The 115180-nt window shown below is 38.3% G+C and overlaps 2 protein-coding genes across 10 annotated transcripts; both read right to left on the reverse strand.

The window, feature by feature from the left end:
• Positions 1-1573: 1573 nt before the first annotated feature.
• Positions 1574-24497, reverse strand: GTF2H2 (general transcription factor IIH subunit 2). 5 transcript variants are annotated; one of them, XM_036764436.1, is made up of 18 exons: positions 24397-24497; positions 23652-23707; positions 22011-22107; positions 21732-21809; positions 20425-20461; positions 20117-20203; positions 18060-18110; positions 17595-17649; positions 15325-15430; positions 13796-13886; positions 13564-13651; positions 12925-13032; positions 8365-8428; positions 7453-7556; positions 6557-6597; positions 4358-4397; positions 2263-2381; positions 1786-1877 (listed from the first exon to the last, which is right to left on the reverse strand). In XM_036764436.1, exons 3-15 carry the CDS (start codon positions 22064-22066, stop codon positions 6566-6568), a joined length of 957 nt encoding a protein of 318 aa, XP_036620331.1. In that variant the 5' UTR covers positions 22067-22107; positions 23652-23707; positions 24397-24497; the 3' UTR covers positions 1786-1877; positions 2263-2381; positions 4358-4397; positions 6557-6565. The 5 variants fall into 5 exon arrangements, with proteins under 5 accessions (XP_036620301.1, XP_036620307.1, XP_036620331.1 ...); XM_036764420.1 differs by having other exon boundaries at positions 6557-6659; positions 24397-24496; XM_036764406.1 differs by lacking the exon at positions 2263-2381 and having other exon boundaries at positions 1574-1877; positions 6557-6659; positions 24397-24496.
• A 14070-nt stretch (positions 24498-38567) lies between these two features.
• Positions 38568-94423, reverse strand: OCLN (occludin). 5 transcript variants are annotated; one of them, XM_036736908.1, is made up of 9 exons: positions 94042-94423; positions 84915-85038; positions 82536-83187; positions 80516-80677; positions 56899-57044; positions 48058-48267; positions 44011-44182; positions 43413-43454; positions 38568-39845 (listed from the first exon to the last, which is right to left on the reverse strand). In XM_036736908.1, exons 2-9 carry the CDS (start codon positions 84962-84964, stop codon positions 39744-39746), a joined length of 1536 nt encoding a protein of 511 aa, XP_036592803.1. In that variant the 5' UTR covers positions 84965-85038; positions 94042-94423; the 3' UTR covers positions 38568-39743. The 5 variants fall into 5 exon arrangements, with proteins under 5 accessions (XP_036592803.1, XP_036592811.1, XP_036592834.1 ...); XM_036736916.1 differs by having other exon boundaries at positions 39690-39845; positions 94105-94423; XM_036736939.1 differs by lacking the exon at positions 94042-94423 and adding an exon at positions 93467-93485 and having other exon boundaries at positions 39690-39845.
• Positions 94424-115180: the final 20757 nt, after the last annotated feature.

The following is a 115180-nucleotide window of genomic DNA, read 5'->3' on the forward strand; positions in this document are numbered from 1 at the left end:
AACTTCATGTTTGTGAAATTGTAATTAATTAAAAAATGATGGCAATCTTTGTAAGAGTCACAGCTGAAAACACCGAAGTCAGACTGAAATGGAAACATGAGGAAACTACCCATGTGCAATTTCATGGGGTGTTTTTGCAGCTTTTGCCCCTCAGGTTTTACTTGTAGACAGACTGGCTGCCAGCTGCCCTGCTCTCATCATCACCAGAAGTCCAGATTTCACTGGGATACTTGTTCTTATGACCCAGACCAGATAGGGAAAGCTATCAAAAGTGAGTGATCTATGAGACTCGGAAAACTAAAATGTGATGAGTTCGGGATTTTTTGGGAATCTTTCTCAGTTTGTTTTAGTCATTCACAAAGATGAAGTGCTGAGAAATTAATGTTTCTATGCATATATACAGTTTTGCCATAGCTTACAGCTTTTGTTTGTAACTCCAGCTCTACAACTTTGCTATGGGGCCATAATTAATAGCCTTCACCTTCTCAACTGCAGCACAGTTGAGGAAAAGGGGCTGCTTCTCTTTGAAACTGTTGCCCTTAGCCAGAAGGAAGTTTTGAGGACCACTGAATAATCTGTTGTACTTCATGGCACACTCCGCTGTTTAAGGTAGGGCGAGTTCCTCTAGATTGTTTCAAAAAACTAAAGTTTGTGCTTAAAAAAAGGAAAATAGTAACTGTTCTTAGTGTGCTTCCTCTCTCCTCTGCCTAGAAAATAATATATGCCTCCCTTCTCCCCCCACCAAAACACTCTGAACTTGGAAGCATGAGAATGTTGTGAGGTAAGTTCAGTAGGGCTCATGGTCATGGCATGAATGGTGGCAGCGTCAACAATGGAGGCCAATAGGAAATGGTATTAAATGGGACACCATCAGCCGTTTGTAGAGATAGCCCACCTTTAATGGCTTTCTGAGACTTTGGTTCCCCTAGATGTCAGTGAGCTAAGAGAAATGTATCTCAGTATAATTTCATCCATGTTGTTTCCATCACCACTGTGGTTTTAACCCCTCAGTAACTTAACAAGTGGTCTTCAAAAGTTGCTGTGGCCAGAAAAATCATGCTATGGTAAATTAGGCCTTTCTGAACTGGTTTAGACTAGTCCTTGGGCAGCAAACAGAGTGACTGGACGTGAGAGACGTGAGAAATGCAAGAGTCACAGAATCACGATACCAGGAAGGACCTAAGCAGCCAACTAGTCTGACCCATATCCGTAAAAGAATTCCCATGACAGCTTCCCTGACAAGTGGTTATCCAGCCTTTGCTGGAGGCCTCTCAGCAATGGAAAACTAATTTACTCCCAAGGTGACCCATTCCACCTAGAGGTAGTTACCTTTAGCAATCTTTTCCTTACAACAAAGCCTAAATTTAACCTCCTTGAAGCTTCTACCCTTAGACTGAGGTTAATGGAGCACCAGTCTCATACAGGCTAGTTAGCAGCACAGCTACATTTGAACACAGGTCCTTTGATGGCAAATCTAATGTTTCCCCCACTTACACCAAGGTCTTCTATGTAACTCAAAAGAAAGCAAATGAAATTAATTTAAATGGAGCAAAGATGAGACAGAGACATCATATACAAGTAAAAGTTTATTAAAATATTAATTTCTGAACACAAAATACTTAAAAAAACATCCTGTGTTTTCAAATTGTTCTTCACATTTTACTACAATCCATCTCCAAGCCATTTCTCAAGTCTCCCTAGAATAGGCTGTAGTTTTTTTTTTATGTAGAAATAAGAGTATGGAGGAAAGGACGATGTCACACACCCGAAGGAGCTGGATTCTTATGAATACACGCAGGGCAGCAATGCAGAGAGTCGTGAATAAACAAGTCACAGTCTACACAGAATGCATTCTGGCACACAGTACAAATATAAACCTGCAATAAAGAGTGGAAGGAGGGGCAGAGAGAAACAAAGTTCAGATTAATTGTCAAATGTTAAGTCTAACACAAGAATTTAAGAGATACATTATGAAAAGCTAGCTAGCAGTTCCTCTCTCCAGAAGGGCATTACTTATTTCACTCTTTATTTTTTAATTCTCCCTCTGTTTAACTCATTCATTTTATGACAGCGATAGTTAAATTTTTGCAATGATGAAACTATAAACAAAGCTAACAAAACTCTTGCTGTAAAGTATTTTAAATGATTTTTAAAAAAATGTTCCTAAAATGATAACAAATAAAATAAGGCTGATTTTAAAACATTAAAACCCTTATACTTTAAAGGCAATTTTATTTCAAAACTAACATTACAAAAACTTACTTAGTGATGAGGTCTGTTATGAGTAAGTGTTTTATAACTGGGACCAATACTGAATGCAATAGCCCATCATTTTCATTTCCTCTTTACTTGAAGCCAGTATTTTGCAGCTGGGGTGCTAGCTATGAATTCAAGAGAGAAATGTTTCAGCTGATCACACTTTCATTTTAAAAACGAGCATCCTGTCTCTCCCTTGCTCCTTTGTAGAGGTGGGGGATACAGGACACTGGATAGAATGTCAGCCTCTTGAATAGGTGTTGGTTTTGATAAACTTTCTTTAGCTCTTTTTTATTCATAATTATAAGGGATGGCTCTCTGGGAGGGGGATACAGTGGGAATTTATGTGATATAAAAAAAGATGGCAACAAAAATTATTTTTAAAAAGTGTCTTTTTCCAAATTCAGTGTTTATTTTATCTTCTTCCCCTTCCTTGGCAGAAAGGCAGGGGACCACAGGGGCAGAACATTACATACAATGTCAGACTAAATTACTGTATCAACTGTTTTGCTTAAATGTTTTTCTGTTACAAGGGAAGGATAAGAATGTCCAAAAATGAGTGATATACAAATAAGAATAACACACAATAAAGCTTACAAAAATACAGTGGGTTTTTTCTGTAGTTATGTGTTTTATAAACTGGCTTTGAAATTTTGTCAGAACCACGAAACCAATTTTCAAAATTTGGTAACAGTATACAAACTAAAATTCAAGACCACTAATGTGAACATAAATTAGTGATCATTGCTGTCTAGTTAGTTTCTTAAACATTCAAATTATATTCATATATGCTTGTTTAAATACCAGTTTTAACTGTGAAAACATTTTTCTATTCTCCTCAAACTGAATATACATTTTATTTATATATGTGTGTGTATGCCCCCTCCACCTTTGCCCAATTATCCAAAATGAAAATCAGTACAAAAAATTTTACAGCAAAAAAAAAATCTAAGAATACAAATACATTTATTACTTCACAAGGTCAATTATTACTTCACAAAGACTTTGCCAAGACAGACAAACTATGATGCTTTCTGCATTAATAGGTGTATATATTCAGTGAATTAATCTGTAACACAAAGAAACCAACTCTGTAGTCGTGTGATTGATTTTTGCCAAGCTGTGATGGCAACCCATATCAGATAACCTCATCCATATTTGGCTGACACAGAACAAAAAGGATGGTTAGGTTAGACATTCTTATCTGGTACTAGAATTTTTTTCCTCTGGAGGCCCCTTTAGATTACTTCACAGAACCTCAGGATTTAAAAGCACATAATCCGAATAACACTGAGGAATACTATTAATTAAACTCCTCTATTTACAACTTTAAATAATTTCATAAACGGGGCAGCTAGGTGGTGCAGTGAATAGAGCACCGGCCCTGGAGTCAGGAAGACCTGAGTTCAAATCCGGCCTCAGACGATTGACACTTACTAGCTGTGTGACCTTGGGCAAGTCACTTAAACCCAATTGCCCTTCCCCCCTCCAAAAGAAAAAATTAGAGCCATAAAAAAAAATATTTAAAAAAAAATAATTTCATAATGGAGTCCTAGTATGTAATGTGGAGTACAGACTTAAACCTTACAAATTTAATGCAAAGGAAGCTTATTATACAAATTATATAACAGTGTAATTAGAGAATGTTGGCAATGTAAACTCAAAACAATTAAACATTTCGGGAAATTTTAGTCCCACCTTTAAAAAATAATTATAGAATTCTACCATAGTAAGTAGCCAAATGCCACGAACTCATGAGCTCATCAAACTTTCAAAAATAACAAACTATTTCTTATCTTCAACCTCTTACTAGTGCCACTTCAAACTGACATAAGAAACAGAAATCCCAGATGTGAGCCTTCTCTTATAAAAATGATCAGGCATCGCTTCAGGAGAAACAGCTAGAGAGCCTTCAGTGAGAGTTTAACCTCTGAACTCTCCATCTTAATTACAACCTGACATCTTTTGAGGAATGAATTGTTAGCTCTGGGAGCTAGCTGGATAGAAATCTGGCCCTTAAGAACTTCTTTATCCTTTAAAAGTTTTCCTAGTAAGAGAAACATTAAAGACTTCTTGGTAATTAGAAACCAAGTGAACTTACATGTTGATCTTTTAATTCCCCTAGGCATCCCTGACAAAATCTGGGGAAAAAAAAAATCTTAATTACTTTTTACTTATTTACTTAATATTACTTTACACTTAATTACTTTTTAAAAATATGATTACCTCTAAAGAAACAATTTCTACAAAGTTCTATTATGGTGAAATTCTAAGCATTAGAAATAGTGCCAGAAAAATACAATGAATTATAATAAATTGAGATCCTCAATTAACCAGATTTTGTTGCACTTAGCTTTCAGAACAAACACATGACTGACATCATTAGTGTCGGTGAATAAATAAAAATAAAGGCATTTATACAGTTTTTTAAGGTTTGCAAAATGCTTCACAAATATATTACTTTACCCTCACAGCTGCGTGCTACTATTGTCCCCATTTTCCTGATGAGGAAACTTAGATAAAAGGTGAGTGATTCGCCCAGGGTCATCCAGCTACTAAATGTCCGTAGTGAGATCTGAACCCCCATCTTTGACAAGAGGTTCAACACTATCCACTGAAATACCTACGGTCACTATAATCAATTCACCCAGTAAATCAAGCCCTAAGAACTATTTAGTATCTATCTATACTATATGCCAGGCACTGTGCCAGGCTCTAGGGGTACGGAAACAAAAGAGAAAGTTTCTGCCCTTGAGAAGCTCACATTCTAACAGGTGAATCAATATGAACATATATATAAAAGACACACAAAAGAGAAGGGAGTTGTCTAGGAAAAAGAACTAGCAAATGGGGGAGGGCATGCACACATAAAGGAGGTAGGCCTTGAAGGAGGGCAGGGATTCTAAGAGACAAAGTGACGTATGTGACAGCCAGTACAAAGATACAGAAAAGAGAGATGGAGCAGGAGGGAACAGAGAAAAGGCCAATTTGGCTGAGCCGTGGAGGGCACTTAACATGATTAAGGCTAAAAAGGTACAGTGGAGTTGAGTTGTAAAGGAAAAGTCTTAAATACCAAGCTGCAGGGGGTGGAGGCTGGGGGTGTTTGATTCTAGAGGTAAGAACGTGTGACTGAAATTTATTGATTCGTCATCATCAAAAAACAACCTCCAGGATTACCAGTGTTATCACAAGTAGAGAAGAACAGCAGTAGCTTTGTAGGGGCAGGAAGAAGGGCATGTGATGCTGAAAATCACCTAAGAAAGGCACCAGGGTGGGCAGGGAGGAGGAGAGAGAATGTGGAACTCAAAGTTTTAAAAATGGATGTTAAAAATCATTTTCACATGTTAAGTGGGGAAAAATAAAATACTAAATAAAAAGGATAAAAGACACCAGTTCTTTTTTGACAATGGCCTATGGGCAGTACATAAAAAGTAGGGATAGCCACCATGTCTGGGCCTGGATTTGGAAGGATTTAGAACAACTTGACTCTTATTAGACTAAGACTTTCCTATACTAGCTACAAATCATTCTTATCTAAACTTTGTATTTTCCCAGAACCTAGCATACTACTCTGTACACAGTGGGTGTGTAACAAATATTTAATTATTTGACTGAAATCTTACCTATTTTTAAAAGCAGTACTACCTCTACTAACCAGGACTTGGGTACTTTATGTTCCATCTATAAACATTTCTGAGAATAATAAAGCTATGTTTCTTTTAAAATATTCTAAAACAAAATTCCCCCAAATTAGTCAAAATTATTGAGTATTTAACCACAAAAATTACGAAATGTAGTGTGGAAATACCTAATCTTCTTTCTCTCTCTCTCTCTCTCTCTCTCTCTCTCTCACACACACACACACACACACACACACACACACACACACACACACACACACAGCAGTGACAGGTTTCCTGACTCCAAGAAAAGTCCTCATTTCCTCACACTTCTGGGGTCACCAGATCAGAATTGGGACATGGAAAGACTCCTAAGAACATATGGTCCAACCCTCTCTTTTTACAGATGAGGAAAATGAAACCCAAAGAGGTTAAATAATATGCCCAATGACCACCAGGACTTGAATTCATATTCTTTTGATTCAAATCCAGCATCCTCTCCACCAGACTGCACTCCGTTCCCATGAAGCATTTTATTTTCCTTTCACAGTAATTTAGACAAAGTTCACATTCAGTAAACCAAAACAAGGGGTGCTTCCAAGGCTAACCTGCATTAACAACCTATCCAAACGTTTCCATATTAGAACTTACAATATATTATAGCTATAAATCAACTTTACCTCTCCCCATTATATTCTTCCAAAGAAACTTCTTGAAAAGCCTCCAAAGGAAACAAATGATGATAAGACCGTGCCAGATGGGGAGCAGATACCAATGTTAAACCTAACATTTAAAACAACAAATTTAATTGCTGAAAATAAAGGACAATGACCAAAACCCAAATTGATAAAATTCAACTGAGATCCTGCATCATTGTTTAAATTTATGGGCACATATCATAAGGCTTAAACAAAATCATTCAATTTACACAATGAATACATTTTCAATAGCCAAAAACTCACCATTCTTTACAGTAAGTTTCCTTTTGTGAATGAAAAAACTGAAGATTTTTTTTTTAAAGTTAAGGACTCTAACTTTGACCATCTTCCAGGGCTGTCAGTTCCTTAGGTAGAGAAGAAAGAACTCTCATTTCGAAACCTAACTTACACTTGAGCTTCAGGGGAGTTCCTCTTATGTCTGGTAGCCTTACTTTGCATATTTTTCTCTCACTCCCTAATCAATGCAGAAAAACATTACTGGAGCAAATCTTTAGGCAATAGTGGTTCTTCCCTGAGATAATCCACAGGGAAATGCTTGACTCCACATATAACAGCAGATGTCAGGAGCCAAGTGATTATTATACAAGCAGGGTAGAGAAGAATCCTTTCTACTGGGTAAGAGTAAACTCAAGAGATACAGGAAAGATTGAACTTTTAGATTTACTTAAACCAAAATCACAAGCCTTATAGCTTATTTAGTCCAGTTTCTTCATTTTATGTATAAGGGAAGCATGGTACACAAAGATTACTTTGCTTATCCAAGGTCATCCAAGTGGTAAACAGCAGACCTAGGATTAGAGGCGATCATTCAGATCATCAAAGTAAATAAAGTGAAATTATGAGTAACGGTGACTTACCACAGATTTTACATTCAACGGGAAGTTCAGAGTACTTTGCCCGACACTGTGGACAGAAATACCCTCCCAAAGTAAGGCCTGGCTCAGTACTGCTATCCAAATGCCTTTAGGGAAAAAAGTTTAAATGATCACTTTTTTGAGTAACAAAAGAAATTTTTGAATAAATAAATGGATGTGAATGTGTATCTGAATGACTTACTGTTTTTTTTAAATAAAATTTTATTGACAGCTTGTTTTTGTATCACCTACATTTCCCAATGTATCTTTCCCCTTATCTCTCCCAAAGAACTATCCTGAATAATAAAGAATAAAAAAGGGGGGGGGGAAAGTTCAGCCAAACTAATCAACATATCAAAAAAACTCTGACATTGTGTGCGTGTGTGTATGTATATGTATACAGTATTCCACACCCACAGTCCCCTACCTCTGCAACAAACTTGGCCACCATTGATTTCACTGAATTCAGTTTTGATTGTTTCTTGTTATTGTCACTCTTTCCAGTTACATTTTAGTCATGTTGCATCTTTTTTTCCTGGCTCTGCTTGCTTCACTTTGTATCAATTCATAGGACTTCCCAAGCTCCTCTGTAGTCTCCATGTTTTATAGCACTATAACACCCCATTATATCGATGTATTATAATTTCTTTGGCCATTGCCCAGTAGATGATGCCATTTATTTTGATATAAGACATTTAAAAATGATGACATCCTTAATGTTCAACTACTCTGGGATTTATCCACATCAATCCCAATAGCAGCCAAGTATTTAATAACAAAATTAACAATTTGGCCAAGAAACTATTTTAAATTAATCATTTCACTAACTTTCATTGTCTTTTGTTTGTAATAAATTATAGAGGATTAAATAACGTGCAATTCTGTCAATGATAAAATTGTTAAATCTTTACTTACGCCATGCTGAAAGAAGGTTTAGCATCCTGATCGGACAAAGAGGCAATGGTGTGCTGAGGAAAACCTTCAAAAAAGAAAATGTATTAATTTATTTCTCTCAATCAAGCAACAATTATATGATTTAGTTTCTGAATTTTTTCTTACAGCAGTACTAAGACAATTTTACAGCAAACTTCATTTCTCTACCTCTAAGATGCCTCCTAGAGATCACCTTCTAGTTAACTAGGTCTACAATTCCAAATCCAAAAAAAAATTGCAAATAAAAATTTAAGGCAAAAGAAATAGGGTGATAGGTGTAATTCTGCACACAAAGAGGGGAATCCTAACTCCCAGGATTCCATGGTGGGGTAACAAAGGAATTGGGCAAATAGTTGTCCAATAACGAAAATGAATGGAATGGAGAGGTATTTATCAAGCACTTACCATGTGTCAAGCACTACGCTAAGTTCTGAGAATAGAAATAGAGTAAAGCAAAATGAGACAATCCCTCCAAATGAGAGAAACAACACATAAAGGAGGGTTCATTTCAGGCAGATAAAAAAGCCAAGGGTATTAGGTTCTGACCTAAGGAGCAAGAAAAATGGAAAGACTCGAAGGACTTTAAGAAGCAAAGGCCCACATCTCTAAAATATACAGGGAACTGAGCCAAATTTATAGGAATACAAGTCATTCCCCAATTGAGAAATGATCAAAAAACATGAACAGGCAGTTTTCAGAGGAAGAAATTAAAGGTATCTATAGGCAAATGAAAAAATGCTCGAAATCACTACTGATTAGAGAAATGCAAATCAAAACAACTCTTAGGGACCACATCTCTCCTGTCAGATTGGCTAAAATGACAAAACAGGAAAATGATAAATGCTGGAGAGGACAGGGGAAAACTGGAACACTGTTACATTGCTGGTGGAGTTGTGAACTGATCCAGCATTCTGGAGAGCAATTTGGAACTATGCCTAAAGGGCTATAAAAATGTTCATACCCTTTGACTCAGCAACACCACTTTTAGGGTTGTATCCCAAAGAGATCACACAAGTGGGAAAAGGACCCATATATACAAAAATATTTATAGCAGCTCTTTTTGTAGTAGGAAAGAATTGGAAATCAAGGGGATGCCCATCAATTGGGGAATGGCTGAACAAGTTGTGGTATATGAAGGTAATGGAATACTATTGTGCTATAAGAAATGGGGATGATATGGACTTCATAACAACCTGGAAAAACCTACACAATATAATGCTGAGAGAGTGGAGCAGAGCCAGGAGAACATTATACACAACCACAGATATATGGATTCTGTGATGACTAACCCTGATAGACTTTGCTCTTCTCAGCAACACAAGGTGCAAAGACAACTCCAAAGGACTCACGATGGAGAATGCTATCTACATCCAGAGAAAGAACTATGGAGTCTGAATGCAGATTGAGGCACACTACATGCTCGCCTTTTTTTTTCTCTTTTGTTTTTGGAATTTTTTTTGGTTCTGTTTCCTCTTTCTCATGATTCATTCTATTGGTCATAATTCTTCTTCACATCTTGACTAGTGTGTTATACATAGAAGATATATCGGATTCCATGCCATCTTGGGGAGGGAGGTGCAGAGAGGGGGAAGAAAACCTGGAACTCAAAATTATGTAGAAGCAAGTGTTGTAAACTCAAAATAAAAACTCTCAAAAAAAAAAAAAGAAGCAAAGGCCCACAAGATAGTCCCCTGACCAAGAGGATAGTGAGTCCAAGGGTCAAAATTGAGATGGGCTCTGGGATAACTCTGGAAGATATGAAGATAGAAGTGGGTGGTGTATATGTGCCACCATCTAGCTGGAAGTACACAACTAGCTCTTAGTAGAAAGCAGAATATGAATTCTGTGATATGTATTCACCAAGGATACAGGGGATTTGATCCACATGTCCAAAGACAATCAGTGAATCATACAATTATTAGATGACTGATATTGATAATTAAAATAATTTAAACAAAAAAAATTTGCCTTTCTTTGAATTATCTGGTTTGTGGCACACTAATGCAACATTGGTGATCCAACCATTCTGGAGAGCAATTTGGAACTATGCCCCAAGAGGTATAAAACTGTGCATACCCTCTGATCCAGCAATCCCACTGCTAGGTCTATATCACAAAGACATCCAAAAAAAGGGAAAAGGACCTATTTATGCAAATATATTTACAGCAGCTCTTTTTGTGGTGGCTAAGAACTGGAAATCGAAAGGATGCCGATCAATTGCGGAATGGCTAAGCAAGTTATGATATATGATCATAATGGAATATTACTGTGCTGTAAGAAATAACAAGCAAGATGATTTCAAAGAACCTGGACTTACATAACTGATGCATAGGGAACTAAGGAAAGCAAAGTAACAGCAATATTGTAAGATGAACAACTATGAATGACTTAGCTACTTTCAGTGATACAATGATCCAAGATAATCACAAAGGACTAATGATGAAGCTTACTATCTGCCTCCAGAGAAGGAACTGATACTGTTTCAATACAGATTGAAGAATGCTACTTTTCACTTTTTTTCATTTTTTTTCTTTTACACAAGTCTTCTTGTACAAAATGAATAATATAAAAATGTTTTATATAACTGCACATGTATAAACTATATCTGAATGCTTACCATCTCAGGTAAGAGGAGGGGAAGGAGAAAGATAATTTGAATCTCAGAACTTCAAATAAAAATGTTAACACAAAAAAAAAAAAGAATTACCTAATTTGGCTAAGATAATCAGGAATTCACAGAATAAATGTACAAGTTCACTTCATTTTAGCTGACTGAATATAAGTGGTGATGAATCAAAATAGTTATTACTTATTTTCTCAGAAGTTAGAAAATTCTCTCAAAATTCCTTCATTATATTTCACTATCTTCATTTGAAGGCACACTTCTATAAGGTAAATTTTAAACCTCATGTATAGTACAACAAATTAAGATTTTAGTTGTAATTTGTACTTAAAAATCAATATACTATGCTCATGCTTAACATTATTTGAATAAAGGAAACCAAAAATACTAAACCTGTCAATGAAATATGTTAGCAAATAAGACTGAAAATTAGGAAATCTAAATTTAAGAATTACTTAAGAGAGATAATATCACTTTGTGCAAGTAAAAAACTAAATGGCTAATTTGGCCAGGAATACATTGGGAAAGGCCATGTCACAATTGAATAGTCTATGAATGTGTTCCCTTTACATTATAAATCTATTTCATCAATGTAATACTATATTACTGTGCTGTCAGAAATAATAAAGATGAAGAATTCAGAAAAATAAGAAAACCTGTAACTCATACAGAGTGAAGCAATCAAAATCAGGAAAATATACACCACTATTTAAATGGAAAGAACAAATACATGACACTGAACATTATATATATAATGACAAAACTTGGTCCTTGCATTGAAAGGAACTTGCTTCCTTTCCATGCAATTCTGAATGGGAGATACTGCAAATCCTGTCAGACTTCACTGATATTTTCCTTAGCTTTGCTGAACTTGTAATTCTTTTTTTGGGGGGGCAGAGGAAGGCATTTTATTATGCTCCTAAAGAGAGCGGGCGTAGTGCTTACGGAAACACTCACACCTGTAATTCTTTTTTAATCTATTACAGGGATGGCTTGCTGGGTAGGGGAGGACACAAATCTGGAAATGAAAGTGATGTAAAAACAAAATAAATCAAAAGGAAGAAAATTTTTTGAAGTTAAAACTAATTCTTCTGTTAAAACAAAAACAATAACCGATAGTTTAAAAATTACTCATTTTGAATAGTCAGTATTAGAGGGATTGTGGGAAAGTAGGCACACTAATACATTGTTGGTAGAGTTGGGAACCAGTATTACCATTTTGGAAAGAAATTTGGAATTATGCAAATAAATGGATAAAATAGTTATAAGTCTTTGCTCTAGAGACTCTACTGTAAGGATTTGATCTATTAATTCCACTAATAGGGAAATATCCCAAGGAAGTATAAAATCCTGATACACATCAAAATATTTATAGCAACACTTTTTATAGTAGCAAAGAAGTGGAAACAAAGTAGACATCCGTTCACTGGGGAATGGCTAAACAGACTGTGGTAAACTGATGTGATGGAATTTTTATTGTGCTATAAAAGATCATAAATACAGTGAACACAGAAGCATGTAGAGACTTACATGAACTAACAGAGAATGAAAGAGGTAGTCAAGAGAACAATATGCACAATAATTACAACAATGTAAATGAAGAGTAATCACCATAAAACAATCTAAAATGAATGTTGCAAAATTACAAAGAAAAAGCATGGCCACAAAGAAAGGATGAGAAGACATCTGTACTCCACTCCTTTACTGGTTTAGAACATTGAACATATTTTCAGACTTTTCTCATGTATTTATTTGTTTTGATTTTTTCCCTCTTCTACCTTTTTTTTTCTCTAAAACATATTTGTTATATGGGATAGCTCTGTGAAAAATGGTAGGGATACTGAGAAATTTTGGCAATGTAAAAACAAAAGATCAAAATTTATTTTCAAAAATAAAAATAAACTGAGAATAAAACTCACCCATACGAATAAGAGAGCATTCAGAACTTGAACTAGCAGGTGGAGGACTAACATGATGTGTTAGGAGTTCTTTATAATGACTTTCATCTAAAATAACATGGTATGTTCCTAAAAATTTGGAGGAAATATAAAAATTTTAGCTTTTAACTATACAATCAAAGCATCATTTCTATGACATTTCTTTAGTCATTTTGGCCATAAAAATATAAAATACAAAATTTGAAATTAAAAAGCTTTAAGGTAAATTATCATTAAAAAGGCTTTATTTGGTTAACTTTCCCAGCTAGATATCAGCTTTCTAAAATACAGCTATAATTATAATTTAGAAAGATTAAAATTATAAAGTTATAAAGAATCTTTTTCAAGGACTTAGCATGGAAAATTTTCCTTTTAATCTATATATTTCAGTCTCTCTGAAAAACGCTAATTAATTATAAAAGTTCTTCCGTTTTGCAAATGGATGACACCTCCATATATAAACAATGGTAAAAATAAGATGGCTGCCAGTATTGCTGGCTCTAAGATATACAGTGCTATCTTAAGTTGAGTAGCCATAAAATACTGAATGACTTAAATAATGTAATTCAAGAAGTTACACTTCTTAAATGGGAGGATATGGTGAGTATTCTATAGACTTACCACCAGTTTCACGGGCAAGAACAGTGCAAACTCGAACTTCTGCAGACAGGCCGATAACAGACACTCTAATTTTAGCTGCCTTTAAACTCTTCATGAGAAACAAGAAAGAAGAAGTGGTAGAGACATTCGATGATCACTTAACAGGTATGTTAAATATGCAGAGTACATAAAGACACTAAAGTTTATCTTCAAAGTTGTAATTTTGTTCTACTTTTAAACAAATGAGCATCACCTTGATTAGATCATAGATGTTAGAGGGATCACAGGTAGTGAGACTGCTAAAGATGATCAGGACTTCTCTACTTGTGTGCCCTGGCATATGTCTAAAGATAAGACAAAATACACTATGATTAGGAATAGGAAATTATATTTACATAATCTACATCCAGCTAAAAGAGTAGAGAGTTTAAAATTACAGGAACAATAAGGAATAAGGCATTCACTATGTGGTGATATCTTAGGGAAACTCTGAGGTGGTTTCAGTTGTTTTACTCCAGCACCAAATGGCTCCAAATTAATGTTAGTTTCTTAGAGGTTTTCTTCCTAATACTTTGAGTTCAGCTGTCATTTTATATGGTCAATGGGCCTACATATCTATGAGATTATTCAAATATGCCATTTCTAATTTGCTATACAATGAGAAATCAAATATCCACACTTGTTAGAAATGTTTGTAAAATGAGAAGAATGTTCCAAGCAATATGTAATAACATTTATAAGAAATTTTCTTTACAAAGCAATTTCCTCACAGCAACCCGCTGAAGCAGTACGGTGTTACTATTTTCATTTTGCAGATGAGAAAAAGGAGGATCTGAATGGTCACACAGCTAGTGAAGTAAGAGCTAGAAGCTAGAAGATTAAATCCAAGTCTTTCTAACTCAATCCAGTACTCTATATGCTATACTGTGATGCCTATATAGTGAGGAAAGATGATTCACATGAGTAACTCCAACTCAATTAATTGAGTAACAATGATAATAAATGATATTTCTAGAACCCTTTAAGATTTAGAAAGTGATTTGCAGAAATTATGTGATAGTTACAACCACCTGGCACAGTATGTATTTTAGGTATTATCATCCCCAACTTATGAATAAGAAAACTCAGGCCCAGAGAATTTAAGTGACCTGACAATGGCCACATAGCTAGTGGTGGTGACCAAATCCTGAATCCAGGTTCTGTTCTTCCAGTATCACCAAAGCCTTAACAAACCCTTCTCACTCACCTGCTGTCTGCAGGGCACAATGACCCAGGAATTAGCTTTAGGAGATGGGTTTTTGTGAAGTCGATTTTGGCCATTCAGGGATATTTCTTACTTCCTGATAAATGGAAGATTGGACTGTGACGTTGCCAGATAAGTATGAGTTCTAGGCAAGGACACTAGGGGAAAAGTCCTGTCCTATATTCAATGAAAGTGAAATCAAATCACCAATTCTTACACTGTATTTCTTACACCAATTATTTTTAAATATTCATTACACTAAACACATTTACTTTGAAATACAGTTAATAATTATCCATACATCTCTAAAATTTTTAGTGAACAAGGTACTTGCCTCCTGAAACCTCAAATGAGGGAAGTAGAAATATTTTCTAATATCACCCCCACATAGTACTACATAACACAAATACCCTTATGTTCCCCTAGCAATTAACAATATTGTTACAACTATGATTTTACAGACCCAGTCTAGCACTTTAACCCCTTTAATAACCTGCCGAACAATTTAAATTAAATAATAAAACATGTAAAACACTGACTTTAGTGTCTGCATGGCCAGGTTTATGGAATTGTAGAGAGATGGCTCTCCATGGCAAGTCATATCTACCGCTTTCTTGAGAGAGGCTATATGCTTCCTTGGATTTCCTAAAATGCAAATGAAATTTTACTCATTTTATACACACACATTCATGTTTATTAGTTACACATGAAATCCTAATAAGATTTCCCCCCAAATATCGGTGTTGGTACATATATTGCTAACATGGTAAAGTCTTACAATTAACACTTTTCTCAGAAATGACCAACAAAATCCCATTTTTCTTTTACTCTGAAACTAGTTCAGGACAGAGATTCTATCTATGCAAGGTCTTAACAAATATTCAACACTTTGATGTTGTTTAGCTGATACCTAAATTGATGCTGAGGAGTTGTAATAAATGGTTCCTTGGGAAGGTACTAAGGATGCTTAGGATGAAGGTAGTCTCATTTGGCCAGGTTAATTCAGTGTGAGCTACGGTTCTCTGGCATTCAAGTATTACCAAAAAAAAAAAAACAAAAAACCAACCTAACTGATTCATTAATGATTTCTCTCTCTCCCACAGCACCTAGAATAGTACTTTGTATTAAAGATTTAAATATTTTTGTATCAATTAATTTGTCACTTTATCATTTCTAGCTTTTGCAACACTTCACCCCTCAGAAAAATGTAAATGAAAGGTGCTAACCCAGAATCACACCAGAAGAAAATATAGAAATCATCTAACCAAGGAGTTCTTAACCTTTTTTGTGTCATGGACCTTTTCCGCGGTCTGGGTGAAGCCTATGGACATCGCAGAATGCATTAAACAAAATATATACAATTACAAATGAAGTCAATTATATTGAAACATAGTTACCAAAATACTTTAAAAAAAATTAATAGGGGCAGCTAGGTGGTGCAGTTGATAACAGCACCAGCCCTAGAACAAGGAGGACCTGACTTCAAATCCAGCCTCAGATACTTGACACTTACTAACTGTGTGATCCTGGGCAAGTCATTTAACCTCAATGGCCTTGCAAAAAACAAACGAAAAATTAATGGATGCCAGTCTTATGCACTTGTTTTATAGATTAAAAAATAAATACAGAAGAGTTAAGTGAAGGGGCCAGAGATGGGTCTAGAACTTAAGTCTCCTCAATCACAAACCAGTGTACAACACTAAAGTTACTATCCCAAACTGGTCCTACAGAAGCTCTACCAGGAAATATACAACAGCTATGTCAGAGAAATTTAATATTTAAGGGGAAGGCATTCAATCCAAATAATGTAGCTAGTTACTGATAAATGCTGGTAATTGCAATGAAAGGACTCTGTATAGGATGCATATTTCATCTGCTCAAACATTCACAGTACCCAGGGTTCAACAGCAGGCAATCTGGTTTTAAGTAACCTGTGTACTGCATAAATATTCAATTCAGAGTCAATGCTATGATTCAGAAGTTTGGTTGCCAATTTTCTGAAGCTATCACTATTCTTTTCTCCTTTTTACCAAGGAAAGAGAAGAATTAATAGAGCATTTGCCAGTTTAAGTGTAATTTAATGTAAAGAAAAATATTTTTAAAATAACAACTAAATGTGTTGCTTGTGGTTTTTCCTGTGCTCTTTAACTTGGAAGGTACATTATTTAACATTTAATTGATTTTTGAGCAGTTCTGATGAATTTCTTTGCCTTTACTTAAAAAAAATTCTTCGTTATACAGGTGAGAATGTATGCAAGGAGAAATGAAGGTAACGTAAACACAAAAGATGCTGATACAAAATCATAAAAAGGAACAAAACAAATCTGACCAATTTTAAAGTTAATTGGGAACTCAAAAGTTCTTTCATATATACAAGGTTTTAAAGGGCTTGAAAAAATGCAGTGAAGTCACTACACTATATCACAGTGACCAATGAGCAAAATTCTGTCTAAGAGAGGTTCACTTAAGTATTTTGCCATAAAGTCCCTTCAGAAGGTGCACTAAGGGCACACACCCAAAGAGCTTGGAGGCTGGAAGGAATCCAACAAGTCCCATAGTCTAATCTCCTCATTTTCCAGATGAGCAGAGTGAAGCCTAGGGAAATGGTGTTCCTGTCTCTGGAAATACAACCAGCACCAAGCAGAGCTACTGTCTGAATCCCAACCTCCTGCCTCTTAGACCAATGGTCTTTCTCCAGTATCTGTGCAAGAGAATGGTATTTAATGGGTATGGTTCCTGATGTTTCAAAGCCCACAAATCTAATCAAAACAGCAGTGATTAACACACATGTGTAACAAGCAGGACATACCTGAGAGTTCTGTCAGCTTTTCAGCTCTCTTACTCTTAGTTACGATTATCCCAATCTCAAAAATAAATCAAAACCTTCTATTATTCTTACATATTAAAATTTTCATAAGAACTCAAATAAAACAAGCAATTAATAATCAAGAGATCATGATTCATAGTGGGCATTTGCTTACAATACTTTAAAAAATTTCTGTCAAAATTCAGTTTTAAGATTCCACTCTATTTACTGCTTAGTTCCTAATATGCATTTTTTTTCTTGAATTGTTTGTCTTAGGGCAAACACTTGGGACATTTATTAATTCAGGAAAATACCACTTGATTCATAATTGATTTTTTAACCCTATCAGATTCTTTTAAAAAAGACACTAAAAACAAGTGATAAATGCGGAACTGATTTCATTTCATCAATTACATTTGGCTACATTAATAGCAATCTAGTTTTACTTTCTATCACAGAGGTACATACCTGACTAATAGGATTCTGATCAAAATACTCCTCTACAAAATATTCTAATAACTGTAAAAATGAAAAATTACATATTAAATAAACAATACAAATATTTCCCATCAAAAGACCTTATACAGAACTTGATAAATGCTTATACTTTCTCTTCTAGTGTTCTGAATTACATACCACTACATGTCCTTCAGAATTCTCCAATTTTTATTTCATTTACTACCATATAATTACATACATTAATGTCTAATATGTCTAGTAGATTTGAAATACTGAAATATTCAGAATACAAAAAAAACCCCTAATTACTAGCTACACTGTAAATTCTTTCTTTGACCCTTAATTTTTTTTTAATCAAAACTAAATGCTACAAAAATATAATAAAGAAGCCTGGGCCAAAGGAGACAAGAAAAACATTTCCCTGAGTTTCTTTGCAGTGACTGGGTACCAAAGATACGGAAAACTGAAGTCAGACTCACTTGATAAATTCAGTTAGTTTTGTAGAACTTTTCCCCCCTTTCTTCTTTTAAAATTCTTTATTATATAGGAAGGCTCTCTAGAAGGGGTGAGGAGAGCAATACATTAGAAAATGCTGGTGATATATAAACAAAAGATATCAATAAAACCTTATTAATGGGCCCTTCCTTAAAGAGTTGCCCTCTGAAACAAAGAATGAGAGAGAAAAAGAAAAAAACTAACCAACACATCAATTGAGTCTGACAACATTTATGTAATGTTCCACACCCGGAGTTCTCCACCTCTGTACTCTGCATTATAAATTCAGAGCAGCATCTAAATCAAAATAACTCATCTTCTAATGTATGGATAGGAATTGATTTTATTGGAGGAAGAGAACCCAACTACTCAAAACACAAAACTAGCTAAAATAAAACAAATTTGCAAGCAAGGTATTTCTTAATTGCTGGAAATATTTGACTCATTTGTCATTGGTTTTCAGAAAGTAATTTATCATTCAACCTCATGAAAATGAAAGATTCTAACATCTGTGATTCTATGTGGTCTACTGTTAATTGCTAATGCTTAAATTATATGGATCCTAACTTTCAAAGAAAATTAGATTATGTACTTAATGGCAAAGTTTGAAGCAAAACATGCTTCTATTTGAATTAGAAATGCATTATATTTTACTCATGAACTTTTTAAAAAGTAGGATACGTAATAATATTATTTGTTGGGAGGCAGTGTGGTAATGAAAAGAACTCTAGTTACCTCACCGCTTCAGGCTTCAGTGTCCTCATCTGTAAAATGGTAGTGATGATGTTTACACTACTTGACTCCCTGGATTATTTTGAGGAAAGCATTTTGTAAACTCGATAAAGCACATGTGTTTTATCATTATTAGCACCTGCAAATGAACTCAGAGTTTTTAATGTTTTGTACTGTCAGGACACCACACCAAGACACTCAATAAAATTATTTACTTGAGAGCTAGTAACATCAACTTTTCTTGAGTTATAATTATGAGTTTAAATCAAAACTGAGAATCTAAAAACTGGTAAGCTTCCTCTGATTTCTCTCTCAGCACACAATACAGTCCTCCAGTGTTTTAATTTCTTCAAAGATTATTTCCTTAGATGAATAAAGTCTTATTAATTGAGGCTCTACTAAACTGGGATTCTGGATAAATTACATAAGGGTCCTGTCTAACTTTACCTTTAGATTACCAAATATTTACAATTTGTTACCAAACTATTACAATATTTACTGACCAAACAATTAAACGGTAATTCCAGGAAAAAGCTTAGCCTCCCTAAGATAATAAACTACTTTCAATCAGGTTGAGAACACACATTTCTTGGGGGGCAGAGCCAAGATGGCTGCTTAAAAACAAGAATACACATTTCTATACTAATATTGAATGTTCTAATTAAAAGTAACTTCACCTTTTGATTAAAAGAATCAAGGCAACCTTTACTTAACAACACTGCAAACCATAAATTCAGTTACTGTATATAAATAAAACAACAAAATTATATTAAAAAGAGAGAGCAATTAAAACTGTGTCTAAACTGTCTTTTGATCAGTTTAAATTAGAGATGTTTTACCTTTAAAGTGCATGTCAGTCTATTAGGCTTTAAGTCTTGGTCTTCCATAGTTCTTGATCCATCTACAACTACATAAAGGTGTCTCATCTGCAAAAATAAATAATGGATAATTTTTAAGGATAAATTTTTAGCTTCAAAAAAGTCAGTATTTGATATCCACACTAATTCACATACAGACAATATGAGAACTGTTTAAAAAAAAAAACTGAACTTGAAAAGTTTGTGGCCATGTTACTCATTCTACAGGACCATCTGTATATTACAGGGAAAATACCTACAACAGTGGGGAAAAAAAAATAAAAACATACCATTCCAAGTCGAACTTGTCCATGGTGTTCAAATACTCTGTTAAAACAGGTATTTCAGTACAACACAATTCATTACCATAATATTAATATTGTAATCCTATGAAATCACAATATGCCACATTTTAAAGATGAAATAATGTAAAGTTAACATTTTTATGACCTCTCATGCTAAAAGAAGACAGAATATATCAGGAAGAAATAACATATTTGGTGTCAGAAGAAAAGCTATGTAATCTTAGGCAAGACACTGAGGCACAGACTCTTTGGGCTTCACTTATCTGTGAAACAGGGATAATATTGTACAATTAACCTAGCTACCTATCTACTATTGTACTACCTAAAGTTCTCATGAGAATCAAAAGAAATAATGTACATAAAGTTCTTTTATTATCAAAAATATTATTTAACGTGAGCTAGCATTCCTAGTATGTCCTTGTCATGTTGGGACCACATCCCCATTCTAGCCTTAAAGGTTCGCTATGTCTTCCCCCTTGTTCAATAGGCCCTGGGGTGGCTTCTCTGAAACATAACAGAGGTTAAAAAAAAAAAAAGTTAGAGGAAAGAATAGGAACTTACTTTAGCACATTCCCTTCAACTCGAAAAAAATAAAGAGCAAGTAATTCTGAGTTAAATGAATTTTATTCTCTAGATGGTCTAATTTATATGTTTTTAAGTTAATGAACCAGAATAGTTCTGTTGTGGCTTTAAAAGAATTGAATAAAAAAGAAAACATTAAGAACAATTTGCTAATATCCTCTGAAAAAAAATTTACCAAATGGAGCATAATGCAAAGGTAATACCCCTTTGGTAACCTTACATTTATTTCAGCACTATATTTAACAGCTGAAGTGTCAACTTTAGTAAAGCACAGGAACAAATTAGACTTAGCTCATCTAGGGACCTCTTTAGAGACTGTTTCTCTAGATTTTAAGAGTTACAGCAAAAGGCTGAAAATAATGGAAAAAAGTTCTGGGGGGAAAGAAAAAGCACAAATGTAGGGACAAAGGTTTTATGAGGATAATCTGAGAGCCCAGAGAAAAGCCTTCCATAGTACTGTACATCCCTTTATCTCCTCACAGAAAGGGACTTTGAAATTCACCCCTGTACAAAAATAAATCTAAGTCCATAGCAAACTTCATTACAGATATATCATGCACTTTTATTTTATGCAAGGTCACTTTTAAAGGAAAAATACAGACTCCAAAGTCTGGTAAGGGAATAAGAATCTTGTTTTCTTAGCTATCAATAAAAGGATGATCTAGTAACTAGATTCTAGTCGAAAATCTTTAAGTGAACTCTTGGCTTACCTTTTTCTCTTGGCCTTGAAAAGAATGTCTTCTATCGTAGCTTTAAGTGATCCAGACTCATCTTCTTTAAGAATTTCCCTAAAAGCAATAATTATTTGGGTTATTTGGGGGTAAAAAAGAAAGAAGGAAGAAAGAAAGAAAAAAGTTGAAAGGGACAATGAAAAATAGAATAAGAACGCTTGGGGTGGTGGGATGGGAGGGAGAAAAAATTTGCAATTGGAAAAAACAAAATACTACTTATTTTTTAAAGAGCAGAACAAAACTAGATATTATATTTACCATGTTCTTTCATAGCCTCCTTCCCAGCGTTTTGTTTTTTCAGGTTCTTCATCCATTTTTCCTTTTGCGGAGTTCCAATTATCAAAAAGTAAATACCCTGTAAGACAAAAGCATTCAATTTTTATTAGTACATTTTGGATGTACTAATTCTTTTACAACTCAAAAGCTCATTCTCTTCTCATTCTGCCTGTTTTCCAAAGGGGCCCTTCTCTTGGGTACTTGATCCCATCTCGGTTGAGATGCTGCTATATCAATCATCAACTTTCTCTCAAGAATATTTCCTTCTTTCTCTAGGCTTCTTCCCTTCTAGTTGCAAATCTGTTCGGGTCTCCTGCTGGAAACAACAACAAAAACCTGCTCTTCACTCTTCCACTTCTCCTTCAAGCCAAACAGTTGTGATCTGCACCATAGAAGCTTTGTAATGAGAATGGAAGCAGCTAGGTGGCACACTGAATAGAGTACCAAGGCCTGGAGTCAAGAAGACTCATCTTCCTGAGGTCAAATCTGCACTCAGAAACTTACTCAGACCCTGGGCAAGTCACTTAACTCTGTCTACCTTAATTTTGTCATCTGTGAAAATGAGCTGGAGAAGTAAATGGCAAACCACTCCAGTATCTTTGCCAATGGGGGTCATGAAGAGTGAAAAATGACTGAACAACGAGAACAGTTTGATCCTCCTAAATACGATATGTTAAGAAGTTCTTCCAGGAGAACATTACACACAGTAACAGCCACATTGCTCAAGGACTAACTTTGATGGAATTATCTATCTCTTCTTAGCCATGCAAAGATCCAAGATAGCTCTAAAACCCTCATGATGCAAAATTCAGTCCACATCCAGAAAAAGAACTATGGAGTCTGAATGCAGATCAAAGCATATTCTTTGCGCTCAATCTCGCTCTCTCTCTCTTTTTGTTTCTTCTTTCTCATGGTTTCTCCCATTAGTTCTAATTCTTCTTTACAATATGACTAATGTAAAAAGATGTTTCATATGGATGTTTATATAGAGCCTATATCAAATTACAATATGTCTTGGGTGAGAGGAGGGGAGAGGAGAAAATTTGGAACTCAAAATCTTATGGAAGTGAATGTTGAAAAGTAAAAATAAATTTATTTAAAAGTAACACTTTACATGATATTTTTATCAATATCCATAATTTTGAATTCTCCAGGAAGCTGCTAATATCAAATCAATGCCTAGGTTAGTTTTCCTTTAACAAACAACTACTGGGGATTTTCCAAGAATCATAAGCTTTTGGGCCACAAGACAGCATAGCTCATAGTTTTAAAATAAGAAGGGACCTCAGCTGAAATTAATTCAACCCCCTTATTTTACAGATTAGGAAATCATGACTAAGAAAGGTTAAGTGACTTGTTCTCGATCAAACAGTGAATGGCACAATCTGAATCAAATCATTCCAACTCCAACACCAGTCTCACTACCTCAAGTTGATATTAGGGATTATCTTCCAAAACCCCTCATTTTGCAAGATGAGTAAGTGGAGGCCCAAGGAGGCTAAATGATCTGCCTAAACACACAAGTTTAAGAGGCTAGAACTGAAACCTTCTTATATCAATCATGGCCCTTCCCGATACATTACTCCAGGAAAATTCTTATCCATTAAATTATCAAAGATTTACCTTTTTGGGGTCCCAATACAGGGGCAACACCCTTATCCAGGGGTTTTCAGCAACAGCTGGTTGACACAAGAATAAAAGGAAACACTAAGTCAGTTTACAATAATAATACCAATCGGCATTTATATAACGCTTTAACATTCGCAAAGCGCTGCACACACACTAGTTCATTTGATGCTCACAACAACCCTGTGAAGGGGAGTGTGCGCCCGGGCTGCAGATGAGAAAACTGAGATTGAGGGTTAAGCAACTAGTCTAGGGTTAACAATGCTAGCAGACGTCTGACGCGGGATGCGCAGATTCCCAAGTCCGTTCATTCGTTGCCACAGTAAACGCCTATTAAGAGCCCCAGGGGCAGGCACCCAGCTGAGCCCCGGAGTCCAGCACTCTTCACCGCCCTTATTTGGGGATTCTACCCCGATCTACTCCTCCCCTCTCCAGGAAGGTGCTTCCCTTCCCACCCCCAATCCCTCACAAAGCCCATATTTAAATAGTCCCGGTCCCTTCCTCTCTTCCCCCCAAATCCTTCAGACATACCCTTTCCGGTTGCGGTGGCAGCGCCGCCCCTCCTCCGCCTCCCCCAAATTCCAACAGTCCTCCCCACCCCCACCTCAGGTGAGGCTCCTCCCCTCTCCAGGAGCCAGGGGCAGCTTCTTCCCAGACCACCTGCCCGCCTCCCTCCTCCTCTTCCTTGTGCTCCTGCTCCCCTCCTACGACGAGCTCCCCAGGCCCCGGCCAGAATACTCACTGCGGCACCCGGGAAGGCGGCGGGATCCAGAACTGCACGGACAGCTGCAGGTACCGCGTCCAACTCGGAGCGCGCCGAGTGCGCATGGCGCACGGTGCTCAGCTCAAAACCTTCCCCGCCACGCCAGGCACGCCGCTCCAGCGAACAAACGTTCCGGGGGCACGGAGAGGTTCCGGAAAGCGAAGTCTCTGCTCCCCGCCAGGGGGCGCTGGATGCTGAGCGGGGCTGGGCACGTGGAGGTGGCTGAGCCGGAGAGGATGCGCCTGTGCACCTCGGGAACCTCGATTTCAGAAAGAGCAAAGGGTTAGCCCAGGGAGCGCTTGCGAATGCTAGTCAATAACCAGGTCTAGCATTCATAGAGCGCGCTAAGGTTTACAAGGCGCTTTACAGCTTTTCTTTCATATTTCATCCTATCATAGTTCATTATTAAGTTGTGTCTGACTCTTCATGACCCTTTTGGGGTTTTCTTGACAAAGGCACTAGAGTGGTTTGCTGTTTCCTTCTCCAGTTCATTTGACAGATGAGGAAACTGAGGCAAACAGGGCTAAATGATTTGCCTGGGTTCCCACACCTAGAAAGTGCCCATACTGCCTTGCTATCCCCACTTTACTGATAAGGAAACTGAGGTAGCTGGTAAGTGTCTGAGGCTGTATTTGAACTGAAGGCTTCTGAACTCTAAGCCCAGTGCAGTGCGGTCTGTCTGCCAAGATCAAGAAAACTAGGGTTTTCCAGTGTGGCAGGCCTGGACCTTAGAACTGTTTTTATTTTCTTTTAAATTACTGATTGTTTCAGGAGGGGTGCAAGGGTGCGAAGAGCAGAGCTCACCCACCCCCTACCTCCAAGGAAAAAAAATTAAGCGCACAGGAGGTGCGGCTGTTTTGCCGCAGACTTTGCCCCAGCCTCGTCCTGGACTCACGGCTGCAGCTGGGGAGAAAAGGAGCTAGTCTAGGAGGCGGCCAACAGACAACTGAAGGGTGGACGTGATTGACATAATGCAGGTTTGAGCCCCACTGGGAAAAGCGTGAGGGACAATGGACAGCTGGAATACTGGAAACCTAGCTCTGCTACTGTGTGACATAGACAAGCCACTTGACCCATTCTAGTCCTGGGTTTATATTCAAAAGGGGATCATTACACTACCAAGTGACTCAAGACTTAGATCTCAAAAGCAGCCTCTATCCCTTGACAAGTCACTTAGCTCATGTCTGCCTCAATTTCCACAACCATAAAATGGGTATCATTATAGCACCTACATTCCAGGGTTGTTGTGAAAACTGAGATAATAATTGAAACTTAGCACAGTGCCATGTACCTACTAGGAGCTGTATAAATGCTTATTCTCTTCTCCTCCTCTACCTGTCTCCCAGGGTTGTTGTGAACATTAAAGAGGCTGATCCATAGGAGTTATCAGTCTTTCTCCACCCTCACCCCGCGCCCCCCCCCCCACCAAGATAGCCATAAATGTGGCAGAGGAGGGTTGGGACCTGCCTGGATGCTACTGGAGGTAGACAGAAATAAGGAATACTAAACCAGCCTGAGGCATGTCCGGACTTGGAGTAGGTTTGGGGAGAGGAGGGAGGAGTGGGAACATAGAGCAGAAAAGGAGATAGATACCTGAAGGCACTGAGACTTGAGGATCTTGGGCATCTTTGCAAGGGGTACTGCTCTGTCCACCTCATCTCTTTTCCTCTGTTCTCCCTCTAATGAATTCTCTTCTTGCGTTTAACTTCTTTTTCTTTTCCAGATCCCTTCCTGCGGAGGCCTAAATCAGTTTCATGGATGTAGCCTTAAGTGTGTCAATTCTGTCTCATATAAGTTGCTATTTTTACATAACATGACCCTGTGCATTTATTGTTCTCTCATTTGTGAACACTCATAGTCTCCCATAACCTCTTTCAAGTGAAGCCTTCTACCAGCTTGGAAGATATTGAGGGAATGCTCTTCCCCCAGAGGCCCCTGGCTCCTGCCGCCAGGATTAGGATAAATATGTTCCTGAGATCTTTTCCCACAAAAGCAGTATTATAAATAATAGTATCTAGCTAGTACCTTCGATACTAGTGAATCAAGAAGCATCAAGAGTCAGGAAATGTCTACTATGGGTCAGGCACCTTGCTTTGTGATGGGGAATCAAATACAAAATTGAGATAATATGATACTAGGGAGCTAGGTGGTGCAGTGGATAGTTTGCCAGGCCTGGAGTCAGGAAGAACTGAGTTTAAATCCAGTCTCACTTACTATCTTTATAAGCCGGAGCAAGTCACTTAACCTTGTAAGTGACTTGCCCAGGGTCATACAGCTAATAAGTATCAGAGGTCAAATCTGAACTCAGATCCTTCTAACTCCAGGGCCAGTGTTTTGTCCACTGAGCCACCTAGTTGGCCCCAGAGCTAGTAGTTTTGAGAGACCATTGTGAGGAGGAAGAGCCTTCTGGACTTGTGCAGCCTGTGCAAAGGCAAAGGAGCGATCACTTAACCCCGGTTTCTTCATCTGTAAAATGAGCTGGAGAAGGAAATGGCAAACCAGTCCAGTATCTTTGCCAAGAAAACCCCAAATAGGGTCACGGAAAGTGGACACAACTGAACAACAACAGGGAGTTACATGCTCAGTTAAGTAAATATAAGATACTATATTTAAGTAAGCATAAGATACTGTATATATAAACTAAACATGAAGTGATGGGAGTTAGGGTGGGATACAACTGAGAGATTAAGGAAATGCCTCTGAAAGGCAGTGAAGCTTTAACTGAACCTTGAAGAGAGCAAGTAGGTTTTGTTGGGTTGTTTGGTTTGGTTTTTTTTTTTTTTTAAGGCAATCAGGGTTAAGTGACTTGCCCAGGGTCACACAGCTAATAAGTATCTGAGGTCAAATCTGAACTAAGATCCTCCTAACTCCAGGGCCAGTGCTTACTCCACTGAGCCACCTAGCTGCCCCCAGTGCTAGCAGTTTTGAGAGACCCATGTTAGGAGGGAGAGCCTTCTGGACCCATATAGCCTGTGCAAAGGCAAAGGAGCAATCACTAAACATTTATTGTGGTTTCTACAGATATTTGTGAGCTCATGTAGGAACCTAATCCTATGGAAAACATTCTTTCAAAGGAAAGAATGTCTTTTTGAAAATGTCGAACAATGCCTTCTCCAGTTGGGCTTGATCTTGGTGCTTTACCTCTGAGATTCCAATTTATCTCGTCTGTATCTTGTTTGTACCTAGTTGTTTACATGTGTCTCCCCCATCAGACATCTTGAGAGCAGTGACTGGGTTTTGTTTAGTTTTCTGCCTTTCTGTTGCCAGTGCTTAGCATAGTGCCTGGCACATTTTATTGTTGTTGAGTCGCTTCAGCCATTGGCCCACTCTCTGTGATGCCATTTGGGGTTTTCTCGGCTTGGCACATAGTAGGCATTTAAAAAATGCTTGTTGACTGACTATCCAAACAAACTAATTTATAAATGAGCTTGATAAGTTAGAGACTAGCTGTATGCCAAAATTTACCTCACTTGTAATGCCAGATGCTTCTCCACACCCCTTCCCTCTCAGCACCAGATCCAATGCAAGTCCCACCTAGGAGGAAGTCTTTCCTGACTAACATTGTCTAACACCTGTCACTCCTAACTAATTGTGCTTAAAATGGGCAGGATCAGGTAATGAAAAATATGATTCAGTCAAAAGGACTTTCAGCTTGTGAAATGATTCAAACAAAGTTTTGAAAAAAAATATGAGTACTTTGTCCAAGAGACCCAGCCCATGAAGTTGAGAAACTTCAGGTACCAATGTCACACAGCCACCACCCAAGTTCAGTCCTTCATGACAACTGGGCAGTTTGCAATAGCCTCCTATATGGTTGCCCTGCCTCGAGCCTCTCCCAACTCCAATCTATCATACAGCCACCAAAGAACTTTTCCTAAAATGCAGATCTAACCACATCATTTACTATTCAAGATATTCCAGTGATTCCCTATTTTTCTCCAGGAACAAAGATAAAGCCATCTGTTTGGCTTTTAAAGTCCTTAATGACCTTGCCCCTTGTGTTGTTGTTCAGTCATTTCAGTTGTGTCCAACCCTTTGTGACCCTGTTGGGGGTTTTCTTGGCAAAGATACTGGAGTGGTTTGCCATTTCCTTCTCCAGCTCATTTTACAGATGAGGAAACTGAGGCAAACAGGGTTAAGTGACTTGCCCAAGGTCACATTGCTACTAAGTGTCTGAAGCCAGATTTGAACTCAGGTCTTCCTGACTCCAGGCCTTGCATTCTCCACTGTACCACCTTGCCCCTTCCTACCTCTTTGTTCTTGTTAGATATTAGTGCCTTCCACAAACCTGCCCTCTGCTCTATCGTCCTGCCATATTGGCCTACTTGCTGATTCTCTCAAATGACATCATCTCTTCCCTCTATGCCTTTTCACTGGCTATCCACCTTCCGAGCACCACCCCTTGGAATCCCTAGTCTCCCCAACAGCTAGTGCCTTCCTATCCAAGGTTACCATTGTCCCCTTTGTACTTACGCTGCATATTACATACCTAGACATGTCTCTTTGTTGTGATGCAATCTCCTTGAGGGCAAGGACTGTTTTTGTGTTTTCTTTGTAGGATCAGCACTTGGTACTGGGCCTGCTACATTGTAAATTCTTAATGAAGGTTTGTCAACTGATTTATGGCTTCACATCTTCCCAGTCATAGGGCTTGACCACTCAGTCACCTTTGACTTTTACTTCTTCCTCATTCCCTACATCCAGTCACTCTCAGAGTAATCTTTCTAATGCACAGGTCTCTCCATGTCATTCCAAAACCTTCATTGGTTCACTCCCTATCACCTATAACACGAAACAGGAACTCTGTGATCTGCCATTGGAAGGCTCTTTACAATCAGACACCAACCAAATCACCCCAGTCACCAGCTCTGTGCACAGGCAGGTTTATTTGCTCACCACCCCCAATACCCAGAAAAAATTCTCCATCATCTCTGCCTATTCAACAATTGAATTCAATACATATTTATGAAGCTCTCATCATATATAAGGCATCTTACCTCGGGCTGAGGATATGAAGAAAAAAAAATCACAGAATCATAGAATTTGAGTTAGAAGGGACCCTTGATGGCCCAATAGTCCAACACATACTCAAAAGGAAACCTTACTATAGCATGGGAATGACATGGTCCAATCTGTGATTATTTTGATAAGACAGATCTAAGAGCGGAGATATTGGGAGGATGCCAATTGGATCAGTTAAAATCTCTCTTCCTTTATGACACAGATTAGATACCACTTCCTCCACGAAGCCTTCCATGAAGGGCCCAGCTGAAAGTGGTCTTTTCTACCTCTGCTACTACTTTTTTAAAAATTATTTTGTTTTCAACATTCACTTTTATAAGCTTTTGAGTTCTAAATTTTCCCCCTTTCCTCCCCTCCCCCATCCCCAAGACAGCCTGCAATCTGATATAGGCTACATATGTACAATCATATTACACACATTTCCATGTTAGTCATGTTGTGAAAGAAGAATCAGAACAAAAGGGAAAACCATGTCCTACCTCTACTTCTTCTTAAGACTATCTAGACCAGGGGTTCTTAACTTGGGGTGTATAATCTTGGTTTTTTTAAGTTTGATATCTGTATTTCAACATGACTGTTTTTCTGTGTAATCCTATGTATTTTATACATTTAAAAACACTATTCTGATAAGAATTTGGCATTCACCACTGGAACTTTTTGGTGTCATGGACCCTTTTGGAATACTGGTGAAAAGTTCCAATCCCAGGACTTTGCCCTCAGCAAAGTACATGCACCATACATCGGTGCATGTCTCATATCCCCTCTATTACAGTGTTTCTTGAAGTAGGGAAGTACTGTTCCCCAAAACCCTGCAGCACATAACCAGTGCTTACTAAAAATCTGTTGAAATTATCAAGTGCAAAATATTGTATACACAACTAAATTAACAAAAATAACTTAAGTAATCATGCCATGTTGATAGGTTTTGGGGAAGCTAGCTGGAAAAGAGCACTCATGATGGTATATAAAGATTTCTTCTTGGAGATCAGTTGAATTAGACAGCCTCTGAGGTTAGGGGATTTCAGAGTAAGAACTAATCTCGAATACCATCTAGTCCAACCTGTACCTGATGAAAGAACACTTCTACAATACGTTCAACAAGTGAGAGTCACCCAGCCTCTGCCTGAAGACTTCCAATGAAGAGGAATTTTATCTTTGTGCATTCCATGCTTCTAAGGATGGAGCAATTAAAAAAAATACTGCATTTTAAGTAAAAAGATCTAGGTTAGAATTCTGTCTCTTCCCCTTGGTACTTACATGACCTTTGAAGAGAGATTTAACTTTTCTGGGATTTTATTTCATTTGTAAAATGCAAGGCATTTGCTAGATGACCTCTGATGGAGATTTCTTTCCTCCCAATCCTGAACTCCCTCCATCAAACCTAAACCTTCCTTTCTGAAACTTCCACCTACTATTCTTTGTTCTGCCTCTCAAGCCCAAAAAGAACAAGTAGAATTCATCTTTCTACAGACAGCCCTTCACATATGAAGACATTTACTAGATCCTTACTATATTTTCTCTTTTTCATCCTTACTTCTTCAACTAGTTGTGATGTTTAAAAAGGCTTGAGACAAATTTCTGGGTTACTTTAATAATTTTGTTAGTAAGGCCAGCAGATTACTAATAAAAGGATGGTCATTTGGTCTCTCAGACCAAAGACCACTAATGGTCGTGGGGTCGCAGTTTATATGTATCCCTTCGAGGAGGAAGTGTTCCCAAGGAGTGCCTACTCAACTCTGATTGGTTAATCAAATGAGAGGTGGGCTATTTTAGGGTGCATGACTTGAGTCACTCACGTAGAAGTCAAAGAGACATCAATTCCCTTATCACCCATCTTTATAATAGGGAGAATCAACATTTCCCCAGGACCTGTCTGAGCAGACACAATGAGCAGGAATACACCCATTAGTCCAAACTTAGAATTTCTTTTACTCTCTTGTTTAGATCTTGGCCTGGGTAAATTTCCCCATGCTGTTTGATTTCTGGATGAGGAAGTAGAAAAGGGGAAAAACCTTGGTCCCAATACAATAATTAGTTATTAAATATGAGATAAATATTTATTTCTCACACAGTTCTCATAAGATGTGGTCTCTGGTACCCTCACCATTGTAACTGCTCTCTTGGGACAGAAATTCATTCCATGTCCCTCCCGAAATGAGGTGCTTATAATTGTACTCCAGATGTAATCTACAGGGCATTCCTAAAGTCTGGACACATAGGAAATGTGGAGTTGCTGCATCAAGTTCACATGAATCTTGCAAAGTGCATCAACCTTTGCACCACAAATGATGGAAATCATATTGAGGATGTTATTTGTTATTATTCCAATTAAATAAAATGTTGTTGAAAATTTCATTCATTTCATTTCTTGAAAATATGCATTTTTGCCTATGTATCCAGACTTTAGGAACACCTTGTATATGGAAGAGTACTATAACCAAAGATGCTCTCAGCTGGTTTCCTCATCTGTAAAACTGAGGCAGTTCTACATGGCTACTGTGAGGAAGAAAGGAAACATTATAGTGCTTACTATGTGTTAAGCACAGTGCTAAGGGCTGAGAATACAAATTCAAGCAAAAAAGACAGTCCTTGCCCTCAAGGAGCTTGTAGTCTAACAGAAAAAGACAACATACAAAAGGGAGCAGAAATGAGATGAGGAACAGAGCTGGGAGGTAAAAGGTCAGCTGGCCTGAGTCCCTTCACAAGCTACAGGAGGAACTCACACATGGTAGAAGGGGGTGGGCTTTGCAAAGGGATATTCCCAGGTAAACACTCTGTAAAAGTGGTTGGATGTGTGTGGGCCAGGAGGCCCGAGGTGCTGAGGGAAGTTTAAGATAAGACAACAATAGAGGTTTGGTTTTGAAACCCAAAGTTAGAGCCAGAGCCAGGAGGGGGGAATGAGGAAATCTGGTCTGAGTCTCTTCACAAAATGGAGCTCTAAGGAACTCACTACTGGGAGAAGGTAGTCGGATTGAAGAGGGACCTTCCAGGATGAGCAGACCCCAGGGATGGTAGGATGTTTCAGGGTAAGGAGGCCCCAGGTGGTGACAGAATGAATTTCCAGGATGAGACAGCAGTAGATGCATGGTTTTGAAGTCCAGAAAGTCAAGAACAAGGCCAGGCTGGGTATGAAGGCTCATTTGAGATTAAAATGTGCCACTTTCAGTGGCAGTACCAGGCAGGACTACCAAGATTAGTCTTATGACTCCCAGGTAAGAAATGAACATTGTCCATATCAGGGGCCACTCTAGGACTGCTGATTCCTAGGGCCAGTCCAGCATTGAGATTCTATGACTTAACTGAATAGAAAACTTCTATATGACAGTTCTGCTTCAGTTAATGCTTTGCAATGATACCTCTCCCCAAGCAGAGAGAACATGAAAGAATTCCCTAAGAAACTTGCATGAGAAATCTTTTTTTTTCCTCTGTATATATTTAATATTTTGGTTTTCAATATTGATTTCCACAAGATTTTGAGTTAAATTTTCTACCCATATCTACCCCTCCCCCCACTCCAACATGGCATATATTTTGATTGCCTCATTCCCCAGTCGGCCCTCCCCTCTTTCACCCCATTCCCCTCGCCATCCCCTTCCCCTTACATTCTTGTAGGGCAGGATAGATTTCTATGCCCCATTCCCTATATATTTTGTTTCCCAGCTGCATGCAAAACCCCCCTTTTTAAAAATTTTTTTAAGTATCTGCTTCTAAAACTTTGAGTTCCAAATTCTCTCCCCTCTTCCCTTCCCACCCACCCTCCCTAGGAAGGCAAGCAATTCAAAATAGATCACACAAGTATCATATGCAAAACACTTCCACATGTTGTGAAAGGCTAACTATATTTCCTTCCATCCTATCCTGTCCCCCTTTATTCAATTTTCTCCCTTGACCCTGTCCCTTTTCAAATGTTTGCTTTTGATTACCTCCTCCCCCTATCTTACCTCCCCCCCATCTTCCCTCCCTTCTATCATCCCTTTTTTTCATCCCCTTCCCCTTACTTTCCTGTGGAGTATGATACCCAATTGAGTGTGTATGTTATTCCCCCCTGAAGTTGAATCCAATGAGAGTAAGATTCACTCATTCCCCCTTACCTGCCCCCTCTTCCCTTCCAACAGAACTGCTTTTTCTTGCCACTTTTATGTGAGATAATTTACCCCATTCTGTCACTCCATTTCTCCTTCTATCAATATATTCCTCTCTCACCCTTAAATTTCATTTTTTTAGATATCATCCCTTCATGTTCAACTCACCATGTGCCCTTTGCCTATAGTCCCTTCAACTCCCCTAATACTGAGAAAGGTCTCATGAATTACACACACCATCTTTCCATGTAGGAATGTAAACATAACAGTTCAACTTTAGTAAGTCCCTTATGAATTCTCTTTCTTGTTTACCTTTTCATGCTTTTCTTGATTCTTGTATTTGAAAGTCAGATTTTCTATTCAGCTCTGGTCTTTTCATTGAGAAAGCTTCAAAGTCCTCTATTTTATTGAAAGTCCATATTTTGGCCTTGGAGCATAATACTCAGTTTTGCTACGTAGGTGATTCTTGGTTTTAATCCTAGCTCCTTTGACCTCCGGAACATCATATTCCAAGCCCTTTGATCCCTTAATGTAGAAGCTGCTTGATCTTGTGTTATTCTAATTGTGTTTCCACAATATTAAAATTGTTTCTTTCTGGCTGCTTGCAGTATTTTTCGTTGACCTTAAAACTCTGGAATTTGGTGACAATATTCCTAGGAGTTTTCTTTTTGGGATCTTTTTTAGAAGGCGATCAGTGGATTCTTTCAATTTCTATTTTACCCTCTGGTTCTAGAATATCAGGGCAGTTTTCCTTGATAATTTCTTGAAAGATGATATCTAGGCTCTTTTTTTGATCATGGCTTTCAGGTAGTCCAATAATTTTTAAATTATCTCTCCTGGATCTATTCTCCAGGTCAGTAGTTTTTCCAGTGAGATATTTCATTGTCTTCCATTTTTTCATTCCTTTGGTTCTGTTTTATAATATCTTGATTTCTCATAAAGTCACTAGCTTCCACTTGCTCCAATCTAATTTTTAAAGTAGTATTTTCTTCAGTGGTCTTTTGGACCTCCTTTTCCATTTGGCTAATTCTGCCTTTCAAGACAGTCTTCTCCTCATTGGCTTTTTGGAGCTCTTTTGCCATTTGGCTTAGTCTATTCTTTAAGGTGTTATTTTCTTCAGTATTATTTTGGGTCTCCTTTAGCAAGTCATTGACTTGTTTTTCATGGTTTTCTCGCATCACTCTCATTTCTCTTCCCAATTTTTCCTCTACTTCTCTTACTTGCTTTTCCAAATCCTTTTTGAGCTCTTCCATGGCCTGAGCCCAATTCATATCTTTCTTGGAGGCTTTTGATGTAGGCTCTTTGACTTCGTTGACTTCTTCTGGCTGTATGATTTGATCTTCTTTGTCACCAAAAAAGGAATATAGAGTTTGAGTTTGAGTCTGAGTTCGTTTTCAGTGCCTGTTCATGTTCCCAGACAACTACTGGACCCTTGAGCTTTTTGTCAGGATATGACTGCTTGTAGAGAGTACTTTGTCCCAAGCTTTAGGGTCCAAGCACTGCTGTTTTCAGAGCTCCTTCTATTCCATAGTCACCCCAGGTTCTGTCACAGTAGCACTCCTCTTCCCCCAAAAATCACCAAGCAGGACTGCAATTCAGATCCAAGCAGGGAACAGCAAGAGAATCTGCCCTTGTGCCCAAAAGGCACTCCTTGCATTTCCGCTCTGATCTGCTGCTACATTCCTCCCACCATGTGAGCCAGGGACTCGGGAAGCTGCTGACATTGGCGCTCTGGAGGCAGCCTCAGGAGCTTCCTGCTGCTGCTACTGCCACTGCTGCAAGACCTCTTCCACCTCCAGAACTGGGAGCCAGACCGCTCTGAATTCAATTCCACGGTTTCCCCCTAATCTGCTCTTTGGCATTTGTGGGTTGAGAAGTCTGGTAACTGCCACAGCTTACTATTTCATGTCCCCAAGGCCTGTTCTGGCTGGCTGACTCCGGAACTGGTCTGTCCTGGCACAGCCCACACTGGGCTACCCTCCACTGTCAGCACTGTGCAATAGACCCTTCCTGGCAACCATGCAGGCTCTCCTGAACTGGAGATCTGTTTCCTTCTGCTATTTCGTGGGTTCCGCAGCTCTAGAATTTGTTCAGAGCCATTTTTTACAGGTGTTTGGAGGGATTTGGGGGAGAGCTTAAGCAAGTCCCTGCTTTCCTGCCACCATCTTGGCTCCACCCCCCGAAATCTTGCCTTTAAAAGGAATTCACTCCTTAATTTAAAGCAAGGCTGCATTGTTTTCTCTGAAGTGTTAGGTATAAGTTTATTTAAATAGAAATTTTAAAAAATTCATTCTCAAGTGATAGGATAATTATCCATAATTCTAGATTAGTCTGATCATTATTTCATTAGTTCACATAATTGAAAGAGTTCACTATTTATGTTGGCCCTATCCATGTTATGTCAGACTAGCTTACTAAACCCCCCCCAAAAAAAACCAAAACAGAAAGGTAATATTAAAAAACATCAGTTTATGCAATTAATTTACATTCTAAAGGGAACTCTTAAGTTTCAAATAATGAGGGTTTAGCACACTGATGCTACAGTGATTGCAGAAGCAATTCTAACTTGAGTTGTATGTGTTTGAAAGGAAATAGCCTTCACCACTATGGCTAAACAGTAAAACTGTCTAACAGAGTATAAAAGAAAAAACAAAGCAATTTTGACTATATAAAATTAAGCTTTTACACAAATAAAATAAATGTAACAAGAAATTGATGAATTGGGGGAAAAGTCTTCATATAAAATATTTTTAATGAATGTGATATCCAGAAGGAAATTGATAATTATAAAATACCAAGAACTATTCCCCAATAGTTAATGTTATTTCCCTAAATAATCAAAGGACAAGAATAGTTCTTTAAAAAAAAAACTCTCTTGATTATCTTTTGGTTTTACATTTCCAAAAACTGCTCTCAACACCTACACAGCAAGCCATCTCTTGTAATGAAGAGAAAAAAAAGGCAGCTCAGGGAACCTTTGTTGTTATTCAGTCATGTCTACTTTTTGTGATCACATTTGGGGCTTTCATGCCAAAGATAGTGGAGTGGTTGGCCATTTTCTTCTCATTTTACAGATGAGGAAACTGAAGCAAACAGGGTTAAAAGATTTGCCCAGGGTCACACGGCCAGTAAGTATCAGAGGCTGGATTTGAACTCAAGAGGATGAGTCTTCCTGACTCCAGGTGCAGTGCCCTATCCACTGCACCACTTTGCTGCCCTAAACAAACCTAAACCTAGTTAACATATGAATGGTTTGACGATATATGAAATCATTATTAACAGTATTCAAAAGAATTGCAAACCATCAGCAATTATATAATAAAAAATTCCAAATCACTAATAAGAGAAATGAAAATTAAAACCATACTAAGGTTTCAAGCTTCACAGTCTTCAAAATGGCAGATAATCAATGTTAAAGGGGCTATGGAAAGGGAAGCATGCTATTGCACATGTGGAACTATTATTGGGCCTGGTGGTTCTGGAAAGGTTTCAAATTTTGCAAAAATGTTACCAACACTAAACTGTTCAGACTCCTCAATCCTTCTGTTGGGTACATATCCCTGTGAGGTCGAAGACAGAAAAAAAAATCCCATTGATTAAAAAAAAATACAATAGCAGCACTTTCTACAATAATAAGAAACTGGAAACAAAGTTAATGCTTGTCAACTAAGATATGGCTGAACAAACTGTGGTATATTAATGTAAAACTTACATGGGTCATACTGTCAGAAATGATAAATGTAAAGAATTCAGAGAGTCACAGGAAAACTTCTACGAACCAGGAAAATCCTACACATATACACAATGACTATAATAGTGTAAAGTTGCAAATATAGGGCTGCAACACACTAGAGGGATCCTGAACCAGATTTAAAAATAATTGAGAAATATTTAAGATAAATTAAAAAACAATAAAACATAGACAATGTTAATATGTGGATACGTGGTTTTCTAAATCAATGTACAGGGAGCAAGGATCCTTATATACAGTCTAGGGGTTCTATATAATACAAAAAAAAGGCTTTATTGATATTTTCTGTTTTTTAACATCACCACAGTTATCCCATATTTCCTTTCCCCTTCCGTGTCTCAGAGGGTAATCCCATATGACAAACTGTATCTTTTTAGAGGGGAAAAAGTCAGCACAAATTATCAATATGCTGAAAAATCTGAAAATATATGCAAAATATAAGACCTGTGAAACCGTTCCCCCCCTTCATGAAGGGGTAGATCAGAGGTTTCTTCTCATATCTCTTCATTGTAATCCTGTTTTATCTTTATAGTTACTATGTAGGGGCAACAAGATAGTACAGTGGATAGATTGCCAGGGCTGGAGTCAGGAAGACTCATTTTCCTGAGTTTAAATCTGGCCTCAAACACTTAACAGCTGTGTGACCCTGAGCAAGTCATTTAACCCTAAGTTTCCTCATTTGTAAACGAGCTGGAGAAGGAAATGGCAAATCACTGTAGTATCTTTGCCAAAACCTCCTCAAAAAATGGAGTCACAAAGAGTCAGACATAAGTGGAAAAAGCCTAAACAACAAAAATAAAACTAATTATAGGACTAGGAAAATCCACTTTGAAAATTCAATACATATTATAACACACGATGTCAAACAAGTGTATTATTTTTTTAAAACCCATTAAGAAAAAGTAAAAATGAATTCAAGAAGTAAAACTCAATCTGATATCCAATACAGTAATACCTTTTAATTAGTGAAAGCTTAAGGTATGAATATACTATTCTTTGAGGTTAATGGACTATGCTCTTTCATGTATATAGCACACAGAAAAATATAAATTTCTTCAATTTGAAGAAATTAATTCAATAACCAATATAACAGGACACATCCTTTTGCCAATGACTCATGTCTTTGTAAATGATACTTCATCATTATTATTAGTAAGTCATATCTGGTAAGTGTCTTCAATACACTAAAGATTAAAGCTGAATACTTAAAAGTCTTAGGATAATTTTTTAAAGTACACCACTGACTTTTTATGAAAGCATTTCTAAACAATGGTAAGATGAACAGCAGTCAGCACTAGTTGAGCTAAATTTATTTGACTACTCATAACTTGAGAATAAATGGAACACACTTAGACTGAATGACACCACTGGAAATCTCTATTACATTAATTGCCATGTCATCTCCACTTTTCACATAAAACTGTTGTCACTATCCAAAAACTCAACAACCTAACAATTAGCATAATCAACAACCAGCATAGTGTGAATAGACCTCTTCACACTGCTACCACCAGAATTACTACCACTGAGTATGTAAGGTTTTTCCATATGCTAACATGATGAGCACTCACATAATATCAAAAAAGGGTGTGTTACTAATTAACCAGGTTGATTCGTCGATAAAATTATGTAAAGGGCTGAAAAGTTCCAGTAAGATATAGTTCAAGTTATAACTGTATTACAAAAGTAATTTATGTTTTATTATACAAAGAATCTAATTGGTTAAAAAAAAACATGTAAACGAAAACAGGTGAATGACAGTCATTCAAAAATACATGACAGAAATTCTAACCTACATCATCATGAGTCTAAATGCCCTGATTAAAAAAGTAAAATATATACACTTAAAATTTCATACACTTGATATTTTTGCATAATTTTGGTTAGGTAGCATCAGCTGAGGAAAATAGTTCACAATTTTCAAGCCACTAAGAAGGAATCAATGGGGCTGTGGTTTAGAATGCAGCATATATAGTAGACATGAATATATTTAAGGCAAAGACCTTCATTTTTAATATATTCAGAGTTTTATATAGAGTTCACCTGAATTGTGAGCTAAAACAGTAGCAACTCTATTGTGGAGAGAGCTTTTCAATGAGGTTACATGTCCAGTTGAGAAGACAAAGGAGACTGGAGTGTAAGTTACAGATAGCGCTGGTGACATCTGAAGTAGTCATTAAGGTTAAGTCTTCAAAATATATTTGGTCCTTAATACTAGTACCTAAATTTAAAAGACTAAAACCCTTAATGTCAGAATGTAAAGGTGAGTTACCAAAAAGCATTATAAAATATATCAACACTGATGCCACTGAATTAGCTTTAGGTACCAAAACTTTATAAAGGTCGCAAAGAGATATCTTCTCATTGATTACACTCTAGAGATATTTTGTCTTCAGACAACATTGGTTAAGGCATTTGCAGAGAAGGCAAGGATATACTCTACAGTCTCTCAAACCTTCCAGTCACTGACTTTATGTTTTTTGTCTATCATAATCCGCAACCATCTTTTTGATATGAGACAATTTGCTTTTCAGCTGCTTGCAATATTTCTTCTTATTCTTATAATCTGCAGACTAAAAAAAAAAAAGAGGGAAAGAAAGAATTAGAGAAAAATTATCCCAATGCCTTCTGTGGGTTCTCTTTTTAGAGATCCCACAACATTATAAGATGAATAGCTCTAATGGGCAGATAAGGATATACATTTTCTCTTTCATTTTGTACACTGAAAAACTTTAAAAAAAAAGTCAAAAGCACTTTAAGTGTTCTAGTAAGTCAGAATCTGTCAACTGTGACAGGGACATTTTAGCTAGTTATGAGTGTTAATTATCTCCTTTCTAGAGAAATAATGAACTCTCCCCTTCAACCCTCAACTATAAAGACAGAGACTGTGGATGCTATATTGTCAGGGTGGGGCTACTTAAGTCTACTGATTAATTGGCTCTGTTCAAATTTTTTTCTTTATCACAACAAAGAATTCAATAGGAGTGTGCTTAAGGGGAAATTATTCTGGTATAAAAACAAAAGGCAACAAAACTTTAATACTTGTCACACACACATATAATTTGTCTATTCTCCCCCCTCCCTATCAAATCTTAAACAATTTCTCAGGAATTAAGCTGGAGCAGCCAGTAAGTGGCCCATATTAGTGACCTAGCATTTTTGGAATTAATATTATGGGAGAATTTCCAAAAACTTCAGAGTTTTGATAGAACTGTGTGTATATGTGTGTTTGTTCTTCCCTCCAACCACACCCACAATCCAACTCATGACAATCAGCAAAAGCAGAAGTTGTGACAAGCAAGGACATCATGTACAGTGGGGAGTGGGGGAAGGGGACAAAGAAAAGATAAAACCCTAAAGGCTTCAAAAACTTATTTTTACTGGGTGAGTCATGTCTGCTCAAGTAGGGCAAAGGTTTAGGAGGCACCAGCTAGATAAAATGAGTAGGGAGATTTCATTAGATAATTGAATTTTAGCTTATGTCCTTATGTCTTACTGTGTCTCCTATATAAAATAAGCTTAATTCTCCAAGCACAAGCAGAGAGCATAACACTTAGGGAAGTGAAGGGAGCTTCTGAGGACAAGTGGCAAGGTGAAATGAGGTCAATACATTTCATAATATTCTCATCTTGAGTTTCACATCTCCCAAATAGAAGATTTGGTGTCAGAAGCCAATCACAGACATTAATCGATAGCTACCAAAAAGATATAGGACTGTGGGAACTTTCTTCTTGCAAGTTTCAGGGGCAAGGATAATTTTACTGTGACCTGCAAATTGTGTTCTATGGGTTCCTGCCAGCAAATACATAACATTTTTATATGAACAAAGTTCAAGTTGGTCTCTACCTAAAAGGAGAAAGTAGAAAGGGCTGGAGGAATACAGTTCTACTCTCCAGGTTATCAGAGACAACGAAGTGTTGCTTGGGGGAAAAAAACCAACTGTTTTAGGGAAAAAACAAAACGGACAAAAAGGATTTTTACATAGAGGGGGAGTCTCATCATTCTTAGAAGGATGGACATTAGGAAAATATGACAGAGAAGGAAGGGAAGAAAGAACAACGAATATTTGGAGTTATAATAATAGGACTGAGACTTTTTTTGAGACTTTTTCTATAAAGAAAATTGGACTATGTTAAGAAGAAATCAGCTTCTTGTGCTTCAAAGAATGAGGATATGGGATCGATAGATTTCACCAGGTGAGAGGTCTTCCAAAAATGCTCACAGGAAGAGAAGGATAGTTAGTGGAAGTTGGTAACTATTTGCAAGGGGAACCAAAGGAGCTTTTTATTTAATTGACCATCAGGAATAAGATGTCTGTTTTCTTTGTCTTTCATGGTCATCTACACTGACAAAAATTATTAACGGTGACAACCACCTCTGACGATTCATATGAGAACAAATGAAACCATCCAAAAGAACCTAGAATGTGTTTCTAAAGATTGGAAAGTCATGGGAAAGAAAAACAAACATCTTTGAAAAGAGGATAAGGTGGGTAAAATTTTACCACTATTGCTCATTGAAGGTAAGAAATTCAAAGAAGATCATTAGATTTCAGAAGTCAACTGCTGAGTAAAAAGATGGTGCCTGAGATTTGGAGCCATAGGATTTGGATTTCTGCACCATAGTTTAAGAACACTGGATTCTTAGCAAGGGCCAATAAGCCACATTTTCCAATCTTGCAAATATAATCGAAAGAGAGAAAGGCAGGAAAGATACTCTCAAAGAGCTCTGTCAGGTCTTATATGACAATAACTTATCCATTCTATGATGTAAGTGCTGTAGATATCATCACCATTTTACAGATGAGGAAACTGAGTCTCAGAAAAGGTAATGACTTTTCAAGGAGCATACAACTGGTAAATGTCTGATACAAGATTTAATCTCAAGATTTCTTAACCCCAAGTCCAGAGACCTAAATACTATGCCATGCTGTTTCTCATCCAAATGTGTTCAAAAATGTACATATGAATTACAAAAAAGGAGCAAATAACTGAGGATGAATAAAAAAATACCATGGTTTTCTAAGAATTTCATCAGTCCATAATGAATTGAAGGCCATAGATACTAGGAACAACAATGGAATAAGAATTAGGACTGGCAACCCCCAAATGAGCAAACTACTTCTACTAACACAAGGTGGAACCTTCTCTGAAACTTAATAGTCTCAGACAGTATGCTAGAGCAGAAGGGTCAAATAATACACAATTCCCTAATGCTGCCCAAACCAAATGAAAATGTAATTGGAGAATATTTAACACAAATAGAAATACAATATTTAATATTGTATGGTTTCCAAAGTCAATATGTAGCCCTCAGGGATCTTGATGTATGGCACCCCATTTCTATTTGAGTTTGACATCAGTGTGCTAGAGCTCAGAGAGGCTAAGTACCCAGGGTCACATAGTATATGTCACAAATGGGACTTTAAGCCATTTCTTCCTAGCTGTTAGGGCAACCCTCTATCCATCACACAGAGCAACAAAAAGTGTATTTTTAAAGCTCTGCTCAGGAAAAGAGGAAAATAAGTGGGATGGGACAGTTATTCTAGGAGCACAAGATGGCAACAGATGACTATTAAGAAAGCTCAGCTCTCAATTTCCTTTTGCCTGGGTTTTCTCTTCCACAGTGAATGTTCTACCAACTGGAAAGGATAGAACATAAATGGTAAAGAGGAAGAAAAATGCAAAATAACATCTAGTTCTCAGAAAAACCTGGAAAAGCTGACTTGAACTGATACAAAGTGAAATGAGCAGAATCAGAAGAACATTGTATAGAGTAACAGCAGTATATTATCATAAGCTTCTCCAAAATGAGGTAGGCTAGTGCTGAGAAGACTGGCCCTCACCCTCTACTTGAAGCTTCTGCCCCAGTTCTGAAGAAGCTTCCAAATCCTACATTACATTGCAGAGTCATCAGAAGAAGGGTTTACCATATGCTACTGCTAATATGCACATTAAAAAAAAAATCACCCCTACTACATTGCAAGCTGCCTAAGGACTGGGACGCTAACAATTTATATTGTATATCATTCCTAAGGTCTGACAATGCTTTGTATGTGATAGACATTTCATAAATATTCACTCAACTGAATTTTTTAAGAGAATAGATCATAGAGAAATTAAGAAATAGATAATACTTACCGCTTTCACTTCCTTCAGTCGATTATATTCATCAGCAGCAGCCTATTAAGGAGAAACACAGGCAAATGCATGCTTATTGTGGCATTTATCTTAAGCATAATTATAATTATCCTAGAGTCCTCTAATTTACTCTGAGGCTTCAAACCCCGAATTATGTTTAAAAGAAAAAAAACAGTGCCATGTTATCTCATGGCACTTCATAGATGTCATCCACATAGGCAAAGAAAAGCTAAAATGATACAGATAGGCAAGCTCCTGTTTCCTTTACTAACTCCAAAAGCCTCTTTTACATTTTAGATAGACTTCATGAGGCTAGGGAGTGTTGTCTAGATTGAAGACTTCTTTATGTTAATACTATTTTCAGAGAGAATCACTGGTTTTTACAAAACAAAGCCTCAGACTGTTTATCAAGGTAAAATAAAGGTCCCCAAAGTTTTGAATTGGATAAATTCAAGATTAATAGTGCTTTTGCTGGGACATGAATGTAAATGTTACTGATACCATACAACTCATTCAGAATTTATTCTGTTCATCATCAAACCAGTGTTTACTTCCTCTAGTTTTTTTGTGAAGAGGTTTTCAATCTCTGGAAACTCACCATGTATTCCTCACTTTCTTCTTGATAGTCATCTAATTCTTTATCCAGGCGGGACAGCTCTTTGTTGATTTCATCAATTTCTGCTTGTAGGCTCTTGTATTCTTGTAGGCCACTGTCAAAATTTTTCTTATAAAGCTGTCTCTGCTGGTCTGAAGTTATTGGTGGGTACTCCCTAAACATTAAGGGGAGGAAATTGTTAAATATCTTTGTTGCCTATCCAGCCATTTTTCAGTTGTGTCCAATTCTTTGTAAGCCCATTTGGGGTTTTCTTGGCAAAGACACTAGTTTGTCATTTCCTTCTCCAGCATATTTTACAGATAATGAAACTGAGGCAAACAGGGTTAAGTGACTTGCCCGAAGTCACACAGCTAGTAAGTATCTAAGGCCACATTTGAACTCAGAGAGAGATGAGTCTTCCTGATTCCAAGCCCAGTGATCTATCCACTTGACCACCTAGCTACCCAAAGAACACTAAGATGAGGTTCGGTTATGAATAACGGGTTCCTTATTGATTCTTCTGTCTACAGCTACCCATAAGCTAAATTAAAAGAATCTACAAGACTATGTAACCTTCCTTTAATATAAGAAGGATCAGTGTAAGTTTCCTCTTCTACCTCTAGCTACTGCAACCTGTCCATAACTTGTCTAGATGCACTTGGTGGAGCAATGGATAGAACTTCAGGTCTGGAATCGGGAAGACTTCAGTTTAAACCTGGCTTTAAACACTAGCTGTATGGCCCAGGGTAAGTCACTTAACCTCTGTTTGCCTTAATTTCCTCAACAAAATGGGGACAATAATAGCACTCGCTTTGTAGAGTTGTTGTTAGTATCAAATAAAATAACATTTGTAAAAAGCACTTAGCACAGTACCTGGCACATAGTAGGCATTATATAGCAGCTTATTCCCTCCCTTACTCACTATAGTTTAACAGATAATCTTTAAGAGTTTCTGAATAATTTCTGACCCTGTGTCCAGCCTGGTGATAAGCCACTCTCAACTCAGATAAAAATCATACACTTGATCCACGGGACAACTCAAAGATACTTCAGTCTAGTAGCATCTGCCCAAACTTTGGTTCCAGTGGTAGGCAGTTGGGAAGGCATCATATGTATTTCTTTTCTTACTTAAAGATAATCCTTAAATGTTTCAAAACCTGTGATTCCATCAGTGGGATAGATCACAATTCCTCTATAACCTAGCATATAGTTTTCAAGATGTTGTTTCTAAATGATGTTTTTTTTGCCCCCAAATTCATGACTCTGTGGTTAATCTGGTTATGGGCCTCTCCAAACTAAGATCGTCAATTAATTTCTGCTTATAAGCTCTTATATTCTTGTGACGACAGACACAGAAGCTACCATCAACTCTGTACTGGAAGTCTTTTCACTTTGTAAGAAAGAGCAGATCCAATGTTGTGCTATGCTGGCAAAGCCTTTAAGAAACCAGGATTACCACCTTACCGCAGAGAAAGCATCCCATTCTAGGACTCTTGCAGAATATTCAAAAGTAATAAGAGACAATCAAACAAAAACTACCTAAGTACATAATAGCATACTTAATTTAGGCATTAAGAGCCTATTTTGTGCCACTAACTGTGTGCTAGGCAGCACTGGGACAACAAATAAAAAAGACAGTGCCTTCCCTCAAGGAGCTTATATTCTACTAGAGGATACAACATGTTAACAGGTAAGTAAATATTGGAGATATAAATTGTATTACTTTGCAAGAGAGAGGGCATGTACTAAATCAGCATGAAGGTGTTAGCATTTGAGCTGAGCCTTGAAGGGAATTAAAGATTTCAAAAGGCAATAGTGTGGAGGTGGGAGATGAAATATCTTCTCTGGAGAATACCAAGAACAAAAAGTAGACTGTTTTGCTTGAAACTTAAGTATGTTTCAGGCAGAATAATCACCATCGGTAATCAGCATGCAAAATCAAGAGGACTGGAGCCAGAATGTGAAGGGCTTTGAAAACCCAGGAGTATTTTAACCTCAAGGCCAAATGGAAGAAGACTGAAACTTCCTTAGAGAGAGTAACAAGGTTATAGCTGAGCTTAAGGAATATCAATTTGGCAACCATGTGGAGGATGGACTGATGAAGGGAGACGTTGTATTGAGGAAGACGTGTCAGAATACTGTTGTTGTAGTCTAGGCAAAAGATAATTAAGGGTCTGGACTAAAGTGGTTGCTGTGTGAAAAGACAGAAATGAACAAATGAGAGAGAAGTGGAAGAGATTGGGAGTAAGAAAGTAAAGTTTAGGATGATTCCCACCTTTCAAACCTAGGGGACTGGAAAAATGATGCTGCCTTTGACCAATCAGGGAAAGATCCAAGATAATCCCAAAGGACTCAGATGAAAAATAGTATCTGCCTCCAGAGAAAGAACTGATGGCATCTGAATACAGACTAAAGCACGCATGCATGCTTCCTTCCTTTCTTTCATCTTCTTCCACAAAATGACTAATATGGAAATGTTTTATGTGATTGCACATGTGTACCCTATATCACTCTATTTAGTGTCTGTCTCAGGGAGTGGGAAGCAGAGGGAGAAAGGGATAGAATTTAGAACTTAAAAAAAGAATATCAAAAATTGTTTTTACATGTAATTGGGGGGAAAATAAAATATTTTTAAAAAGTAAGAAAAAATAGAGAAGTGATGGGGGTGGATTCAGGGAAAAAGGTAATGAGTTCTATTTAGGACTTGTTGAGTTTAAGATGCTGATGGGACAACTAGCAGGTTAATGTTCTTGATGGAGAAAGATTGAGAAGGCAGTTGAAGACATGGAATTAAAAGTCAGGAGAGAGAAAAGGCTAGATAAGTAGAAATTCACTTGCCATGGGATTCATTAATTATTTTGGGGGAAAGGTTGCTTTTGCTTTCCTTTGTTCAGAGTAAAATATGCAACAATAACCTAATTTGCAAATTATTTGGTTGTTGTCTATATGCTCAGATAGTAAACATATACCTATACGGTTTTAGATATTTAAAAAGTGTAAAATATGTAAGATGTCAAATTTGATAACTGAGTATGAGTGGTTTAAAAGACCATTATAGAATTGCAGGTAAAGAGTTCTTCAGAGATGATCTAGTTCAAAATGGAAATATGATGCACATATATAACCTACATCAAAATGCTTACCACCTTACAGAGAAGGAAGAGAAAATATGGACCTCAAAATTTTGTGTAGTATTTTATTTTCCCCTGGTTACATGTAAAAATATTTTTTAGCATTTGTTTTAAAATTTTTGAGTTCCAAATTTTCTACCTTCCCCTTCTTTCCCCCCAGCCCTACTCACTGAGGAGGCAAGCAATTCTATGTAGGTTATACATATGCAGTCACGCAAAACATAAAATACTGTTTTTTTTAAGAAAGAAATTATCTAATCCAAACCTATCATTTTAAAAATGTCGAAGTTGTGCCACAATGAGATGAAACAACTTTCCTAAGATCACCTAGATATTAAGAACTTCAACCAGGCATCTTTCTACATATGAACTCTTACATGTGTACAGTTTTTTTCCTGTTTGTCTATACTCAATGAATTTTTTTGGGGAGGGTGGGGAGTTTAGGGAGACTCAGACCTGTGATTTCCTCGCTGTAGTGAACTTCTGGTGAAGAAACTCTCTATACCAACAAACATCATTGGCTGTTTTAAACCTCATCAGTCCTAAAGAGTTCCTTATGGCACTGTGAGGTTAAGTGATTTGTCCAGGGTCTGAATAGCATCAGCTAAGCAGGTTTTCCAGAAGTTTCTCCGAAAGCTTCCAAGTGCATATGAAAACACCAGTGATCTCAGCTCAGTGGCACTTCCCATTTACATGTGGGAAGATCTTCAGAAATCATTTAAATACTGCCTTACTCAACATTAGGAAGGTTGCACTGGAAAAACTCAAATCAGGCAACTAATTATTAAAAGTTTTTCCAATCCATCTGCAGTGTCTCAAAGTGAAAAAACCCAGGGTGCTATTTAGCTAATAGCAAGAAGTTCCAGCATTGTTGTAGTCACCCACAATGGTCTGTGTTCTACAAATGCTATCTCTGTACCTGTCCCAGTCCTCGTCCAGTTCTTCACATGATTCCCCTCCAGTAGTATAGTCGGTTTCATAGTGGTCCTGGTCAGCTCTTTTTGACGTCCTTCCTTTTCCAAGATGTTTCTTTGTAGATACTGCTAAGTTACCATTACTACTGTATCGAGGTTGCCTGAAATCATCCACTGGTGAAGTCACTGGAAGCACCTTAACCACTTCTGGTATCCTAGAAGAAAACAGCATCATCATACATCAGTGGTCAATTTATAAGCCAAAACCAGGAACACTACACAGAATGAATGGTCTTCTCAACAAATACAATACTATTCAACCCCTACCCTCCCCCACAATCCAAATAGCAGCAAGAATAAATGCCAAGAGACTTCCAAAATCTTGTGTGCTCACTCAGTCAAGAAATTTATGCATAGTCCACTGATCAGATCCCTGGAGTTTGGTATGCCCAACTTTGCAGCCCTTAGGAATTTCTATTGCATGTAATAGTTTTTAGGTCCTGATTTAAAAGGAACCTCTCTTCAGCCTTTTCAGATAAAATAAGGGCATTTAATCTTAGGAAAATTTAGTTTCACTTGAAAGGTTATATGCCAGTAATTTACCCTACACCAGTCTAGCTGGGGGAAATCTTAGACTTTTCTATTTCATGGGTTTTTAAAGTTCCATGAAACGATTAAAAAAAAAAATCAAAGTAGGAAAGGGAAATATGTACATATATCCAACACTGGATGTTTAAAAATTCACATAAAATTTCTTTGTATTAATTGTAAAAGTATAATTATTCACACCTCAAGGTAAAATATTTTTAAATCTGGATGTGATTAAAGCTTTAGAGCATAACTAAAGATAGTTATTAAAGATCCTTTAAAACTTTTGGTCATGTATTAGAAAGAACAAGGGGGGGGAACAATATATATTTTTTCCAATGACAGTGCTTACTACTGTAAAAGTATTTGATTCCTCACCACCACCACCCCCAACTAAAGAAGTAAAATTACTTGAAAAATGCAGACTTATTATGAGAAAATAGTAAAACAAGGCTCCTTAATATAAATGCAAGTCTGGAGTCCAGCTGGGAAAAGGGAATAAAGAATAACCAGTGCAAGAAGAAAGGTTTAAAAATGCACAAGAGGCAAAGGGAAATTTAAAAAGGGCCAGAGGGCAAGTTAACAGGTGGCTTTTCAGCTATTGGTTTTCAATTCAGAGAAAGCTCAGGATGTGGTCAAAGGAAACAAAACATTTGGCTGAAGAACCCAGGTGCAAATTTACATTTTAATCAAAGCTTTCTTAAATCTCATTATTTTAACAAGTACCTATAAATAATTTTTGTTAACCCAAAGATTCCAGCTTCTGGGATAAGAACTCTCACTATTTGACAAAAACTGCTAGGAAAAATGGTAAACAGTATGGCAGAAATTAAGTATAAACCAACATCTCACACCACATATCAAGACAAGGTCAAAATGGGTACAGTGAAGGGTGATACCATAAGCAAATTAGGAGAACAAGAAACAGTTTGCCAGTCAGATCTATGGAGAAGGGAACAATTCATGACCAAACAAGGCATAGAGAACATTATAAAATGCAAAATGGATAATTTTGATTATATTAAATTTAAAAAGTTTTTGCACAAACAAAACCAATGCAACCAAGATTAGAAGGAAAACAGAAAGATGTAAAACAATTTTTACAGCAAATGTTTCTGATAAAGGCCTCATTTCTCAAATACATAGTCAAATATGAGTTAAAGATACTGTAAAAAATATGAGTCAAATTTATAAGAATACAAGTCATCCCGCAATTTGTACACGGTCAAAGGATATGAACAGGCAGCTTTCAGATGCAGAAATTAAAGCTATCTATAGTCATATGAAAAAATGCTCTAAATCACTATTGATTAGAGAAATGCAAATCAAAACAACTCTGAGGTACCACCTCATACCTAACATAGAAATTGATAACAACAGGAAAATGATAAATGTTGGAGAAGATGTGGGAAATTTGGAACACTAATGCATTGTTAGTGGAGCTGTGAACTGATCTAACCATTCGGTAGAGAAAACTTGGAACTATGCCCAAAGGACTATAAAATTGTGCATACCCTTTGATCCAGCAGTACCACTTTCTAGGTCTGTATCCCAAAGAGATCATAAAAATGGGAAAAAGACCCACATGTACAAAAATATTTATAGCAGCTCTTTTTGTGGTGGCAAAGAATCAGAAATTGAGGGGATGTCCACCAATTGGGGAATGGTTGAACAAGTTTTGGTATATGAATGTAATGGAATACTTTTGTGCTATAAGAAATGTTGAGCAGGCAGACTTTAAGACTTATATGAACTGATGCTTAGTGAAATGAGCACAATCAGGAGAACACTGTACACAGTAATAGCCACATTGTGCAATGACTGACTTTGATAGACTTAGTTCTTCTCAGCAATGCAAGGATCTAAGACAACACCAAAAGATTCATGACAGAAAATGCTATTCACATCTAGAGAAATAACTTTGGAGTCTGAATGCAGATGGAAGCATACTACTTGCTTTCTCCTTTTCTTTTGTTGTTTTGTTTTGTTTCTTCTTTCTCTTGGTTCCTCCCATTAGTTCTAATTCCTCTTCAAATCATGACTAATTTGAAAATGTTTAATATGAATGTATAAATAGAGCCTATATCAGATTGAGGGGAAGGAAAGGGAGGAGAAAATTTATAACTCAAAATCTTATAGAAGTGAATGTTGAAAACTGAAAATAAATAATTATTTTTTCAAAAAAATAAATAAATAAAACATGAAAAAATAAATAAGGAAGAAATTGAAGTGGATGATCTATAAGCATTACCTGTTTCACCTCTCTGTCCCCAGAGTTCTGCACACAGAAGATTTTAATAAATGTATTTGAATAAATGTCCCTACAGTGATGAACAAAAGAAAACTTTATCTTCCCCTCTGCCACTCCCTACCCCCCATCAAGATCTTACTTAATACACAAAGAAGTTTTGAACTAGGCTTTTAAAAAGGATGGGTTTCTGGGTGTGTTTAAATTGGGAACAGAAAAGATTTGGCAGTTCCTCTCCATTCTAGTTTGTCACCACTAAGCTTGCTCCACAACTGAATTCCTGCACATTTTAATCACTGGCTGTAGGAAGATGGAGAGGCCAGGTTTTGTCCCAGGAGTCATTAGAAAACAAACTTTCCAGATGCTCTGTCCAAAACTTTGTTAGGGTAACATATGATATGCCTAGGCTCTTGCTTTGAACACAGCTTTGAGTAACAAGAATGACAACATAAAACATTCAAAACAGGCTGCTGTCTTCGGGGGAAAGGCAACAGAAAAGGAACAGAATTAATCACTGAGTTTTGCTAGAATTCTATTTACAAGTTTCCAGGAAAGTTCATGATATCAGAAATCTTTGGTATTATAACTTAAGCTGTTTAACATTCATAATGATTTGGAGTCAAGGCTGGCCATCTCCAGTCATCCTGATCTATATCTCGCCACTGGATCCAGATGGCTCTGGAGAAGAAAGTGAGGCTGGTGACTTTTACACAGCCCTCCCTCACTTAAATCCAATTCATGTACATGTCATGATATCACCTCCCTGACTCCGTGGTCCTCTTCAAGAAGGAAGGACAAAGAACAGCAGCAAGTTTAACATTCAACTTCAGCTTGGACTTTTTCCATCTGGATTCTTCCCTCCATCTTTTAAATACCACCACACTTTTTTTTTTTTGCCCCTCCAGGACACTTATTCCAAGAATAAGTGTTGGATTCATACCCATTTTTCTTTGTACAAAGATTATCAGTATCATCACATTTGAGTTAAAGCTATTTAACTCATTTAATAGTTGAGGTTCACGGCAAAAAGCCAATAGCTGGCACTTATATAGAACTTTATTTGTATTATCATACTTGATCCTTACAACTCTGAGAGGAATTATGCCCATTTTCTAGATGGTAAAACTGAGGCTTACTGAAGCTAAATGACTTGCCTGGTGTCAGACAAGTAGTAAGAATGTGAGTAGGATGTGAACCCAGATGTTCCTGACTTGAAAACCAAACATTTTCACTTGACTATCTTGGGGTCCTCTCACTCTTCTCACCAGCCCATTTCCCTGGCTTCCATCAAGTCTCAGCTGAAGTCCCACCTTCTTCAAGGTCATACTACTCAAATAATTATTAACTGACTAAAAAAAGAGGAAGTTTCCTAATTTGCTAGATGGTATCACCATCACTATCAATTTAATAAAAAAACTGAATTGAAATTATTTCTCTTTCAGTGGCCCCTATCTTACAAATCACTCTATTTTCTCACTTTCTTGGTACATTTTAGTAGATCTTCTGTCATACACACTCACATTTTCCAGAACAGGTTTGAGAAAGAGGAGGACTCCTCACCCCCTTTTTAAAGGTAGATACAAAGGGATAAATGTTGATTAAGTGGGAAGTGGGAACCATTCCACTTTTGGCACTCAAAGGCCTCCACAGTCTGGTTATAATATATATGAAATCTTTGCAACATTAATTTAACTATGAGAGAAGCCTTGAGAAATAGATACTTGAAGTAATACTGTCCCTATTTTACAGATCTAGTTCGGTAGAAGAGAATACATGAAGATGGGAAATATGAAAAGGCTGATAAGGTGGGTTGAAGCCAATCTATGGAGAGCCTTGAATGTCAGGATCAGTAAGTTTGACTTTATTTGGTAAGTAATGGATGTTCAATACAAGTTTTTGAGAGACATGAAAAAGTAGTGAGAGCCATGATAATAGCAGTATATTTACTAGGAAGGACAGATTGGAGGAGGACTAAATTGGATTCAGAAAGACTAGTTGGACGGCCCCCATTGTAGAATTCTCATTTGCTACATTAGCTTTCCAAAACTACAAGGCAATATCCTCCCCTCTCATAAAGGTCTAGGAGAAAGAGACCAGGGACTACCAGTAGTCTGCTATCCATGATAATTTTACAGAGCAGCCCAGCACCATCTACATTTTCTTGTCCTGCTTCATCCAGACCTGGCTGTGGAGGAAATCATTGGGAATGAGACCTATCGAAGATACTCCTCGACTCACTGAGCAAAGGTGGAGGAGTCATCTTCAGCTAAATATCTTCCTATCTTCTTATCTTGAACAGGGTTATTTATTTACTACACTGGGTCCTTGTGTACCTGAGGCCTAGCTTGCTTCTAACATTAACAAGAGATTGTGTGACTCTGGCCAAGTCATGTAACAATGTTTGCCTCAGTTTCTTCATCTGTAAAATAAGCTGGAGAAGGAAATGGCAAACTACTCCAATATCTTTGCCAAGAAAACCCTAAATAAGGGGCAGCTAGGTGGCGCAGTGGTAGAGCACTAGCCTTGGAGTCAGAAGGACCTGAGTTCAAATCTGACCTCAGACACTTGACACACTAGCTGTGTGACCTTGAGCAAGTCACTTAACCCCAATTGCCCTGCCTTCCCCCCTGCAAGAAAAAACAAAAAACAAAACAAAAAAACAAAACAAAAACCCTAAATAGACACAACTGAAATGACTAAATGACAACAAATAACCATGGACTAGTCACTTGTTTTCATGGGCACTCAGTTTTCCCCATTTGTAAAGTGGGAAGATAGGCCCAGATGAATCCCACAAAGCCTTCCAGTTCTAAAATTCCCTGACTCTACGTGTCTGGATAGCGAAGGCTAGAAGTGTTGTCGTTACCTAATACCAGTAGAAATGTAACAGGTGGCACTGTACAGTGAAAAGGGCACTGGTTCTGTAGTGAGGGGACCTGGGTGCAAATCCTGCCCCTGATGCTAGCTACCTGTTCCACAGGAGGTACATTTAACCTCCCTGGGCCTCAGTTTCCTCATCTGTAAAATGAGGGAGATATGGATGAGGGGGTCTTTGATGCTCCTTCCAGCTCTAAATCTTTGATCCTATGATTTTATATAGATGCAGAATTCCCCCAATCTGATATTGCTTCCTCCTCTGAATCCTCCTAGCACTTTGTATCTCTGGCAGGGCCCTTATCACATATCACTTCTTATTAGCTCTTTGCATACATCTTAGCTCTGCTACTAGACCAGAAGATCCCTGCGGGAAGAGGCAGTGTGTTCTTCACCTCCATATTCCCCTCAAAGATTAGCACAATACTTCACATATACTAGGTACCCATCTCCTATACAAAACTTTATCTGGTAACCTTCCCAAGAGGCAGCTAGGCAGCCCAATGGATAAAGCACTGGGTCTGGAGTCAGGAAGACCTGAGTTCAAATCCAGCCTCAGATAGTCACTAGCTATGTGACCCTGGGCAAGTCACTTAATCTCCATTTGCCCCAGTTTCCTCATCTGTAAAATGGAATTAATAGTACTTACCTCACAGGATTGTTTTGAGCATCGAAAGAAGTAGGATTTGTAAATCACTTAACACAGTGCCTGGCAGACAGATCCCTAAAAATGTCGATGTCTGTGTACACATATATAACATGCATATATACACATAAAAATGTACACAGTATATATACACTTATGTACATATTAAGTGCTCATGTGATATTACTATTCACGCTAACATATATATATATACATATATATGTATGTATACATGTTTGTATGTATAATATGCATTGTATGTGTGTGTGCTCAACATAATTATTTAGCTCCACATTGCCTTGCTTGATAGAATCTCTTTAGGGGCATAGATTTTTCTTGTCTTTCAATCTCCAACAGATACTTCACAAAGTGCCCGGAACATAGCAGCACTTAGTAAATGCTTGTTTCCCCTTAAAATCTTAGAAAGCAATGGCGTGCTGACTGCTCATGCAGCTGAACAGAAGAAGAGTTGAGAAGCAACTCGATGACCGCACGATGCAAAATAAATCAGTTTACAAGCCCGAAAGTCATGCTAATGGCAACTTGTAACTTTAAAAATAGGACCAGTTACCCCAGTGCCCTGGCATTAGAAAGTGAGGCCAAAAAGAGGCTTCCCAGGAAAACCTTTTCTCAAAATATGCCTAGTTTTTAATCAATATAGAGAGGTAGTTTCTGAGCACCCAAACAGAAGATTATTAAGTAAGGTTGAATGCAGGTCTATTTGGTTTCCAAATTCCATTCCATTCATCATAATAAAGTTCATTGTTTCCAACTGGATCCCATAATTAAAATCAGCCTGCCAGTGTAGGATTAATGGTTTCAGCACCTCCTGTGCTCTGAGAATGGCCCTTTATATGACTCCTCTCTATGCTGAATGTGGGGCAGGCAGCACCATGTCAAAGAAAGAGCCCTGAGTCTGGAACCAGAGGCCCCAACCCAGCTACTTACTTGTGACACTGGAAAAGCCAATTTTACTTCTTCAAACTTCGGTTTTTTCATTTGCAAAATGTGGTGCTAGACTTGGCAAACTCTAAGGCTCTCTCCAGTTCTAAATTTATTCATCAACAATTCTGCTAGAAAACACAAACTAAGAGATGTCAAATATGAGTTTGCCAAAGTGAAAGGAGGAAATGCGGGTAAGGACAGTCATACTAAAGAATCAAATGCAATGAGCCATCTTGCCATCCCTATGAGCATGGTAGTCAAATTCCTCAAACATCTTTTTACACCATTTATTATGGTGCTACATGAGAAACAGGTAACAAAGGCTAAGGTAAAATACAGTTCTTGGACCTGATGGGTACGAGTAACATAAATCACAGGATTTAGAACTGGAAGAGAGATGAAAGATAATCTAAACAAGACCTCTATTTTCACAGGCTGAGTCCCAAGAAATCAAGTGACTTGCTCAAGGTTCCCACATATGGTTCAGACAGAGATATAACTCAAACTCAGTTTTCCTGACTGCGAGGGCAGTGGTCTCTATTCCACAAAATCAGTGTCAACCTTATGCAATAAACAGGGCTAAAGCAGAACTCAATATTTTGAATTTCCTTATCCACAAAATTAAGAATTCCCTTCCTCTCTAAATCCTATGATCCTGTGAAATTCCAAAGGGAAAGAAGAATGGAAAGAAACTTAATTCCACATTTCTGATACATGTAACATGATACCAATGATTCCTAAATCATTTTTATATTTAAAAGTATTTTTGAAGGGCTGTCAATATGCAAACTTCTGAATTTCATTTTCTTCAAATATCAAATGAAAGGGTTAGAATCAGGTGATCTTTAAGGTCCCTTCCTTCTCTGAATCTTGTAAAAGGTATAAAACAATAAGCTTATGAATTACGAGTAAGCTAACAAGTGAGAAATATAACTCAGCATGATGCTACTATCTAGTGCTTTATTAAAGGTTCTAAAGGACTTCACAAAAACTACCCGATTATCAACGCAAAAACTTGGCGAGGTGGGGAACAACATAAGCATTATCATATTCATTTTACAAGGGAAAGAATGGAGGCTTAGGGAGGTTAAATGGGACCTAGCATGGTACCACGTCCATCTTGGCCGAAAGAACAGTGGACTTGGCGTCAAAGCACCTGGGTTCCAAAGCTCTCTCTGCTACTTCCTAGCTGTGTGACCTCTGGACTTCAATGCCCTCATCAGTAAAATGAGAGGGTCAGTCAGATGATCTCTAAAGTCCTTTCTAGCTCTTGCACTATGGAGTCCTATGACTTCTCTGAGGTCACATAACTAGCACGTGGGTACCTGAACCCAAGACTTCTGTCTCCAAGTACTCTTTCCTCTGTTCCACGCAGTAGAAAATATATTGACATTCATGAAAGTCGACATGTGTGCTATATAGTTGTATGAAGTCTTTGTAGCAATTCTACACACCAGAATTAATTTCTAACCAAAATGTCATGTTAATTTACATGGTACTGAGTTACTGAACCAAAGTTGGGTGTGGGGGATGTTGGTTACTTACGGTGTTGATTTGTATGAAGAGTCTGCATATGATCGTTTGTCATTCATTCTGCCATAAGAGGTATATGCCATGGAACTATCAACTCTATCCGCATAGTCAGATGGAACTGGGGGTACTTCTTGTGTATTTACTGACACATTCTTCACCTAAGGGGATAGCCCCATCAAGAAATAAGAACGTTAACAGAGTCATCTGAGATGATAGATGTGAAAATGCTATAACATCAGGTTTTCTTCCTAACAAGATACTCTTGGATACTCAAGGAAGATGGAAGTAAGCCCATCATATATAAACACTGATTTTTCTGATATACATTGGCATAATAAGCCACTGCTGACCAACAGCCACTCTTTCAGCTGTCTGCATCATATAGGAGAGGGAGGGCTGGAGAACTAGGGTCAGACTCAGGGAGACTGAGTTCTCATACTGACTCTGACCCTTGTGGGCTTGTGTAAGTTTCTTGACTTAATTTAAAGCCTCCGTTTCCTCATCTATAACATGAAGGAGTTTAACCAGATCTCCCTGGAAGCCCCTTCCAATTCTATTGTACATCCTGGCTCCACACTAGGTGTGTTTTCACTTTGGGTAAGTCATTCAAGTCCTAAGAGCTTAAGTTTCTTCAGCTGTAAAATGGAGAGAGTATATGTATTAGTGACCTCTAGAATGGTGTGAAAGAAATAATAATAATAATAATAATAATACACTTCCTATGTGCCAGATGCTTTATAATTATTATTTCATTTGATCATCACAACCACCCTGGGAAGTAGATGGTATTATTATCTCCACTTTATGGATGAGGAAACTGAGGCAAATGGAGGTTAAATGACTCGCTCAGGGCTATACAGCTAGTGTCTGAGGCCACATTTGAGCTCGGGTCTTCCTGACTCTAGGTCCAGAGTTCTACCTACTGCCCCACCTAGCTCTGCCTCCCTTTGAAAACCTTAAAACACGATTTAGATGATCAGCCTTATCATTCAGTTTAGGTACTCCTATGAAATTAAATTCAAGAACATTTTTTTAAAAGAATTTAACAAAATGAGAATCAGGAGGAAAAATGAGAAGTTTGGCTTCTCCTTTACTATAAATTCTAAATGGCTTTTTTTCTATCTATAGTGGGCATATAAAAATAGTCACAGATTTTCTTTCTTCCCTCTCCATAATCTGGGAGTAAATTCATTCTATAGAGAAGTCCTTCACTTATCAGGCTTCATTATTATGGAAATTGGTTTACACCTCAGCAAACAATGGGAGAAGAGTATTTACATGTCAAAAGGATAGGGGGTTGGATCCTCCAAAAGGACAGACAATTAGCATATGGGATGAAGGAATTTTCATGAGTTTTTGTAGACCAGAATTTCCTACATCATTTTAAGTCTAAGCTATTGGGTCCAGCATTTACCCGATCGATTAGTCCTTGGGAAACAGAGGTACTAGTAAATTTTCCATTCCATGATATGAAAAAGCCATACCATTCCATACATAATTATGTACAGATATGCCATGGGATATTAGTGCTACATGTGGTATTGGAGTGGAGGGGGAGGGGGAAATCCTTGATTGTTTACTGTTCTTGTGAGTCAGAAAGGAATGAAATATTTCTACTGGGAAGGTGGATTTTTGGCAGTATTTGGGAAACCAGTGGGTGGGGGTTGCCAGGGAGTGTTCTTAGACCCAGCTACAGGGGAGGAAGCATGGGGACCGTTCTTGGCTCCTAGTGAATTTCTCAATACACCCCAGATCACATATTCCTTCCTCTGGAATAATGATCAAGGCCAGAAAACTGCTCTTTCTCTGGAGGCCTAATCAGGCATCAGGGGGGTCTCTGGCTTGTTAAAAAACACAAGGCATATTTTTCCAAATGTTTTACTTCCCCCAGAGCTACATCTTTACAACTGTATCACAGATGAATTTTTGGTAGGCCTATAATTTTAGGAAACAATGACTCAAATGTCTAAGCACACAGACAGAAAGCAAAATGTCCTTTATGCTGCTCAGAGTACTTGGGCTCTTTGCCAATCAGAATTTTATCTCTTGGAGTCCTTGTTTTCCTGACCACTGCGGCCCTTCTCCAGCATTAACACAAGCCTCTTTTTGATTCAGTCTTTCCACAAGGAAGATGAGATATTTGAATCAATCTCAAGAGCAATTATTGAGCTCCTAATTATAGGCCAAGCACTGTAGGATACAAAGACATGCCCTGCTTGCAAGGAGCTTAAATTCTGCTGGCCAAAAGTATACATGGTTAAGTAAACACAAAAATGTACTCAAGGTAAATTCAAAGCAATTTGGGTGGTAGGGAGAACAAGAAAAACTAGAAAGATGAAGAAAAGAAATCAAGCAAGACTGCATTTGAGTTATGCTTGGAAAGAAGTGCAGCATTCTAGCTTTTGAGTTTTAACTCCCCAGATAAACTGGAGATTAAATCATGTCACTTCATAACTGTATCACATTCAAATCCCTCCACCTGGAATGCAACTCCAATGCTCTGGTCTTAACCTATCTTTCCAGTTTAATCTTGAATAAAGTGAACTCCTTAGGAGCAGGGATGGTCTTTTGCCTTTACCCTCAGGCTTAGTGCACTGTTGTTCACTTTTCAGTCAAGACTCTTCATGACCCCATTTAGGGTTTTCTTGGCAAAGATACTGGAGGGGTTTGCCATTTTATTCTCCAGCTCATTTTACAGATGAGGAAACTGAGGCAAACAAGGTTAAGTGACTTGCCCACAGGGTCCCACAGCTAGTAAGTGTTTCAGGCCATATTTGAACTCAGGTCTTCCTGATCTCAGGCCCAGCACTCTAGCCACTGCCCCATCTAGCTGCCATAGGTATGTGATAAGAGAGAGCATTCCTAAGCCATTCTGGATTCAGCATCTGCCTTTAGGAAGAATAATTTTTGCCCTCTTGCTAGATCACTTATAATTACCTCTAGGTTAAAAAATACATTGTTCCTATGAAGAAGTGAGAGTGAGGGGTGGAGGGGATAAGATGGGAAGGGAAAACAAAAAGAGAAATTGGATCTGGCTGTCAATGTAAAATTTTCCACTTTTATTATCAGTATGGATAGGTAGGTGCTATAGTGGATAAAACAGTAACTGTGGGATCTTGGAAAAGTCCATTCATCTCTCAAGGCCCAGGCAATTCTCTGTGATAGATGATCTCTATCTTCAGGCAGTTTCCATACTGAGTTTCCACTTTCCAAAGAAATCACAGGCAGAGCTTTAAGGAAAGGAATAGAAATTCACACTAGAAGACAGAGTTTTTGTAAGATAGATAATTTGTTCCCTTGCAATCCTCAGCATAGTTTCAGGGACAGTCAGGGTTTGTTTGGGTTTTTTTTTAAGCATGCTCAAAGGAACCTAAAACATTTGTGCCTTGCCCCTTTGTTGAAAAAATTAACGTATTTTGTTTTTCCATCGTAATTCATTTCTGACTATATCCCTACCCTAACCAGGAAACATCCCTTAAGAGAAATAATTTTTAAAAAACTAAAGAAGAAAAAGGCTGTATTATTTAACAAAACAATACAGCAAACAAATCTGATAGTAGCTATGACACAACACAGTCATTCATTTTCTGAATTTTTCTTGTGGATTGCTTGGTTATCATACACCATGCAGGTTATTTTGTTTTCATTTTCTACTTTTGTTTTTTACCATTTATTACCATTAATGACATGTAGTCATTATCTATACTGTTTTCCTCAATCCCTTCATTTTTTTGAAAAAGTAAATTTTATTTTTTTTATATCAATTTCTCAATGTATCTATCCCTCCCAGAGAGCCATCTCTTATAAAAAAGAATTTTTAAAAAGAGAAAATAAAAGTCTACTAAAAATAAACTAACACAATGGAAAAAAAAATCTGTCATTCTATGTAATAATCCATGTCAGTCCCACCCACCAACCCCCCAAAAGGAGAAAGGATTTTTTCTCCTCTCCTCTCCAGAGCTAAGCTTCTTGGTCATTATAATTACTCAGCATTCAGCTATGGGTTGTTTTTTGTTGCTGTTGCCCATTCCATTTACACTGTTGTAGTCGTTATCTATATTTTCTTCAAACCCTTCATTTTTCCCAAGGAGGAAACCGAAGCCCAAAGACGACAAGTGACTTACCCAAGGTTATTTTTTTGGTATACTTCTAAGGAACTTTTTAGACTAGCTCAGGAGTGTGAATGAAAAGAGCAGATGAGTCGCAAATCTCTTGATCTCTAGTTTAAGTTAGGAAAACAAAGAGAATAGAGAGAACCATAATAATTATAATATTGGGATTGTTTCCAGACTAAGGAGGAAAAGAGGTGGTGATGTCTTTGCTTGCACAGTCAGGAACCTATACATTTACTTTACGTTAGGTGAGCATTTTAACATGAACAGCTGTTCTCTGATCTATCAGTTTCATGTCATGTTTTCATTATACGATTCCAGAGGTTTACAAACGTTCACCTAAATCTTCAGAGGTGTGTTAGTTGTGTTTTTACCTCAATACTTTTTAATGGATAATCTACAAATGAGAATTTAATGAAAAAGCAAAATTTTTATGAACAAAAATCCACTTTACATGCCCTTACTATCAAGCTGTGACCAGTCTTCAATTAGCTGGATTTTTTTTTCATTTTTGATTTGAATCACAGTAAAGTCATTCCTAAGCAGCTAGGTAGTACAATGGGGATAGAGTACCCAGTGGCCTTGAGTCAGGAAGATCTGAATTCAAATCTGAACTCCCACACTTACTAATTTTATGACCCTGGGCAAGTCAATTAACTCTGTTTGCCTCGGTTTCCTCATCTGTCAAAAGAGCTGGAGAAGGAAATGGCAAACCAAGCCAGTATACTTGCCAAGAAAACCTCAAACGGGGTCACAAAAAAATCAGACAGGACTGAAAGGACCTAACAAAAACAAAGACACTCCTAGGTACTACCCTGAATTAATTATTAAGTTCCAACAATATGGTCTCTGTGGCCATGCTTTTACAATTCTGTTCTTAAATCATGAGGTGAATTCTCTTTCTGAATATTCCTTCCTCCCTTGGCTTTAGAGGTAATGTATTCACCTGGGTTTACTCCTGCTTTTCCTCCACATGCTCCTTCTTTGTCTCCTCATTTTCTTCCTGCCCCTTGGAAGCAGCTATTACCCCAGGTTTCTGCCTTAGTCTTTCTCTTTGTTTGATTTCTGTCCTTTGGCAGTCATTCACTACTACAGCTCAGCTATAACCCCTGCGCAGACACCTCCCCAAACTAATTCCATCTCTAGTCATTCATCTGAGTTCTAGACCCACATCTCCCTCCTCCTGGATAGCTTGCAGGTGCCTCAAGCTCAACATGTCTAAAACAGAGCTTGTTAGATTTCTCTCTGAACCAGTTCCTCCTTTTCACTTCACTTTTTATCAGGCTATGATACTACTATCTGTCAGTTTCTCTTCTTCAGAACCTAAGGGTTATCTTTGAATTTTTACTTCTCATATTCAATGTTACCTGCTTCTGATTCCCTTCTTTTTATTCCGATTTTCACCAACCCAATAAGTCCTCATTACCAACACCTATTTGAATTGCTATAATAACCTCCTAGGGACACCTAGATGGTACAGTGGATAGAGCACTAGGCTGGGAGTCAGAAACATCTGAGTTCAAATATGGCCTGAAACTTACTGGCTGTGTAAGCCTGGGCAAGTCACTTAACCTTGTTTACCTCAGTTTCTTCATCTGTAAAATGAGCTAGAGAAGGAAATGGCAAACCACTCCAGTATCTTTGCCCCCCTCCCCCCAAAAAACCCCTAAATTGAGTCACTTAAGAGTAAAACACAACTGAAATGAATGAGGAACAAACAATCACCCACCAAAGTGTACCTTTTCTGGATACTGGGTATCCTGTGCAGCCCTGCTCCAAAAGTAATTTGTCATGGGCTTAGCTTTGAGTCATAAGTCATCTAGTACAAGCTTCTTATTTTACAGATGAGGAAGTGAGGCCCAGAGAGGGTAGGTAATTTGTCCAATGTCTCACAGGTAGTCAGTGGAAGAGTTACTGTTCAAATTCAGATTCTCTGTCTTTCAAACTCAACAAACACCCTTTGCCACTATACCAGTGCATACAGGTTGAATCTCTACCACACCCAAGCTATGAAACACTCTCGCTGAGGTGCAGACATCTAGCAAATTATTACTGCCAAGAAGTCTACCATTTGGATGGAAAGTTTTCTTCATACAAAATTACCACTTACATCTGCTTCAAATATTATGTGCCTTCATTTAGTCTCCTGGGCAGGCCAAAAGGAAACTAGGATGAGCTTCTTCTCAGCTTGGCAATTAAAATAGCTGAGTTTATGGGGTGGCAGAGGGCGGAGCCCTTTAATCTCAGAGTATCATCTCTAATTTTATAACTTGAATGCCCCAACTGCCTTCCATGTCCTGGTAGCACAAGTTGGATGACCTGTAAGTTGTTTAGCTAGTTTTTCCAGTTTTCCTGATACTTTACACCTACAGAAGTTCAACCAGTAAAGGCTTGGAGTCCAAATCCGTTCAACGCTTCCTTCAGATTTTTCTCTTCATAGCACCATCTTTCGTCAAATAACAAAGCGGTTTTTAAACTTTAAGGAAGAAATATGTGAATGCCAGCTGCTATTAATATTACTTACTTTGTAAAGGTAGTTGTCTTTCAGGGTCTGCTAATACCTGTTCAGCTACCAACTTTCTGAGCAGGTATGAGTAAGAGAATTAACTGTATGCTGTCCCATAGAAACAGTTTGTTTCTGACTGGATGTGTAACTTCATTACCAAGGAAGATCTGCAACTTTCTCTTGAAATATTCTTGGAAAATTGCTAGGGGGCATTGATAGGTTAAGTGATTTATCCAGAGTCACAGACAGGTGTTAGAAGAATAACCTGACTCAGATTGTCCTGGTTCTGAGGCTGGCTCTCTAACCACTATATCTCAAAGTTACTGCTAATTAAAGTCAGGTTGGAACTAAGAAAAAGTCCTTGAATTAATAAACTATGGGGAGAACTGCAGGCAGATTGACTCATTACAATTAAAATAAATGCCAAATTTGGATAAAAATCAGAAAATACTGCATGTTTTTTAATAGCACCTGCAACCCAAGCAGCTAGGTGGTCAAGTACATAAGAGCGTCTGGCCTCAAGTCAAGAAGATTCATCTTCCTAAGTTCAAATCTGGCCCCAAACACTTACTAGCTGCATGACCCTGGGCAAGTCACTTAAATCTGTTTGCCTAAGTTTCCCCATCTGGTAAATGAGCTGGAGAAGGACATGGCAAACCACTAGTTTCTCAGCGAAGAAAACCCCCAATGGAGTTACGAATAGTTGGACACGACTGAAAAACAAGTGAACCACAACAAGATCCAACCCAATCTGTTTCAACCGAAACATTTTACTCTAAAAAAATAGCAAGTAGCAAAAGCAAAGACAATGAGTCTATCGACATCTTAGAAAAATTTAACTATGCCAAATAGAAGCCACAACGAATAGGCAGGAAGATTCCAGAAAACAACTGAGCCAAACACACCTGATTTCTCTAGCAAACAGAGGGACATGGCAGTCAAGGGGAATGATGTTTCAGAGTACAAGCTAATTTGCAAAACAATAAAGAGAATAAGAACACATACACAATATTGTTTTTATTTTCAGAGACTAGAACATTCAATTAGCCGCACTCATGCTGATGTCGTGAGAACAGACAAAGCAAGGCCTTCCCAAAATCCTGTGCTGCAGCACCAAGATGCTTTTTTTTAAAAAGATGCTTTATGAAACAATGAAGAGTAAATATAGAGAAAATGAATCTGTAGAGAGTTTTATGCGAGATCCAGCTAACATAGATCAACCAAATGAATCTGTAGATAAACCGGGAAGGTGAATAACAAACAGGCAAAATGAAACTGCCAATGTTTTTACAGCGATCTAGGCTCATCAGTGATATTAATGAAGCCACCATATTTGACCTCTAAAAGTACACAATGTAAAAAGTAAGAAAAATTAGTAATGATGCTTAAGAATATGAAATTGGGAAGTGTGGTTGGATCTGACTAAACATATACAGAAGAAATTCATTCTAGAGGTGGCACAGTTTTAAGGGCACTTAGGGATCAATTTTCTTTCTTTCTTAAATATACATTAGTTTATTTGATCTTTATACAACCCTGTCATATAGTTATTATAGGTATCATCATTCCAATTTGGCAGACTGGAAAACTGAGTCTTAGAATGGTCAAGTGAATTGTCCGCAGTTACACAACTAATAATAATGATGATGCCAGAGGTGGAGACTGAATTCTAGACCACAGAATACTCCCCTAGTTTGTTAGTCTAGTAAACCTGTCACCAATGAAATGAGATCATGTATTATGATGTTTTTAATTAGGTTTTTGTGACCACTGCATTCTCTTACCGATGTTCACTAAAAATCTCAGAGATCACTTTTGAAAACTGAAGAAGTTATTTTCTATAGAAGGCCATATTGCTACAGCCATGCAACTGACTGAGAAGGGTGGTGATTATAAGGTACTGTTATGTGTATTTTGATTTTTTTTAAAGCATTTGGCTCAGCAGAACAAAATCCAGCCTTCCAAGGCTTTCCTGCAACAAGGTGTCTGAATGCTCTTCAATGGCTTCCTCAAAAAAACTTATACTTAGTAAAGGGGAAACCACACATTGTCCAGATTGTGATAATTTGGCAGTGTATTCGATTAAGCCCATCAGAATGAATACACACAGGTATATTTGGAGACAGAGGCAAGAATCACACAGGATGGGAAGGTACAGAAGCATGCTCTACATTAGTCATACCACAGATCTAAGTATAAGTATAAAGCACAAGAACTATCCATTCATTCAACAACCATTTACTTATATAATACCTTTCTGTTCAAGATTCATCATCATTCTAGAAACCTCCCTATAGCAGGAGATAATATCAAGAGCACCAGGCAAAAAATGACAATCACTGTAACGCCACCTGATCCTATATACCATTTTCATGTTAGCCATGTGGTAATTTAAAAAAAAAAGGAAGTCAACATGGCAGAGTTCATGATTTTGATCTATTTCAGGCAGTCTATAGCTCAGAGCTCTTTCTTCCAAGATGCACACAGTTAATGCCCTTCCTTGTTTATAATTCCAACTATCCCACATTTCTATAGACCTTTTAGGTTTATAAAACACTTTCCTCACAACAGTTTTTTGGAAAGGTTAACAAAGTTCAGCCATCATCACTTTACCGCTAAGTAAACTGAGACTAAGTAAACAAGTAAATCAAGTGACTTACTCATAGTTACAAAGCAAGTCTGATGTAGGATATGAACCCAGGGTGGTACAGTGGGGATAGAGTGCCCAGCCTGAAGTCAGGAAGACCTAAGTTCAAATCTGGCCTCAGACACTTACTAGCTGTGTGACCCTGGGCAAGTCACTTAACCCTATTTGCCTCAGTTTCCTCATCTGGTAAATGAGCTGGAGAAAGAAATGGCAAAACACTCCAGTATCTCTGCCAAGAAAACTCCAAATGGGGTCACCTAGAGATGGATGTGACTGAACAACACTAACTCTTAATGCTGCCTCTCTAAAAAGCTGGTGATTCCTATTTTGAGTGTTAGACACCCAAAATATGATTCGTTTTCATGTAAAATTCTTTAATCTGACAATGGCTCCTTCCATCATGTTCTCTCCCTTTCCTCTGGGTCTAATGTTGTTTGAGTTGACATAGTCCTGTGTACTTTAACTGTGGCTATCTGACAAAACAAACTAAATAAAACAAACTCTGCTCTCTTCCATTTGTACCCTAAACACAGATGCCAGTTATCTTTTTTTTTTCTTTAAAAGAAGTGATATGTTAATTCAGTGGCAGCCCATGCCCCAGGAGACTTTTTTATAAAGAACACACACTGGGGAATGGTTGTGCTGGTTACAAAACAAAAAGCCAGCCACTTTCAGCGGATATCTCCAGCAGATTGTCTCCATTCCCCACTCCTCCCAGCAACCTCCTCCACCCCTCTTTCACACACCCCCACCCCTCCCACCCCACCACCGCCAGCCCCACCCACCCCACCCCCCACTTTGGAGTTCAGACAAGAATTTACTGTACTTAAGATCCTGCATACGTTTCAAAATGAAATATTGTATGGAGGATGAGAAGAGTCTCAGACATCAATTTTTACTGTTGTTTGTACCAGTCTAGCAAAGGGGGGTGAGGGGGAGGGGAAGATGAAGAGAAACTACCCAGAAGTATGGACCAAGGTTGTTAAAAATGCCTTCTTTTAAATTTTGCTCCACCCCCCCCATTCAAACTCAATGCTAATATCTAAATAGCACCAAGTTTCAAAGGTATAGAACAGTATCTCCAATGAGATAATATAGGTAAAACATTACGTAAATGGTTGCAAAATAGAGTGCTGCTACTGGTCGAACAATCCGAACTTAAAAGACTTAATGTGCTTGACACATCAAGCTGAGTCCAGGCTCCACACACAGCTTTGCTTTCCACCAGTCGCTCTTTTTCGGTAGAGAAAGGTCAGAGTTCCTGTAGTTTTGTGATGGGGCCTTTAAGCCCTGGGGGCAACAACCAGGTAAATGCTGTTTCATGCTAATAACAAAAGATTTGAACTTTCTAGAATGAATTAATTTACTTTGTTGGAGAAGCAACTGGGTTGGCCACTAGCCACCTACTTTAAAAAAAAAAAAAAAGAGGAGCTCGTTTCACTTCTTTTATTCATGTGGTTTGCAATCTATGGGTCAAGGAAGTCCAAGTTAGGCCATTCCCCTTTTCTCCGAAAGCTATTCTTTATTTCCTTTCTCCAGCTGGGGTGGGGAAACCTGTGGCCTCAAGGCCACATGTGGCTGTCTAGGTCCTCCAGCGTGGCCCTTAATGAATCAAGGCCTCAAGGCTGCAGGCTCCCCATCCCTGAGCTAGCTATTTCTGTGTTGTTGGTTTTTTTTTTTTAAAGAAACTATGAAGAGTAACAAGAAAGAAGGGGAGAGGAAAGGGAAAGTATGAGAGTAAACAAATTGCTCTGGAGTTAGAATCAAGAGGCTAGAAAGGGCCTGTTCTAGTTCCTGCTATGCCACAAATTATCTGTGACCCAACAGAAGTGACTTCACCTCTCTAGATCTGTTTTTCCCTCTGTCAAATGAGAGTTAGACCAGTTCATCTTTAAGCTCTCTTCTATTACTGGTATTCTGGGATTCCTTTATACTATGGAGGTGGGTTTAGAAAAACAAACAAAAAAATTTTGCAACTGGAGTTTACACATTTTCCAGACTACTACCCAGGATATAGATAGTATTGCTGAATATATTTACCAAATGTATAGTGCATTAAAATTTAATGGACCCCTTCCATGCACTGCATCATCTCCTTTGGTCAACACAACCATATAGCAGGAGGTAGGCAGAGCTGATATAATTATCCCCATTCTACACGGCAAGAAACTAGGCTAAAGGAAGTGATTCCTCATGACTAGTCACACGGCCAGCCGAATGGCTAGCACATATTAGGAACTAGAACCTGTGTCTTATAACACCTAAACCAGTGTTCTTGCCATTATACCACCATACTGTCTTTTTAAAAAATATATACACTTTAATATTCATTTTTAAAATTTTGAGTTCCAAATCCTCTCCCTCTTCCTCACCCATTGCAAAGGCAGGTAATAGGATATTAATTATATATGTGAAGGCATTAAAAACATTTCCATATTAGCCATGCTGGGAAAAAAAGCAGGAAAAATTAAATAAATGAAAAAAGTATGCTTTAATCTGCACTCAGAGTCCGTCAGTGCTTTCTCTGGGTGGATAGCATTCATCATGAGTCCTAATTGCCCTGGATTATAGTACAGATTAGTGTAGCTAAATTTTTCACCACTGATCATTGTACAATATTGCTGTTACTGTGTACAATGTTCTCCTGGTTCTGTTCTGTTCACTCAGTATCAGTTCATGAAAGTCTTTCTAGGTTTTTCTGAAACCCTCCTGCTAGTCATTTCTTATAGCATAATAGCATTCCACCACAATCACATACCACAGCTTGTTCAATCATTCCCCAACTGAAAGGCATCCCCTCCATTTCCAATTCTTTACCACCACAAAAAGAGCTGCTATAAATACTTTTGTACATATAGGTCTTTTTCCCACTTTCTTGGATCTCTTTGGGATACAGACCTAGTAGTGGTATTGCTGGGTCAAAGGGTATACACAGTACCAAACTGAATTCCAAAATGGCTGGATCAGTTCACAACTCCAACATGGCATCAGTCATATCACCTTTCTTAAAAAGACATCTGCAGCATACAGATTCTATAATTCAAGGATAATCTAACCTGAATCTCTCCTTTGGTTCTACCAAAGGTGGATTTGAGTACTGAAGATAAGCTTCAATTTCCATAAGCCTTTAGATAATTATTTTTAAAATATGAACAAGGACAATCATGAAATTGTAGATTTAGATCTAATTCAATCCTTTCATTTTACCAAAGAGAAAACTGAGTTTAACTGATTTATTCAAGGTTGCACAGCTTAAAAAAAAAAAGATGCAAATGAGATTCAAAACTCACTCCTCTGATTCTGAACCCATGCTCTTAAGCCCATTGTACCATACAAGTCAGTTGAATTTTATGCACCTCAATGGTGTTTTTTAAACTGGGTAAATAGCAGGGTTAGCCAGGGAATTTCATTTTATCAACAGACATTCTCCAATTCTTCAAAGTAATTTCAACTAACTTATAATTTTTAAATTTATCCTTCATAATTTTCCTCAAACTGCTTTAATTTGTGTTTTCTAAGCTTTTCATTTCTGTAGTGATTCATTTCTCTGTTTATAAATTTAGAAACTACAAAATGAGAAAAAATTCAGTTCTCTTCTGATGGATGTTAGTTCACAAGTATCAAAGTGTATGTCCAATCAATCATCTGTGATGTAGTTTCTATCACACACAATAGTGCACACACTATCATACTGCCTACAACTCATTATTTCAACCTTTATTATCCAATAAATCTTTCACAAGAGTCACTAAATATCAGAAGAAAACTTTTGTAAAAAGTTTTGGCTACTTGTCCCTTTCCCTTCTAAGGAAGAAATAGTAGACAAGCAGTTTCTGAAAGGTAACAGGATATTAGTTATCAGTTAAAAGATCAAGCCCTGGCTCTGCCACCAACTGTATGGTCTTGGAAAAGTCACTGAAAAGTACTTTGAAAATTCTATGATACTGTACAATCAAGAGCAATGCATTTAAGAATTAGAAGGAGAATAGTTAAGTAGGGAGAAAAATCTTAGCAACAAATTCTTCTGATAAAGGTCTGATATCCAAGATATACAGGGGATGAATACAAAAATAGAACAGAAGCCATTCCCCAACAGATAAGCAGTCAGATCTGAAAAGGAAGTTCCCAAGGGAAGAAAGCCAACCTATCAACAAGTAAATGAAAAAGTTATTATTAGTGATCTGCAAGTCACAAATAAGACAAATGCAAATTAAAACAACTCAGACTCTACCTCACACTCAATGTATTGGCAAAGATGACAAGAAAGGAAAATGACAAATGCTGGAGGCACTGTGAGAAAACAGGCACACTGATGCACTGTTGGTAGAACTGTGAACTAGTCCAGCCATTCCAGAAAGCAATTTGAACTATGACCCCAAAATTACTAACCTGTGCATAATCATTTGACCCAGGAGTACCATTGCTCAACTTGTGCCCCAAAGTGATCAAACAAAAAGGAAAGGGAGCCATATATAGAAAAAACATTTACAGCCTGTCCCTGTCATCAGCTACTCATTAAACTTCAATGGCTCCTTATCAACTGCACCATCAGATATAAAATCCTCTCTGGCTTTTAAAGCGCCTTGTAACCTAGTTCCTTCTTACTTACTTTCCCGGTCTTCTTACTCTTTTTATACCACATTATGCTTCTTACATTCTACAGTCTAGCAACACTGGCCTTACTGTCATTTGTGCAAAGGATACTCATCATCCAACTACATGACTTTTCAATGGTTGTCCCCCATTGCTAGAAATGTTCTCCTTTCTCACCTCCATCTCCTGGCTTCTTGAAAGCCTCAGATCCAATCCACTTCTGCCAAGAAGCCACTGGGTACCTTCTCATCCCCTCCCCACAAAGCACACAGGCTATTATTGTCTTCCTACTAGGCTCAACTCTCATTTTCAGTTTATATATCTCCTTTGTACATAGTTTTCTGTATATTGTCTCTTCCCATTAGTATGTAAATTCCTTGGGGGTTGGGACTATGTTTTTAAATTTTTCTTTATATCTACAGCTTTTAGCACAGTGACTAGGACACTGTAAGTACTTAATAAATGCCTGCTGATTAACTGACTTTGTGGGGAACACATGTATTAATAGAGATTTGAGAAAGGGAGACCAATTAGGAGCTTTCTGAATCATAAATGATCAACTAGAGGAGAGGCTATGAATGTGAGATATGTGGTGAAAAAAAAAAAGAAAGATTTGGCAACCCTAAATAAACTACTGAATAAATCTAACAAAAAACTGTATCTTATGCAATATATACAATGACTACAACAAGATAAATGAATCAATGAGACACAAAAGAACTGGTGAATAACAAAGGTACCATGGTCACATTGTCAAAAGTTAAAGGACATAGCTCCCCAACTCCCCACTCTGACCTCCCACCATAATAATAACATGGATAAATCAATTATTTGGTCAGGAGCTTTATCTGGCATTTACTGGAAAGTTTGTTTTGGGGCGGAAAAACCCCCTGTTGCTCAAAATGAGGATTTTTTTTAAGAGGGGAGAGGAAGTACAGTGGATTTAATAGAGTTGAGGTAATGCTGAAAACCAGCTGGAACATGTCAATTAGCCATTTTATGCGAAATAAATTACAGTCTGCCATTTTTTTTTTTTGCCATCTGTAATTATCTTGAATTTGGGAGAACTCCCTTCAGGTGGTACCTGCAAAGCCAGGATCTCTAAGAGGCTTCCCCTGTCTGGCAACAGAAAAAGAGAATCCTTCCTTGCCTCCCTCCCTTTCCACTCCCGAGGGCAGAAATCTCCAGCAAAGACTGAGCAGATAGTTTGATGTGCTTGGTGGTTTCCTAGTTAGGTAATTAGAGCTGGCAAGGTGAGGGAAATAATTTCTCTCTGATAAAGAAAAGATACAAAAATGTTTGAAGCCCTCAGAGCTAGAGAAGGCCAGCTCATTTGATACTCTTGGGAGTTTCTGATCCTAAAAAAAGGTTCAGTTTTCAAAGTTTTCAAACTGATCATGTTTGGGGTGAGGTGGTAATTGTTCTGAAGTATTCCTATTTCCACTCTTATTATAGACTAAATCTGTGTTCACCTCTTATGGAAAAGAGTGAACTATTTTCCTGTTTCTGGTCCCTCCTCACTTTGATCCATCCACCAAAGAGATGATAACTTGGGAGTTGTAGGTCATTGTACACCCTCTGTGGGTCTTACGTTCCTTCTTTGTGAAATGAGAAATGGACCAGATGACCTCTACAATTTTATTACCTTCAAGATTCTATAACATTTATCTTTATTCTTCATGCATTTCCAATAGCACCTTAGTACAAAGGAAACAGTGTTAAATTTAGAGTTAAGTGAGAACTGCTTCTGATACTAGTTGTATAGTCACTGGAAATTTATTTATTTAAATTTATTAATTTATTTAACCTCTGTGAGCTTCATTATCCTCATCTGAAAAATCTGGATAATAATATTCCCTCACAGAACTGTTGTTAAGGAGAGTGCCTTGTGAATCTTAAAACATCATACAAATATAAGCAATTACTCTTAAAAGGTGGAAAATTAAAACCCCCTTTTTCTTTACAAACATTCAGGCACTTTGCTACATTTCACTCATCTCTAGTTGATGAATACATTCTCCACAGCGCCTGTTTCAAATCTCTTCAAGGCCACCTCCACCCCATCAACACCGCTCACTCTCAAGAGATGGTCTTGCCTTCTACTTTAGTAAAAATATTGAGTTTCTCCCATATTTTAACATAAAATTCCTCTCCCTCATCGACTCTGAAATCTCATACTCTCTCATGACGTCAATGATCGCCTCTGTATATATGACATCCCAACCTCTTTCCAGAGTCCTGGACCATTGATATTCGTATCCCCAGTGCCAAGTGCGGTACCTATTTGTATGCACTGCTCAAAGTTCACTGCTTGGGCTCTCCACCTCCCTTTTCACTCTTTCCCTTTCCCCACTCTCCATCTCTCTCTCTCTCTGACTCTAGTTCTACTTTTCTTACCACTTGATTGACAACTCCACTTAGATGTCTATTACCTCAAATGCAGCACATCTAAAAACAAAGGCAGAAGGGCACCAAAAGCCTTCCAGGGTTACACGTCTGTATCATTCTCAACCCCTTACTTTTACTTACTATACCTATCTATTTGGTTAAAATACTGTCCTTTCTCCACAACAGCTCTCATGTACATTCTCTTCTCTCTGCTAACATAGCCATCACCCTGGATCAGGTCCTCAAAATCTCTTGTCTGAACCAATAGCCTCTTTTAGTTTTTTTAAAGGTAATCCAGGTTAAGTGACTTGCCCAGCGTCACACAGCTAGAAAATGTCTGAGGCTGGATTTAAACTCGGGTCCTCCTGATTCCAAGGCTGGTGCTCTATCCACTGTACCACCTAGCTACCCCTTTTTATAATTTTTGGAGGCAGATGGGGTTAAGTGACTTGCCCAAGGTCACATAGCTCATAAGTGTCTGAGGCTGCACTTGAACTCTGGTCCTCCTGGCTCCAGCGCCCAGTGCTCTACCCACTCTTCTACCTAGTTGCCCCCAATAGTCTCTTAATTGATCATCCCGCCTCAACTATGTCTCTACTCCAACTCGTTCTCCACACAGATGCCACAGACCTAATGTGCTGGTCTGATCATGTTACTTACCCCTCCCCTCAAAAGCTCCAGTGACTCCCTATTACTTCTAGGGATCACTTATAAATTCCCCTGGCATCTAAACCAGTTCACAACCTGAACCCTTCCAATCTTCCTAGTTTTCTTGTACATTAATCTCTTTTATGAATATTATAGTCCAGTCATATTGGCCTAATTTCCTGAATGTTCTTTCTCCTTACCTCTCTCTCTCTAAGAATTCCTGGCTTCCTTCAAGAATCAGTGAAAGCAGGTAGTGCTGCTTTATCTGGCATTTACTGGAAAGTTTGTTTTGGGGCGGAAAAACCCCCTGTTGCTCAAAATGAGGATTTTTTTTAAGAGGGGAGAGTGCTGGTGCCTTTCCCTCTAAGGTTACTTTGGATACATCTTAACTAAACCTACTATAGCTATCCAACATAAGTACATGTTGTCTTCTCTGATAGAACGTAGGTTCCTTGAGGGCAGGGACTGTTTCTGTTTTAATTTTGTATCCTTAATACTTTGCACAGTACCTGGCACACAGGAAGTGCTTAGTAAATGTTTGCTGATTAACTGGTTCTACTCAAAACCAGCTCTGTCTTTATAACCAGTGTCTCTGATAAAACCCTCACTTCTAAAATATATAGAGAACTGAGTCAAATTTATAAGAATACAAGTCATTCCCCAATTGAGAAACGGTTAAAGGACATGAACAGGCAGTTTTTGGATACAGAAATTAAAGCTATTTATAGTTATATAAAAAGTGCTCTAAATCACTATTGATTAGAGAAATGCAAATCAAAACAACTCTTAGGTACCACATCACATCTATCAGATTGGCTAACATGACAAAAAAGGAAAGTTATAAATGCTAGAGAAGATGTGGGAAAACTGGAACACTAATTTGTTGTTGGCGGAGTTGTGAACTGATCCAAGCATTATGGAGAGCAATTTGGAACTACGCCCAAAGGGGTATAAAAATGTGCATACACTTTGACCCAGCAATACCACTTCTAGGGCTATATCCCAAAGAGATCATAAAAATGGGAAAAGAATCCTCACGTACAAAAATATTTATAGCAGCATATTTTGTGGTGGCCAAGAACTGGAAATTTGAGGAGATGCTCAACAACTGGGGAATGGCTGAACAAGTTGTAGTATATGAATAATGGAATACTATTTTGCTATAAAAAATGCTGAGCAGAAGGACTTCAGAAAAACCTGGAAAGACCTATATGAACTCATGCTGAGTGAAATGAAAGGAACCAGGAGAATATTGTACACAGTAACAGCCACATTAACTTTGATGACTTATCTCTTCTCAGCAATGCAAGGACCTAAAACAACTCCAAAAGACTCATGATGGAAAATGTCATCCACATCCAGAGAAAGATATATGGAGTCTGAATGCAGATCAAATCATACTATTTGCTCTTTCGTTTTGCTTTTTTCTTTCTCATGGTTCCTCCCATTTGTTCTAATTTTTCTATACAACATGACTAATGTGAAAATGTTTAATAAGAATGGATATGTAGACCCTTTGTCAGATTGCATGCCATCTTGGGGAAGGGTGAGGGGAGGGAGGTAGAGAAAATTTAAAACTTATGAAAGTGAATGCTGAAAACTAAAAACAAATTAATTTATGAAAAAAAAAACTTTCCTACATCCAAAAAAAACCAGTTGTCTTCAATTTTACCTACTTTTTTTTTTAATTAAGTACGATGCTATCTTATCATCCATGATCAGAACACTGGAGTCACTTTTGATTCTTCTTACCCTAACTTCCATAGTCAATTAGTTATAATTTGGGTTAGCTCAGCCTCTATAATACTTTTCCCACCTGTTCTTTGTCCTCCATTCCCTCGACTTCCCCTAAGGCAGTCAGTCATTACTACCTGCATGAACTATTAAAAGAGTGCTAGACTTGGAGCAGGGAAAATGAAAGGTCACATCACACCTGATAGTGTAATCTTAAACAACTCACCACCTCTCTTGAGGCTCAGTACCCTCATTTGTGAAATGTGTAAATCACTAGTAATGATTAACTCTATCATAGGGTTGTTATGAGGCTCCAACGAGAAAATTTATGTAAAATATTTTACAAATCTGAAAACACTATTTAAATGGCAGCTATTATTATATTTTATTATATTATATTATATATTATTATATTATATTGTTTCAACAGTGTCATCAGTCTTTTTTCCTTTCCAATATGACCTATATACTACTGACAGATTACTCTTCCTAAAGCACAGGTCTTAGATCACATTGGTTACTTCTTCACACTCGACTCACCAAAAAAGCCCCCTTTTTAAATGGGTCCCCCATGCCCACTAAAAGATGTTTAAGTTCAAAATCTTTTATGATTTTACACTAACTTAACTATTCATCTTTACCTCCACTTCACATGTCATATGATCAAACAAAACATATCTACTCCAAGTTCCCCAACCACAGGGTGTTTCTATTTCCATATTTTTGCTTTTTCTGTTCCTTCAGAATATTTCCCCTTCTATAGTTATTCATCAGTCTGTTGTAAACAATGGCTAGTTCACATGCTATCTTCTCCATCAGGCATTCCTTAACCCCCTAAATTCTCATAGCATTTTAAAACTTTTTTTAAAAATTTATTTATTTTTAGTTTTCAGCATTCACTCATTTTAAAACTTTTTTGCATCATCACACTCTGGTAATAAAATTCTTTATATATATGTGTGTACACACACACACACACACACACAATTTCTCTCTTCTATTAGGCCGTACTTAAACTCTTTATCTGATGCTCACGACAACCCTTTTAGGTAAGTGCAATCATCACCCCCATTTTAGAGATGGAAAACAAACTCAGAAAAATCAAAAGACTGACTTAGGGTTACAAAGCTAGTAAATATCCGAGATAGATACGAAACTAAGTCATCCTGACTCCAAATTCAGTACACTATTGACTAAATAGCACACTGTCTGTCTTGAGAATATGGAGATTCCCATCTTTCTTTTCATCTTAGTAATTACAAATACTTTTCAATACCAATACAATGATTTTCATTTAAATGAATAAATTTAAACATTTAAGTTTTCCTAATTTTTCAATAATTTTCTAAATTTCCAACAGTGTAATTTGGCCATTCATTCTCATTCATTTTTTTCTTCTGTGATCCTAAAGTATATTCTTATTTCATTAAGGTCTTTTCATAAACCTTTCCTTATTTCTTTATATTCTTATACTTGCTAATCTTAACTGCATTGTAGTGTTTCATTACATCAAAATACTACAATTTAATCATCCCTCCCATTGCAAGACTTCCTGCAGTTGTTTCCAGGTGTTTTGTTATTACAAATAAAGCTGCAACAAAAATTTTTGGATAGATAGCGACCCTTTCAATACATCCTCAGATTATATTTCCAATAACAAAGCTATCAGGTCCCGCCGTCTCGTTCATTTTTATATTCCTAGTGCCTAGTATAGTACCTTGCACATAGTACACCCTTGGCAAATATAAGCTGAATATAGTATTATTTTCACTTCAGAAACCAACAAGTTCTCTCTATCTATTGCAGTACATCTAAATGAAGACTCTTCAGTCATTTCAGTCTTGTCTAACTCTTTGTGACCCTATTTGGGGTTTCCTTGACAAAAAAATACTACAGTGGTTCACCATTTCCTTCTGCAGCTCATTTTACAGATGAGGAAACTGAGGCTAACAGGGTTAAGTGACTTGCCCAGGGTCACACAGTCACTACATGTCTAAGGTCAAATTTGAACTCAGGTCTCCCTGACTTCAAGCCCAGCTCTGCATCTACTGCATCACTTAGCCGCCTGAATAAAGACCAGGACATATTAACAAGAAAGAAGAGCAATAATTAATCTGGACTTGACAAATAAACTTACAAGTAAGTAAAACGATCCAACAAATAAAAGTTTTGAGTTTGAGGAAAATAACTTCTTAGTTCAGAATGTAAACATCTGCAGCAAGATACCTGACACAAAAGTGTCAAAGAAACGAAAATGTTTATTTCAAAGAGGCTTTTGTAAGTGAGCCTAACAGTCACTTCTCATGGAGAAAATAGAATAGAAATGACTCTCCTTGTGTGCAAAATGGATTAAAATGACAGTCCCTGACTTTCATTTCTTGTGTTTAAAATGGGAATCATTAGCGTCTGCATCACCAATCTCACAGGGACATTGTGAAGACACTGCTTTGTAAAACTGAATTTTAAGGTATATACATCAATTTATTTCCTTATAGTCAGGAACTCTGCAGCACACCTTAAAACACATTCTCTGTAACATCACTGGAAACTGGACAGCCTACAAATTTGTTAAAAGCAATCTATCATCACACGCAACTTTCTATCTTCCTATAGCCATCTTTCACTCCATTATCTTAAGGACTTACAAGTGATTAAACCGTCATGACAGCAAAGCCAGATGACGGCACAAAGTTCACTAGGACTTCCACGCTCATCGACTGGAACTGATCTCCCATACATACCTCCTGAAACCAACCACCAGTAAACAAACATAAGACACACCCAGAAACTCTCACGGAAACATTTACTTCATACACTCACTAGCTGCCGTTCACAATAGCTGGTCCTATTCCACTTAGGGGTGGCCTAGCCTAGAGCTAAAGGTCAAAAGAAAACACTCCCTGGTAGCTTTATACTAGCTTCTCTACAAAACATGAGGCCTTTTTATAGCAAACATGAGAATCAAAAGGTGGGGAAAAAAAGTGTTTCCGAGTGGGTTTTCAAGGGCTGAACGGAGGGATGAACGCTGCTCTAAAGAAAAGTGCTGTAATAAAAGAGACAGAATTCTACAAAAAGAGAGAGAAAGGAATGCCAGGGAGAGAGGAAAAGAAAGGCCACACACGGCAGGCCTTAGAAGACTTCCTCATTCATGCTGTACCACAAACTGGCAAAGTCTCCACTTAGGTTTCAGTCTCCCTTTAGGGAAAAAAAAGCTCACAGAATCAAACACTTCTGGAGCTAGAAATTTACTTAAGTCCAAACTCTCTCATTAAGTAAAGGAGGAAATGAGCCCCAGAGTGATGAAGTAATTTCTTCAAGGTCATAAAAAGAGTTACTAGCAGGGCTGGACAAGACCTTGAATAACATGACTTTCAGACTTCCATTCTTCCTAATGTAGCATGCCACCTTCCTCTGTCCAATGTTTCAGACAGTCCTCTGCTACTTTGCCTTTCATCAGCACTCTCCAACTCCTGGCACTCCCCAACCTGCCCAGTTTTCAACTGTGCTAAGATTCCACCCAGGTCTATCCTCTTTAGGAACATCTTGCGTCCTTCAAACTTTCCTTCCCTCCTCATACCCCAAAATTGACCTATCCCAAATGCCTGAAGATCTTAGTCTTAACCAGTTATGAGAAAAACACTTCCATATGCTAATCCCATGACATAAATTTTTAATAATGAAAGTGTTTGAATTTATTACTTTTTATAAAAAGACCCAACTTGAATTCATCTTTATACTGTTAATCACCTACGAGACTTTTAACATATTAAAAAGAAGGAACAGGGAGACATTCAAGGAAGATGCGATAGCTCTGAATACGTTTAAGAAGTTGCTATGCTGGGGCAGCTAGGTGGTGCAGTGAATAGAGCACCAGCCCTGGAGTCAGGAGGACCTGAGTTTAAATACACCCTCAGACACTTGACACACTAGTTGTGTGACCTTGGGCCAGTCACTTAACCCCAATTGCCCTGCTTTCCCCCTAAAAAAAAAAAAAAGTTGCTATGCCACTGGCTTGACTTCTGTTTCCCAATAAAGTCTGTGATAGTCTCTTAAGTCTTTGTTAAAACTATAATTCAATGCTAGTTCTTCATCTTAAGACAGTGACAATAAGACTATAAGTGCATTTGTGTCCTTATCTCCAAAATATGAGGAAGGATTCAGGATATTTTTCACCATAATTCCATAATGTTTTACAAATCAACCAGGCCAGATGCCAATCTGTAGGGCCAACAGTTCTTAAACCACTAACTTTTTAATTCCGCCCCCTTCTCTTTATAGACAATGAGGTTTAGGAAAAATCCACTAGCAGAAAAGCAAATATCTTGGTACTTAGCATCCACCACGCGACCATAAATTTGAAGTTCTAAGAAATACTGTCTAAAGGTGAAATTTCAAGCATCAAAGCGTATGGGGGTTGGGAGGAAAGAAACTCTGTCAATACACATACCACAAGGTAGCCACCTTGTAAAACTAGCATTGCTGTGCTTCCCTGTACCTAGAGGAAAATAATGAAACCCTACCTTCAAAACATCCTCCCTACCCCTCACCCCCAAATTGCAACCAAATACACGTAGGCACTACATGCACTAAAAATGCACCATAGCACTACTTTTTATACTGCTATGGTTTTGTGTGAAACTTGTAAAATTAAATGTTTTATAAGCTGGCAAACATTTTTGCAAATAAAAGGGGAAAAAGAAAAATAAAGTTTTCTGCAATGTCCAGATAAACTGAAGTTATTTGTTTCATTTGAAAGCATTTTTCTAATTACTTCATAGATCTATTCCTTTATAAAAAGAAAATGAGAATCTGGATTTTCATATCATAATGAGGCAGTTGTCGCTGTCTTTTCAAATGATAAAAATTAACTTAAGTTTGTAAGGTAAATTGATCTTAATTTTGAGAACAAAGGAAAACAAAGCTGCCCTAAGGGTCAAATAAAACACCAAAGTCGATAGGGTCACCAGTGTAAAAAATGTGTTAATTTTCTTTTACACTTACCCATTCCTCTACATTAGGAGGCTGCTCTTCATAGACACTTTCTTTGTCCCATAGAATGTTGGATTTGTCATATCTGTCCATCTTACTTCGGGTTCTCACAGCAAAGAATATCATTAAAGCAAAAGCTGCAATAACCAGAAACCCCAGCACAATAGCAATGGCCTAAAAAGGGTTAAAAGAAAGTCAAACATTAACTATCTGGCTGTTTGGGAGATTTAAAATAAGATATTTATTTTCCATAAAATAAGGAAATTCACTTTTATTGGTGTGCTAAGAACAATGACAAAAGCCTCTAATTCGTACTTAATAAATGTTTTCATTAATTTCACCTACATACAATAACTCAAAGGACCTGCTTTAATGTATGAAAGTAGTCCTTTAGTAATCTGTAAATAATCAATAACATATATACTTCTAATGCTTATTTTCCTAAGTAAAGTAGGCATCCTTCACTCATAATTTTGTTTATATTATTTGATTAATAAATTCTTCATAGATGACAAAAAGAACCAGCCAATCTATGAATGATCAAAAATTATTCAACAATATAGTCTCATTTGGTCTTACTAACTAGGTCTACTATATGAAGATTCAAATTTTTAAAATGGAAAGAAAAAAATCTGCCTCATTTTTTAATGGTAGGACTTTTCAGTTTTCCACTTGTGGAAAGTGTGTGTCCAATTGGGATAATCTTCCTGCATGAGCATTCCTCCTATCGCTGGTACCCCACACTGAAAAATACTCAATCTTTTCACTTTTCAACAGACATGGAAGATACAGTTTAGATTTAAGCAACTGGTTAAGAGTGCCAAGTTCCCTGCTCAAAGCTCAGCATCACAAAAACGTAGCCTCTTAATGGGGAGAGCACCAGTTCACTATACCAACATGGCCCCATGGTATCCACTAGATGTTTTTCAGTGACAAGGGCAGCTAAGTGGCACAGTGGATAGAGTACCAGACCTAGAGGCAAAAAGTCTGATCTTCATGAGTTCAAATCTGGCCCCAGACAATGACTAGTTGTGCGACTCTGGGCAAGTCACTTAAATCTGTTTGCCTCAGTTTCCTCATCTGGGAAATGAGCCGGAGAAATGGCAAACAACTCCAGCATTTTTGCTAAGAAAACCCTAAATGGGGTCGGGGAGAATTGGACAAGACTTAAAAATCATTGAATAAACAGGATGGCTATAGTCAGCCTTTCAATGATGTGTCTGATTTGTAATAAGGTCAAAGATTTAGAGACGGAAGGGAACTCAGAGGTCATCTAATTGAATCGCCTCTTTCTGCAAACAAGAAAACTGAAGGCTAGAGAGGCTGAATAATTTGCCCAAGGTCATAGAAGTTGTTAAGCAAAGCCAGGATTCAAAGAGAGTCAGGGTTGCCTAGGAGAGAAAACTGGCCTCTAAGCCATGAAAACTTAGCTTCAAGTCCCATCTATGACACATACTGGCTGTGTGAATGGTCAGTGCTCTAAGCAACTCTCTAGCCTAGACCTTAAGTTACAGAAAGGGTATGTTGATTGGCACTGGCAGTTTTCCTGGCCTGAGAATTCATCTTATCAGTGAAATCAAAGGTCCATACCCTATCCTTTTCCATTTCACCATGTATCTGTCAAACAGAGAGGGATACGGTCACTCATGCATGAGAACCTCTGGGCAGAAAGAAGGGGTACTGAGATGCTTCTAGGATATCCAATCATCCAGCTGCTCTGCTGTAGCAGACCTATTCCTGTCTTATAAGTAACAGAAACAAAACCCATATTGCACATTCTCTTTTTGAAAACAATAGGATGATACTGTACAAAGGTTTACATGTTCATATTCCCCTCCCTACACTTCTCCCTTTCCTCGAAGCCCCAAGTAAATAAAATAGTGAATTATTTAGGTGAAAGGAAAGGTGAGAAATTTCTAACTAAAAATAAAAGCACTATATACATCACCCCCAAAACATGCATGTTAATTGTGTTTGCTAATAATCAATGACTCATGTAGGAAAAAAAAAATACACTCATTTGTACTCATACCTCTTGGGGATCCACCACGCAGTAGTGATAAAGATATTGATCCACATAGAGTCCAGTGGTCGTAGTTGCATAATATTGGTTGCAGAGAGCATATATCTGAGCTGAGTACAGTGACCCAGAAGCTTGTGCTGTTGGATTGACTCCCATTATGTAGACAATGGTAGCAATGAATACCATAATGCCAAGGATGGCGCTTACAATGATCACCACTAAGAAATATGTTCTTGATCTGGATATTCCCGATCTGATAACACTGGTCACAAATATCACCAATGAAGCAACGAAACAAAATGCCGTCATGGCCAGCATGAAGCCTTTTGCAGCCCTTGGGTCAGTGTAAGCTCCGCCGTAGCCGTAGCTGTAGCCGTAGCCGTAGCTGCTCCCAAAGCTGCTATAAGGGTAGCTTCCCAGAAAAGGGCTTCCATAGCCACTGTCCCAGGCAAGGGTGGAAGCCACACAGGCAAAGATGGCAATACACATCACAATAATGATCACTGACAAAATCCTAATCACTCCTGGAGGGGAAGTCCACTTGTAGAAACGAAGTATTTCATCCTCTGGATAGTAGGAGTAGGCTGGCTGAGAAAGCATTGGCCGAACATGCATCTCTCCATTGTATATGTCATTGCTTGGTGCATAATGAGATGGTTTGCTGAAATAATATTTTTTTAAAACATTTTTTAAAACATTTTTTTTATACCAAGATCCCAGTTGCATGACACAGGATGGAAAGGGCCTGGAAAGAATACCTACATCAAAACCTAGATCCAAAGCTATCAAAGGCAAATTTTTACCTTTTTCTTCAAAAACACAAAATCTGTCCAGAAAGAGCTAGCAGTTTTCAAAATATCAAAAGAATAAAAAATATTTCTAGTGTTAAAAAAATGGCCATCTTTATATCTGAATAACCCAGTTGATTAGTTCATGGTCCTATGGAGACCTATCCGTTATTGTAACTCAAATTTTTATAGTATTTTGTCTTTATAAATCATTCCGTATAGTTAATTATGTTATTTGATCCTCCCAATAGTCCTATCTGTGAAGTAGGTCATGCATTAAAAATTCTATATTACCCCAAAGAGATTACCCTAATGAAAGAAGAAAAGGACTCACATATACAATTTTTTTTTTTTGCAGCTCTTTTTGTGGTGGCAAAGAACTGAAAACTCAGGGGATATCAATCAGTTGAAGAATGGCTATGCAAATTATGACATATGAATGTGGCGGAATAGCACTATGCTGTAAAAAATTACCAAGTGAATGGTTTTAGAGAAATCTGCGAAGACTTCTAGGAAACTATTCAGAATGAAATAAACAGAACCAGTAGAACCATTTATACAATAACAACATTGTAAAGACAAATAACCCTGAAAGGCTTAAGAACTGATCAATGCAATTGGCAACCATAAGGAGGACCCATGAGGAAACACGCAATGCAGACTGACATAGATAACTTTTAGATGTGGTGATGTGGCCAATGAGGAAATCTGTTTTATTTGACTGTGTGTATTTGTTATGAGGGGTTTGTTTTTCTTTTTCCAATGAGGGGGTAAGAGGAAAGGAAGTGGATTTTCATTAAATTTCTTTTTTTCAAACTTCCATTTTAAAAATGAGGAAACTGAAGCTCACTTAACTAGGGTCATTGAGCTATTATTAAATGGAAAAGCTAGATTAGAACTTAAGTCTCAAGACAAGTCTAGGACTCTTTCAAGTTTAATTTTCACACAAACCAGTGAGTTTAAGCAGCCTCTCCAAAGTCTGTACTTTTAAATCTACAGCTATCCACTTCACAAATGCCAACAGTCAAATAAATAAAGAGAATCAGGAGAAAAATAAGTAGGGAAAGTCACCTAACATCTCTGGGCCTCAGTTTCTTCATCTGTAAAAGGAGGGGGTAGGTCCAGATGACCTAAGATGCCTCTTCCAATTCTATACCTATGATGCTACAATATTTTCATGAATAAACCCAAAAGAAAAACAAAGCTAGCAGAAACAAGGAAATCTTAGAAAATTCCACACGTGTTAACTAGACAGCATAAATCACTAACTATATATTCTCTGAAATAATTTTGGGCATTATCAGTCATGTTGTTGCTCTAGTTACCATAAAGAAAATCATGTAGTAAACCAATCTCACTCAGTGAATAATGACACACTTAAAGATTACAAGGAACTAAAGAAATTTGTAACAACCTTGAAATAGAAAAGTTATTAAAGGTATTCTATGTTGTACCAACTGCCAAAAATCAAAGTGCAACAGTCATACTCTACTGACCAACTATTGTTTTTTTCCCCAACTATTGTTAATTATATAAACTACATATCCTCACTCCCCATGAAGAGCTAAATTATTAAGAAAAATATCAGAAGGATATTTACAATTCATCTGGTCTGTATGGAGGAGGACTTTCAAATGGTCTGGATGACATTATGGATATCAATGGTCTAGGAAATTTCAAAATGAAGAATTCTTCTTAGTCTCCTCCAAAATAAGACTAACAACCTGGGAAGAAAAATAAATAAACAAACAAATAAGTGAATATGTAAATGAACAACTTTTAAAAAACTGGATTAATATCATTGGCCTCACCGCTAAACAGCCAAGTAACCAACTATGCTAAGTCTAAATTTCTTGAAAATATAATTTATCATTTCCTTTCCTCAACTACTATTAAAGATTCAAATGGCAAATTCTAAGGGAACTGTTTTACTTGTTGATTTGCTAATAATGATTTCACACTAATAATGATAATAAAAGCTACACACATTTATACCATATTTTAAATACTTTCCCCACAATGACCCTCTGAGGGAAGGAATAAAGCATTATTATTCCCCATTCTGCCATAGGTTGGGACAGGGGTGGGGACCTTCAATCCATCAACAAGCATTAAATGGCAATAGGCCAGGCACTGTGGAAACAAAGAATCCCAAGGTCCCTTACCCTCAAAAATAACTTATACTATATCAGAAAACGTGAGCATTGCTTTATATTTTGCTGTTAGTGAAAGAAAATGGATGAAAAATGAGCAAGAAAATTCAATAAAACTTTGAAAACTTCCAATAGATAAAATGCAAGTTTTATGCATGTATTTTTCTACAAAAGCATTTATTTTCAAAAATACATACTCCTTTAAAGACTGCTTAATTTAATCCTAAAAATCTCTATAGCATAATCCACAGTAAAAGGATTTTTTTTCTAAACAAATGAAATGGACTGGTTTAAAAAAAAAACATCAATGAAACATTTCCCCATAAACCTGAGGTTTATCCCACAAATACACACAGGGAGCATTCATGGAGAGGTACATAAGAGAGAGCAGTATACATGTAGAGGGGCACACAAATAATAAAAGGAATTTTAAATTAATGTATTGAATTACGTATTTTCATTACTATATTGAATGCCTAGATTATGCCTTTAGCAATGGGCTCGTGTCTGTTGGGGCTCCTACCCCTCAAGGGACTTCCATTCCAGTTGCAAAGATAAAACTAACCCATATATGAAAGAGGAACAAATAATACAAGGCAGTATGGAATCCCAAAGTGAAAATCATTCTAGTCTAACCCCAAGCTAAGAAGTGAGTCCCATCCACATCCAGAGAAAGAAATATGGGGTCTGAAGGGAGATCAAAGCATACTCTTTGCTCTCTTTTTTTGTTTTGTTTTGTTTTTTCTTTCTCATGGTTCCTCCCATTTGTTCTAATTCTTCTATACAACATGACTAATTTGAAAATATGTTTAACAAGAATGTATATGTAGAGTCTATATTGGATTGCACGTCATCTTGGGAAGGGGGGAAAAGGAGGGAGGTGGAGAAAATTTAAAACTTATGAAAGTAAATGTTGAAAACTAAAAATGAATTAATTTATTTTTTCTTTTCTTTTAGAAGGGAAGGCAGGGTAATTGGGGTTAAGTGACTTGCCCAAGGTCACACACAGCTAGTAAGTGTGTCAAGTGTCTGAGGCTGGATTTGAACTCAGGTCCTCCTGACTCCAGGGCTGGTGCTCTACTCACTAATTTTTAGAAAAAGAAGTGAGCCATTTCTACAACATCCCAGAAGAGTAGTCTCTTCTTGAGGAATTCTGAATCTAGATAAGCAAGAACCAGAGCAATGGTAGCCCAGTCAATGTTCAATAAACCCAACAACCCAAACCACTAAGAAAATGCCTTAGAATTGGTTAGAAGTGTTAGGAAAGCCAGAAAGCAATAAATAATTAAGTATTTAAAAGGCATGATACAGATTCTAAGAGTTACGGGAGATCACAAGACCAGGTAAATGAAGTTTAGAGCCATCAGGGAAGGCTTTATGTAAGAAACAAAACTGTGGCTCAGTCTAAAAAATTGGGGAAGATTTAGTTAGACCTGAAGGAGAGAGAACATTTCCTGGCAGGAGAAAGAGTCACGATTTGTGGGGAAATGAGAGACTAACTTGAAAGAGGCAAGGGTGAATATTGGGAATAGTAAGAAATAAGTTTGAACAGAGAAGGAGAGCCCAAAAAGTCAGGAAAAGGAAGTTAAATATGATGCAACAGGAAATATAAAGAAACACAAAAGGCTTTGGAGCAAGGGAAGGGCATAAGGAAAGTAGTGATTAAGGAAGATTAGCCTGACATGGTATGATAAAAGCATTGAAATTAGGATTGAAAGAGCCTAGATTCAGAGACAAGAGGCTGCTTCAGTAATCAGGCTGGAGTGCCAAAAGGTCCAAGGTGCATGGAGAACAAAGTGCTAGCAATGGGAAGGGATAGCTATAAGAAACTTTTTGGAAAAAAAAAATTGGTAGGATTTTGTACCTAGCTAAGTACAAAGGAGGAAAATTTAAATCAAAGATGACAATGAGGCTTTCAGCACACATGACTGGGAGAATGGTTCTGTCACTGACAGAACTTAAATAAACAGAAGAGAAAAAATATCTTGGTTGGAGAGAATGATTTAATTTTAGACATTCAATTTAAGGGGATAGCAAGGCATTCAAGTGTAAATGTCCAACAGACAGGTGTGTATGTGAATTTAATGTAGGAAGACTTGAATAGCAATAGGGATGAGAGATAAACATGAAAATAAAGAAGCTTGCCTATAGAAAAAGTGTAAAAAGGACAAAGCTGGGGGACTGGAGAAAAATGAGCCAGTATAGGAGTCAGAAGAATAGGGAAAGTGCAGAATAAAAAAAAAATGTAGTTATAAGAATGGGAATTGAATACAAGTAAGCTGGTCACAATATCATCCTGCTTCAATGATTCCCAATGTCAGGTCACTGGTCTCCAAATTTTCGGAATCATTCATCAAGATGCTGACTGCTGCTGCTATAGTTTATATCTTGACCAAAAAAGACTGGAGCTAAGAGAAATACTGTTTATCTTTGCCTTGTGAAGGTGGCACTTTCCATGCCTCAACTAGTAACATCGAAGATAAAATCTTTGAGGTCAAGTTCACAGCTGGGGACATCCACTTAGATAGGCAAGCCTTTGACAACCACATGGGGGACCATTTCATTGCCAAGTTCAAGTGCCAGCACAAGAACAAAATCAACGAATAACAAGAGGACACTGTGAACTTGTAAAGTGTATTCTTTCCTCCCGTACCACAGCCAATATCGAGATTGACTCCCTCTATGAAGGTATCAACTTCTATGCTTCTATCACTTATGCCCATTTTGAAGAGTTGAATCCTTCCATGGCATACTGGAAAAAGCTCTAAGGGATGCTGAGGCAGATAAGTCATAGATCTATGACATCATCTTAGCGGGTAGTTCCACTCACACTTCCAGGACTGAAACTTCTACAGAACATCTTCAAGGGCAAAGAGCTAAATAATATCCATTCTGATAAGGCTGTTGTTTCCGGGGCAGCTGTCCAGGACTGGTTATAGATGGATGTCATTCTCCTTGGTTTTGAAACTGCTGGCAGAAACAGAATACCACCACCCAAGGCTGTGCTGGTAAATGATTAACAACTAGCTCTTCACGGAAAAAAAAGAATATGCTCACAATATATTTTTAAGTTTGATCTGCATAATAACATTTTCTTGATAACTTTCTTCAGCCCAGGCAACAAACAAAACAATGAGTCAAGCCCTAATTTGTAGCATTTGCTGCTTTAATAATCAGCACACGAGAGCTGGTTTGAGCTGGTTGCAGTATTTCCCTGCCACCAATCCTAAGCAGACACAGACTTTTACACCAGCCTGGTGTGCTAATTCAGAGGAAACAATGACAAAGGATACAACCTACTAGGTAAGTCAGGGCTCACAGGAATTTCCCTGCCCCTAAAGCTGTTTCTCTGATTGAAATAATCTTTGACATTGATGCAAATGGCATCCCAATATATCGGCTATGGATAAGAGCATTATTATCAATGGCAAAGACATCAGCTGAGCAAAGACATTGAGCACATATGGTCAAGAAAGCTGAGGAATACAAGGGTGACAATGAGAAGCAGAGAAACAAGGCAGCTGGTATAAAAAGTGAAACTGAGGGGTTTTTGTTTTTTTGATCCTGGAGTTAATAGGAAGGAGGACTGCTTATGCTTTCAGCACGAAGACTATGGTGGAGTATGAGAAACTCCAAGGCATGACTAGTGATGAAGACAAACAGAAGAACAGTGACAACTGTAATGAAATAATCAACTGCTGAGAAGGAGGAACCCGAGCATCAGCACGAGTTAGAAAATGTCTTCAACCTATCACAACTAAGCAATACAAGAGTTCAGAGAGCATACCAGGAGGGGGAGGCATGTTTGGTGGATACTCGAGTGGTTTTGTGCCATGTCTGACATTTCATGACCCCATTTGGGGTTTTCTTGGCAAAGATACTAGAGTGGTTTGCCATTTCTTTCTCCAGATCATTTTACAAATGAGGAAACTGAGGCAAACAGGGTTGCCCAGGGTCACACAGCTAGTGTTGGTGGCTGAATTTGAACTCAGGTCTTCCTGACTCCAGGCCTGACACTCTATGCACTATGGCAGCACCTAGCTGCCCCTACCACTCAGGTGGAAGAGCAGTCTATATATAGAGCAGCTCTCCCTCCTGGATCCACCAGTGAGAAAGTTGACTAAATGCACCCAAAGAGAAAGCATTTCACACAGCTTCTTAAAAATGGAAAGATTCAAACCTGTACACAAGCCTTGGTACAATGGCAGTTTAACATTTGAGCTACTGTGCAAACCTGGCCATTCTGAATGCTTCCACGTGTACAAATGGAGAGAAAAAAGAATACTGTACTTTATCAGCGTGGTACACAAGGAGATGCAATTCTTGTCCTGAAGAATAAAAACAGGCACCATTAAAAAAAGAAAGAAAACAAGTGGAGTTGAGAGATGTAATGTCTTGTGCAAGGAAAAGCAAAGAGGCCAGTGTCACTGGGTCAAATACAGTTCATGGGAGGAGAGTAAAGTGGAAGAAGCCTGGAAAGGTAAGAAGGTGATGAAAGAATTTTAAAAGTGAAATTAAAAGCTTTTTTGTTTGTTTTTATCCTGGAAGTAATATAGAGAACCATAGTTTACTGAATAGGAAGGAGGACTGACATGGTCAGACCTGGGCTTTAAGAAGATCTCTTTGATAGGTGACCTAAAGAGATAAGAAAAAATACCAGGCTGCCCTTTATGATTTCAAATCATCTGTTCCAGATGAACTACATTCTTGGTTCAGAAACAACTGGCCTATGCGATAGTTGAGTCACTGACAGTGATATCTGAAAACTCAGAGAAAAGGAGAGGCACCACAGAACTAGAGAATGTGGTCCCAATTGAGAGAGAAAGAATATGAATGGAATCTCTAAACCAGAGGCTAATAATGAGTTTGATTTTAATTCCTAGGAAAATTGTAGAACATATTACTAGAGAATTGGTTAGTCACCACCTAGAACAGGAAGTAGTGATCATTAAAGGCCTGTGTTGCTTTGTTTTAGAATGGGCTAGACCAACATTTTTTGACATAGTTGCTAAACTGGCAGATCTCGGCATACTTCTGATAGCATTTACCTAGACTGCAGCAAAGCGTTTGATAAACTGGCATTATTCTTAAGGAAAAATGAAGAAACACAAGATAAACAGGAGTATAATCAGATGGAACTGGTTGAAGGGCTGGATTCAAGGAGAAGTAATCTGGAGGACTGTCAAGTATCTGTGCTCAGCTCTGTGATGGCTAATATTTTTATCAATGAGTTGAACGCAATTTGATACATTTACCAAATTTAGAGATGTCACATGGCTAAGAGGGCTATCTAAAACCCCAGTCAGGATTTAAAAAGATGTCAGGCTAGGGGCAGCTAGGTGGCACAGTGAGTAGAGCACCAGCCCTGGAGTCAGGAGGACCTGAGTTCAAATCCAACCTCAAGACACTTGACACATGTACTAGCTGTGTGACCTTGGGCAAGTCACTTAACCCCCATTGCCCTGCCAAAAAGCAAAAAAAAAAAAAAGTCAGGCTAGAAGTGCAGGCTGAATTTAAGAAGATATTTAATATAGATACCAAGAAGTTATTTAAGGATTTATTTATTTAAGGAAAAGGATTCCTTCTTGAAATGAGTACTTTTCAATTGTTTTAACTTATGGGATCACTTCAGCTTCTCTGCCTTCCCTGATCATCCCCCCAGCTCAAAGCCTTGTTATTCTCAACTTCTCACTCATATCCAATTGACTGTTCAATCTCATTTCAACCTTTGCAGTCCTCCCTCCTCCTAGTTCAGGTGCTCCTCACCTCCCACCTAGACTACAGTTAACTGCCTAGCCTTTGCTATCCCTGCTTTCCATCTCTCTCCACTCCAGCTCACTTTTCACTCACTTGCCCAAATGACTTTCCTAAAGTGTAGGTATCTGGCACTCAATTAACTCCAGTATCTCCCCATTACTTCTAGAATCAAATATAAAGTCCTCAGGTATTTAAAGCTCTTCACTACTTGACCCCTTCTCTAACTTTCCAATTTTCATAGACTTCTGTTCCCTCCACATACTCTACAATCCAGCCACATTGGCTGACTAGCTGTTCAAGGGGCAGGACACACCTATCTTCCATTTCTACCTTTGCACACAATGTCTCCCAGGCCTGGAATGCTCTATTTACTTCTATCTTTTCTGTTGACCTCAGCAACTAGTGCATTCCCCTATGAGATTATCTTTTATACCACATAAACTGATCTAGCCCTTATAAGTACATAAGGGCTACATCAGTCTATGTTCAGTCTATTTGCATTAAAGACTGTTTTTGCCTTTGTATCCCTAAGTTCCTGACACATAGTACATGCTCAATAAATGCTTGCTGAGTCATCAGTGGTTTCTTGATTCTGCCATAAACTATGGCTACAGTCTTTAAGTGCTTAGGGTTTTGGTTGTTTGACAGTGAAAACACCATATACCATAATGGTGTATGTATGCACTACTGAATATTGGCTACACCTCTAAACTGAAAAAAAAAATACATATACGTGTGAATATGCTGAAAAATTAACACAGAAGTTATTAACTGAAGTTATTAACACTCAAGTTTTATGTAAGCTACATTTGGTGCCTAAGTTTCTACCAATACAGGTATTCTATGTCAATTAGATTTTGGTTTAGAAGAATCATCTCTGTATCACACTTATGAGTATCTCAGATTTACAGATTTCTGGTAGAGCTAAACTATTTCTCAATCTTGAGAGATTCAGAAGGCCCCAAGTGTTCAGCAAGAAGTCTTTCCTGATTTCCTCACTACTAATGCCCTTCCTCTGATACTAACACCCATTTACTATTTGTCTGTCTATCTATATCTTGTATGTACACTAGTTCGCATTGTCTTCGTTAAAGTGTGGGCTTCTAGAGAGTAGGTACAGTCTCACTGCTTTTCTTTGCATCCCTAGACCTTTGCACAGCGCCTAAAACAAAGTAAACAATAAATGCTTGAAGACTGCCCACAGATGGGGGGGAGGGGGAACACTCCCTCCTCCCATCACCTTAAATCAGAAATATTTGAGTTTCCCAAGAATTTCAATCATCATGCCTTAATGAGTGAGTGAGCCCATTTTAGCCTAGAAAATTTATTTTCCGTCCTCACAGATCATTTTATGCATGGACTGGAGAAGACCATTTAGCTGAGAATAGGATTACTAGTCGAATGATGAGGCCATTTTGGGTAGTACTTAGCCCCTCAACCCTTTTCTCCCAACTTCCTCTGAAAGACAACATGTCTGATGGTTGTTTTAGGGCCCTGACCTAGAAGTTACATAAAAAGCTCTTCTTAGCAAATCCAACCAACCTACTTGTGAAAGTTGGTCAAGGATCAAAATATGGACATTTCTAATACTAGTCCTTCCATCGGTTTTAGAAGCCCTATCTCGTTAATAGGGACAAACGTAATCTTAACCGTTTGTACAAATAAGATAAGAAGGAGAGTGTCTAATATAAAATCACCCTGGTAATAAGTGGCAGGGTAAAGATTGCCAAGTCACATCCACGCTATGTTCTTTCTATTCTTCCCAAGCAATCAGGCATTTATTAAGGGTTTACTACGAGTCAGGTACTGAGGACACAGTATCTACACCCAAAAAAATGAAGCAGTATCTACACCCAAGTGATCAACTAACTGCATGGAAACATGAATTAAATCTCCATTCGCACAAATTAAAACCAAACTATAACCACGTAGGGCTTCAGTAGCAAGAAACTGCAACCATCGCAAACTTGCATCTACTAATCAATATCCTGATTCAATATTTCCGTGGTATTGATGTGGGGGCGAAGCTTTTCTAGGCGTAGTTACATTCCAGCGCGCCACTACCTCCACTACTACAGCTGAGAACCCAGGGACTGCGCTTCCCCAAAACAAAAATCAGACCAAACGTCCAAGACCTTATTCAGGTTCTGCAAACCACTCCCGATCTCCTTTCCACAGGTTTCGTCTGAGTCCCAACAAGAAGGGCTGGATTAGGAGAAGCAGACTCTCCCTCCCCACTCACCCCTGCTCCTCAAAAGTCCTACGCTGCACCCCATTGGGCAGCAGACCCTTGGCACCGTGGCCCCGAACGAGCGCAGCTCGGGTTTCCTCTTCCTGAGAAGGTTCCCAAACAAAACTTATTTTAGCAAAAAAAAAAACAAAACACAACAATAACCCAGGAAATGTGAAAAGTTTTCGCTGAAAGACTGGGAGTGGCTTTAAATATTTCACCCGAAGAGAGCAGGCAGCAGATTTTACACACACACACACTCACCCAAAACACTCTCAGAAAACCGCAGGGGATCAAATCAGCTCCCGGTGGGAGGGTGGGGGCTCCGGCTCCCCCGCCCTCCACCACCCAGACTCTCCCGCCATCTCCGCCCCTCTCCTTTTCCAGCCCCCAGGCTCTTCGGCAAACCCAATCCCCGACCGATCGGCTCCTCGGAAGAGTCTTAGTCCAGGACTGAAGCCTGGGCACCGAAGGCCCCCCCCCTCTTTTATTTCGGCCGACAGAGCTCCCCCATGGAAGAAGGTTCCATCCTTCCAGCCTCCAATAGGGAGAAGAGCACGTAAGACCCCTTCCCGTCCCCTACTCACAGTCCCCGCGCCGGGCGCACTGGGGGCGCACTAGGAGAACGAGCTCACTTGTCCCCTGCGCACCTGACTCCGGCTCGTCCTGGATCGTCTTCACGCGAGCAGGCGGCGGGAGAATGGGCTTTGCTGCGGCCACCGCCTTCTTCTCCCCTCTCCCCACACCCAGCCCCCGGGCATGCGCAGCACCGGTCCTAAACTGGGGTTCCCCCGGGCTGTCTCCCAGCCAGCCCTTTTCCTCCAAAGCGCTGTTCCCACCTGTGACCCAGTCTTCTCCAGGCGCGCGCAAGGCTCCGGGGACCTTCGCTGCTAATACTACAAAAGGAAGAAGGAAGGGAAGGAAAGGGGAAGAGGAGGGGGCGGGAAGGAGCAGGTGTGGCGCCACCGCCTCCAGTGACCCATTCACCTGAAACTCGGGGGAGGGGGGAAAAGGAGGAGAAGGAGGAGGCGGGCGGAGACAAACAGGTAGCTCTCCCAGCACATCAGTTCCGAGAGCTTAAAGAGACAGGGCTCAGTTTCGGCGGGCTGAGTGAATACCCTCGGGTTTTGCACGTTTAGATGACATTGGGTCTGCTGCGGAAGCGCCTTAACTGAGGCTAAGTCTCGTGGCGCTGTGGAAGGGGGCTTGGAGAGCTGTAGGCGTGATCACCCACAAGCCCTAGTTTTCCTGGAAGGGTGTGAGCCTCCAGACCTCTCCTGGGTCAAGTCTGGTATGCGCTTCAGTAGGAAAAGGGCTGCTCTCCCGAATGTGGTCAAAGAATTATTGGCAAAGAGAGAAGTATTGAACTGGAGGCCAGCTGTGTGAAAGTGACGCACCAAATGGTAGAAGAATCTTGAAGGGAGATTATTATTCTTAAAAATAAGGACCTGACCACCGCCGTCGTGCGAGGTTCCGCTTTTCTGCCACTTACTGTGCGACTTTAGGCAAGTCACTTCATTTACTTGTGACTCAATTTAATAATCTGTAAACTGAGGGGATTGAACCACATTTTCTCAAGGTCTCTTTCTAAGTCTGAAATCCTGTAGTGTTTGATTCTACTGATTTGGAGGTGGAGGGTTGTGGAACTTAAGGAAATAAAAACGATTTAACTTGTCTTCAAGTGATACGGTTGTTTTAAGGACCTAGGGGGAAAAAGTTACGATCGCAGACTACTGCTAATAGAAACGTGAAGTACCACGGGTGCACCTCCTCCATCCATCTTCCCAGTTTTTGTCGGTGACACCATGTTTCTTCCTAGGCTGGAAACCTAGTAATTGATTCTTCCCTTTTACTTTCTTCCCCATCCAATGACTTGACAAGTGCGGTACTACTTCTACAATCTCTTTCCCATCTGTCCCCTCTTTACTAACCCAGCTTCACTCTTGCTCAGTCCTCTCTTTACTGCTTCTTCTGGACCTTTCTGATAGCCTCCTGAACTCAAAGGATTTAGAACCGGAGGAGACCTTAGAAATCATCTAGTGGCCAACGAGCTCATTTTATAGATGAAAAAACAGTCCCAGAGCTCCTTGTCCCTTCCCACACAGGTAGTATAGAAATGGAGCCAGAATTCAAAATCAGGTCTTTTAACCCTAAATCCGGGGATCTTTTCACTGTATTTTTCTTTACAGTTTAGGGTGTTGTTTTCCTTCCTCAATCCTTCACTCTGCTATCAAATTTATCTTCCTAATTAGAGGTCTGTTTTTGATATTCCCTTGGCTCAAAATTCTTCAGTGGCTTCTCATTACCCATCCCTCTGTCTAGCTTTGAAGGCCCTTTACAATCTGGCTCCAACTTACTCTTCCAACATTGTTTCACTTACTCCCAATTCATACGCTCTGATCCCTTCCTGCAGTCTTCCACATCAATTCTTTTTAAAACTTCCTCTACCCCCGCCCCCCTCCCCCCAATTCACTCTGTCCTGCCGTGTGCTTATTGAAATACAGAGTGGGGGCACCCGCCCTAGAGTCAGGAGGACCTGAGTTCAATTGCAGCCTCAGACACTTGATATGTACTAGCTGTTCGACCTTGGGCAAGTCACTTAACCCCAATTGCCTGGCCCTCTCTGCTCCGGGAAAAAAAAAAAAGATGAAATATAGAGCAGAAAAGCTTCAAGTCACAGGACCTAAATTTAAATCCTCACTCTGCAACTTACTATGTATGGGACCTTGGAAGTCACTTAACTTCTTTGGAGTTCAGGGTACCCATATGTAAAATAAGGGGATTGGACTGTATGTAAAGTCCTTTTGATCAGGGCTCAACTCAGGTACCACCTTCTTTCATCAACCCTCTCCCCAGATGAAAGTGATTTATCTCCATCTCTCCTTTCCTCCTATTATAGTGTGTTTTTTGTTATTCTCCATGTATATATCATATCACCTCTAACAGATTGTACGCTTCTAAACAATGGGGACTAGCTTGTTTTTTGGAACTTTGTATCAGACCTCCAACAGTGCTGGGCTCACTGGTTCTTAGATCTAGAACGATCTAAGAGAAATGGCACTTAATAAAATGTTTGTTGAATTTGATAAAGGCCATGGAATCGCACTGAATTACTTCAAGCCACCTCCCTTCAAAAATTGATGCCTCTCGTTTGCATTACCACTATTCACCGATGTAACTGAGAGGTCTGAGCTCCTGTTTCTTATCCTAGATGATTTTACATGTGCAAAAAACAAAAACCAACAAAATTTGGTTTATTACAATTCTTGTCATTTTGCCTGCTTACATTGAGTCTGGAACTTAAATTTCATAAATTGGCCTTCACTTCCTGCTTCACACTTTAAGGTTTGTATTGCTAATAATTAAGTCTCTCCCTAATACCACCTAGAAGTATACACACTTCAGGGCGTAGAGAGGCAATTCTCTTCTGCCTTCAGTCTTTATGGATGGCATGTTGTGATCTTTCAGGAGGTACCACATTATGTAAAATATATATGAGGAACTTTAAATGATGACAGTATTACTGGGTAATTAATTTCATTGGAAATCTTTTCCATTAAAGTCATTACTGCAATTATATTTTTAATGCAGGTATGTATTTTTCCCAGATAGTGCTGGTTTAATTGTTATTATTAAGCTAGAAACTATCAAATTAATCCTTTAAATGGTAGCCTTAAGATTACTTTAATCATCTCCCAACATTCCACTCAGTTTGTATAATCACTCAATTGCCTCATATTTATAACCTGTCTTTTAAAAATCTTAAACTTTAATATTGTAAATACATATGCTGCGTAGAGAATAACCAGAGGAATTAAATTGATTTTTTAAACTTTGTGTCATTTTAGGAACAAAAGAATAATTTGTTAATTTAGCTATTCTGCTAACATGTTCTCTTAATATAATTCAATAGCCAAAACTGAATTGAATTATGTCAGCTTAGAGAGAAGTCTCTAAGAAGACCCCCTCCCCCCCGAACCGTTATTATTCTTGTTGTTTTAAAATTTTTTGTAAGTGTCTTAGAAGTATAGGTATTAGATGCCATGCTTATCAAACTTGAAGGATGTTGGAAAACAGAACTAGGATACAAAAATATATTAGGCTAAGAATATGGAACTGAATCTAATAAGATAAATTTTAATAGAGTTAAATACAAAGTCAAGTTTGGGTTCAAAAAATTAACCTCATAAAGAAACTGTGGCTAAAAATACTTCATGTGGAAAAAAATCATGGATGTGGGGAGATTAGCAGACTGGAAACTTAAAAAGAATCAGCTATGTGACACAGCAACCAAAAAGACTGATCTGCTCCAGGCTACATTAAAAAAGCACTGTTATCTGAACAGTGGAGGTGATAGTTGCTCCCATATTCTTGGAGTATTGTGTTCAATTCTGGGTGACGTATTTTAGGAAGTATTTTGACATGGCATAGCATGTCTAGTGAAGTGCAAGCAGGTCTCAAATGTACCAAAATACTCATAGTAGCACTTTTGTGGTAATGAAGTGGAAAGAAAGTAGGTGCCTGTCAACTGGAAATGGCTAAACAACTCATGTTACATGAACGTGATGGAATATTTATTATGGCACTGTAAGACAAAACAAAAATGAATTCAAAGAAGACAGGAAAATAGATTTAGTGCTAGAAGAGAACTTCAGCGTCATCCAGGTCACCCTTCATTTTATAGTTAAGGAAATTGAATCGCAGAGAGGTAAAGTGACTTTTCCAATGTAGTAAGTGACCAAGCCAGGATTTGAACCCAAGTTCTCAGACTCCAAATCCAACATTCTTTACACTGTACAGTCTGTATCTTAGGATGTGAATGAAGTAAGAAGAACTAGGAAAACCATGTACACAGTGACTAAAACAATGTAAATGAAAAGAATGAAACTGTCAACTGAATATTGTGTGATTATAATGACCAATGTCTTGGAGAAGAGTTGAAAAAATACATCTTCCCTTCTTTGTACAGGTGAGAGACACTTCATGTGGAATACTGTGTATATACATCAAGATGTTTGATGTTTTTTGGTTTTGCTGAATTAGTGTCTTTTTTTCTTTTTTAAATTCTTTGATGCGTGATGGCTTTCAAGAGAGGATCCAGGGATGTGTAAGAAATAGAAAAACCAAAAGATATTAACAAAAATAAGTTCAAAAATGTTAAGGTTTTTCTGTCAGTGGATCTCTTTGTAATCATTTAATTGAGGAAAGTAGAAGATTTTCAGAGGAAAATAGAAATGTGTTAATAAGTAGTATGTTCCTCCACGCTGTTATAGTGTAAAGTCAGTGACATGAGAAAGAGGAACAGCTTCCCACTATCCCATCTCCCATTGTGAATAGAATGACTGGTAATTGCATCTCAGTTCATGCGTATCTTTGGAAGTCACATATAATAATTAGTAGGGAGTCCTCCTGAAACTGTCACAGTTTTGTGTACCTATATATGGGGAAGCTGGAAGGAAATAATTTCTAAGAAAAGGTGATGAAATATGAGTAAACTTAATTACTCTTATCCCTGGGAGTAACCGGAATTTCACCCTATACAGTAAATGTATAAGGATTAGGATGCAGGTGTAGCCTGTTTCCCATTCAACTCTGGATTCACATAGATTAGTGTTCAATTCAGGGCAGTATTTTGGATAATTATATCATTTGGTTTTAGACAATTATAATTTTTTTACCTAGTTTCCTGAAAACTTTTAGAGTTCATATAAATTTAGGTTACCTTTTATTAAAAGATCAGAAACGAACCATATATTGAAATTTTACAAAAATTTGATTAGGACCAACTTGTAAAGCAATTGAAAAAAATCACTCCTTCCCGTGTGAGTGTAATTTCTTCACCAGTTCCCACCTGGGAAGGGTAGCTTGGAAAAAGGACTTTTCTGAGACTCACAGCTTTGAAATGAAATAGGGAAGGATGCCTCTGTCTCTTTCTGTCTCCATCTTTCTTTGCCTTTCCCTGTCATTTCTCCTCCTCCTTTTCCTTCTTCCTCTCTCCCCTTCTCCTTCTGATCCTCCTCTTTCTTCTCTTGCTCTCTTTCTGTCCTTTTTCTATTTTTTCTTTTCTCTCTCTTTCTTAGAAACTAGAATAAGGCAGGTAGCACACTTGAATATAGGTGTCTTTAATATGACTTCTTGAAAACCGCATGTGCCAGTTGTTATGCTTTTCTGGTTCATTTCTCCTATCATGGGAGTCCCAGGAATATGTTAGGACTCCCAGGTTCTATGACATCACCATTTCAGTACTGGAAGTTCTGTCATTTCTGATCCTGAACTTTTCTTCTTTCCAGAGCGTTCTTTCCAATTTCTTCCCTTGATATAGTTAGCTGGCAACATGGGTGCACTCATGTGGAACAGAGCCCTAGGGACTTCTCTCAAATCACTCTGTAAGTGTAGGTAGTTTGGGAATTCAGTCTATTTGCCACCTTGGGCAAACCTGTTAAAGGTCCTCCTCTCTGCCTAAAAGAAAATTTGTCGTAGCTGCAAATTATAGTGGATGTACTTGTAGAACTTGAGGTCCACATCTTAAAACATCAATTAATGTGCATAGAGTATTGTAAGCTTATAGGTCATGTGTAAGTATTTTGTACATGGCATTACAAGCAAATTACGGTAGACCAAATAAAGGTCATGTGCTATTATGTAGTATATAACATCGCATGTTGGGATTTTATACAAACTAACCATTAATGTATAATCTCCATTAGGAGATTCTGTGAAGGCCTATTCACATTTCTTGTGCAGAGCAATCCTGAAGAAGTGGCAGAGAGTTCAGTCCTGATAACCCCTGTCTGCTTTTGGTTCTTAAGCACATGCCTACAGGTGGGATTTTTGAGATTTTAAATGATGGCTTCACAGTTCTTCACAGATTTCCAGTAGTAGTCATGTTTCCTACAAACACTTCCAGTTCTCAGTGATTGTGGCCAGGGAGTGAGTGACTCTGCCTATTCAGGATCCATTCTTACCCATATGCTACCAAGTTGCGATAGAATTGGTACTTTCAATTGGCAAGCTGAGGCCAGTGTCTCCTAGCCTTTCAGATCCCTTCAGTAGTTTCTCCTCGTATCCTTCCAACATCTTTTCAGATAGGATGAGACCATCCAGATATATTGTGTACTAAGAAATGACCAACATGAAGAATTCACAGAAAGATGTACATAAACTGATGCAAAATAAAATAAGCAGAATCAAAAGAAAATTATATAGAGTGGCTACAATATAAATGAAAAAAGATCATGAAAAGGAAGTGGAGCTCTAAGCAAATGAAAAAACATGAGTGAGTGAATGAATGAATAATTAAAGCATTTATTAGGGGAAAACTATGGGAAATACACTATGCTAAGCACTAGGAATACAAATAGAAAGGGAGACAATACAGATAGAAAATGCTGTCAAGGAGCTCACATTCTAATGGGGGAGACAAGACACAATAGGTTTTCAGCTTCAAGTCCAAGGGAAGGACCTCAAGGTCTATAAGAAGCAGCAGCAAAACATCTTCTTTTATTTCATTTCCAATGATAAAACTGTTTCTGTTTCTGATGATGAACCATTTGGCAGTGCCAAGGACTTTTGTCTGGGGAAAATTCTTTTCCAGGTCTTCAGTATCTGTGACTGCTTAGGAGGCAGGGGCTATTGCAGAAGCAGATTAACAGGTGTCACATCTTCCCTTCCATCATGGTTGTTGGGGTTGGAAGCAGGGCTGGGGATCTGGGTACTACTCTCTCTAGGATTCTCACACTCAAGGTCCAGAACTATCTTCAGCAGGATCTAAGGACAGGTGGAGCCAGTGTTTTGACTCACTTGGCCCTCTCTGCCTCATGTTTCTCCCTCAGCATCTTCAAGAACTCCTTTCTAATCAAATGCCAGTTTTCATTGTTTTTCTTTGTTGTGGGATAAGGCTCTTCTGGGGAAATGGTACTTTTTTATCTCTCCAGAAATAACTGTGATGTATGGATGAAAGGCAGCAATAAAACATTTTAATTAAATACTGTTAAAATTCAACTGCAGTGACCTGCCTTGGGAGTCAGCGGGCTTTGCTTTGAAATCTTTGAAAGAAGGCCGAATGAATGCTTCCTGGGGATGCTGTAGAGTATTCTTTTTCAGAGGCGGATTAAACTAGATAAAGAGATCTTAATTCTCTGTGTGTGTGTATGATGGACTCCTTTGACAGTCTGGACATAGACATAGACAGTTAAAGTCTTTGGACCCTTTCTCAGAATTATGTTTTTAAATAATTGAAGGAAATCATAAATTTTAGTTAGAAGTTAGTGAAAGTAACAATATAAGTTTTCCCTTATCCAAGCTCATAGACGCCTGAAAGTATGCAGGCCTCTTGAAGGACCATGAACCCCAGGTTAGTACTCCGTGAGGCATCATGGAAAGTGGAAAGAGTGTTGGATTCAGAAATAAGGAGAGATCCAAGTTGAAAAAACTATGCTGTTGGACCTGAACTTCTCTGAGAATCCATTTCCTTATCTGCAAAGAGAAGTTAATAATATCTTCTAGGATTATGATAGGAAATGTTAGTAAATTGCTTTAAAAATCAGTGCACCTTGTAAATGTCAGCTGTTATTGTTAATATTAAGGTGCTGATATAAATTGCTCCTAAGAATTTCCCTGTTTTCTACCAAATACAACACCATCCTCCCAGGCTTTCCAACCTTGGAGTCACCTCTGTCTTTTCCCTCTCTATTGTGCCACACCCCCATATCCAAGCAGTTGCCACATTTGATCTATGCCTGTGATGCCTTTCCCATCCATCTGTTTCCCTCTGCTCATGTTGCCAGTACCCTCATCACCTCTTGACCAGTCCCAATTTGACAAACCTACTTGGACCCTCAATTTCTGATCTCTTCCATCTGCCATTCACATATGGCTACCAAATTAATCACCCTAAAGTACAAGCCTAATCATATGGCTCCGTGGCTCCTCTAAGATAAAAATTCCTCACCTTTTCAAATAAGTCCTTCACAAGCTGGCCCCAGACTTCTTTCCTAGGTTTATTGCTCAATGTTCCCTTGGAGAACTTGACATTCCAGCCAGACTGGCCTATGTACTGTTTCTCAGACTAGAGTCACATTCTGTACCCTGCCTTGGTGCTTTTATACATACTTTTACCTAGTCTTGGAATGCATGGGCTTCTCATTTCTGCCCTTAGAATTCTTACCTTCCTTCAAGGCTCCACTCATGTGGCACCTCCTATAGGAAAACTCTACTGATTCCTTTAATTTTTAATGTTTTCTCCCAACTGCTGAAATTATTATACACATACATATCTATTTATAGTTTTTATTCTCCTTGTAGAATGTAGCTGTTTGTAGGCTGGAATTTTCTTTCAGGTCGTCTTTGTATACCTAGCTCCTGGCACAAGTGCTTTACATGTAGGTTTTTCATAAAAGTTTATTTAACTTCTGCAATATGTGGCCAGCTACATGGAAGATTACATATTTTTTTCTGATCCTTATGACCTCTCAAACTTCTCCAAAATAGGAGTTATACACAAGAAATAAAGGAATTACAGCTATTTACACAATCTAAAACAACAAAAACATAAAGAGTTAATGACCCAATGAAGTAACAGAGAAGGCTAATCCTTAATCCCTAAAGTGCTCTCTTAATACCATTTCCTGAGAGCCAACTAACTATGGAAGGGCTGAACAAACCAAATCACCACCTTGCAACAAAACTCAACTCTGTTTTCCTTCCCTTTAACATGGAAAGCCAAAGGCCAGATGCTTTATCGACCTATGATGTCAACAGAGCAGCACATTACTGAAAGAGTGCTGAGGCAGAGAACTGAGAAATAGAGGGAATAGGGGCAGGGTACCAGCGTGTGTGGGAGGCTCCATCAACCTAAGCAAATGGGACTGGCATCAGTTGAGACCAGTTCTGTCTGCCTGTAACAACAATGCTACTTGCACACCAGCACACAAGAGGGCTGCTAGCACAAGTTCTTTGATCTGCTTTTCTAAGGAAAGCAACTTTAAGGGGTTAACAGTCTTACTTTAATTAAACATACACGTATCATTAGTTCAGGGGGAAAAGCCAGCACCCTAAACTTCAGAGAAAACATGAACAGAAATTATAAGCAGAAATTATATAAACAGAGCAAAATAACGCAAATCAGCAGGCAGGCTTCTAGCTATCTGTCTAAGACACTGCATACATAGTCATCAGAGAGAGAAGCACCAACATCTGGGTTTTTTAAAGGTCCTTGACAGCTACCCAGAGTCTCCTCTGGTCAAATCACACAACACTCTTCCAGTGAGTGAACCCCAAGCAAAATGCTAACCTAAGAGCATATATACACTTCTTCAGGATCAGAGGGCGTCACAACCCATGTGACCTAAGCCTTCCCGTGACTTAAGCAGGTCATCAAGGACTCCCTATTCAATCAAAGACTTTTTATTGAAACAAAGACAAGACTCAAAGGCACTTGATTGCCTTAGTGCTGAGAAGAACTCCAAAACAAAACACAACCAAAAAAGTCTCACCCTGCTTGCTGTTACCCCCATTATCCCCCCACCCCCCACCAAGTCACTTGTGGAAGACACTGAGGCAGGTGAAAAGTGAATTACCCACTGTAGGAGGAGGCAGTGTTAGCTTTGAGGTTTTGCCTCTGGAGATCTGCTATCAAAGCAGAAGGAGCCAGAAATTGAACAATAAGCAAATATAAGGATAAAGGCAAAGTTACCAAAAATCTAAGAAGAAAGAAAACTTAGTTCAAGACTTATAGCACAAATAGGACAGAAAAGGAAAATGACAACTGTTGGAGGGGGTGTGGGAAAATTGAGACACTAATGCACTGTTGGTGGAGTTACGAAATGATTCAACGATTCTGGAGAATAATTTTGAACTATGCCCAAAGTCCTATAAAACCATGCATATCCTTTGACCTAGCAATACTTCTCCTAGGTCTCCATCCCAAAGGAATAAAAAACAAAAAGGAAAAGGACCTATAGCAGCTGTTTTCTTATGGCAAAGAATTGGAAATTGAGGGGATGCCCATCCATTGGGGAATGAGTGAACAAGTTGTGGTATATAAATGTAATGGAATACTATTGTGCTATAAGAAATGACAAGCAGAAGGGTTTCAGAAGAACCTGCAAAGATTTACATGAACTGATACTGAGTGAAGTAAGTACAACCAGGAGAATATTGTACATGGTAACAGCAACATTGTATGAAGATCACCTATGATAGACTTAGCTCTTCCCAGCAATACAATGATCCAAGGCAATTCCAAAACTCATGATGGATAATGCTCTCCACATCCAGAGAAAGAACTATGGAGTCTGAATGCAGATCAAAGCATACTATTTTAACTTTTTGTTTTTTTTCTTTCTCATAGTTTTTCTCTTTTGTTCTGATTCTTCTTTTCCAACATGACTAATGTGGAAATATGATTAATAAGATTGTACATATATAACCTATATAAGATTGCTTGCTGTTTTGGGAGGAGAGAAGGACTAAAAAAAGAAGTGAATGTTGAAAACTTGAAAAAAAATGTCTTTACATGTAATTGGGAAAAAATAAAATTATTTTAAAAAATAAATTTCCAACTTTCCAGATCCCCCTCGCAAAAGAAAGAAAGAATGAGCAAGATGCTCTCAGAAAAACCTGGAAGGACTTACATAAACTAATGCAAAGTAAAATGAGTAGAACCTGGAAAACATTGTACACCGTGACAGCAATATTGTAAGATGATCAGCTGTGAATGACTTAGCTATTCTCAGTAATACAATGATCCAAGACAACTCTGAGGGATTTATGATGAAGAACGCTGTCTATCCCCAGAGAAAGAGCTGATGGAGTTTGACTACAGATTGAAGCATATGTAAAAGAACAAACAAAAACCTTACTGCATAAAAAGATAAACAGGGAAGATATTAGTAACAGAAGGTAATATGATCTCCAGATCATCTAAATGAATCCAGACGCCTGTGAATAAATATTACAAGACAAGATGAATTGGGGACAGCTAGGTAGCACAGTGGATAGACCACTGGCTCTAAGGTCAGGAGGATCTGAGTTCAAATCTGGACTCAGACCCTTGACACTTAATAGTTGTGTGACCCTGGGCAAGTCACTTAATCCCAATTGCTGGGATGGGGGGGAAGGGGAGGGAATGAATTGACACCTGAGGAGGCAGAGGCCCCTGTAGATTCCCAAAAGAGCATGGAACCACAGCAGGATGTTCATTAAACAAGGCTAGTAAAAGCAGAATTTATGGGCTGAGCAAGCAGAAATAATCAACAGATTAGAAAAAATTGAATCCATGTTGATAAACCTCACCAAAGAAACAAAAGAAAAACAACTGAGTGGGAATGCAAATATGTAGAAGTAAGGCATAATATGGAAGAAGAGAAGCAGCTCTAAAAAACATAATGGTTAAATTTGACAGTTCTGTTGATAAATTCTGCAAATGACAGAGAGGAAGACATTGAAATATAAAGGAAAGGACATTCAAATAGCACAAAACTGTGTTGCAACCACTAGAAACCAAAGGAGGGAACAGAATAGGGTGTTCCAAAGTAATGCAACAGTGACATAACCTTGTAAACTTGGGCCTCAATGAAAAAGAAAATTGGTGGTCAATAAAAAAAGAGGCGTTTGAAGAATTCCTACAAAGAAAATCAGCAAATTATTTGCTTTGCAAACACCTGAGACAAAAGAAATACAAGAAAGTTAAAACAAATAGAGCAACCAAGGAAGACATATGTAATAAAATAAACTACCCTTCATAAAAGGAAATGCTTCCTGGAATGGTTTACAATGGGAGTTGGGGGAGGGAGTAAGCCTTTAGTACCAGCATCTTTGACATAAGACTGAAGAGTGCATGTGCCAGGATCATACTTCTCTAGTCTCAATAGCTGGTTCTCCTTGATCCCTGTGGTCTCAGGAACATGCCAAGCAAGGACTACCGGATTCTAGGATTTTGGCATTGCAGTTTAATAAACCTCACACAGGTCCTGTGCACTAGTTTTTCCTCTTCTTTGAGTCCTTCACTTTCTCATCCTATGACAATCACTCGATGCTTTAGGCACACAGTTTAATGGGAAGTGCAGTCCTTGGGACTTTTATCTTTTTTTAAAAAGATTTTTCAAATATCTTTTGCTTTTATATTACCCAGATTTTTTTCCTACGTATCTCTCCCTCTTCTTAGAGAGCCTTTCCTTATAACAAAAAAAAATTTTAAAGAAAAAAAATTCACTGAAACCAACCAATACATTGAAAAAAAATCTGTCTTAAAAAAAAATCTGTCTTTATTTGCAATGTTCCACACCTGTTGTTCTTGATCTCTGCAAACTGGTGTAAGGAGTTAGTTTTGCATATTTTTTCTCTGGATCAAGTTTGTTCTTTATAATTTCATGATGTTCAGTTTCAATTGTTTTTTATAGTTATTCTTTCCATTTACAATGATGTAGTTATTGTATCTTTTATTTTCCTGACTCCACTTTGTATCAGGTCATGTAAGTCATTGCATGATTCTTTGTATTCATTTGTCATTTCTTAGAGCACAGTAACATTATATTTATGTACCACAGTTTGTCTAGCCATTTCCCAATGATGGGCATCTGTATTGTTTCCAGTTCTTTGCTACCATACAAAATGCTGCCATACATATTTTGTTTTGTTTGGAGGGGGGAAGGCAGGGCAATTGGGGTTAAGTGACTTGTCCAAGGTCACACAGCTAAAGTGTCAAGTGTCTGAGACTGGATTTGAACTCAGGTCCTCCTGACTCCAGGACCAGTGCTCTATTCACTGTACCACCTAGCTGCCCCTGCCATAAATATTTTGGCTTATATGAAGCCATTCTTTTTGTGAATGGCCACCTTATGATGTATGTCTAGCTGTGGAATCTCTGGATCAAAGATTATGGACAATTAATTTGTATAACCCCAAATTTCTTCCCAGAATGGTAGTGCCAATTCACAGTTCCATCAGCAGTACATTTGTGTCCCCCTCTTTCCCCAGCTCTTCTAACATAGACTTATTCCTGTCTCTTATCATCATTACCAGTTTGCTGGGGATGAGATGAATCCTCAGAGTTTTTTCATTTACATTTCTCTTATTGTCAGTAATTTCTAACATTCTCCTGAAAAATGCTTGTTCATGTACTTTGACCATTTCTCTGATGAGGAAGAAATTTCTCTTAGGGCCCAGGTATTCTGGAAAATGCAGTCTGTTCCCCACCTCAGCTACACCTGTATGTGGGATGAAAGACCCTCACCAATTAAAAGTTAATTTATAATAAGGAGCCGTCTCAGGGTGAGAACAGAAATAAATTTTATTCCATTCTCGAGCATAGGGCGTCCTCCGCTAGAACAGAGTAGAACTAGCAAAGGAGGCGAAGTACAAGGGGCAGAGTACCAATAATTATACCTAACATAAGAGAATTCCCGCCCCGACCCTTCTCACCATTGACTGGGAGGCAGGCTTACAATCTGAGCACAAAAGCTAGACAAAGAACTGGGAAATCGAGGCACAGAAACTCCAATTTCCATTCCCTTAGTTAATGATTACAACTGATGTGACATCTATAAATCTAAAGAAGGAGAATAGGATAAGGGGAAGGGGAGACCCTCTCCATTCTTTTACAGTACTTTTACAGTAAAGGAAAGCAGGTCACAGTGAGAACCATAAGAAAGAACAAAAAGTTTCAGGGTAAACTTTCCCAGAGGCTGAGCCATCAGACTGTCATAGCCTCAGAATTTTCCACTTCCCTATTTCCCTATTTCTTGATTTTTTAAACATTTCTTAGTATAGATATATATTTATACATATTTTCCCTGTGAAGTCTTCACATTTTATTACCTCACACAATCTGCTACTCTACTAATAAAAAAAAAGCCTATTATAATACATCTGGCTTAAAAATCAGCACGCTTCAGATCAGTGATTTTTTTAAAAAGTTGTAAGTGTGGTCTTATGGACTTGTGTGGACTAACTAACAAAATGATTGGAGACCTTGTGTTTAAGTATTTTGGTGCCTTCCTGAATATAGGTGGATAATCTCCACATCTACACTTTCTGTTATTCACTTATTTCAGTTATGTCCAACCCTTCGTGATCCCATTTGGTGTTTTCTTGGCAAAGATACTGGAGTGGTTTGCCATTTCCTTCTCCAGCTCATTTTTGAGGAAACTGAGTCAAACAGGGTTAAGTGACTCACCCAGGGTCACATAGCTAGTAAGTGTCTGAGATCAGATTTGAACTCAGATTTTCCTGACTCCAAACCTGGCACTCTATTCACCTCTATTCACTGAGCCACCTAGCTGCCCCACATCTACACTGCAAAAGCAAAAAATGGAGGCAGTTATTTGGAAAATTCTATTATAGGAACCCAAACACACACACACATACACACACACACACACACACACACACACACACACACACACATTCTTTTCTCAGCTGGTTAGTCTACATGAAAAGGATTTTTGCTTGAATTATCTAGCTATTTGTCTCAATTATCCATTTTACTTTAGTATTAGATAGCTGACCTCAGAAGTGACGTCATCTAGACATCTGGAGCTGGGGCTCATCGAGCTAAGATTTAAAGTGTACTAAAAGCACCTGCAGACTTTGAGCATAATATAAACAACAGCGCCTAAGTAGCAAGAATAGTTAATTGGGAACTATCGTCTGGCCCACTGGAATGATCTCCTCCTTGCCTACATGCAACAGCCTCCTCAGCAACAACCTTGCACCAGTATGCTAGGATCTCTGTCTCTACCTCTTCTGTTAAAATAGGATAGTTCCCCATATACCCTGTGAGCTGAGAATAACATTTCCTAACTGCTTGCCCCAGATAAGGTTTATGGTATTTTCCCTGCATGCAAAAAATCCCAGTTACAGCTCTGGACCTGCTTGAATGCTCCTCGAATGGAGAAAGAGAAGACTTTCTCACATGCTAATGCATCCTCCACTGTGCTATTAAAATGATTTCCCCAAAGTGTGGGTCTGACTATGTCACCCCTCACCCCACTGCCACTCACCTCCACACTCAGTAAACTCCAGTGGTTTCCTTTTAACTCGAGGATCAAATATAAATACTGCTGTTTGTCATCATAACCTGACCCATTCTTTTTCCAATCTCTTGACATGCTATTCCCTTCCACACACTCTTTGATCGAACCATACTGACCTATTTGCTGTTCTTTACCCATGATGCTCCATGTACCCTCTCTGCTTTTTCACTGGTTGCTCCTCATGCCAGGAATTCTGCCTCTTAGAATATCTGGATTCCTTCTAGCAGCTCAAGCAATACCTTCTTCAGGAATCTTTTCACAGTCCCCTTTCTCTCCCATTTGCTAGTGCCTTCACCTTAGGGTTACTTTCCATCTATTCTGTATTTACTAATTTATGTTTATATTATCTCCCACAAGCTCCTTGAAGGCAGGGTCTGTTTTTGCTTTTTCTTTATTTACTCAATTCTTAGCACAGAAATGCTTACTAATTGATTGACAACATAAAGTACTTTGCAAACATTAAAGTAATATATAAATAGTAGCTATTATGATGACAAGGGTAAAAGCAAAGATGACCAAAATGTCAACCTCATTTATTGTCTGATCTAATTTTAATCCTGATAGTCCTTTACCCCATAGCCCCACACTGAAAAGGACTAAAGTCTCTTATCCCTTATCATTGAGAATCCTGATGCCATCAATGCATTTGAGCTGGGTTGGCTGAAACTGATACACTTTAAACATATCGTAAAAGCATCTCTATTTTCAGTTTTTTAGGAGGTACATTTCCTTCATATTAGTTACAAATACACCAAATGAACTTGTAAATATATTTTATTTGCAGATTGTTTGACTGTGCATACATAAGTAAATACATTGTACAGCCTTAATTGTTTTATTTATTAATATACACACTGAGTTAAGTGACCTGTTTGGAAAGTCTTAGGCTTTGTTGTAGAGCTATTAAATCCTGAAAGACTCCCTGGAGGGTAGTAATGAAAAAGAGGGTAGTAACTTCTATATGAGTTTATACTGCAGAGTTTGTCTTTTGAAGATTATAGATTTCTATGATTTTGTTACCTGTGGAGGTCCTTTGTTCTTTTGGAGTATTTTGCAACAGCTAGCATTTATTTTAAAATAGACTCCGATAAAAAAAAAAAAAAGACAACCTGAAGAACTAGAACAGGGATCACCTGAAACCAAAGAGATAAGAGCCTGAGAAATGCAAATTACCTCCATTTATCCCTATAGAATATTAATTAGAAAGAAACTACCTTAACTAGAAAGAAACAGCCATTAGTTGGGGGGGAGGGGGAGCGTTATGCTAATTCCTTCTTTGATATTAGAAATTCCATGTGTAGGGCTCGGTCCCCCTCAGTTCATTCTCCGCATCTCCCCCCCCCACCCCACTGTCAGATTGGGTCCCCAGAGGGTGATTATTTCTTTCCTCAGGATTCTAGGACTAACCCTGAGGCGTTGTGTCTTCTAATACTATCACACATTTGCCCCAACTGGTATGTTTCCACCAACATTAATCAACCAGTTGACATTAATTAGTTTTTACAAAAAGATTTACTGAGAGGGGATGGCAAGGCCAGATATTAGAAAATGTTCCACAAACTGAGGGCACCTTCTACCCCTGTATACACACAGTCTTTGGGGAGAGTAGGCACAAACTTAATATAGGTAATACAAGTGTAGTGAGCCACACATATAGAGAAAATATGGAACCAAGGAGTAGCTCATAACTCTTGGTCCTGAGGAGCTGCTAGGGGGCCCAGTGGATAGGTAGAGCACTGGCCCTGCAGTTTGGTGGATCTGCATTCAAATCCTGTCTCAGACACTTACTTGCTGTGTGACCCTGGGCAAGTCACTTAACCCTGATTGCCACAAAAAACCGTCTTGGTCCTGGAAGTCCTGTTCTTTCTCCACAGAGTCCCCACAAAGGTCAATTTGGGGTGTGGCTGCTCCCTTGCTCAGCTGAGGTGGCTTTTTCCAGGATGTACTATGATCAAGCATGTTCCTCAATGGCTATGATGATCTCTGCTATTGACTCGTCTTGCTTAAGGCACCCCTGGTTCCCCCAACCTGGTCAAATTCATTAGTTCATAACCTGGTCAGTTCCATCCTCCATAATCATTCATTGCTGATCAGGAGAGAATAAACACAAAAATAGGCAATGTGCTTGCTCAGATATATTGTGGTGCGGCAGGAGGAGGGGATGGATGTACCTTGTGAGTTCTTCAGGCTCCCCAGCCAAGCAGAAAAGTTTTTGTCCCTCCATAGTACTGATGGGGTGGGATCAAACCCCTAAAAGGAAAAGACTATGTCTTTGGGTCTGCACCCCCAAAAAGAAAAGCCCCTGGACCTTCCCACATCGCCCATGACCCTGGTGTTCACCTGGGGCACTGAGCCCTTCCCAGTTAATCCTGATACTATTGATACTGTCAGTGTGTACCTGGCCCCACCTTAGACCACCAATCCTTAATTCCATTTAGACCCCTACTCTGTTCCCAGACTACTTGGCCACTCCTAGATCACATTGAGATCTCCCCACGGTCTTCTGTATAAAAGGTCTCCATCTCGCCTCCATTAAAATGCTCAGATTCCTTAAGAGTCTGACCCAGTTGTATTGGCGTCACAAATGCTCACATTCTCAAAATCTGGCCAATATCGCAGATTCTTAAAATCCCCCCCCCACCCCAACCAGTGTTCTAATACACCTTGTCTCTGGCTGAAAGAAGGCTTGGGTCAAATTCATTCAAGGCGGGATCAATATCATTTGCCCTTGAATGTTGGGGTTCCCAACAGACCTCAACAGTGCTACTTAAGGGGGCCACTTAAATCACTTTTGATTGGAAGAAGGCTCACCAAGCCTTCTTGTTGGATGGAAATTAGACATGTTGTCCATGCTCCGTATAACCCACCAGAAGGGACAAATCATAGCATCCTCTGAGTCTCTTCATAGGCTAGTCTTTCCATTCCACATAGAAATAGTCATCCTTTTAATCTCCATAGAATATGGATGACTCTTGTCTGCCAGCATTAGATTTCCTCCCCAATTTGCATGCCCTCTTGTAGGCCTGAGACATTCTCCACTACCCTTGTTAGAATACCCTAGTGGCCTTCAAAGCTGAACTCCTGTGACAAGCCTCTGGGACCCCTTTTGATTGTTACTCTCTCACCTACATTGTTTTGCATTTACTTAAATGTTGGAATGTTTTATCCTTCCAGTAGTCTATAAGTTCTTTAAGGGAAGGGACCACTTTTATTTTATCCCTAGTACCTAGCACAGGGCCTGCCACATAGTAGATGCTTAGTAAGTGCTTTTTGAATTGAATTGATTAATCCACAAGAATTTATTGAACATCTACTAAGAGGGTGGTACTGTACTAAGGCTATGGAAGATAGAGAGAATATAAGGGGCAGCTTGGTGGTACAATGGGTAGAGCGTTGTCCTTGGAGTCAAGAGGACCTGAGTTTAAATCTGGCCTCAGACACTTACTAGCTGTGTGACCCTGGGCAAGTCACTTAACTCCAAATGCCTCCAAAAAAAAAGGATACAGAGAATATAAATCACTCCCTTCAAGTAGCTGACAATTATATTGGAAAGATAGGATATTGAACTGAAGGATTTTTTAAAAAAACAACAAATGGTAATCTGTGATGAGCTTTCCTAAACATTGTTTTCCTTTATTTATCTCCATTTTGTTGTCTCCACCATCATTCACACTCCGGCCCCCTTCATTCTGCCTTCCATGCCTACCATTGTACTAAAGCTATTTTTTATAAAGTTGTCAGTGGCCTAATGTGTTAAAAAATTGTGTCTTGTTGGAAGAATTCATGACCCAACAAGGGATAGAGAGCATTACAAAATGGAAAATGGATAATTTTGATTATGTTAAACTGAAAAGTTTTTGTATAAACCAAGCCAATGCAACAAAGATTAGGAGGGAAGCAGAAAATTGGGAGAAAATCTTTACAGCCAGTGTCTCTGATAAAGGCCTCATATCTGAAATATGCAGGGAACTGAGCCAAATTTATAGGAATAAAAGTCATTCCCCAATTGAGAAATGGTTAAAGGATACGAACAGGCAGTTTTAAGAGGAAGAAATTAAAGATATCTATAGGCATATGAAAAAAATGCTCTAAATCACTATTGATTAGAGAAATGCAAATCAAAACAACTCCTAGGTACCACATCTCTCCTGTCAGATTGACTAACATGACAAAACAGGAAAAGGATAAATGCTGGAGAGGATGTGGTAAAATTGGAACATTAATACATCGTTGGTGGAGTTGTGAACAGATCCAGCCATTTTGGAGAGCAACTTGGAGCTATGCCCAAAGGGCTATAAAAATGTACATACCCTTTGACCCAGCAATACCACTCCTCCTAGGGCCATATCCCAAGGAGATCACACAAGTGGGAATGGGACCTGTATGTACAAAAATATTTATAGCAGCTCTTTTTGTAGTAGCAAAGAATTGGAAATCAAGGGGATGCCCATCAACTGGGGAATGGCTGAACAAGTTGTGGTATATGAATGTAATGGAATACTGTTGTGCTATAAGAAATGAGGAAGATATGGACTTCATAATAACCTGGAAAGACCTACATGATATGATGCTAAGTGAGAGGAGCAGAACCAGGAGAGCATTGTACACAACCACAGACATATTGATTCTGTGATGACTAACTTTGACAGACTTGGCTCTCCTCAGCAATACAAGGCTCAAAGACAGCTCCAAAGGAGTCATGATGGAAAAAGCTGTCCACATCCAGAGAAAGAACTGTGGAGTCTGAATGCAGATTGAGGCAAACTATTCACTCTCTTTCTTTTGGTTTTGTTTTTTCTTTCTCATGATTCATTCCATTGGTCATAATTCTTCTTTACAACTTGACTACTGTGTGAATAAGTTTAATGCAAAGGTTTATATAAAATCTATATCAGACTACATGCTGTCTGGGGGGGGTAGGAGGGAGGGGAGGGAAGGGAAGAAAATTTGAAACTCAAGAACATGTAGAACTGAGTGTTGTAAACTAAAAATAAATCTAATTTTAAAAAAATTGTGTTTTGTTCTGGTTCCCCTCACCACCTTCCTCTTCTTTAAGTCAGTATAGGAAGTTTATAATTAGCCAATATAAAGTAACAATAGAAGGAAGTAAAATTGTAAAAGGAAACCTAGAAGTCACATACAGACAAAAGTTCAAAGAAGTATAATTTGCAAATTGTATCATGTTTTAACTAAAATTCATATCCTGAGAATACATCCTGAGAATATATGCTAGTCAAGGAAAGTCCTGCTGTCAGAATTTTTTGGTCCTATGATCTGTAGACCTCAGATAAGCTCTAGATATCTGTGGTAAGACTAGCAGAACACCCAATGTTGCAGATGATTTTAACGTGATGTGAATATATTAACTTTAAAGTTTTATTGACAACTTAGAAATGATTTGGATATGTTAATTAACCAACCCCAAGATGGCATAGATAAGGGTTAGTTTGTCCCTAACCAAAATCATATAAATGGGTCCTCAAACTCCTGCCCCATCAGCCCTCCATCTCCTTCAGGTCTGCAGCTGAGTGCTCCCAACTCTAATCCATGGTTATATGAGTGACTTTCTGTGACTTTCCCCCTCCCATCCTCTTCCCCACACTGCCTGCCTTCCTTTACCACCCCATCCCATGTTCCCATGCCTTCTCCCAATTTACCTCCCCCTTTTTTGCCACTTGTCTCTAGTTTGGAC

The sequence above is a fragment of the Trichosurus vulpecula genome, chromosome 1, assembly GCF_011100635.1.
Source record: "Trichosurus vulpecula isolate mTriVul1 chromosome 1, mTriVul1.pri, whole genome shotgun sequence".
Classification (NCBI taxonomy): domain Eukaryota; kingdom Metazoa; phylum Chordata; class Mammalia; order Diprotodontia; family Phalangeridae; genus Trichosurus; species Trichosurus vulpecula.

Bases quoted from the DNA above. Each gene is read 5' to 3' on its own strand.
- GTF2H2 (XM_036764406.1), bottom strand. From the start codon at position 22,066: ATGGATGAAGAACCTGAAAAAACAAAACGCTGGGAAGGAGGCTATGAA. The intron at 17,650-18,059 runs GTATGTACCTCT...TTTATTTTTGAG, and splicing joins ATCAGAATCCTATTAGTCAG to ATTGGGATAATCGTAACTAA. The intron at 13,033-13,563 runs GTAAGTCTATAG...CCAAATTTTTAG, and splicing joins TCTTGCCCGTGAAACTGGTG to GAACATACCATGTTATTTTA.
- OCLN (XM_036736908.1), bottom strand. From the start codon at position 84,964: ATGTCATCCAGACCATTTGAAAGTCCTCCTCCATACAGACCAGATGAA. The intron at 80,678-82,535 runs GTATGAGTACAA...AACCCTTTTTAG, and splicing joins GCGTGGTGGATCCCCAAGAG to GCCATTGCTATTGTGCTGGG. The intron at 44,183-48,057 runs GTACAGAGATAG...CTTAATGTTTAG, and splicing joins CTGGACGAGGACTGGGACAG to GGAGTACCCACCAATAACTT.